General features: G+C 45.9%; 5 protein-coding genes and 1 long non-coding RNA gene across 12 annotated transcripts; 2 read left to right on the top strand and 4 right to left on the bottom strand.

The window, feature by feature from the left end:
- Nucleotides 1-1198: 1198 nt before the first annotated feature.
- LOC122944892 lies at nt 1199-4340 on the top strand. Of its 4 annotated transcripts, none has more exons than XR_006391066.1 (4): nt 1199-1234; nt 2120-2248; nt 2589-2662; nt 2884-4340. It is a non-coding gene; the product is annotated as an uncharacterized LOC122944892 (long non-coding RNA). The 4 variants fall into 4 exon arrangements; XR_006391064.1 differs by lacking the exon at nt 1199-1234 and adding an exon at nt 1252-1330; XR_006391065.1 differs by lacking the exon at nt 1199-1234 and adding an exon at nt 1422-1712.
- Nucleotides 4341-26096: 21756 nt separating this feature from the next.
- LOC122944889 lies at nt 26097-31320 on the top strand. The gene is made up of 5 exons (XM_044303608.1): nt 26097-26231; nt 26548-26883; nt 27380-27427; nt 28025-28360; nt 30840-31320. Exons 1-5 carry the CDS (start codon nt 26183-26185, stop codon nt 31019-31021), a joined length of 951 nt encoding a protein of 316 aa, XP_044159543.1. The 5' UTR covers nt 26097-26182; the 3' UTR covers nt 31022-31320.
- Nucleotides 31318-66206, bottom strand: LOC122944891. 2 transcript variants are annotated; one of them, XM_044303612.1, is made up of 13 exons: nt 65801-66205; nt 64218-64272; nt 64112-64143; nt 63975-64031; nt 63640-63678; nt 62182-62215; nt 61898-61938; nt 47107-47142; nt 40690-40734; nt 39787-39817; nt 39074-39135; nt 38184-38285; nt 31318-31999 (listed from the first exon to the last, which is right to left on the bottom strand). In XM_044303612.1, the coding sequence occupies exons 1-13, from the start codon at nt 65889-65891 to the stop codon at nt 31953-31955; spliced, it is 672 nt and encodes a 223-aa protein (XP_044159547.1). In that variant the 5' UTR covers nt 65892-66205; the 3' UTR covers nt 31318-31952. The 2 variants fall into 2 exon arrangements, with proteins under 2 accessions (XP_044159547.1, XP_044159548.1); XM_044303613.1 differs by lacking the exon at nt 47107-47142 and having other exon boundaries at nt 65801-66206.
- A 1235-nt stretch (nt 66207-67441) lies between these two features.
- On the bottom strand, nt 67442-86645 carry LOC122944812. 3 transcript variants are annotated; one of them, XM_044303469.1, is made up of 14 exons: nt 86429-86645; nt 76580-76682; nt 76442-76475; nt 74987-75036; nt 74499-74562; nt 74092-74144; nt 73285-73323; nt 72594-72696; nt 70368-70456; nt 70182-70232; nt 69848-69988; nt 68981-69043; nt 68820-68873; nt 67442-68663 (listed from the first exon to the last, which is right to left on the bottom strand). In XM_044303469.1, exons 2-14 carry the CDS (start codon nt 76671-76673, stop codon nt 68647-68649), a joined length of 852 nt encoding a protein of 283 aa, XP_044159404.1. In that variant the 5' UTR covers nt 76674-76682; nt 86429-86645; the 3' UTR covers nt 67442-68646. The 3 variants fall into 3 exon arrangements, with proteins under 3 accessions (XP_044159404.1, XP_044159406.1, XP_044159405.1); XM_044303471.1 differs by having other exon boundaries at nt 69935-69988; nt 86429-86630; XM_044303470.1 differs by lacking the exon at nt 86429-86645 and adding an exon at nt 82013-82154.
- Nucleotides 86646-95867: 9222 nt separating this feature from the next.
- LOC122944538 (E3 ubiquitin/ISG15 ligase TRIM25-like) lies at nt 95868-98800 on the bottom strand. Its single transcript, XM_044302937.1, has one exon. It carries the CDS (start codon nt 98330-98332, stop codon nt 96788-96790), a length of 1545 nt encoding a protein of 514 aa, XP_044158872.1. The 5' UTR covers nt 98333-98800; the 3' UTR covers nt 95868-96787.
- Nucleotides 98801-121992: 23192 nt separating this feature from the next.
- Nucleotides 121993-124531, bottom strand: LOC122944537 (E3 ubiquitin/ISG15 ligase TRIM25-like). Its single transcript, XM_044302936.1, has one exon. It carries the CDS (start codon nt 124182-124184, stop codon nt 122574-122576), a length of 1611 nt encoding a protein of 536 aa, XP_044158871.1. The 5' UTR covers nt 124185-124531; the 3' UTR covers nt 121993-122573.
- Nucleotides 124532-144179: the final 19648 nt, after the last annotated feature.

The raw sequence follows: 144179 nt of genomic DNA, 5'->3' as shown, positions 1-144179 counted from the left end.
AGATGAGGAGGAGATGTAGGGGTGCAGCACTGTGGAGAGCAGGGGTAGGGGGTAGACAGAGATGAGGAGGAGATGTAGGGGTGCAGCACTGTGGAGAGCACGGGTAGGGGGTAGACAGAGATGAGGAGGAGATGTAGGGGTGCAGCACTGTGGAGAGCAGGGGTAGGGGGTAGACAGAGATGAGGAGGAGATGTAGGGGTGCAGCACTGTGGAGAGCAGGGGTAGGGGGTAGACAGAGATGAGGAGGAGATGTAGGGGGTGCAGCACTGTGGAGAGCAGGGGTAGGGGGTAGACAGAGATGAGGAGGAGATGTAGGGGTGCAGCACTGTGGAGAGCAGGGGTAGGGGGTAGACAGAGATGAGGAGGAGATGTAGGGGTGCAGCACTGTGCAGAGCAGGGGTAGGGGGTAGACAGAGATGAGGAGGAGATGTAGGGGTGCAGCACTGTGGAGAGCAGGGGTAGACAGAGATGAGGAGGAGATGTAGGGGTGCAGCACTGTGGAGAGCACGGGTAGGGGGTAGACAGAGATGAGGAGGAGATGTAGGGGTGCAGCACTGTGGAGAGCGGGGGTAGACAGAGATGAGGAGGAGATGTAGGGGGTGCAGCACTGTGGAGAGCAGGGGTAGGGGGTAGACAGAGATGAGGAGGAGATGTAGGGGTGCAGCACTGTGGAGAGCAGGGGTAGGGGGTAGACAGAGATGAGGAGGAGATGTAGGGGTGCAGCACTGTGGAGAGCTTTGAGGTTGAGAATGAGTTTAAATTGGATTCTATACCGTATGGGCAACCATTGCAATGACTGGCACAGGATGGAGGCATCGGAGTGGTGACTGGCACAGAGCCATCTACTACATTATCTGTACTCAGAGAGTTATCACTGTGTTATCTGTGGTGTTACATAGGACTGCAGGTGACATCCACTACATCATCTGTACTGATAATACTGTTCATTTTCAGCTCTTCTGATCTGTCCTGAGTATTCAGAGGCCGCCCTCCATTCTATTCCTGGAATATGTCTTTAATGGCAGTATAGACAGAACAGGCACTATATGGCGGTGACGTGTGAGGCGCGGTATTGTTATTCACAAAGGAGATGTTACAGGTGGGGGGGGGGGGCTCCTGTGTTAAAGTGCAATGAACAGAGGATAAATGATCCGTGAAATGGGTGACAGGTTATCCTGCGGTCAGTGATGACGGTAGCACCCGGGGTGTATGATTGTCTGCTGTCACCTCTCAGGTATGGAGGATGGGAGTGCCCTGTACTGTACTGCTGTCACCTCTCGGGTATGGAGGATGGGAGTGTGCTCTGTACTGTACTGCTGTCACCTCTCAGGTATGGAGGATGGGAGTGTGCTCTGTACTGTACTGCTGTCCCCTCTCGGGTATGGAGGATGGGAGTGTGCTCTGTACTGTACTGCTGTCACCTCTCGGGTATGGAGGATGGGAGTGCTCTGTACTGTACTGCTGTCACCTCTCGGGTATGGAGGATGGGAGTGCTCTGTACTGTACAGCTGTCACCTCTCGGGTATGGAGGATGGGAGTGCTCTGTACTGTACTGCTGTCACCTCTCGGGTATGGAGGATGGGAGTGCTCTGTACTGTACAGCTGTCACCTCTCGGGTATGGAGGATGGGAGTGCTCTGTACTGTACTGCTGTCACCTCTCGGGTATGGAGGATGGGAGTGTGCTCTGTACTGTACTGCTGTCACCTCTCAGGTATGGAGGATGGGAGTGCCCTGTACTGTACTGCTGTCACCTCTCGGGTATGGAGGATGGGAGTGCTCTGTACTGTACTGCTGTCACCTCTCGGGTATGGAGGATGGGAGTGTGCTCTGTACTGTACAGCGCAGACACATCAGGGGAGTCTGTCCCTTTAATTCCGTCTCTGCTCCGGATTCAGCTCTAAGTTTCATTTTACAAGAAGTTGCATTGTTTTTCTAAAATGTGAGGCTCCCGGCGGATGGGGGGGGGGTATCTGTGAAAAGCTGGGTGACGGCTCCTCCTGGGGCAGCAGTCGTGGACGTTCATGATACTTCTTGAGGGATTTACATTTACAGTCAGTAACTATATCCTGGGTTTGACATGTGGAGTTTCCCGTTTTCTGTTCGCCGGTGCGGCTCCAGGGTGTGATCTGCTGCCCTTTAAATCTGACGACATCTCTGCGGCTTCTGTAAACTTCCTCTGTGTCTCTTGGTGCTGCTCGTCTCTGGGACTTTTAATTTTCTCCATCTGTGACGACGGCAGGACGCCAGGTAAGTGTATCCCGCGATGTGTGTGATAATCTAGAGCTGCACCGATCATCGCACCGTCAGGCAGCCACATCTGGACCCAGCCGCCCCGCCGCCTGTTACTCTCTGTTATCAGCCGTTTCTGCACGACTGGTGAACGCAGTCTATTGCTCCCTGTTGTCAGCCGTTTCCTCCCCTGTAGGGCGACTTATAAGGGGCCTCACACCTGCTATACCCGGGGCGATGGCTTTGGTGTCCTGGACGGTAATCGCATCCTGTGCAGTTTCCTGTTTTAACAGGTACATGGCTGCTGTGCTGCAATACGACTGCGCTCGTGCTAATGTTGTTTTCGGTTTCGCCCCAGGTCGGTTATGGACGCTGTAGTCGCCATCGCTTTGTGGCCCTTTCTATACGCAGGAAAATGTGGCAGAGCTCTGGGTGAGTGCACGGACGACCTATATTTAAAGTGACACTCCGGCTGTGTGCAGTGCCCGGTGTAGACACTACATCTCCTTCGAACCAGCAGGGGACGCACAGTGAGTTATGAAGTCCCGGTAGTTGCATTTTGACTACTGCTCCGGGTGTGACTTGTGTATAAAGGAATCCTTTAGTAGGTGTGGAAGGCGGCGCTGATTTTTTTTTCTTCTTCTGTCTCTTAGTTAATATGTTGTGTCCGACAAGAGCTAAGGAGGAAGAAGGACAAAGCGATCCGAGAGACGACTGCTGCATCTGTCTTCTGAGCGCGTGCGGGGCCGGGTTTCCACTGGGCAGCCTCTACCGGCCCCCACCGCAGGACTTGGTGGTCTGAGCAGCCACCTCTCCCTTGTCTACCACTGACAGAGAAGAGCCTAAAGGAACTGCCCACTGGACCTTGGACAATTTTGCTCTTTTAGGGCCTTCCCGAACTTTAGACAAAACCCCCCTCGTACCCCCTGCACGGCCCCTCCCCCCATTATCTGCCCCCTTTCTATGTACTTGACCCCAGAACACGAAAACCTATTGTTATATTGGAGTAGTATTTCCTGCGTATATTTCCATTGAGATGGGGGGGGGGGGGGTTAATGCAGGATATTGGGGTACAGGGGTTCTGACCATTTTCCAGCTCTAGCCCCTTCGTTGCTGTGGGTAGGGACGATGTCGGGACGCGGTTACCACAGGACGGGTTTCTTCATGTAACGTTCCCGCTACGTTGACGACGTTCTATGTTCTTATTTCCTTCAGTATAAATTATTATGAAGGCCCTTAGACTCTCACAGAGGTTTGGGTATAGGGTCCGACCCTACCATGGCGATGAGACCCGCGAGGTGGTGGAGGGGCAACCAGGGGTTCAGCTTCTCCTCCCAGAAAACCTTTGGGCAAGGCCAGTCAGTATTGGCAAGAAGGGGGGCACAGGTATGATGTGGCTGCAGGAAATGAGGCACCCAAACGGGGTCACCAGTGAAGACAATGGGGTGCTTGCCGGACCAGTCACCGGGGAACGAGCTAGGGCCTCGTTTTGACTGATTTGCCTTAGTACCACGTATATCCTTTCTTGGTTTTATGGGGTTTTCTATACCTGTATCATAAGCTGAGGGTCAACTGCTGAGGGCACGGACTCGGCCCCTCAGGATCATTGAAAGTCCCGGCATCCGGACCCCTCTGGTTCTTTTTTGGATGGCGAAATAAGGGTGGCCGCAATATACTGTCCATCTATCATAGGTTAAAGTGGAATTACTAAAAAAAACTAATTTTTACAAACTTCATTTTGCACAATTTTAGTATGTAACAATAAAAAACCACTATAAGTAAATTTTCTTAGAAATGTCTTGCATCTCATTATGGCTGAGTTTATGACCAAAGCTGCTGAACATGCAGGGGGTGATGTATTATACTCCAGAGCTGAACTCACGATTCTGCTGTTTGTGATAGGAAACAGTTATCATGCTTGTTTTTAGGCACATTCCTAACAGCCCATAATGCAGTCCCTTCCACTTTTCCACTGTACAAGACGATGAACCAGCAGGGGCTGCTGTGTTATTATAGTCACGTGCTTTCCTATTCGTCCATTGCACTATTATTTCCGCATAATGATGTCATCACCAGATGTGTAACAAACTTGTAATAAAATAAAAATGTGTGAGCGCCGTCCTCATATCTGACCACCGAAGCTTCCTTTTCTGATTTTGTGGTTGCGACACTGAACAAGCAGGGAAATCAGGAGCTTAGAAAACCATAGCTTTATTCATACCGGGGGGCTTGGGACTCCCATTGTTGTGATAGTGGGGGATGGTGCAGCACCGGTGGTCCCAGTGATCGGACACATCACCAATTCTGTGGACAGGTAGGTCTTAAATCTAAGGTACTCTACACAATTAACAGTTATTGAATTATTCCAGGTGTACTCAGAGCTGCATTCATAATTCTGCTGGTCTCCCTAGGAAACAGACTGTGGTTTGGCTCCACCTGCTGCCCGTCACATCACCTAACAGCCAGCAGAGCTCTGAATGCAGCTTTGGCTGTGACTGGAGCAGAAGACGTGTGAGAACTTGGGATGAGTACTGTTTGGTAGCACCGATTTCACGTGGGGAGGGGCGTGTAAATATTTCCCATCTTCATACCCTGCCCTCATTTTATTACTTCTCTGATAAAACTGAAGGGTGAAGGACAATCGCGTTTGACGAGTACTTCCCATTTTAAAGGTAATTTAAAAGGTGATCATCATCATCAGCCTCAGATGAATGCAGCAGAATGTGTGAGGGCCAAGACCATGTCCCTGCCTGACCTCATGGTGCAGAAGAGGGTTAAACTGGAGAAGATGGGGCCCATGACAGTCTGTACTACTAAGATGTGAGAGGCCCAATATAACCTCGTTGTTAAAAGTCAGTTGTCATAGTCGCCCATAATAGGATCCTCTTCTATAGCCAGAGTGAAAGCCTGGACAGAGGGGCGGCTGTGGATGTAGTGAGGTAAGTAGAAGCCTGGACAGAGGGGCTGCTGTGTATGTAGTGAGGTAAGTAGAAGCCTGGACAGAGGGGCGGCTGTGGATGTAGTGAGGTGAGTAGAAGCCTGGACAGAGGGGCGGCTGTGGATGTAGTGAGGTGAGTAGTAGCCTGGACAGAGGGGCGGCTGTGGATGTAGTAAGGTAAGTAGAAGCCTGGACAGAGGGGCGGCTGTGGATGTAGTGAGGTAAGTAGTAGCCTGGACAGAGGGGCGGCTGTGGATGTAGTGAGGTGAGTAGAAGCCTGGACAGAGGGGCGGCTGTGGATATAGTGAGGGGAGTAGAAGCCTGGACAGAGGGGCGGCTGTGGATGTAGTGAGGTAAGTAGAAGCCTGGACAGAGGGGCGGCTGTGGATGTAGTGAGGTGAGTAGAAGCCTGGACAGAGGGGCGGCTGTGGATGTAGTGAGGTGAGTAGAAGCCTGGACAGAGGGGCGGCTGTGGATGTAGGGAGGTGAGTAGTAGTCTGGACAGAGGGGCGGCTGTGGATATAGTGAGGTCAGTAGTAGCCTGGACAGAGGGGCGGCTGTGGATGTAGTGAGGTCAGTAGTAGCATGGACAGAGGGGCGGCTGTGGATGTAGTGAGGGGAGTAGAAGCCTGGACAGAGGGGCGGCTGTCGATGTAGTGAGGTCAGTAGTAGTCTGGACAGAGGGGCGGCTGTGGATGTAGTGACGTCAGTAGTAGCATGGACAGAGGGGCGGCTGTGGATGTAGTGAGGTCAGTAGTAGCATGGACAGAGGGGCGGCTGTGGATGTAGTGAGGTCAGTAGTAGCATGGACAGAGGGGCGGCTGTGGATGTAGTGAGGGGAGTAGAAGCCTGGACAGAGGGGCGGCTGTGGATGTAGTGAGGTAAGTAGTAGCCTGGACAGAGGGGCGGCTGTGGATGTAGTGAGGTTAGTAGAAGCCTGGACAGAGGGGCGGCTGTGGATGTAGTGAGGTAAGTAGTAGCCTGGACAGAGGGGCGGCTGTGGATGTAGTGAGGTGAGTAGAAGCCTGGACAGAGGGGCGGCTGTGGATATAGTGAGGGGAGTAGAAGCCTGGACAGAGGGGCGGCTGTGGATGTAGTGAGGTAAGTAGAAACCTGGACAGAGGGGTGGCTGTGGATGTAGTGAGGTGAGTAGAAGCCTGGACATAGGGGCAGCTGTGGATGTAGTGAGGTGAGTAGAAGCCTGGACAGAGGGGCGGCTGTGGATGTAGTGAGGGGAGTAGAAGCCTGGACAGAGGGGCGGCTGTGGATGTAGTGAGGTGAGTAGAAGCCTGGACATAGGGGCAGCTGTGGATGTAGTGAGGTGAGTAGAAGCCTGGACAGAGGGGCGGCTGTGGATGTAGTGAGGGGAGTAGAAGCCTGGACAGAGGGGCGGCTGTGGATGTAGTGAGGTAAGTAGAAGCCTGGACAGAGGGGCAGCTGTGGATGTAGTGAGGTAAGTAGAAGCCTGGACAGAGGGGCAGCTGTGGATGTAGTGAGGGGAGTAGAAGCCTGGACAGAGGGGCGGCTGTGGATGTAGTGAGGGGAGTAGAAGCCTGGACAGAGGGGCGGCTGTGGGTGTAGTGAGGGGAGTAGAAGCCTGGACAGAGGGGCAGCTGTGGATGTAGTGAGGTGAGTAGAAGCCTGGACAGAGGGGCGGCTGTGGATGTAGTGAGGGGAGTAGAAGCCTGGACAGAGGGGCGGCTGTGGATGTAGTGAGGGGAGTAGAAGCCTGGACAGAGGGGCGGCTGTGGGTGTAGTGAGGGGAGTAGAAGCCTGGACAGAGGGGCAGCTGTGGATGTAGTGAGGTGAGTAGAAGCCTGGACAGAGGGGCGGCTGTGGATGTAGTGAGGGGAGTAGAAGCCTGGACAGAGGGGCGGCTGTGGGTGTAGTGAGGGGAGTAGAAGCCTGGACAGAGGGGCGGCTGTGGATGTAGTGAGGTAAGTAGAAGCCTGGACAGAGGGGCGGCTGTGGATGTAGTGAGGGGAGTAGAAGCCTGGACAGAGGGGCGGCTGTGGATGTAGTGAGGTGAGTAGAAGCCTGGACAGAGGAGCGGCTGTGGATGTAGTGAGGTAAGTAGAAGCCTGGACAGAGGGGCGGCTGTGGATGTAGTGAGGTAAGTAGTAGCCTGGACAGAGGGGCGGCTGTGGATGTAGTGAGGTTAGTAGAAGCCTGGACAGAGGGGCGGCTGTGGATGTAGTGAGGTAAGTAGTAGCCTGGACAGAGGGGCGGCTGTGGATGTAGTGAGGTGAGTAGAAGCCTGGACAGAGGGGCGGCTGTGGATATAGTGAGGGGAGTAGAAGCCTGGACAGTGGGCGGCTGTGGATGTAGTGAGGTAAGTAAAAGCCTGGACAGAGGGGTGGCTGTGGATGTAGTGAGGTGAGTAGAAGCCTGGACATAGGGGCAGCTGTGGATGTAGTAAGGTAAGTAGAAGCCTGGACAGAGGGGCAGCTGTGGATGTAGTGAGGGGAGTAGAAGCCTGGACAGAGGGGCGGCTGTGGATGTAGTGAGGTAAGTAGAAGCCTGGACAGAGGGGCGGCTGTGGATGTAGTGAGGTAAGTAGAAGCCTGGACAGAGGGGCGGCTGTGGATGTAGTGAGGGGAGTAGAAGCCTGGACAGAGGGGCGGCTGTGGATGTAGTGAGGCGAGTAGAAGCCTGGACAGAGGAGTTGCTGTGGATGTAGTGAGGCGAGTAGAAGCCTGGACAGAGGGGCGGCTGTGGATGTAGTCAGGGGAGTAGAAGCCTGGACAGAGGGGCGGCTGTGGATGTAGTGAGGTGAGTAGAAGCCTGGACAGAGGGGCGGCTGTGGATGTAGTGAGGGGAGTAGAAGCCTGGACAGAGGGGCGGCTGTGGGTGTAGTGAGGGGAGTAGAAGCCTGGACAGAGGAGCGGCTGTGGATGTAGTGAGGTAAGTAGAAGCCTGGACAGAGGGGCGGCTGTGGATGTAGTGAGGGGAGTAGAAGCCTGGACAGAGGGGCGGCTGTGGATGTAGTGAGGTGAGTAGAAGCCTGAACAGAGGAGCGGCTGTGGATGTAGTGAGGTGAGTAGAAGCCTGGACAGAGGGGCGGCTGTGGATGTAGGGAGGTGAGTAGAAGCCTGGACAGAGGAGCGGCTGTGGATGTAGTGAGGTAAGTAGAAGCCTGGACAGAGGGGCGGCTGTGGATGTAGTGAGGGGAGTAGAAGCCTGGACAGAGGGGCGGCTGTGGATGTAGTGAGGTGAGTAGAAGCCTGAACAGAGGAGCGGCTGTGAATGTAGTGAGGGGAGTAGAAGCCTGGACAGAGGGGCGGCTGTGGATGTAGTGAGGTGAGTAGAAGCCTGGACAGAGGAGCGGCTGTGGATGTAGTGAGGTAAGTAGAAGCCTGGACAGAGGGGAAGCTGTGGATGTAGTGAGGTGAGTAGAAGCCTGGACAGAGGAGCGGCTGTGGATGTAGTGAGGTAAGTAGAAGCCTGGACAGAGGGGCGGCTGTGGATGTAGTGAGGTGAGTAGAAGCCTGGACAGAGGAGCGGCTGTGGATGTAGTGAGGTAAGTAGAAGCCTGGACAGAGGGGCGGCTGTGGATGTAGTGTTTCTGGATTTTGATCCTGTCCCTCATGGACGTTTAATAGGTAAAGTAAGGTCTATAGGTTTGGAAAGTATAGTCTGTAATTGGATTGAGAACTGGCTGAAGGACCGTGTCCGGAGAGATATGGTCAATGATTCCTATACAGAATAGTCCCGGGTGATAAGTGGTGACCCCAAGGTTCAGTGCTGGGTGCTCTATTATTAATTAATTTATTAATGATATCGAGGACGGGATTAATAGCCCCATCTCTATTTCTGCAGATGACACTGAGCTGTGTAGTACTGTACAGTCTATGGAAGATGTCCATAAACTACAAGATCTGACGTGGACACTGTGAGTGATCTGGCATCAACTTGGCAAATGAGGTTCAATGTAAATAAATGTAAAGTTCTGCATCTTGGTAGTGATAATCTCCGTGCTTCATATGTCCTAGGGGATGTGACACTGGGAGAGTCACTTGTAGAGAAGGATTTTGGTGTCCTTGTAGATGGTAGATTAAATCACAGCACAATGTCAATCAGCTGCTTCTAAAACCACCAGGATATTGTCATGCATTAAACGAGGCAGGGATGTGATATCACCACTTTACAAAGCGCTGGTGCGGCCTCAGCTGGAATACGCAGTTCAGTTCTGGACACCAGTCCATACAAAGGACTCCCCGGAGCTGGAGAGAGTACAGAGGAGAGCGACTAAACTGATAAAGGGCGCGGAGGGTCTGAGGTATGGGGAAGAAAGATTAAAAGAATGACCTGTATTTAGTCTTGAGAAGAGACGTCTAAGGGGGGACATGATTAACCTGTACAAGTATATAAATGGGCCGTACAAAAAATACGGAGAAAAACAGTTCCATGTAAAATGCGCTCAGAAGACGAGGGGGCGCCGCCTCCGACTGGGGGGGGGGGGGGGGGGGAAGCTCAGTCTCCAGAAGCGTCAAAGCTTCTTCACTGTAAGAGCTGTGAATGTGTGGAATAGACGTCCTCAGGACGTGGTCACAGCAGGAACAGGGGGCGGCTTTATAAAAGGGTTTAGATGAATGCTTATGGAAACGTGTAGAAATCTGAGTCTCACTTCCTTCTCGGATTCGCGTCCTCACCGATCCCTTGGTTGAACTTCATGGACTTATGTATTTTTTTTTTCAATCGTATTAACTATGTAACTGTGTAAGGCTACTTTCACACTAGCATTAAAGTTTTCCGGTATTGAGTTCCGTCATAGGGGCTCAATACCGAAAAAGAACGCTTTAGTTTTGTCCCAACGCATTCTGAATGGAGAGCAATCCGTTCCGTATGCATCAGGATGTCTTCAGTTCAGTCCTTTTTACAGTATTTGGCCGGAGAAAATACCGCAGCATGCTGCTGTATTTTCTCCGTCCAAAATTCCGGAACACTTGCCGGATTTCCGGATATGGCATTAATTTCCATTGAAATGTATTAATGCCAGATCCGGTACCAAGTGTTCCGGAAAAACGGATCCGCTTTCCTGGTCTGCACATGCTCAGACCTTTAAATCTGTCAAAGAGATAAATACCGGATGACACCGGAAAGACGGATCCGGCAGGATGTATAAAACTTCACCTCTGTACCGCCGAGAAATGCCGAAAAGGAACAGAAACACTCAAATTCGGCTGGATCTGTAACCTCTACCTCTTGTCCATAGAATACAGAAGTTACATACATATATGTAAGCAGTATTATAGTAGTTATATTCTTGTACATAGGAGGCAGTATTATAGTAGTTATATTCCTGTACATAGGAGCAGTATTATAGTAGTTATATTATTGTACATAGGAGCAGTATTATAGTAGTTATATTCTTGTCCATAGGAGCAGTATTATAGCAGTTATATCCCTGTACATAGGAGCAGTATTATAGTAGATATATTCTTGTACATAGGAGCAGTATTATAGTAGTTATATCATTGTACATAGGAGCAGTATTATAGTAGTTATATTCTTGTACATAGGAGGCAGTATTATAGTAGTTATATTCTAGTACATAGGAGCAGTATTATAGTAGTTATATTCTTGTACATAGGAGGCAGTATTATAGTAGTTATATTCTAGTACATAGGAGCAGTATTATAGTAGTTATATTCTTGTACATAGGAGGCAGTATTATAGTAGTTATATTCTTGTACATAGGAGGCAGTATTATAGTAGTTATATTCTTGTACATAGGGGGCAGTATTATAGTAGTTATATTCTTGTACATAGGAGCAGTATTATAGTAGTTATATTCTTGTACATAGGAGGCAGTATTATAGTAGTTATATTCTTGTACATAGGAGCAGTATTATAGTAGTTATATTCTTGTACATAGGAGCAGTATTATAGTAGTTATATTCTTGTACATAGGAGCAGTATAATAGTAGTTATATTCTTGTACATAGGAGCAGTATTATAGTAGCTATATTCCTGTACATAGGAGCAGTATTATAGCAGTTATATCCCTGTACATAGGGGCAGTATTATAGTAGTTATATCCCTGTACATAGGAGGCAGTATTATAGTAGTTATATTCTTGTACATAGGAGGCAGTATTATAGTAGTTATATTCTTGTACATAGGAGCAGTATTATAGTAGTTATATTCTTGTACATAGGAGGCAGTATTATAGTAGTTATATTCTTGTACATAGGAGCAGTATTATAGTAGTTATATTCTTGTACATAGGAGGCAGTATTATAGTAGTTATATTCTTGTACACAGGAGCAGTATTATAGTAGTTATATTCTTGTACATAGGAGCAGTATTATAGTAGTTATATTCTTGTACATAGGAGGCAGTATTATAGTAGTTATATTCTTGTACATAGGAGGCAGTATTATAGTAGTTAAATTCTTGTACATAGACGCAGTATTATAGTAGTTATATTCTTGTACATAGGAGCAGTATTATAGTAGTTATATTCTTGTACATAGGAGGCAGTATTATAGTAGTTATATTCTTGTACATAGGAGGCAGTATTATAGTAGTTATATTCCTGTACATAGGAGCAGTATTATAGCAGTTATATTATTGTACATAGGAGCAGTATTATAGTAGTTATATTCTTGTACATACGGGGTAGTATTATAGCAGTTATATTCCTGTACATAGGAGAAGTATTATAGCAGTTATATTCTTGTACATAGGAGCAGTATTATAGTAGTTATATTCTTGTACATAGGAGCAGTATTATAGTAGTAATATTCTTGTACATAGGAGCAGTATTATAGTAGTTATATTCCTGTACATAGGAGCAGTATTATAGTAGTTATATTCTTGTACATAGGAGCAGTATTATAGTAGTTATATTCTTGTACACAGGATGCAGTATTATAGTAGTTATATTCTTGTACACAGGATGCAGTATTATAGTAGTTATATTCTTGTACATAGGAACAGTATTATAGTAGTTATATTCTTGTACATAGGAGGCAGTATTATAGTAGTTATATTCTTGTACATAGGAGGCAGTATTATAGTAGTTATATTCTTGTACATAGGAGCAGTATTATAGTAGTTATATTCCTGTACATAGGAGCAGTATTATAGTAGTTATATTCCTGTACATAGGAGCAGTATTATAGTAGTTATATTCTTGTACATAGGAGGCAGTATTATAGTAGTTATATTCTTGTACATAGGAGGCAGTATTATAGCAGTTATATTCTTGTACATAGGAGGCAGTATTATAGTAGTTATATTATTGTACATAGGAGCAGTATTATAGTAGTTATATTCTTGCACATAGGAGCAGTATTATAGTAGTTATATTCTTGTACATAGGAGGCAGTATTATAGTAGTTATATTCTTGTACATAGGAGGCAGTATTATAGTAGTTATATTCTTGTACATAGGAGGCAGTATTATAGTAGTTCTATTCTTGTACATAGGAGCAGTATTATAGTAGTTATATTCTTGTACATAGGAGCATTATTATAGTAGTTATATTCTTGTACATAGGAGGCAGTATTATAGTAGTTATATTCTTGTACATAGGAGCAGTATTATAGTAGTTATATCATTGTACATAGGAGCAGTATTATAGTAGTTATATTCTTGTACATAGGAGCAGTATTATAGTAGTTATATCATTGTACATAGGAGCAGTATTATAGCAGTTATATTCTTGTACATAGGAGGCAGTATTATAGTAGTTATATTCCTGTACATAGGAGCAGTATTATAGTAGTTATATCATTGTACATAGGAGCAGTATTATAGCAGTTATATTCTTGTACATAGGAGGCAGTATTATAGTAGTTATATTCTTGTACACAGGAGGCAGTATTATAGTAGTTATATTCTTGTACATTGGAGCAGTATTATAGTAGTTATATTCTTGTACATAGGAGGCAGTATTATAGTAGTTATATTCTTGTACATAGGAGCAGTATTATAGTAGTTATATTCTTGTATATAGGAGCAGTATTATAGTAGTTATATTCCTGTACATAGGAGCAATATTATAGCAGTTATATTCCTGTACATAGGAGGCAGTATTATAGTAGTTATATTCTTGTACATAGGAGGCAGTATTATAGCATTGTAATAGTAGTAGATTGTATGGATATGTTATTGTGAGTAGATTTAGTCACTGGCTGTTGCTGAGGTCATGTAGATATCAGGTCACTGTGGGAACGCGTTGTGCCTCCGCTCGGGGTTTATCTTGTGTCGCACACATGGGTGAGAAGAGACGTTGAGGCCGGTAACATCAGTTCGCCCAATATTGTTTACAAGGCTGACACTTGATATTCTCAGGAGGGGGCTGCACAGTTACACTGGCCGCCATCTTGTCTTGGCCTGGACAGATTTTCCATTTAGTACTTTAGGTAGGTTGTTGACATCCTGACATTATGAGCCATACATCATATAATGGTTTCTTGGGTTTCTTACCTTTGGGAAAATGTTACTTTTGCCGCCATATAATGATAGTGTACGTGTTAGTGGCGGATTCACTGTTACATCCCAAAAGATGTTGCGTGCATTATTACTTTAAAGGTGACACGTGACGGCGTCTCATCAGTCCCAACATCAGGGGACGGTGTAGGGATAATTGGGATGGGACACGGCCGCCCCCTCCCAGCTGCCGCCTGCTAACACCCTGACCGGACAGAAGTAATTGATTGCAGAAAGATCCGGGATTAACCCAGGATTTAGTCTCTGATCCGATCTGATCTCTGATTTAATGTTGCCCGGGTAGTGGGAAGGGGAGAAGGGAATTCGAGGAGTTAATAAGACAGTTTATAAAACTGGAGTAATAACAATATAATCGACTGTATATATATAAAGACTGTCACATATTCTAGATTATTGGATCGTCATAAAACTCTGCTTCCTGCATTGGGAACTGGTGATGATTGTGAAGCAGGTGTGGAACTACAACTCCCAGCATGCACTGACCACCTGCAGTTGTAGCTCTATGTTGGGAGATGTAGTTTTGCACCAGTTGTAGGGTACAGGGTAATGACGCTGACACTCGGGGTACAGGATAATGACACTGACACTTGGGGTACAGGATAATGACGCTGACACTCGGGGTACAGGATAGTGACACTGACACTTGGGGTACAGGATAATGACACTGACACTCGGGGTACAGGATAATGACACTGACACTCGGGGTACAGGATAATGACACTGACACTCGGGGTACAGGATAATGACACTGACACTTGGGGTACAGGATAATGACACTGACACTGGGGGTACAGGATAATGACACTGACACTCGGGGTACAGGATAATGACACTGACACTTGGGGTGCAGGATAATGACACTGACACTCGGGGTACAGGATAATGACACTGACACTCGGGGTACAGGATAATGACACTGACACTTGGGGTGCAGGATAATGACACTGACACTCGGGGTACAGGATAATGACACTGACACTCGGGGTACAGGATAATGACACTGACACTTGGGGTGCAGGATAATGACACTGACACTCGGGGTACAGGATAATGACTCTGACACTCGGGGTGCAGGATAATGACACTGACACTGGGGTACAGGATAATGACTCTGACACTTGGGGTGCAGGGTAATGACACTGACACTTGGGGTACAGGATAATGACACTGACACTTGGGGTGCAGGATAATGACACTGACACTTGGGGTACAGGATAGTGACACTGACACTTGGGGTACAGGATAGTGACACTGACACTCGGGGTACAGGATAATGACACTGACACTTGGGGTGCAGGGTGATGACACTGACACTTGGGGTACAGGACGATGACACTGACACTTGGGGTACAGGATAGTGACACTGACACTTGGGGTGCAGGATGATGACACTGACACTTGGGGTGCAGGATGATGACACTGACACTTGGGGTACAGGACGATGACACTGACACTTGGGGTACAGGATAGTGACACTGACACTCGGGGTACAGGACAATGACACTGACACTCGGGGTACAGGGTGATGACACTGACACTTGGGGTACAGGATGATGACACTGACACTTGGGGTGCAGGATGATGACACTGACACTTGGGGTACAGGATAGTGACACTGACACTCGGGGTACAGGACGATGACACTGACACTTGGGGTACAGGATGATGACACTGGCACTTGGGGTGCAGGATGATGACACTGACACTTGGGGTACAGGACGATGACACTGACACTTGGGGTACAGGATAGTGACACTGACACTCGGGGTACAGGACAATGACACTGACACTCGGGGTACAGGGTGATGACACTGACACTTGGGGTACAGGATAATGACACCGACACTTGGGGTACAGGATAATGACACTGACACTCGGGGTACAGGATAATGACACTGACACTCGGGGTACAGGATAATGACACTGACACTTGGGGTGCAGGGTGATGACACTGACACTTGGGGTACAGGACGATGACACTGACACTTGGGGTACAGGATAGTGACACTGACACTTGGGGTGCAGGATGATGACACTGACACTTGGGGTACAGGACGATGACACTGACACTTGGGGTACAGGATAGTGACACTGACACTCGGGGTACAGGACAATGACACTGACACTCGGGGTACAGGGTGATGACACTGACACTTGGGGTACAGGATGATGACACTGACACTTGGGGTGCAGGATGATGACACTGACACTTGGGGTGCAGGATGATGACACTGACACTCGGGGTACAGGACGATGACACTGACACTTGGGGTACAGGATGATGACACTGACACTTGGGGTGCAGGATGATGACACTGACACTTGGGGTACAGGACGATGACACTGACACTTGGGGTACAGGATAGTGACACTGACACTCGGGGTACAGGACAATGACACTGACACTCGGGGTACAGGGTGATGACACTTGGGGTACAGGATAATGACACTGACACTTGGGGTACAGGATGATGACACTGACACTTGGGGTACAGGATAATGACACCGACACTTGGGGTACAGGATAATGACACTGACACTCGGGGTACAGGATAATGACGCTGACACTTGGGGTACAGGATAGTGACACTGACACTCGGGGTACAGGACAATGACACTGACACTCGGGGTACAGGGTGATGACACTGACACTTGGGGTACAGGATGATGACACTGACACTTGGGGTGCAGGATGATGACACTGACACTTGGGGTGCAGGATGATGACACTGACACTTGGGGTGCAGGACGATGACACTGACACTTGGGGTGCAGGACGATGACACCGACACTTGGGGTGCAGGGTGATGACACGATGACATTTGGGGTGACATGTTGTACAGGGGCCGTTGCTCAGCAGCTCTTCTGTCCTCGCTCCCTATCTCCTGGGCGCAGACAGTCAAGGGCACAGTATGTGGGCGATAAGGTCGTGCGACGCTCACATGATACACCCCAAACACAGATGATATAAGGAAACCTGACCCTGCAGAAAACAACACAACACGTCGCACATCTGGATAGGGAACATGGCGGTAGCAGCCTTCATCCTCCTGTCTGTGCTCCTGGGGGCCGGGCTCTCACGTAAGTGTCCACCAGAATAGTGGGGTCACCGGACTCGGGGCTGGTACTCTGCAGGTTGTATCCGTCACAGATCATAGAATATAATGGGACGACCCCGGCTAGAGGTTTCATGGATATAAGTTGTGTTTTTTTTTTCATCAGATGCTTTACTTGAGGTTTCTGTGGATCCCAATGTGGTGGCCAACCCCGGGGACACGGTGCAGCTGAAATGTCACCTGCTGAACATTGGAGATCCTCTGGACCTGAAGAACTTAATGATTCAGTGGTACACGAAGGGGAAGCAGGTCGCTGAGTTCGATGAGAAGATTACAATTGAGAAATCTGGACTGTCCATGTCTATGGAGGCTCTGAAGAAAGGGGACGCCACACTGACCATCCAGTCTTTCACCGCAGAGCATGCTGGGAACTATCGCTGCTATGTGTATTACAAGACAGAGCACACCATGAAGCAGACAGTTCTGTCCTCTAATGGTAAGTCCCCAAAAATGCCACAGGAGCCGCCCCTTACACCCTGCTGCAAAACACCTTACTGCCTAGTACATTACACAAATGACCATACATACAGAACCTACTGAAGAAATACAGACCCCTGACTATACATACAGACCTCCTAAACAAATACAGACCCCTGGCCATACATACAGACCTCCTAAATAAATACAGACCCCTGACTATACATACATACATACCTCCAAAACAAATACAGACTGCTAACCATACCTACAGACCCAATCCAGACTCCCTGAAACAATTACAGACCACTTAGCATACATACAGACCCCTGACCATACATACAGAACCTACTGAAGAAATACAGACCCCTGACTATACATACAGACCTCCTAAATAAATACAGACCCCTGACCATACATACAGACCTGCTAAATAAATACAGACCCCTGACTATACATACAGACCCCCTAAACAAATACAGACCCCTGACTATACATACAGAACCTACTAAATAAATACAGACCCCTGACTATACATACAGACCTCCTAAATAAATACAGACCCCTGACTATACATACAGACCTCCTAAATAAATACAGACCCCTGACTATACATACAGAACCTACTAAATAAATACAGACCCCTGACTATACATACAGACCTCCTAAATAAATACAGACCCCTGACTATACATACAGACCTCCTAAATAAATACAGACCCCTGACTATACATACAGAACCTACTAAATAAATACAGACCCCTGACTATACATACAGACCTCCTAAATAAATACAGACCCCTGACTATACATACAGACCTCCTAAATAAATACAGACCCCTGACTATACATACAGAACCTACTAAATAAATACAGACCCCTGACTATACATACAGACCCCCTAAATAAATACAGACCCCTGACTATACATACAGACCTGCTAAATAAATACAGACCCCTGACTATACATACAGACCTCCTAAATAAATACAGACCCCTGACTATACATACAGACCCCCTAAATAAATACAGACCCCTGACTATACATACAGACCTGCTAAATAAATACAGACCCCTGACTATACATACAGACCCCCTAAATAAATACAGACCCCTGACTATACATACAGACCTCCTAAATAAATACAGACCCCTGACTATACATACAGACCCCCTAAACAAATACAGACCCCTGACCATACATACAGAACCTACTAAAGAAATACAGACCACTGACCATACATACAGACCTCCTAAATAAATACAGACCCCTGACTATACATACAGACCTGCTAAATAAATACAGACCCCTGACTATACATACAGACCCCCTAAATAAATACAGACCCCCTAAATAAATACAGACCCCTGACTATACATACAGACCTGCTAAATAAATACAGACCCCTGACTATACATACAGACCCCCTAAATAAATACAGACCCCTGACTATACATACAGACCTCCTAAATAAATACAGACCCCTGACTATACATACAGACCCCCTAAACAAATACAGACCCCTGACCATACATACAGAACCTACTAAAGAAATACAGACCACTGACCATACATACAGACCCCCTAAACAAATACAGACCCCTGACCATACATACAGAACCTACTAAAGAAATACAGACCACTGACCATACATACAGACCCCCTAAATAAATACAGACCCCGACTATACATACAGAACCTACTAAAGAAATACAGACCCCTGACCATACATACAGACCCCCTAAACAAATACAGACCCCTTGCCATACATACAGAACCTACTGAAGAAATACAGACCCCTGACCATACATACAGACCCCCTAAATAAATACAGACCCCTGACTATACATACAGACCCCCTAAACAAATACAGACCCCTGGCCATACATACAGAACCTACTAAAGAAATACAGACCACTGACCATACATACATACCTCCAAAACAAATACAGACCCCAGACCATACCTACAGACCCAATCCAGACTCCCTGAAACAATTACAGACCACTTAGCATACATACAGACCCCTGACCATACATACAGACCTTCAAAACAAATATAAACCCCTGACCATATATTCTGAACCTCCTAAACAAACACAGACCACTGACCATACATACAGACCCCCTAAACAAAGACAGACCCCAGGCCATACCTACAGACCCAATGCAGAACCCCTGAGACAAATACAGACCACTGAGCATACATAAAGACCTTCCAAACAAATACAGGCCCCTGACCATACATACAGACCTCCTAATCAAATGCAGATCACATACCAGACGCCCCTAAATAATACATTCAGACCCCCTAAAGACAGACCCCTCACAATATATACAGACCCCATAAACAAATGCAGACCCCTTACTATACAAACAGACCCCAGACCATACATACAGACCCCATAAACAAATATAAACCCCTGACCACCTCCTAAACAAATACAGAACCCTGACTATAAATGCAGACCTCCTAAACAAATGCAGATCAAATACCAGACCCCCCTAAATAATACATTCATACCCCCTAAAGACAGACCCCTCACCATACATACAGACCTCCTAAACAAATATCGACCCCTGACCATACATACAGACTGCCTAAACCAATGCAGGTCACATACCAGACCCCTTAAACATGTATAGACCAAAGACCGAATCTCCGTAACAAACACAGACCAAAGACTAGACCCATTAATTATTCACACCCCAGACTAAACCCCCTAAACAAATACAGACCCCCAACCTGACAAATACAATTACAGACCCGAGACCCGTCCCATGAAACAAATACAGATCTCTAACCAGACCCCGTACACAAATACAGACCACAAGTCTAGACCCCCTAAGCAAATTAAACACTTGACCAGATCCCTGAAACTAAAGCAGACCCCTAAACAAGTATATACCAAAGACTAGACTCCCCAATTAATGTACAGACCCCTTAATTAATGTAGACCAAAGACCAGACACCCTAAACAACACCCTGTAAACTGATACAGACCCCAGATCAGATGCACTGAACAAGACCAGACCCCTTTAATAAACATGCCCCCTAAGCTAATACAGACCCCATAAACTAATGTAGACCCCAGATCAGACCCCAAACAAATACAGACCCGAAACCAGACCACAGCATCACTGAGGTTGGACAGGTACTGGATTATCAGATACCGGAGTATTGGATGACTAGGGAATAGCTTTTTATGTATCGGAGCCACTATATTGCTCAGGTTTTGCCCCGTAATGTTCTTGCAGATACTTCGACCCAGAAGGAGAGTGACCTGGAGCTGAGCACCTGCGAGACCGTCCTGGACAAGAAGCTGGACAAGGTCATCGACTGGATCAGCAAAGTGGAAGGCAAACTGGCGGAGGTGACCAGGACCTGCTCCTCCCACCAGGAGAAGACGCGTAGAAACTGATCCCGCAATCTTAGCACTTTCTCTGCTTGACGCGTTTCACGTCCTCTTCACAAAGCAGCTTCATTGGTCAAGACCTGCCTGTAGCAACCAATCAGAGCTCAGCTTTCATTTCCCCACAGCAGTTTAAGACATGAAAGCTGTGCTCTGATTGGTTGCTATGGGAAACAAGGCCTGATCTCCCTGTTCACATTAAGCTTCTGGAGCCGTCGTTTTGGTGGATCCATTTTTAAACAGATCTCAGGTCCGTCTGGTTTCTGTTTCTACCACATCAAGAATAGCGCAGGAAGCGGGGCTTATGCAAAAATAATGCTTTCCGGCCATTTCACAGCGTTTTCTGCTTCCGGGAAAGCTGGGTGACCGCTTCTCCATATCATGTCATAATCTGCACTGTGCGGCAGCACTGCAGGGAGTGTAAACTTATGCAATAAAGTAAAGATAAAATGGCCGTCTCTGTGTGTAGTCATTGCAGTGAGAGAATCGCGCCGTATTAATTTTCTGCTATAATACGTGGCAGCCATGTTTTCTTACCTCTAGTGTTGAGCGAAGCAAAGCATTTGAAGTGGAATTTGGTCCGAAGTTTGGGAAAACTTCAATTCGCAAGATAATTACATCGTTAATACGGTTGAGAAAAAAGACATAAGTCCATGAAGTTCAACCAAGGGATCGGTGAGGACGCGAATCCGAGAAGGAAGTGAGACTCAGATTTCTACACGTTTCCATAAGCATTAATGTTGTTTACTTTTAAGAATTCGTCTAAACCCTTTGTAAAGCCGCCCCCTGTTCCTGCTGTGACCACGTCCTGAGGACGTCTATTCCACACATTCACAGCTCTTACAGTAAGGGTCCATTCAAACGACCGCAAAATGGATCCGGATCCGTTCCGCAACGTTGCGGAACGGATCCGGACCTATTCATTTTCAATGGGGCCGGAGTGTGCTGTCCACATCCGCCATAAATAGAACATGTCCTATTCTTGTCCGCAGACACTGAGAAGAAAAGGCATTTCTATTAAAGTGCCGGCCATGTGCGGTCCGCAAAATGCCGTTGTCCGTGATTTGTGGATCCGCAATTTGCGGATCGCAAAACACTTGCGGAATGCGTGAATGGAACCTTAAGAAGTTTTGCCGCTTCTGGAGACTGAGCTTTCCCCCCCAGTCGGAGGCAGCGCCCCCTTGTCTTCTGAGGGCATTTTACATGGAACTGTTTTTCTCCGTATTTTTTGTACGGCCAATTTATATACTTGTACAGGTTAATCATGTCCCCCCTTAGACGTCTCTTCTCAAGACTAAATACATGTCATTCTTTTAATCTTTCCCCATAACTCAGACCCTCCGCGCCCTTTATCAGTTTGGTCGCTCTCCTCTGTACTCTCTCCTTTCTATGGACTGGTGCCCCGAACTGAACTGCGTATTCCAGATGAGGCCGCACCAGCGCTTTGTAAAGTGGTGATATTACATCCCCGCCTCGCGATGTATATAGAATATAGTGCTATATAGTGTTTTTCGAATATTCGTCATTTTTTTCCTTCTCAAGTCATGATTCCTTCCTGCTTAAGTTGCTATTAATCCCATACTCGATATCATTAATAAATAAATTAAATGTTAGAGGACCCAGCACTGAACCTTGGGGTCACCACTTATAACCTAGCATTGGCGTAGCGTGGGGGGGGGGGGGGCTAGGGGGGCCATTGCCCCAGGGGCAACATTTTAGGGGGCGCCAGCAGGGCCGCACCGCCAATTAGGCAAAGCGAGGCGATCGCCCCAGGCGGCACGGCCCTGCTCACAAGTGGGGGGGAGGCGGCAGGGCACAGGGAGATGAGCGCTCATCCCCATAGTCATCTGTATCGCCGTCCTCAGGACAGCGACACAGATGGCTGTGTTGCGGCGGGGCAGGGGAGGCAGAGGCGTTCCACTGATAGGCTGCAGGCACCAGCGACTGGGGCAGACACAGGAGGCGCGATGACGTCATCGCGCCGCCTGAGCCGTACAGCACGGGACACAGGCCGTAAGAGGCTGCATCACATCGCTGCCAAGGAGGTAAGTGTAAGGCCTCATGCACACGACCGTTGTGTGCATCCGTGGCCGTTGTGCCGTTTTCCGTTTTTTTTCGCGGACCCATTGACTTTCAATGGGTCCGTGGAAAAATCGGAAAATGCACCGTTTTGCAGCCGAGGCCGTGATCCGTGTATCCTGTCCGTCAAAAAAATATGACCTGTCCTATTTTTTTGACGGACAACGGTTCACGGACCCATTCAAGTCAATGGGTCTGTGAAAGAACACGGATGCACACAAGATTGGCATCCGTGTCCGTGATCCGTGGCCGTAGGTTGCTTTCATACAGACGGATCCGAAGATCCGTCTGCATAAAAGCTTTTTCTGATCTAAGTTTTCACTTCGTGAAAACTCATTTCCGACAGTATATTCTAACACAGAGGCGTTCCCATGGTGATGGGGACGCTTCTAGTTAGAATACACTGCAAACTTTGTACAAGACTGCCCCCTGCTGCCTGGCAGCACCCGATCTCTTACAGGGGGATATGATAGCACAATTAACTCCTCAGGTGCGGCACCTAAAGGGGTTAATTGTACTATCATATTCCCCTGTAAGAGATCAGGGCTGCCAGGCAGCAGGGGGCAGACCACCCCCCCTCCCCAGTTTGAATATCGTTGGTGGCACAGTGTGCCCCCACCATCGCCCCCCCTCCCTCCCTCTATTGTATTAAATCGTTGGTGGCACAGTGTGCCAACCACCATCGGCCCCCCTCCCTCCCTCTATTGTATTAAATCGTTGGTGGCACAGTGTGCCAACCACCATCGGCCCCCCTCCCTCCCTCTCTCTATTGTATTAAATCGTTGGTGGCACAGTGTGCCAACCACCATCGCCCCCCCCCCTCCCTCTATAGCAGTAACATTGGTGGCAGTGTGCGGTCTCAACAGTAGAAGATTCATACTTACCTGCTTGCTGCTGCGATGTCTGTGAACAGCCGGGAGCTCCTCCTACTGGTAAGTGACAGTTCTTTAGCAATGCGCCGCACAGACCTTTCACTTACCAGTAGGAGGAGCTCCCGGCCGGACACAGACATCGCAGCAGCAAGCAGGTAAAGTATGAATCTTCTACTGTTGAGACCGCACACTGCCACCAATGTTACTGCTATAGAGGGAGGGGGGGCGATGGTGGTTGGCACACTGTGCCACCAACGATTTAATACAATAGAGAGAGGGAGGGAGGGGGGCCGATGGTGGTTGGCACACTGTGCCACCAACGATTTAATACAATAGAGGGAGGGAGGGGGGGCGATGGTGGGGGCACACTGTGCCACCAACGATATTCAAACTGGGGAGGGGGGGTGGTCTGCCCCCTGCTGCCTGGCAGCCCTGATCTCTTACAGGGGAATATGATAGTACAATTAACCCCTTTAGGTGCCGCACCTGAAGGGGTTAATTGTGCTATCATATCCCCCTGTAAGAGATCGGGTGCTGCCAGGCAGCAGGGGGCAGTCTTGTACAAAGTTTGCAGTGTATTCTAACTAGAAGCGTCCCCATCACCATGGGAACGCCTCTGTGTTAGAATATACTGTCGGAAATGAGTTTTCACGAAGTGAAAACTTAGATCAGAAAAAGCTTTTATGCAGACGGATCTTCGGATCCGTCTGTATGAAAGCAACCTACGGCCACGGATCACGGACACGGATGCCAATCTTGTGTGCATCCGTGTTCTTTCACGGACCCATTGACTTGAATGGGTCCGTGAACCGTTGTCCGTCAAAAAAATAGGACAGGTCATATTTTTTTGACGGACAGGATACACGGATCACGGCCTCGGCTGCAAAACGGTGCATTTTCCGATTTTTCCACGGACCCATTGAAAGTCAATGGGTCCGCGAAAAAAGACGGAAAACGGCACAACGGCCACGGATGCACACAACGGTCGTGTGCATGAGGCCTAATTATTGCTAATTTCTTTTTATTTTCTGTATTTCTCTTTCTACAATTTTTTTTTACATTTTTATATATTTATTTACTTTTTACTTCCTTATTTCTTTAAGCGAATTAACCCCTCCCTGCCACAGTCAAGGCAGGAAGAGGTTAATTCCAACTCTGCAGGCTGACAGTTAATTTTATAGCCAGCAGTTGGCGCTCTTACATAAGAAATAGCGCTCCCTGACGACTTTTAGATTTTACAATGTGATAGACGCTTGTAGCAGAAATCTACAGGCGTCTGTTACTGCCTGATTGCTCCCACAGTTCAGCGCAGGGCCGCCGGCAGATCGCGATGAAACCTGACGCTTTTTTACGTCAGGTTACAGATAGGAGCCTAGTAATTAAAGGTGGCACGCGGCCATTAACAATGAAGAAGGGCTATACAGGGCGGTCTTCATTAACAAATGAGAAGCACTGCAGCATAGCCGCAACCTGCCCGCAGGCCGCACACTAAGGCAGAGTGGCCTGGGTATACCGGATTTATAGCAATTCGTAACAAATTAATTCGGAACGAATTCGATTTCTTGGCTCTACTTATCACCAGAAATAAAAAACTCAGCTCTGAATGAACATAAAATTACCAAAATCCACGAAGCTGAGATCTGTGGAGCTGTTTGGTGAAGTCTGGAGAGGAAGAGTTTAGGGTTACCACAACTAATGTTAATGTCGTGCATGCTCTGGGGTTGCCATGGAAATGGCAACATGGACTTCCTGTCATGTGATCTCAATTTTAGAGTCCTATAATATGAAGTCTATAAACAGAGGGGTTGGTTTGTTCCTGTACCCATGGAAATCTATCATTTCTGTACAGTCAATTTAAGCCACCCCTTTCTGGGAAGGAGGCAAATCACAGGCATCACCGGTGGTTCCGCAGTCAATGGGGCCTGATAAGACCAATTATCACAACTGCGAAGGGTGGTGGTGACAGCAGGTATAGGTGAGCTGGGCCATGTAAGCAGAGCCTTCTGGTGAGAGAGTGAGCCTCTGTGACAGCTATGTACCTGTGTGTAGTTAGCTGGCTGGTGGAGGTGAGTAGCACTTGCCATAATGGTGCGCCACCTCTAGGTAGGGCAAGGAAGCAGCTGAGTACCACAGAAGAGAGGATAGCCTGAAGCATAGGGGTAGCTTACAGACACTCACCCCGCACCCTGAAGCAGGAAGAGGCCTGTGGTAATGAGGTGTCTGAACTGTTTGCAATAATGTGTGTCATGAGAAGAAAGCGACCACGAGCTGTAAGAGCCTGTGCAGATTGTGGATTACTGTGCCACAAGGAGGACGTGCCATGGTATGAACCTCAGCTGTAGCCATCTTTACTGAAGCCAACCAGACGAGACTCCGGCCGCCTAGAGAAGTTCAACGCAAGACAAGGTGGACTAAGCTGCTGGTGGCTGTGCTCCGAATGTGACCTCCTTATCACAACGCACAAATAGAACATGACCGTTTCAGCTCTGCTACATTTGTCTTTTAGGAGAAAGTGGCATTTTTTTCCTGTGGAAGTCTGTGGTGTCAGCACCAGATAAGAGATGCTATATCACAGGAAGCAGGAGGGGCGGCTTTCACAGCAGGATCTGTGCATGAATGGAGCAGAGGCAGAGTGGACACTACGCGGCCGGCGATGACCATGAGCTGCGCGGTCCCAGTCCTGAGTCTTCTGATAGGTGCCGGTAAGTGAGACACGCGACACGTGAGAATGCAGAGCAGCTTCTGACCCTGTGTTTTCCGAGCCTGTACGCGTGTTCCCCCGGTTACCTCCGCAGCTCAGATAGAAGGGTGACTACATGGGGGGATTTGTAGTCTGTAACCATGGAGACACCTAGCCCTGCATAGGAGCTGCATACACATAACGGCAGGAGATTCTAAATTAGGACTATTTACAAACTTGATGCAATTTTTAATGCTTTGGCTGCACCGCAACTGGTTGCAAAATTATTCACACCCTTTGAAGCAACTGCCCTGAATGCTGTGTGTCTCATTTTTCAGCCCTCCTCCTTCGCGCCTCCACAGACTCCTCTAGGATCTCCTCACGCCTTCCCCACCATATTCTCATGAATACCTCGCTGCAGGTGATCCACCCCCCCGTCAGAATGGACATCCTGTCAGTGCGCTGGGACCACAATGGGCGCCCCCTGGTGGAGTATAAAGACGGCAATCTGACATTTCACAGCTCGCAGGCCGTGATGCCTCTGGAGCAGATCGCGCAGGGGAACATCTCTCTGGTTTTGACGAATCTTACCCTGAGCGACGCTGGCAACTACACGTGCGCGGTCCAGTATGGCGGTGCGGCGCAAATCGCCATCTATGGTCTCATTTTAGAACGTAAGGACGTCCGCCTTCTCTCTCTTATGCGTGGGGGACGGCAATGGCAGCCATATTGGTTCTTACCTGTAGCCTGGAAACTAATGTTGTGCTTGCTCTGGGGTTGTCATGGAGATACTAACATGGACTTCTAGTCACATGACAGGAAGTCCATTCACAGGTTGACACAATTGGAGGGGCAATTTACAAGTGGAGATTGTCCATGTTGGGGACACTTTCTCTTTTTAGGGTCTCAGGTGGGCGGGGCTATTTAACAGTCAGGTGGGCGTGTATCTTGTGACCACTGTTTTTGAGACGTCCGGTGGGGGGGGGCTTACATATTCCAACCCCCTTTTTAGCCAATGTTGCCCCCTGACTTCCCTGTTATGGTTGTCATGGTAACGCGATGGCGTCTAGGCTTTGCACCACTGTGATTATGGCGCTCCTCAGCAGCAAACAGCCTGAATCTACGTCTCAGTTCAAACCAATAACCGCCATCTTCTCCGTTTTCCCCCAGCCACCAGGATCCGCCTCTTGAACTTGACTCCTCCCCCGCGGAAGGCTGGTAAGACCTGGATTCCTGGATGACAGGAGGGGCTGCTTATTTGGGAATATTTTCAGGTAATGGGGGGGTTCTTCGCAGATAAGTACAACCCTCTGTCCCGGAGGACCGCCACCGCTGCCTTATAGCTTTGTGGAAATCAAAAAAAATTATGGTCAATTTTTGATCTACCTGTCGCTTTCCAGCTGTGGTGAACTTACAACCCCCAGCATAGCCCGGAGAGCCGTTAGCTGGGAGTTGTAGTTTGCCGTTATATGTACACGTATGTAAATTCAGTTTATAAAGCTGGATATCTAAGTGAGGAGCTGGGTATCTGCGGTGGCGCAGGCTGGTGTCGCTCCCGCCCTGGTGACTGGGTCTTGGAGATAAGGAGGTCCTCGCCTGGTATAAGAGCTTGGCTCAGCAACCTCCCTCCAGCCTTCTCAGATCATTGGGGCAGCCGCGCGCCATGGCCGTGTCCGGGTCTTCATTCTTTTTTGGCTTGATATTCCTCTGCGGTGGTAAGTGGAGAATTTTTGGGCATCGGTAGTAGGGCTGCGGCTCAACCTGTTTTTGGTTCCTGACTCTACCTGATTCACCGATTCCCGTTCTCTCTTCTAGGTGTCGCCTCGGTGAGATCCACAAAAAAATCCTTGTCCCGACATGTCGAGGCTCGGCGGGGGGAGAACGTTACTCTGCCGTGTGACTTTAAGACGGATGGCGCCATTGAATTGTCAATGCTGATCGTCCATTGGTCAAAGGACGGGGTGACCAAGTATTTCTCTAACAAGACGTGCTGTGACTACCCGGGTCACCATATTTCAGAAGGAGACCTCCAGAACGGCAAAGCCCCCCTACAACTGATCAATGTCCAGGACAAGGACACGGGGGTCTACACCTGCACCATCAAGTACGAGGACATAGAGGAAACCTGGAAAACCATTGTCCATGTCAGAGGTGAGACGAGGCCACCACTAGGGGGAGCTCACAAACCCCTAAAATGTCCCCCCCCCCCCCCATACGTCCTGGCCCCTGAAATAGGTTGTACTTACCTCGCACCCATGTAGACGAAAGACGTCGCGCAGACGAAAACGGGGGGTTTAGGGGGGAGCCAATAGCAGGCCGCGATGGGATTGAGCCTCCTCAGCATCGCGGGTGACACTAGGAAGGCTCATCCCCGTCACCGCCTGCTATTGGCTGCCCCCCCCCCGACACTGGATGTTTCATCCGCCCAACAGGTAAGTACAACCTCTGTCAGGGGCCAGGACGTATGGGGGGCATTTCAGGGGGTGGACAGGATTAGATACACGGCTCAGCAGACAGTATCACACAGGATAGGATTAGATACACAGCTCAGCAGACTGTATCACACAGGATAGGATTAGATACACAGCTCAGCAGACAGTATCACACAGGAGAGGATTAGATACACAGCTCAGCAGACAGTATCACACAGGATAGGATTAGATACACAGCTCAGCAGACAGTATCACACAGGATAGGATTAGATACACAGCTCAGCAGGCAGTATCACACAGGAGAGGATTAGATACACAGCTCAGCAGACAGTATCACACAGGGTAGGATTAGATACACAGCTCAGCAGACTGTATCACACAGGATTGGATTAGATACACAGCTCAGCAGACTGTATCACACAGGATAGGATTAGATACACAGCTCAGCAGACAGTATCACACAGGATAGGATTAGATACACAGCTCAGCAGACAGTATCACACTGGATAGGATTAGATACACAGCTCAGCAGACAGTATCACACAGGATAGGATTAGATACACAGCTCAGCAGACAGTATCACACAGGATAGGATTAGATACACAGCTCAGCAGACAGTATCACACAGGAGAGGATTAGATACACAGCTCAGCAGACAGTATCACACAGGATAGGATTAGATACACAGCTCAGCAGACAGTATCACACAGGACAGGATTAGATACACAGCTCAGCAGACAGTATCACACAGGATAGGATTAGATACACAGCTCAGCAGACAGTATCACACAGGATAGGATTAGATACACAGCTCAGCAGACAGTATCACACAGGATGGGATTAGATACACAGCTCAGCAGACAGTACCACACAGGAGAGGATTAGATACACAGCTCAGCAGACAGTATCACACAGGATAGGATTAGATACACAGCTCAGCAGACAGTATCACACAGGATGGGATTAGATACACAGCTCAGCAGACAGTACCACACAGGAGAGGATTAGATACACAGCTCAGCAGTCAGTATCACACAGGAGAGGATTAGATACACAGCTCTGCAGACAGTATCACACAGGAGAGGATTAGATACACAGCTCAGCAGACTGTATCACACAGGAGAGGATTAGATACACAGCTCAGCAGACAGTATCACACAGGACAGGATTAGATACACAGCGCAGCAGACAGTATCACACAGGATAGGATTAGATACACAGCTCAGCAGACAGTATCACACAGGATAGGATTAGATACACAGCTCAGCAGACAGTATCACACAGGATAGGATTAGATACACAGATCAGCAGACAGTATCACACAGGACAGGATTAGATACACAGCTCAGCAGACAGTATCACACAGGAGAGGATTAGATACACAGCTCAGCAGACAGTATCATACAGGAGAGGATTAGATACACAGCTCAGCAGACAGTATCACACAGGATAGGATTAGATACACAGCTCAGCAGACAGTATCACACAGGACAGGATTAGATACACAGCTCAGCAGACTGTATCACACAGGAGAGGATTAGATACACAGCTCAGCAGACAGTATCACACAGGACAGGATTAGATACACAGCTCAGCAGACAGTATCACACAGGAGAGGATTAGATACACCGCTCAGCAGACTGTATCACACAGGATAGGATTAGATACACAGCGCAGCAGACAGTATCACACAGGATAGGATTAGATACACAGCTCAGCAGACAGTGTCACACAGGATAGGATTAGATACAGCTCAGCAGAAAGTATCACACAGGATAGGATTAGATACACAGCTCAGCAGACAGTGTCACACAGGATAGGATTAGATACAGCTCAGCAGACAGTATCACACAGGATAGGATTAGATACACAGCTCAGCAGACAGTATCACACAGGATAGGATTAGATACACAGCTCAGCAGACAGTATCACACAGGATAGGATTAGATACACAGCGCAGCAGACAGTAGCACACAGGAGAGGATTAGATACACGGCTCAGCAGACTGTATCACACAGGATAGGATTAGATACACGGCTCAGCAGACAGTATCACACACGTCAGGATTAGATACCGCAGTGCAGATGAGATACGGTAGATGTGTTATTCTCATATTATTATGGTGTCTCATCATACGAGAGCCCTGTGGCCGCTGCCCGTTTGCCCCGTCATTCACTGGTGACTTTCTCTTTCTACAGACGCTTTGACTCCACAAGGCACTGAGATAACGACGGCGGCGGCAGCGTCCTCCAGGGATGATGATTCAGTAGTCCCAGAGCCCATGCAGCAGCACAGAACTCTGAAATTCGGCCTGGTCTCGGGGGTGGTCGCCGTCACCGGGCTCCTCGCTGCATTACTCTATTTTTGCTTTGAAGGTTGAAATATTTTCAAAAAGACTCGTCATGATGGTTCTGGGCAAGAAAATGGACCGGTCAGTGGTCACGTCACCTCCGGGGAGGTTTACAGAATTAGAAAAACATGGGGCGGTTTTCTTCCAGAGGTGGCGTCGCCCTGTGTCCAGTGTCTGGTATTGCAGCTCTACTCCATTGAAGTGAATAGGGCAGAGCTGCATTACAGCTGTTTTGGGGAGTTAGAGGGGGCGTCCATCTTGCTGACTTGCGCCCTAGACCCCTGGTTGTGCTCCTGCATTATATATATAAATACTTCTACACCATCTTAGTCTTGCAGTTTATAATGAATTATTTGCCGTCTTAAAGGGCCAGCGTCCAGTGTGGTGAAAATAAAGCAATGGATAAAGTTCGGCCGCTTACTAACAGACTTTGTCTTCAGTTCTTCCCCATTTTCAAGAGTCCTCTGCACGCCGCCAGTGAATGAGCGCATCGATACGTGAAAAACCTAAAGCTTTGCACAGCTGAGGGTTTGTTTCAGTGCGTCAGTCTATACTGAGCTAAACACCAATCTCTATCCTGCCACTTTGTTACAATGTATCAGTCCAGGCTGTCAGAAATGACTGTTCCAGTTCTCAGCCACCATACGTAAACAAGAATGTTCCCATTCACTGACAGCAAGCAGAGGTCTTCAGTTTAAACACAAAGTCTGTTACAAAGTTTCCAAACGTTTCGCTGTACAATGATAATTATATGCCGACCTAGATCAGAAAACCCCTCTAAGTGCCCCCCATGGGGGAAAAGCATGTCTCTGGTTATAGCCCCTCCCACTATGTGAGAGGGGGCGGGGCTGTGACAACCTTTCATTCAGGGTTGTCAGGATTTCACAATGTTGTATGTTAATGTCCAGTCACAATGTCATGGTGACTCGGGAGCAGAAGTCTCATCCTCCAGAGCAGGCGATCACACGGGGGAAGTCGTCACATTCACATAATCAAGACTGGACCCAGCTGCAAGACAAGGAAAGAGTTAATGTATGCAGATATATAGGCTTAGATACACAGCTCAGCAGACTGTATCACACAGGACAGGATTAGATACACAGCTCAGCAGACAGTATCACACAGGATAGGATTAGATACACAGCTCAGCAGACAGTATCACACAGGAGAGGATTAGATACACAGCTCAGCAGACAGTATCACACAGGACAGGATTAGATACACAGCTCAGCAGACTGTATCACACAGGACAGGATTAGATACACAGCTCAGCAGACTGTATCACACAGGACAGGATTAGATACACAGCTCAGCAGACAGTATCACACAGGATAGGATTAGATACACAGCTCAGCAGACAGTATCACACAGGATAGGATTAGATACACAGCTCAGCAGACTGTATCACACAGGATAGGATTAGATACACAGCTCAGCAGACAGTATCACACAGGATAGGATTAGATACACAGCTCAGCAGACAGTATCACACAGGATAGGATTAGATACACAGCTCAGCAGACAGTATCACACAGGATAGGATTAGATACACAGCTCAGCAGACAGTATCACACAGGATAGGATTAGATACACAGCTCAGCAGACAGTATCACACAGGATAGGATTAGATACACAGCTCAGCAGACAGTATCACACAGGAGAGGATTAGATACACAGCTCAGCAGACAGTATCACACAGGATAGGATTAGATACACAGCTCAGCAGACAGTATCACACAGGATAGGATTAGATACACAGCTCAGCAGACAGTATCACACAGGAGAGGATTAGATACACAGCTCAGCAGACAGTATCACACAGGATAGGATTAGATACACAGCTCAGCAGACAGTATCACACAGGATAGGATTAGATACACAGCTCAGCAGACAGTATCACACAGGATAGGATTAGATACACAGCTCAGCAGACAGTATCACACAGGATAGGATTAGATACACAGCTCAGCAGACAGTATCACACAGGATAGGATTAGATACACAGCTCAGCAGACAGTATCACACAGGATAGGATTAGATACACAGCTCAGCAGACAGTATCACACAGGATAGGATTAGATACACAGCTCAGCAGACAGTATCACACAGGATAGGATTAGATACACAGCTCAGCAGACAGTATCACACAGGATAGGATTAGATACACAGCTCAGCAGACAGTATCACACAGGATAGGATTAGATACACAGCTCAGCAGACAGTATCACACAGGATAGGATTAGATACACAGCTCAGCAGACAGTATCACACAGGATAGGATTAGATACACAGCTCAGCAGACAGTATCACACAGGATAGGATTAGATACACAGCTCAGCAGACAGTATCACACAGGATAGGATTAGATACACAGCTCAGCAGACAGTATCACACAGGATAGGATTAGATACACAGCTCAGCAGACAGTATCACACAGGATAGGATTAGATACACAGCTCAGCAGACAGTATCACACAGGATAGGATTAGATACACAGCTCAGCAGACAGTATCACACAGGATAGGATTAGATACACAGCTCAGCAGACAGTATCACACAGGATAGGATTAGATACACAGCTCAGCAGACAGTATCACACAGGATAGGATTAGATACACAGCTCAGCAGACAGTATCACACAGGATAGGATTAGATACACAGCTCAGCAGACAGTATCACACAGGATAGGATTAGATACACAGCTCAGCAGACAGTATCACACAGGATAGGATTAGATACACAGCTCAGCAGACAGTATCACACAGGATAGGATTAGATACACAGCTCAGCAGACAGTATCACACAGGATAGGATTAGATACACAGCTCAGCAGACAGTATCACACAGGATAGGATTAGATACACAGCTCAGCAGACAGTATCACACAGGATAGGATTAGATACACAGCTCAGCAGACAGTATCACACAGGATAGGATTAGATACACAGCTCAGCAGACAGTATCACACAGGATAGGATTAGATACACAGCTCAGCAGACAGTATCACACAGGATAGGATTAGATACACAGCTCAGCAGACAGTATCACACAGGATAGGATTAGATACACAGCTCAGCAGACAGTATCACACAGGATAGGATTAGATACACAGCTCAGCAGACAGTATCACACAGGATAGGATTAGATACACAGCTCAGCAGACAGTATCACACAGGATAGGATTAGATACACAGCTCAGCAGACAGTATCACACAGGATAGGATTAGATACACAGCTCAGCAGACAGTATCACACAGGATAGGATTAGATACACAGCTCAGCAGACAGTATCACACAGGATAGGATTAGATACACAGCTCAGCAGACAGTATCACACAGGATAGGATTAGATACACAGCTCAGCAGACAGTATCACACAGGATAGGATTAGATACACAGCTCAGCAGACAGTATCACACAGGATAGGATTAGATACACAGCTCAGCAGACAGTATCACACAGGATAGGATTAGATACACAGCTCAGCAGACAGTATCACACAGGATAGGATTAGATACACAGCTCAGCAGACAGTATCACACAGGATAGGATTAGATACACAGCTCAGCAGACAGTATCACACAGGATAGGATTAGATACACAGCTCAGCAGACAGTATCACACAGGATAGGATTAGATACACAGCTCAGCAGACAGTATCACACAGGATAGGATTAGATACACAGCTCAGCAGACAGTATCACACAGGATAGGATTAGATACACAGCTCAGCAGACAGTATCACACAGGATAGGATTAGATACACAGCTCAGCAGACAGTATCACACAGGATAGGATTAGATACACAGCTCAGCAGACAGTATCACACAGGATAGGATTAGATACACAGCTCAGCAGACAGTATCACACAGGATAGGATTAGATACACAGCTCAGCAGACAGTATCACACAGGATAGGATTAGATACACAGCTCAGCAGACAGTATCACACAGGATAGGATTAGATACACAGCTCAGCAGACAGTATCACACAGGATAGGATTAGATACACAGCTCAGCAGACAGTATCACACAGGATAGGATTAGATACACAGCTCAGCAGACAGTATCACACAGGATAGGATTAGATACACAGCTCAGCAGACAGTATCACACAGGATAGGATTAGATACACAGCTCAGCAGACAGTATCACACAGGATAGGATTAGATACACAGCTCAGCAGACAGTATCACACAGGATAGGATTAGATACACAGCTCAGCAGACAGTATCACACAGGATAGGATTAGATACACAGCTCAGCAGACAGTATCACACAGGATAGGATTAGATACACAGCTCAGCAGACAGTATCACACAGGATAGGATTAGATACACAGCTCAGCAGACAGTATCACACAGGATAGGATTAGATACACAGCTCAGCAGACAGTATCACACAGGATAGGATTAGATACACAGCTCAGCAGACAGTATCACACAGGATAGGATTAGATACACAGCTCAGCAGACAGTATCACACAGGATAGGATTAGATACACAGCTCAGCAGACAGTATCACACAGGATAGGATTAGATACACAGCTCAGCAGACAGTATCACACAGGATAGGATTAGATACACAGCTCAGCAGACAGTATCACACAGGATAGGATTAGATACACAGCTCAGCAGACAGTATCACACAGGATAGGATTAGATACACAGCTCAGCAGACAGTATCACACAGGATAGGATTAGATACACAGCTCAGCAGACAGTATCACACAGGATAGGATTAGATACACAGCTCAGCAGACAGTATCACACAGGATAGGATTAGATACACAGCTCAGCAGACAGTATCACACAGGATAGGATTAGATACACAGCTCAGCAGACAGTATCACACAGGATAGGATTAGATACACAGCTCAGCAGACAGTATCACACAGGATAGGATTAGATACACAGCTCAGCAGACAGTATCACACAGGATAGGATTAGATACACAGCTCAGCAGACAGTATCACACAGGATAGGATTAGATACACAGCTCAGCAGACAGTATCACACAGGATAGGATTAGATACACAGCTCAGCAGACAGTATCACACAGGATAGGATTAGATACACAGCTCAGCAGACAGTATCACACAGGATAGGATTAGATACACAGCTCAGCAGACAGTATCACACAGGATAGGATTAGATACACAGCTCAGCAGACAGTATCACACAGGATAGGATTAGATACACAGCTCAGCAGACAGTATCACACAGGATAGGATTAGATACACAGCTCAGCAGACAGTATCACACAGGATAGGATTAGATACACAGCTCAGCAGACAGTATCACACAGGATAGGATTAGATACACAGCTCAGCAGACAGTATCACACAGGATAGGATTAGATACACAGCTCAGCAGACAGTATCACACAGGATAGGATTAGATACACAGCTCAGCAGACAGTATCACACAGGATAGGATTAGATACAAGGATACACAGCTCAGCAGACAGTATCACACAGGATAGGATTAGATACACAGCTCAGCAGACAGTATCACACAGGATAGGATTAGATACACAGCTCAGCAGACAGTATCACACAGGATAGGATTAGATACACAGCTCAGCAGACAGTATCACACAGGATAGGATTAGATACACAGCTCAGCAGACAGTATCACACAGGATAGGATTAGATACACAGCTCAGCAGACAGTATCACACAGGATAGGATTAGATACACAGCTCAGCAGACAGTATCACACAGGATAGGATTAGATACACAGCTCAGCAGACAGTATCACACAGGATAGGATTAGATACACAGCTCAGCAGACAGTATCACACAGGATAGGATTAGATACACAGCTCAGCAGACAGTATCACACAGGATAGGATTAGATACACAGCTCAGCAGACAGTATCACACAGGATAGGATTAGATACACAGCTCAGCAGACAGTATCACACAGGATAGGATTAGATACACAGCTCAGCAGACAGTATCACACAGGATAGGATTAGATACACAGCTCAGCAGACAGTATCACACAGGATAGGATTAGATACACAGCTCAGCAGACAGTATCACACAGGATAGGATTAGATACACAGCTCAGCAGACAGTATCACACAGGATAGGATTAGATACACAGCTCAGCAGACAGTATCACACAGGATAGGATTAGATACACAGCTCAGCAGACAGTATCACACAGGATAGGATTAGATACACAGCTCAGCAGACAGTATCACACAGGATAGGATTAGATACACAGCTCAGCAGACAGTATCACACAGGATAGGATTAGATACACAGCTCAGCAGACAGTATCACACAGGATAGGATTAGATACACAGCTCAGCAGACAGTATCACACAGGATAGGATTAGATACACAGCTCAGCAGACAGTATCACACAGGATAGGATTAGATACACAGCTCAGCAGACAGTATCACACAGGATAGGATTAGATACACAGCTCAGCAGACAGTATCACACAGGATAGGATTAGATACACAGCTCAGCAGACAGTATCACACAGGATAGGATTAGATACACAGCTCAGCAGACAGTATCACACAGGATAGGATTAGATACACAGCTCAGCAGACAGTATCACACAGGATAGGATTAGATACACAGCTCAGCAGACAGTATCACACAGGATAGGATTAGATACACAGCTCAGCAGACAGTATCACACAGGATAGGATTAGATACACAGCTCAGCAGACAGTATCACACAGGATAGGATTAGATACACAGCTCAGCAGACAGTATCACACAGGATAGGATTAGATACACAGCTCAGCAGACAGTATCACACAGGATAGGATTAGATACACAGCTCAGCAGACAGTATCACACAGGATAGGATTAGATACACAGCTCAGCAGACAGTATCACACAGGATAGGATTAGATACACAGCTCAGCAGACAGTATCACACAGGAGAGGATTAGATACATAGCTCAGCAGACAGTATCACACAGGATAGGATTAGATACACAGCTCAGCAGACAGTATCACACAGGATAGGATTAGATACACAGCTCAGCAGACAGTATCACACAGGACAGGATTAGATACACAGCTCAGCAGACAGTATCACACAGGATAGGATTAGATACATAGCTCAGCAGACAGTATCACACAGGATAGGATTAGATACACAGCTCAGCAGACAGTATCACATGATAATTGGCTTAGATACAGCAGACATTACTCACTAGGGGACCCCTCCACGGCCACGTTCTCGTAGGAGTGGCACAGACTGTCGGACTGTGAGGAGTATTTGCCGATGCTGTTGATGGCGGATCGGGGGGTCTTGTCTGTAAGGAGAGAAGTCGCCGGTGATGTGGTAACGTGGCCGATGGTCGTGGATAGCGTTGAGCGAAGTTCTGAAAAATTAGTTTCGGCTGCTTTGCGGAATTTCACAAAAAAATACGATTCGTGATGAAGCGCATTTCTTTGTATGTAGCGGCCGCAATAACGGGGAATGACAATCGCGCCACACCCGTCATTGAACCCTTCAGATGGGGGTTTAACCCCTCTTTGCTGATCGCGGCATCTGAGGTTACCATTTATAGGCCTTTTAGGGGTTAATCAGGGTAAAAATAAAAAATATATATAAATACTCACCTCATCCATTTGCGCAAGAAGAGGCCGTCGCGGCCATCTTGATTGAAGACACCGCGCGAAATCTAGCATATTGAGGTGATGGTGTCATCATGCGGCCGGCGCGAGATTTTGTTTGGTTTCTGCAATCAAGATGACTGCAATGGCCTCTTCTTGCACAAACGGATGAGGTGAGTATATTTGGTTTTTTTTACCGCCATTTCAAGGAAAATTGATTCGTTACCTTACAGCACAAGGAAATTCGGCTTCGCTGCGAATCAAATTTTTCATGAAATTCGTACTGAAGTGAAATCAATGTCTGCACTACATATCCCTACCACTAGGTGGCGCCCTACTGTATCAGGTTACACAGGTCTCAGTGTAATTGCTTTGTGGTCTTCACTGCATATGGACAGCTCCTCAGTACAGCACTCCCTGTGGTCACATGCGGTATTACAAGTAAAATTAATAACTATCAGATCTAGGCGAAGGCCGGACTTACTTTCCTCTTTCTCCTGGACTACAGTTGTCATATCAGTTTCCGGAATATTTTCAAGAATTTTCCTGCAAAAAAATGGCTCATTAATATGAACAGACTCGAATATCAATACATCCACATTAGAGAAGTGATCCGCCATTAGTAACAATAGGGAGAGTCACAGGAGGTTTATGGGAGGGGCTTGGGCAATGTCACCAAATCGGCCAAGGGCATGAATCATGTATTCATTTGTAAAGTGTTATATTTAGTGGAGTGACCCTTTAATTAAGGAGTTCTCCTCTTTGGAAATAATCTGATCACAGGTTGTCCTGCTGTCGTGACCTCCAGCGATCCCGTATAATCTGTGCGTTAACCTGGCAGTGACTGTACAATTTCCCTGCAGCTCCCCCACAGGAGAGATGAAGAATTACATTGTGCCTATTGAAAATCAATGTAAAGTCTGTGTAACGCGTGGACATGTTGGGTCCTCCAGAGGGAGATGTTCATTGTAGAAAGGAAACGTCTCTCTATCCTCTATTTGACAATTGATTTTTCAAACCAGACATTCCCTTTAAATGGCAGGGATTGGAGATCCCAGCAATCATCGCTCACGGAGTGCGACAGTCGCAGCGCAGCAGCATTGCCTGCAGGAGCACTGGGGATAGCGGTGGATATTATACTGATGGCGCTCTCACAATCAATTGATTTGGGATTTTAAAATAGAATTTGCTGCTTACAGGTAAACGTGGTCTTCTCTCAGCGCCGGACCTGCAGGAAGAGAGGAAAAGGGTTAATTCATATGGAAACCGTACAGGTATCAGGGGCAAAGCTCCCCGTGACCTGAGGGGGGCAGCATTACCACCACTCGGTGGTCTCCGACCTACTACCCCCAGCAGGACCACCGCTGCAGATCACTTATACTGGACTGAGCAATCCAATCAGTGACATAAGAGGAGACGGGGACGAATGGCCTGAAAATCCGGCAATAAATCAGTAATAAGCAGGAGCCGGAACCACGGATTCCCTATGAGCCTCGGAGATCTCACTTCCGTTCCGTTTTGCCGTTTGGTTTCCGTTTGTGATCAGTTTTTTGTGGTACGGAAACAGAAGCATACAATAATGTTTAAACAGAAAAGACATAAAAAAATTGGGCTGGGCATAACATTTTAAATAGATGGTTCCGCAAAAACGGAACGGATACGGAAGACATACGGATGCGGACCCATTAACTCGAATGGAGCCACGGATCGTTATTTGTGGGCAATAATAGGACATGTCCTATGTTTGAACAGAAATATGGAAACGGAAGGCATACGGAGTACCTTCCTTTTTTTTCGGATCCATTGAAATGAATTGTTCCTTTTACGGTCCGTATACGGAACGCAAAAAACGGAACATAAACGGAAAAAAAAAAAAGTTTGTGTGCAGGAAGCCTAATGCACAGAAAATCCTATAGAAATGATGTAACCGACACGGCTCGCCCCAAATTAGTGCTGCTCTATAGAGGCAATCCTTCTCATTAATTAAGGGGGGGGGGGGGGATATAAATATGGAACCTGAGACACCGATGGCGCAAAATATAGAAATAAACCTAAAATCTCGATACAAATCATTGCAATACGAATGTCGTCTCCACTCACCGCTCAGAGCCGCGCTCGGAACATTCTCGTAATCCTGCTCCTCATCTGCGATAGTGATAGATAGTAACATAGTGACACATAGTAACATAGTAACATAGTGATACATAGTAACATAGTGATACATAGTAACATAGTGACACATAGTAACATAGTGACACATAGTAACATAGTGACATAGTAACATAGTGACACATAGTAACATAGTGACATAGTAACATAGTGATACATAGTAACATAGTGACACATAGTAACATAGCGACACGATAGTGATACATAGTAACATAGTGACACGATAGTGATACATAGTAACATAGCGACACGATAGTGATACATAGTAACATAGTGACACGATAGTGATACATAGTAACATAGTGATACATAGTAACATAGTGACACGATAGTGACACATAGTAACATAGTGATACATAGTAACATAGTGATACATAGTAACATAGCGACACGATAGTGATACATAGTAACATAGTGACACGATAGTGATACATAGTAACATAGTGATACATAGTAACATAGTGACACGATAGTGATACATAGTAACATAGTGATACATAGTAACATAGTGACACGATAGTGATAGATAGTAACATAGTGACACGATAGTGATACATAGTAACATAGTGACATAGTAACATAGTGATACATAGTAACATAGTGATACATAGTAACATAGTGACACGATAGTGATAGATAGTAACATAGCGACACGATAGTGATACATAGTAACATAGTGACACGATAGTGATACATAGTAACATAGTGATACATAGTAACATAGTGACACGATAGTGATAGATAGTAACATAGTGACACGATAGTGATACATAGTAACATAGTGACATAGTAACACGATAGTGATACATAGTAACATAGTGATACATAGTAACATAGTGATACATAGTAACATAGCGACACGATAGTGATACATAGTAACATAGTGACACGATAGTGATACATAGTAACATAGCGACACGATAGTGATACATAGTAACATAGTGATACATAGTAACATAGCGACACGATAGTGATACATAGTAACATAGTGATACATAGTAACATAGTGATACATAGTAACATAGTAACATAGTAACATAGTGATACATAGTAACATAGTGACACGATAGCGATACATAGTGACACGATAGTGATACATAGTAACATAGTGATACATAGTAACATAGTGACACGATAGTGATAGATAGTAACATAGTGACACGATAGTGATACATAGTAACATAGTGACATAGTAACACGATAGTGATACATAGTAACATAGTGATACATAGTAACATAGTGACACGATAGTGATAGATAGTAACATAGCGACACGATAGTGATACATAGTAACATAGCGATACATAGTAACATAGTGACACGATAGTGATACATAGTAACATAGTGACACGATAGTGATACATAGTAACATAGCGACACGATAGTGATACATAGTAACATAGTGACATAGTAACATAGTGACACGATAGTGATACATAGTAACATAGTGACATAGTAACACGATAGTGATACATAGTAACATAGTGATACATAGTAACATAGTGACACGATAGTGATACATAGTAACATAGCGATACATAGTAACATAGTGACACGATAGTGATACATAGTAACATAGTGACACGATAGTGATACATAGTAACATAGCGACACGATAGTGATACATAGTAACATAGTGACATAGTAACATAGTGACACGATAGTGATACATAGTAACATAGTGATACAATAGTGATACATAGTAACATAGTGACATAGTAACATAGCGACACGATAGTGATACATAGTAACATAGTGACACGATAGTGATACATAGTAACATAGTGATACATAGTAACATAGCGACACGATAGTGATACATAGTAACATAGTGACACGATAGTGATACATAGTAACATAGCGACACGATAGTGATACATAGTAACATAGTGACACGATAGTGATACATAGTAACATAGTGACACGATAGTGATACATAGTAACATAGTGACACGATAGTGATACATAGTAACATAGTGACACGATAGTGATACATAGTAACATAGTGACACGATAGTGATACATAGTAACATAGTGATACATAGTAACATAGCGACACGATAGTGATACATAGTAACATAGTGATACATAGTAACATAGTGATACGATAGTGATACATAGTAACATAGTGATACATAGTAACATAGTGATACATAGTAACATAGTGATACGATAGTGATACATAGTAACATAGTGACACAATAGTGATACATAGTAACATAGCGATACATAGTAACATAGTGACATAGTAACATAGTGACACGATAGTGATACATAGTAACATAGTGACACGATAGCGATACATAGTAACATAGTGATACATAGTAACATAGTGACACGATAGTGATACCTAGTAACATAGTGATACATAGTAACATAGTGACACGATAGTGATACATAGTAACATAGTGACACGATAGTGATACATAGTAACATAGTGACACGATAGCGATACATAGTAACATAGTGACATAGTAACATAGTGACACGATAGCGATACATAGTAACATAGTGACACGATAGTGATACATAGTAACATAGTGACACGATAGTGATACATAGTAACATAGTGACACGATAGCGATACATAGTAACATAGTGACACGATAGTGATACATAGTAACATAGTGACACGATAGTGATACATAGTAACATAGTGACACGATAGCGATACATAGTAACATAGTGACATAGTAACATAGTGACACGATAGTGATACATAGTAACATAGTGACACGATAGCGATACATAGTAACATAGTGACACGATAGTGATACATAGTAACATAGTGACACAATAGTGATACATAGTAACATAGTGACACGATAGTGATACATAGTAACATAGTGACACGATAGTGATACATAGTAACATAGTGACACGATAGTGATACATAGTAACATAGTGACACGATAGTGATACATAGTAACATAGTGACACACAGTAGTGTTTTCATTGTCCCCCATCAGACTTTTTATGACCTCTTGGGGGACATATTATATGGCAAATATATATTTGAAAAAAGATAGATAAAAAAAATTAATTCATAAATGAAAAAACACCCACACCGACCAAAACCGTCACCGTTACTGTTACCGCCCATTCACGTGAACTATACATATTATATAACAAAATGGCCTACACAAAATAGGGAAATAATTTTGCATATTTAAAGAATAAGGAGCTATAGTTTGAAAACAAAATACTTTTAAAAATGTTTTGTACAGTTTCACCCAAATAAAACTACTAAAAAATAAATTATAAAGCCCCATGTATCACGTAAAAAATTGTTGCAAATTTTTTTTGGGTAGTTCTACAAATAAGATAGTTACGGCCGTTTGAACCATTAAATCACAAAAAAAAGTCTGGTTATTAAAGGGTTAACCAATGAGCTCCTTCCCCACTAGTAAGTTAAAGTGCTTACTGGTTATTACATGGCGCTTGTAACTGGGGGGGCAGGAGGCGGTAATAACCAGGGAGCGCCGTCCTCTGCAGTGAAGGAAAGCGCTGATTTATGAATAGGAGGCAGGAAGGAAATGTCACCACTTTTCAGGTAATTTCCTTTTTTTAACAAGTTCCTGCAGCGTGGCCCCTGAGCCAGAAGATGCATACTTACCCGCTTCATGCCGCCCTGCCCCCGCTGCCTCCATCTTCCGGTTCCTGCACTTTTACACCGGGCAGTGCATGGCCATGGTCACATACACAGCTCCAGCCAATGACTGGCTTCAGCAGTGACACGCTGCTTGTGACCACATCACTGCTGAAGCCAGTGATTGGCTGGAGATATGTGACCATGGCCGTGCACTGCCAGGTGAGAACAGCGCTGGGAGCAGGTAAGGCTACTTTCACACTTGGATCTGCAAAAACGCTTCAGTTACAATAATACAACAGCATGCATCTGTAACACCCCAGAGTTGTGTTACTACACGCCTCTACCCCGCTACTGTCATCTGATGTAATTTATATTATGTCTTCACAAATGTGCATCTAAAACCATGTTAAATACAATTGTTCCTGTAGTTTTCCAGGTTCACCAGCAGGTGGCAGCAACTCATTGGTCAGTACAAGTCTCAGTTTAGTGAATCTGAGCTGGAATGGATTATTCCAGCTTAGCTCCCCCTTTGTGGAGGTGTGGACTGTTCCCACATCCTGCAGCATGGGTGGAGAAGGAAGTTAGATTCAGTGTAGCCTCCCCACTGCTAGGGGAAAGCTGTGTGATAGCGTTCAGGAGAACCCCTGCATAGGGAAGACAGCAGGGATCTTGTCTCGGCTGAGACTTAGTCATATTCCCAGTCTGAGCACCTTCAGCCTCAGCTGGATGAAGAAGCAGAAACTACAGACAACCTCCAGAGTTCCAGGAAGAAAGCATCCCCTGAGAAATCATCTGAGAGATAAGTCCAGAGACCTAGGAGAAGCCATTCCTCCTCAGCTAGTCTGTCCCCACCAAGCAGAAGCTATAGAAAAGTGCAGAAGCTAATCCTGCCACAGTTACAGAGCTACCAAGCAGACGTCTTATCCTGCAAGCTCCACATTTAAAGCATTTATTCCTGCCAATCATTGCTAAAACCTGCTGGGACCAGAGACCAAAGCTGTATACCGCTTGGATACAAGTTATCTTCAGTAAAGAAATATCTGAACTTCATCTAAAGGTCTGGACATCATTTCTGCTGCAAAATTCCTCTATTACTCCTACTATCACTACACTCAAATTTATTACAAGTGAGCCAGGAGTCCGGCCATACCCAGGTAGGAGACACCGTGACACAATTATCACCACCCTATAGAGACATTATCGGCCATTACCCCACTCTGGCATTCCTAATCTGGGACATGCGTTATAACACCTTGGAAGGGCCCCGGGGTAGTACCCTGCGCACGCTGCAATTGGCGTCACGACAAATACAGAATATTAACAACACGTATCCTGGCCATTGCACATCTGTCATGAACGGATCCGGTTGTATTATGTCTTCTATAGCCATGACGAATTGTGCCAGGTTGTGTCAGAGAAAACGGATCCGTCCCCATTGACTTGCATTGTGTGCCAGGACGGATCCGTTTGGCTCTGCTTCATCAGACGGACAGCAAAACGCTGCAGGCGCCTCCAGAGCGGAACGGAGACGGAACGGAGGCAAACGGATGCATTCTGAGCGGATCCTTTTCCATTCAGAATGCCTTAGGGTAAAACTGATCCGTTTTGGACCGCGTGTGAGATCCCTGAACGCAAAGCCAAAACGCTAGTGTGAAAGTATAACTCTTCGGTTTGAGGGGCCATGCTGCAGCAGATATTTGGGACAATTACTGGGAAAAAGTGTTCCTAGGAGCGCTCATATCTTATATCTGGCCGGTATAATCGCGCATAAACAAGGAGTCGCTCGTTTGTCGGCTGATTTGCATATTTTATCAGGATGAAAGGTTTACAGTTATCAGCAGCACATCTCACCGCGTGACCAGGGATGGGCGACCAATAATCAATGTAACTAAACTGCGGTGGCGATCATTCCTCCCCAGTCACTTTGCATTGCCCTGTGTAATAGGCTGATGCAAATGAGCGCCGATCGACATTTTTTTTAATTGCGGCCTCTTGAAATAGAGCGATGTGAGAGTGCGGCCCTCAGACCAAAAAAGGTTGTGCACCCCCGATATATACACCATCTGCATTCATAAAGCGTTATCGCCTGGACATCAATGCTGAGCGCTCAGCCTTCGGCACCGGTGTTTTAAGTGCAGTATTGAGTTACTTCCATCCCTTCGATATCTATAAAAATCCCGTCATGTGCTGCGAGCAGGAGGAAAGGGGGGTGAAAACTGGTTACCAGGAATTCGGCTTTCCTTGAGTCCGAAGGCAGCACATGCAGCACACACCCTCCCTAAATGCGTTTTTTTGCTGATATCCTGTATTGTCTGGGTCTATTTATGGTTGGAGGGGAAGTGGTTTTATACTTATTAATTAATTATTCTAATTGTATATTTATCTAGGTGGGCGGTCCTAGTGGGGGAATAAAGAGGGATATTAACCCTGCATGTGCTGCCTTTGGACGCAAGGAAAGCAAAATTCCAGGTAACCAATTATCACTATATGTGTATAAAATATGTATACTATCTGTATATAATGTGTATATGTGTATAATATATGTATACTATCTGTATATAATGTGTATATGTGTATCACATATGTATACAGGTATATATGTTTACTGTGGGAGCAGGGCCTAGACCCACATCCTGTACAGGGGCCCCTTGCTATCAGTGTCTGCCCCTGTTTACCATATTGGGACTGTTCTTCTCTAAATTATATGATGAGTTACTATGGTACAGAGTAATATAATATAATAAGACTGGACTGACCCAGATTTACATAGTTGTCCTGGCAGGCGGTGCTCTCTGCGGGGAGGATAACATGAAAGTCAGGATCTTATTCAGCTCTTTTGTCAGAAACATGTGATAAAATTCCCACTGCCTGCAGCCACCACCAGGAGGAGCTCCCTGCATACAGATTATACAGCCACCACTAGAGGGAGCTCACTACATACAGATTATACAGCCACCACCAGGAGGAGCTCCCTGCATACAGATTATACAGCCACCACTAGAGGGAGCTCACTACATACAGATTATACAGCCTCCACTAGAGGGAGCTCACTACATACAGATTATACAGCCACCACTAGGGGGAGCTCACTACATACAGATTATACAGTCACCACTAGAGGGAGCTCACTACATACAGCCACCACTAGAGGGAGCTCACTACATACAGATTATACAGTCACCACCAGGAGGAGCTCCCTGCATACAGATTTTATTACAAGACCCGGAGGCTCATATTGCTATTCTCCTTCTTTACTCTGACCAATAGCAGCAAAGAACAAATAAAAAATATTGACACATGTCATCAGCCCCTCCCCATAGTCTCTCTATAACAGGCCACACCGCCTGCAAATCCCCCTCTTCTTTGCTGCTGACCGCAGAGATAAGTATTGAGATTTTACTGTTCATGTCATTATGACTCGCATGTATATATAGAGATACTGTTTGGTTTTGTTTAGCTTGATTTGCTTCCCCCCCCCCCTTTTTGGGGCGATTTGGGGGCCATTTATTGATATATTTATTGATATATATCTATATTTCATTGGTTTTCGTTTGTGTACTTGGTTTTCCCTTATTACTCCTCGCCTGCTTGGCTTGTAGGAGGTTATTTTGCGCCCCTTCATCTGTGTTCCGTTCATCCATCTTGCGCTGCTGCGCCTATCTGTGACCCTCCTTTCAGCTTCCCCTCCCTTTCTGGCGGGTCTTTTTCCCGCCGCTTACCTCAGTGCAGCTGCGGCGGCTCCCTCTGTTTCTTCCTGGCAAGCGCCCGAGATCTCGCGAGATCTTGGGCACTTCCGCTTCCGCCTGTGACGTCATCGCATATCGGAGCTCCGGCCGCATCGCTGCCGTCCTCTGTCATTTTTCTTACAGGTTTTCTTCAGCGGTTTCTATCCTTTACTGGTCTTGGGGCAAATCCCCTTTGCCAGCCTCCCCATCTAGTGTTCTCACAGTCACATTCAAAGTACAGTCGGCCATAATATTTAAGTGCCAGCATGCCTAAGAATGTGCATGCTGCCCAGGGCCCTGCAGAGGAGGATCTTCCTCTAATGGAATTAACCCCTTCAGGGGAAGATGGTCATGCCCCGATCCCTGGCGGTCATGATACGGATTTTCAGGCGTCCATATCTAGCGCCATTGCTGCAGCCATGGGATCTATGACTTCTGTCATCTCCCAGACTATTGCCCAGGCCCTTGCGGCCCATCCAGCTACCTCTCAAACCCCACAGCCCGTCATGGTGTCCCCACCCACCGGGCCAGTGATTTCGCCTCCAGAAAAAGGAATAGTAAGGGTGATGATGTTTCCACCAATGTTGGCGCGCTTGGTCCGCGCAAGAGAGCCCGTACGCGTCGGGCAGAACGCACGCGCAACTGGAAAAGTGCTAGAGCACTGCAGGATGGATTCCGATTCTGAGATCGGATCTGAGGAGGAGGCTTTAGATGACGCCTTTGAGGAGGCAGAGGAGGACCCATCAGGGGTCATGGAAGATAACCCCTTACCCGGGTGTAGCTCCATGGTTTCGGCAGCAGATGTGTCCTTGACAGACCCATCAGGGGAACCGCTCTTTGACCCGGATTCCCTACACCACCCTCGGTCTGCGGAGTGGTTGCCGTTGGAGCACGTCTCCAAATATTTGGAGGCCCGCGTGCGTTGCCCCCTCTCCAAAGAGGCGCGCAACAAGCTTAGGGCAGAATGCCCCAGACCCATAATTCCCGAACAGGGTTTGCGAGACTCCAGCGGTAGACCCCAAAATGACCCAATTCCTCGCCAAATCTGGGTGGAATCCGAGGAAAGGGTCTGGAGTCAGCCCTGCGTGCCGTGTCAGGACAAGCTCCTGGACATATTTGGCCCCCTGGCAAAGATTTTCGACTTGGCCGAGGTTGCCAAGGCCGAGGGTAAGCAGGTAGACCCTCTAGAGCTGCGCGAGTGGGTGCAGCGCGCGATTTGCGTAGCAGGAAACGTTAACACGTCCCTGGCTATTGAACGGCGCAAGGCCATACTTTTCAAGATTGAGCCTAAACTCTCCAACTTGGCGCTTACCGAAGCCGGTAAGGAGGCCCAGGGCCTGCTGTTTGGCGAGTCCTTTATTAAGGACTTAGGACGGTTCGTTGGTGCTTTTACAGCACTCGATAAGGCCCAAAGTTCAATGAAGCGGGTGTTTCACGGTAGGGTCTCTACCAGGGCCGGCAGTTTCAGGGGCCGTCTGTCCGGCCGTGCCCATTTTCAGTCCCGTGCTACGGGCAGAGGCTCCTTCTCCCAGAGACCTGCGTTCCAGGAGCAGAGGCGAGAGTCATCATCCTTTTTCCCTTCCCGGGGAGGATCCTGGAGGCCTAGAGGATACAGAGGAAACCCTGGTTCCAGACGGCCTTATGGTAAGACCGATGCCTCATTTCAATTCTTTGACTGTTTGTGTAGGGGGCAGACTCCGGCTCTTTTCTCGAGCTTGGTCGCACATCACCTCGGACCAATGGATTCTCTCCACGGTCAGGGGTTTCCACATAGAGCTGACATCTTCTCATCTATCCATTCCGCCCCCACACCCGGCAGTGCTGTCGGTAGAGAGCCGCATACTTGTGGACTCAGAGCTATCAGATCTCTTCCGCAAAGGGGCCATAGAGCCGGCTCCGGCATCCACTGGTGCGGTAATCAGCAACATTTTCTTGGTGGCGAAAAAAGGGGGCCAGCTACGGCCCGTCATCAATTTACGCGCTCTCAACGCGTTCGTCAGGTACCGCCATTTCAAGATGGAGGGCATCCATCTCCTTCGGGACCTACTTCAGGTGGGCGATTGGATGGTCAAGTTGGACCTGAAGGACGCTTATCTTACCGTCCCTGTCGAGGACGCGTCCAGGAACCTTCTATGTTTCCTTTGGAAGGACAGGGTTTGGCGGTTTACATGCCTCCCTTTCGGCCTTCTTCAGCTCCGTGGTGCTTCACCAAGCTGATGCGCCCTGCTATGGCCTGGCTACGCAGTCGGGGAGTTCGCCTCATCGTCTATCTGGACGACATCCTGATCATGGCACAGGATCATGCGGTGTTACTGACTCACCTTCGCTGGACTATGGATCTCCTGTTGGAGCTGGGTTTCCTTCTCAATCAGGAGAAGTCCTGTCTCACCCCGGCTCGCGAGATGGAGTTCCTGGGGTTTCTGGTGGATTCCACGGCAGGGACTCTCAGCCTACCACCGTCCAAGGTTCGGTCCATTCGGAAGGAATTGTGCAGAGCCAAGTCGTCCTCCCAGATCCCGTTGCGTCAACTAGCCAGGATCATAGGGCTTCTAGCGTCATCTATCCAGGCGGTCTTCCCAGCCCCACTACATTACCGGGCCCTCCAGCGTCTGAAGATTTTCCACCTCCGGAAAGGGGCTTCCTATGCGGATTGGATTTCCCTGGACGAGGAAACCAAGGAGGAGTTGTCCTGGTGGATCCACAATTTACAAGCTTGGAACGGCAAAGCCATTTTCGGTCATCGTCCGGACTTCGTAGGTGGATTCGGATGCCAGCCTGTCGGGCTGGGGAGCTCACTGCGAGGGGATCTCAACCGGAGGCGGCTGGTCAGCGGACGAAGCGGGATTCCATATCAATGCGCTGGAACTGTTGGCAGGTTCGTTCGCAATCAGGAGTTTCACGAGAGACACGGCCAAGGCCTGCATTCAACTTCGCATGGACAACGTGTCGGCAGTGCGTTACATCAATGGCATGGGCGGTACACGTTCCACCATCCTATCTCGGTTGGCGAAGGATTTCTGGGACTACTGTCTGGACAAGGAGTTGATTGTCTTGGCGGAATATCTTCCGGGCGTCCAGAACATTCGGGCAGATTGGAGCTCTCGATATCTCTCCGACTCCAGCGACTGGCAGTTAGATCCAGCGGTGTTCCGTCCTTAACGTCTCTTTGGGGGCATTGCTGTATCGACCTGTTTGCCTCCCGTCTGAACACGCAGCTGCCACGTTTCTACAGTTGGCGCCCGGACCCAGAGGCCGAAGCTGTGGACGCGTTCCTACAGGATTGGTCGCGGGGTCTGCTCTACGCATTCCCCCCCTTCCAACTGATTCCCAGGACCCTGATTCAAGTACGCCGTCATTCAGCGGATCTGGTTCTGCTGGTCCCGTTTTGGACTTCCCAGTCGTGGTTTCCTCACCTTCTGGAGATGATGATAGAGACCCCGTACCTGCTCCCGACATCTCAGACTCTCCTCCGAGGTCCGAATCACCAGCTACATCCTCTTCTCCTGGACGGATCTCTGCGCCTGTTGGCGTGTCGACTTTCAGGGGACCCTGGGAGGTCCCGGGAGTTTCGGGAACAGCTAGAGTCCTTTTGGAGAACGCCTGGGCCCCAGGGACCAGAAGATCTTACAGATCTGCCTGGGGATCTTGGGATCGCTGGTGCGTGGCTAGGAACTTGGATCCCGTTTCGGCTCCTGTGACGGAGATCTTGCACTTCCTGTCTTCTCTTTTCGACCAGGGCAAGGCCTATCGCACGATCAGCCTTTTCAGGTCGGCCATTTCTGCGTCCCACCAGGGGTTTGATGGTACTCCTGCGGGGCAACATCCTTTGGTATGCCGTCTATTGCGCGGCTCTCGGATGTCTCGGCCTCCTAGACCTAGATTTTCGGCTACTTGGGACGTGTCTTGTGTCCTTTCCTTTCTATCTTCTTGGCCTCAGAATTCAGACCTGTCCTTAAGGCAACTGTCGGCGAAGCTCGTCACTCTTTTCTGTCTAATTTCCTGCAAGCGGGTGTCCGACGTCCGGGCTTTAGATTATGATGCCCGCTCGTATACTCCGGAGGGGGTCTCCTTTGACATCTCTAGGAGGACCAAGTCTCACATACGCTCAGGTCGCTTATCCCGGCTTTCCCGGCCTCGCCTTCTCTCTGTCCGGTGGAATGCCTCAAGGAGTATGAAGCTCGAACTTCCCTTCATCGTTCACGGGAGTTTCCTCATCTTTTCCTCTCTACCATTCGTCCTTTCGCCCCGGTGTCCACTCCCACGCTGGCTAGGTGGATGAAGTGGATCATGGAATTGGCGGGCGTGGACACTTCCATTTTTTCGGCACATTCCGCTAGGGGGGCATCCGCTACCTCTTTGGCGGTGTCTGGCGCCAGGTTGGAGGACATTTTGAAATTGGCAGACTGGTCCAGAGTGTCCACATTCAGAGAATTTTACTTCCGTCCAGGTCCTCACGTTTTCTCGTCAATCATTGAAAATTTGTCTTAACTTTGAACTCGCAATATGAGCCTCCGGGTCTTGTAATAAAATCAGGTGATTTTCCTATTTCATGACGTAAAGTCATGATTTTATTAAAGACGCGGAGGCGAGTATTGCCCACCCTATGTTTTCCCTCCCTATGTGAGTTTAATATTGGAATGATTTTGATTGTATGTCATTTGCATATTGATTTAACTCTATGAGTTTTTTCCTGAGTAGGTTTGTCGCAACCATTTGTTTGTGCGTACCATGCACCAATTTGCTTCTATCATGGTTCTGTTTTCGCCTTTTTTCAGGTTGAGATCGGTCAGTTCCGTGGTGTCCTTTGTTCTACGTCCTGGTTCGGAGGGTCGGCAGTTTGGTTCCGGCCGGTCATGTGACGTGGACAGCTTCAGGAGGTTCTTCAAGGTTGTTCCTGGTGTTCCTGTTCGCTTCCGGATGGATGGCGCTTTTGTTTCCCAGGCTGTTCCGGTTCCTGGTTGGCGGTTCGGTTGGACTGTTTGGTTTTTCAAAGAAAGAGGAGGATTTGCAGGCGGTGTGGCCTGTTATAGAGAGACTATGGGGAGGGGCTGATGACATGTGTCAATATTTTATTTGTTCTTTGCTGCTATTGGTCAGAGTAAAGAAGGAGAATAGCAATACTCGCCTCCGTGTCTTTAATAAAATCATGACTTTACGTCATGAAATAGGAAAATCACCTGATTATACAGCCTCCACTAGGAGGAGCTCACTACATACAGGTTATACATCCACCACTAGAGGGAGCTCACTACATACAGATTATACAGCCACCACTAGAGGGAGCTCACTACATACAGATTATACAGCCACCACTAGAGGGAGCTCACTACATACAGATTATACAGCCACCACTAGGAGGAGCTCACTACATACAGGTTATACATCCACCACTAGAGGGAGCTCACTACATACAGATTATACAGCCACCACTAGAGGGAGCTCACTACATACAGATTTTATTACAAGACCCGGAGGCTCGTATTGCTATTCTCCTTCTTTACTCTGACCAATAGCAGCAAAGAAAACATAAAAATATTGAAACATGTGATCAGCCCCTCCCCATAGTCCCCCTATAACAGGCCACACCGCCTGCAAAACCTCCTCTTTCTTTGCTGCTGACCGCAGAGATAAGTACCTGTGATATATGTCTGATTGATTGTTCTATTTGATAGTGTTTTTCCCGATTTTGGCAGTTTTCCGTTGCCTTTTCACAGAGGTTATTGGGTTAATCACCACCCCCTTTTCCTTATGCCTTTATTTCCTTAGGCACAGCTCTGGGGACCCCCCCCTTTTTTCTGGGGCTCCTCTATTGTAGGTGTGCTATTGCTATAGTTGATGGTATAGTGGTCTACCCTATGTAGACTTCCCTGGTTCAAGTCCCAGGAGAGACTTATTTCTCGTTTTGTGTCCTTTCCTGTTTTTATTTTAGGGGTATTTTGCGGTTTGCTGGCTGTGCTTCAGTCCGCTCACCCCCCTCTCTTTTCCCCCTCCCTGGGCTTCGTTCCCGCCGCGGCTTACCTTTCATCTTGCCGCCGGCTGTCTCTCCTGCTGCCGCTTCGCGCCGCCCGAGATCTCGCGAGATCTCGGGCACTTCCGCTTCCCCCTCACTGCGGCGCTCCGGAGCGGCGGCCTCTGCTCTGATAGGATCGCTTCCTTTGCAGGTTTTCTCTCAGTGCCCATCGGTTCTTACTCCCTGGCTGGGGAAATCACCTCTTACCAGTGGAGTCGATAGTGGATTAATAAGTGTTAGTTTTATTAACCCTTACCTTCCCACACTATTATTAGGGGCAGGCTGCAGCTAACCATCATTATGCCCAATACCGATTACAGTGGGCAGGGCCCAGTGGAGGATGACATTCCCCATGTGGAGTTAACCCCTTCTGGGGATGATTGCCAATCAGTGTTGGCTCCTACAGGTAGTTCCCTGGCTCTTCAATCAACCCTGTCTGATGCCATTGCAGCGGCTATGGGATCAATGACTTCGGTCATTTCCCAGACTATCGCTCAGGCCCTCGCTGCCCATCCGGCTACCTCTCAGACCCCGCAGCCCGCTATGGTTCCTAAACCAGCCGGGCCAGGGCCAGCCTCCAGAAAAAGATATAAGAAGGGTGATGATGTTTCCACCAATGTTGGCGCGCCTGGTCCGCGCAAGAGAGCCTGTACGCGTCAGGCAGAACGTACGCGCAACTGGAAAAGTGCTAGAGCACTACAGGATTTGGAATCCGACTCTGAGATCGGATCCGAGGAGGAGGCTTTAGATGACGCCTTTGAGGAGGCAGAGGAGGACCCATCAGGGGTCATGGATGATAACCCCCTACCCGGGTGTAGCTCCCTAACGTCTGTTGCAGAAGGTATGCCTGCATCTTTGACAGATCCTTCTGGGGAACCCTTGTTCGACCCAGATTCGCTCCACCACCCCCGCTCGGCTGAGTGCTTACCGTTGGAGCACGTTTCCAAATATTTGGAGGCTAGAGTGCGATGTCCTCTTTCCAAAGAGGCTCGCAATAAGCTTAGGGCGGAATGCCCCAGACCTGTCATCCCTAACAGGGTATGCGAGACTCCGGCGGTCGATCCCAAAATGACCCAGTTCCTCTCCAAATCCGGTTGGAACCCGCGTAGGGGTCTGGAGTCGGCGCTACGGTCCTGCCAGGATTAACTCCTGGACATATTTGGCCCGCTAGCTAAGCTATTTGACCTGGCGGAGGTCGCTAAAGCCGAGAACAAACAGGTTGATCCGCTAGAGTTGCGCGAATGGGTACAAAGGGCCATTTGCGTAGCAGGGAACGTGAATACGTCCTTAGCCATAGAGAGGCGAAAGGCCATCCTCTTCAAAATTGAGCCAAAATTGGCTAACTTAGCTCTTACAGAGGCTGGAAAGGAGGCCCAGGGCCTTTTATTTGGAGAACCTTTCATTAAGGACCTCGGGAGGTTTGTGGGGGCTTTCACGGCCCTAGACAAGGCCCAAACCTCTATGAAGAGGGTTTTTCACGGTAGGGTCTCTACCAGGGCCAGCAGCTTCAGGGGCCGCCTGTCCGGCCGTGCCCAGTTTCAGTCCCGTGGTTCGGGCCGAGGCTCCTTCTCCCAGAGGTCTTCCTTCCAGGAGCACAGACGAGAACAGTCTTCGTTCTTCCCTTCACGAGGAAGCTCCTGGCGTCCAAGAGGATATCGAGGAAATCCGTCTTCTAGACGTCCCTACGGTGAGTCTACCAACTCATTTCAATTCTTTAAAGGCTTGTGTAGGGGGCAGACTACGTCTTTTTTCTCCAGCTTGGTCCCGCATCACCTCAGACCGATGGGTCCTGTCCACGGTCAGGGGTTTCCATATCGAGCTGACGTCCTCTCCACTATCCATCCCACCTCCGCACCCGGCAATACTCTCAGCGGAAAACCGCGTACTGGTCGACTCAGAACTGTCGGACCTTGTCCGCAAAGGAGCCATAGAACCGGCTCCGATGTCCCCTGGCCTGATAATCAGCAATATTTTTCTAGTGGCGAAAAAGGGGGGCCACCTTCGGCCTGTTATCATTTACGCGCCCTCAACGCGTTTGTCAGATACCGCCATTTCAAAATGGAGGGCATCCATCTCCTTCGGGACCTCCTACAGGTGGGCGATTGGATGGTCAAGCTGGACTTGAAGGACGCTTATCTTACTGTCCCAGTAGAGGACGCGTCCAGGAACCTTCTATGTTTCTCTTGGCAGGACAGGATTTGGCGGTTCACGTGCCTCCCATTCGGCCTATCTTCGGCTCCCTGGTGTTTCACCAAGCTGATGCGTCCGGCTATGGCGTGGCTTCGCAGTCGTGGAGTTCGTCTCATCATATATCTGGACGATATTCTGGTCATGGCCCAGAATCGGTCAGTGTTGCTGGATCATCTTCACTGGACCATGGATCTTCTGTCGGATCTAGGTTTCCTCCTCAATCAGGAGAAATCTTGCCTCACCCCATCTCACCAGATGGAGTTCTTGGGGTTTCTGGTGGATGCCACGGCAGGGACGCTCAGCCTGCCTCCGGCCAAGGTTCGGTCCATACGGAAGGAGTTGTGCAAAGCCAGGTCGTCTTCCCAGATTTCTTTACGCCAACTAGCCAGGATCATAGGTCTGCTGGCCTCATCTATCCAGGCGGTTTTCCCAGCCCCGCTCCACTACCGGGCTCTGCAGCGCCTGAAGATTTCCCACCTACGGGCGGGAGCTTCCTATGCGGATTGGATCTCGCTGGACGAGGAGACCAAGGAGGAGGATCCACAATCTGCAAGCTTGGAACGGCAAGGCGATTTTCGGCCATCGTCCGGATTTCGTGGTGGATTCAGATGCCAGCCTGTCGGGCTGGGGAGCTCACTGCGAGGGGATCACGACTGGAGGCGGTTGGTCAGAGGCCGAGGCAGGATTCCATATCAATGCGCTGGAACTGTTGGCTGGATCTTTTGCGATCAAGAGCTTCACGAGAGACACAGCCAGATCCTGCATACAACTACGCATGGACAATGTGTCAGTGGTGAGGTACATCAACGGCATGGGCGGCACCCGCTCCACCATCTTGTCTCGTTTAGCGAAGGATTTCTGGGACTACTGTCTAGACAAGGAGTTGATTGTGTTGGCGGAATATCTTCCAGGCGTCCAGAACATTCATGCAGATTGGAGTTCTCGGTATCTTTCCGATTCCAGCGACTGGCAGTTAGATCCAACGGTGTTCCGTTCCTTAATGTCAGTTTGGGGTCCTTGCTGCATCGACCTGTTTGCTTCCCGTCTCAACTCGCCAGAGATCTGCTTTACGCGTTTCCTCCATTCCAGCTGATCCCCAGGACCCTGATTCATGTGAGGCGGTATTCGGCGGATCTGGTACTGCTGGTCCCATTTTGGAACTCCCAGTCTTGGTTTCCCCACCTTCTGGAGATGTTGATAGAGATCCCGTACCTGCTCCCGACATCCCAGACTCTCCTCCGAGGACCGAATCACCAACTACATCCTCTTCTCCTAGACGGATCCCTGCGCCTGCTGGCATGTCGGATTTCAGGGGACCCTGGGAGGTCCCAGGAGTTTCGGGAACAGCTAGAGTCCTTTTGGAAAATGCATGGGCCCCTGGCACCAGAAGATCTTACAGATCAGCCTGGGGATCTTGGGCTCGCTGGTGCGTGGCTAGGGACTTGGATCCCGTATCGGCACCTGTGACGGAGATCTTACATTTCCTATCTTCTTTGTTTGACCAGGGCAAGGCTTATCGCACAATCAGCCTGTTCAGATCGGCTATTTCTGCCTCTCACCAAGGGTTTGATGGTACCCCTGCGGGACAACATCCTTTAGTATGTCGTCTCCTGCGCGGTTCTCAGATGTCTCGTCCTCCTAGGCCTAGATTTTCTGCCACTTGGGATGTGTCTTGTGTCCTTTCCTTTTTATCTTCTTGGCCTCAGAATACGGACCTTTCCCTTCGGCAACTGTCGGCGAAGCTCGTCACTCTCTTTTGTCTGATTTCCTGCAAGCGGGTTTCAGACGTCCGGGCTTTGGATTTTGATGCACGCTCGTACAACCCGGAGGGGGTCTCTTTTGACATCTCGAGGAGGACTAAGACCCACATACGCTCGGTCGCTTATCCTGCTTTCCCGGCTTCACCTTCACTTTGCCCAGTGGCCTGCCTCAGGGAGTATGAGGCTCGCACTTCTCTTCATCGGTCACGTGAGTTCCCGCATCTTTTCCTCTCTACCATTCGTCCCTTTGCACCAGTGACCACTCCCACGCTGGCTAGGTGGATGAAGTGGATCATGGAACTTGCGGGCGTAGACACTTCTATATTTTCGGCGCATTCTGCTAGGGGGGCGTCTGCTACCTCTTTGGCGGTTTCTGGTGCCAGACTGGAGGACATTTTGAAACTGGCGGACTGGTCCAGAGTCTCCACGTTCAGGGAATTTTACTTTCGTCCAGGTCCTCACGTTTTCTCGTCAATTATTGAGAATTTATCTTAACTTTGAACTTGCAATACGAGCCTCCGGGTCTTGTAATAAAATCAGGTGATTTTCCTATTTCATGACGTAAAGTCATGATTTTATTAAAGACACGGAGGCGAGTATTGCCCACCCTGAGTTCCCTCCCTATGTGGGTTTTAAAATTGGAATGATTTTGATTGTGTGTCATTGCATATTGCTTTAACTCTATGAGTTTTTTCCTGAGTAGGTTTGTCGCAACCATTTGTTTGTGAATACAATGCACCAATTTGCTTCTATCATGGCTCTGTTTTTCGCCTTCTTTCAGGTTGAGATCGGCCTATTCAGTGGTATCCTTTGGTCTATGTCCTGGTTCGGAGGGTCGGCAGTTTGGTTCCAGCCGATCGTGAGATGTGGACGGCTTCAGGAGATTCTTCAGCGTTGTTCCTGTTGTTCCAGTTCGCTTCCGGATGGATGGCGCTTTGTTCCCAGGCTGTTCCGGTTCCTGGTTGGCGGTTCAGTTGGACTTTTCGTGTTTGGACTTACAAAGAAAGAGGAGGTTTTGCAGGCGGTGTGGCCTGTTATAGGGGGACTATGGGGAGGGGCTGATCACATGTTTCAATATTTTTATGTTTTCTTTGCTGCTATTGGTCAGAGTAAAGAAGGAGAATAGCAATACTCGCCTCCGTGTCTTTAATAAAATCATGACTTTACGTCATGAAATAGGAAAATCACCTGATTATACAGCCACCACTAGAGGGAGTTCACTACATACAGATTATACAGCCACCACTAGAGGGAGCTCACTACATACAGAATATACAGCCACCACTAGAGGGAGCTCACTACATACAGATTATGCAGCCACCACTAGAGGGAGCTCACTACATACAGATTATACAGCCACCACTAGAGGGAAATCACTACATACAGATTATACAGCCACCACTAGAGGGAGTTCACTACATACAGGTTATACATCCACCACTAGAGGGAGCTCACTACATACAGGTTATACATCCACCACTAGAGGGAGCTCACTACATACAGATTATACAGCCACCACTAAAGGGCGCTCACTACGTGCAGAGTATACAGCCACCACTAGAGGGAGCTCACTAGATACAGATTATACAGCCACCACTAGAAGGAGCACACTACATACAGATTATACAGCCACCACTAGAGGGAGCTAACTACATACAGATTATACAGCCACCACTAAAGGGCACTCACTACGTACAGAGTATACAGCCACCACTAGAGGGAGCTCACTAGATACAGATTATACAGCCACCACTAGAAGGAGCACACTACATACAGAGTATACAGCCACCACTAGAGGGAGCTCACTACATACAGATTATACAGCCACCACTAGAGGGAGCTCACTACATACAGATTATACAGCCACCACTAGGGGGAGTGCACTACATACAGATTATACAGCCACCACTAGAGGGAGTTCACTACATACAGATTATACAGCCACCACTAGGGGGAGCGCACTACATACAGATTATACAGCCACGACTAGAGGGAGCTCACTACATACAGATTATACAGCCAACACTAGAGGGAGCTCACTACATACAGTTTATACAGTCACCACTAGAGGGAGCTCACTACATACAGATAATACAGACACCACTAGAGGGAGCTCACTACATACAGATTATACAGCCACCAATAGAGGGAGCTCACTACATACAGATTATACAGCCACCACTAGAGGGAGCTCACTACATACAGATTATACAGCTACCACTAGAGGGAGCTCACTACATACAGATTATACAGCCACCACTAGAGGAAACTCACTACATACAGATTATGCAGCCACCACTAGAGGGAGCTCACTACATACAGATTATACAGCCACCACTAGAGGGAGCTCTCTACATACAGATTATACAGCCACTACTAGAGGGAGCTCACTACATACAGATTATACAGCCACCACCACTATAGGGAGCTCACTACATACAGATTATACAGCCACCAATAGAGGGAGCTCACTACATACAGATTATAGACACCACTAGAGGGAGCTCACTACATACAGATATTATACAGCCACCACTAGAGGGAGCTCACTACATACAGATTATACAGCCACCAATAGAGGGAGCTCACTACATACAGATTATACAGCCACCACTAGAGGGAGCTCACTACATACAGATTATACAGCTACCACTAGAGGGAGCTCACTACATACAGATTATACAGCCACCACTAGAGGAAACTCACTACATACAGATTATACAGCCACCACTAGAGGGAGCTCACTACATACAGATTATACAGCCACCACTAGAGGGAGCTCTCTACATACAGATTATACAGCCACTACTAGAGGGAGCTCACTACATACAGATTATACAGCCACCACCACTATAGGGAGCTCACTACATACAGATTATACAGCCACCAATAGAGGGAGCTCACTACATACAGATTATAGACACCACTAGAGGGAGCTCACTACATACAGATATTATACAGCCACCACTAGAGGGAGCTCACTACATACAGATTATACAGCCACCACTAGAGGGAGCTCACTACATACAGATTATACAGCCACCACTAGGGGGAGCTCACTACATACAGATTATGCAGCCACCACTAGAGGGAGCTCACTGCATGCAGAATATACAGCCACCACTAGGGGGAGCTCACTACATACAGATTATGCAGCCACCACTAGAGGGAGCTCACTACATACAGATTATGCAGCCACCACTAGAGGGAGCTCACTACATACAGGTTATACAGCCACCACTAGGGGAAGCTCACTACATACAGATTATACAGCCACCACTAGAGGGAGCTCACTACATACAGATTATACAGCCACCACCACTATAGGGAGCTCACTACATACAGATTATACAGCCACCAATAGAGGGAGCTCACTACATACAGATTATAGACACCACTAGAGGGAGCTCACTACATACAGATATTATACAGCCACCACTAGAGGGAGCTCACTACATACAGATTATACAGCCACCACTAGAGGGAGCTCACTACATACAGATTATACAGCCACCACTAGGGGGAGCTCACTACATACAGATTATGCAGCCACCACTAGAGGGAGCTCACTGCATGCAGAATATACAGCCACCACTAGGGGGAGCTCACTACATACAGATTATGCAGCCACCACTAGAGGGAGCTCACTACATACAGATTATGCAGCCACCACTAGAGGGAGCTCACTACATACAGATTATACAGCCACCACTAGGGGAAGCTCACTACATACAGATTATACAGCCACCACTAGAGGGAGCTCACTACATACAGATTATCTAGTCTGGTGCTGCAGCCACTGCAAGACTATTTGCAAAGTTTTTGAATTTAGGTGCATAGAATTTATTTTATTTTTTCTTACCTCCGGTGTCTTTCTCAGATGTGACGGAATTATGTTCTATTCTAGAGGAAAAAAATTGTTGGATAAATCATTAGCATAACAAGACGTTAAATCTGTATGACATCTATTTCCCACGGTCAGATTCCACCCTCCCTACTCGGCATCGGTTGTCAGATCCAACCGATGCCCCCTGCCCTGATACATCATGGGATACATAGAGAATATCATTAGTATTGTGTGATCTTTGGGGGTCAGGAGATCTGGGGGTCACCTCATATCTGACCCTTGGACTATAAGAAACCTACCCGTCTGACTCCTGCGCTGCCTTCAGATCCTGAACTGTAGAGAGAAGAATGTTAATGGGAATCCTAATATAACATATTACAGATCACCCCCCCCCCCTCCGCCCACCATATCAATGTGCTTCATATTATATCATGCATCCTTATTACAGTTTGTATATTCTTCCCATATTCCCATGCTCTGCTGCTCTACTCTAGGTTCCTGGTGCATGAATAGAATGCCAGCACTTCAGTGAAGACTGACACATGCGCAGATCAATAAGAAGGAGCATACTATATGTGTCAGTCAGGGTGTGTAGAAAGCTGCAGGTGTTATTGGTTCAATTCCTCCACCTTTTTAAGATCTCTGCTTGCTGACAGTGTGACAGTCCTATTTAAATTCAGAGGCTGAAACCCCATCCTGCCCTAATACTTCTTACTGCTGATGTGTATGTTACAATGTATCGGCCCTACAACTGTCTTATATTCATTGTGTTTCAATGCACATATTAAAAGCTCTGCTTGATTTCAGTGAATGATAATCTTCTTTACATCTTCAAACCCATCTGAGTGTTTACCTGTCAGAGCAGGACGAGGTTAATACGTTGTTGTTGCCTCAGGATATGAATATAAATATTCCTATTGACTGACAGCAAACAGAAGTATTGAAATTGGCTAGGAATTCAAACACAAAGTATATTGTACATAAAATTGTACCGACCCTTTAATTTTGGAGAAAACCACATCTGCGCTGCTTGTGTCGCATCTTCTAAGCAGGAAAGTGAGTGAGAACGCGAGCAGCGCCGGGCGGGGGGCGGTTTCCGGTTGCTCATATAGGTTGTGTAATGTTAGATTTCCTACACTGATACATTGTAACGCACTCATCAGCTGGGAGATGTATAAGGCCTGTATGTGTTTTTAGGCCATTAGTGTTTTGTTCAGTGACTGAAAGCAGAGATCTGGAATCGCTAGATTATTTACAATTGATATATTTAAAAGTTAACAAAACTTCCTCTACTTCTCATGATGTCATGTGAGCTGTTATCTGCTGTGCGGCTGCTGTGCGTGAGACGCTTATCTCCAGGGGCAGGCGCCGCCCTTCAGATCTGTTCCTGGAAGTCTCCCCATTAACTGTGCATTGAATGACTCCTCACTGCCCTGTGGTCTCTAAATTCTCAGACACCGAGAAACTCCCCTCCACACAAAGTGGGACATTCTCAAAAGAGGTATGGGGCCCATGAGGCATGCCACTAATCAACAATACGCAATAAACGTCCCCATAAATACCGGCAATAAACGTCCCCATAAATACCGGCCATAGACGTCCCCATAAATACCGACCACAGATGTCCCCATAAATATCGGCCATAGACGTCCCCATAAATACCGGCCACAGATGTCTCCATAAATACCGGCCATAGACGTCCCCATAAATACCGGCCACAGATGTCCCCAAAAATGTCATCCAAACTAAGAACTTACTTTCTTCAAAATCCTCTTCAGAATCTGCGTTGTTTTCTCCTGTAACGGTGAGAAATTATGCTTCTTTAGTAAATGTAGAGAAAATTGTCACATACCTATTCAGAAAGTATTCAAGGAAACGTGATCAGAACCAATCCTTCAGATTATGGATTCAGGACAAGAACCATGGACATAATTAACCCATTAATCAGCGAACTTCCCGACTACTTAGAAATTTGTTCTCAGCCCTGACTGGCACTTGAGAGGCCTTTTAGTAGATGCATTTGGCGGCACCAAGTGTGGTGGAGAGGATCTATGGGGGTAGACTGGGAGGGCAAATAATAAGATCCCCGTACTTGGTTTCTTAGGGTGCTGCGCTGCCACGTCTGGAGGAGGGTTTGGGGGGTAGAGATCTGTAAATCAGACAAAAACAAAGTCAGAAATCTGTAAGACGTCACGTGTAGGAAGTTGTTTCCCGTAAGTTACCGCTCACCATGTTGGTAACGACAATCTTGATCCGGGCTCCTGTCAAAAAGATGGTGACAGCGAGAAACAGAAGAAAATCATCACATATAGAGGAATAATCTACGGGTTCTTACGGGGGAGGCGGGGGCTGGCGGCGCCTGCCGGGATCTGCCGATTTATCTGTAAAGACTGTGGAAATGAAAAGTCAGTCAGAGATTTAGTTTTTTATTTTTCCATTAATTTCGTTTGGTCTATCTACATACAGAATTTTTTTGTCAAACATTTTAGGTATTAAGAGTGACTACACAACGCGTCCTTCAGTCATTTCTTATCTGTCTCCTCTGTGTACGCTCCAGACTTCTGCCTGGGACACCTACCTCTAGGTCACCTACCACTGTGTCACTCAGTCACCTAGAGGCTGCTTTCTCTGAAAGTCAAACACATCCCTCTCATCATGAAGAAAGATGCCTGAGATAATCTCTCTGCCTGACATAGATTGGTGACATTGATGAGTAAGGAAGTAGTCAGCTTCTCCTTCTAATTGTCCTCAGTAGAAACCACTGGAACTCCATCCTGGGGCCTACATGGCAAGGAAGAAACGTGGGAAAATAGGGCTTCATGTGACAACTTCGGCAGCTCCACTCACTGGCTCAGTGACTGACACAGAATAATATTTAATAGTCTAAGAAAATTTTGGGGAAAATGGAGGAAAAATGAGAATATACAACATTGCCACCCCCATACTCAGCACAGTTTGACTACACTGTGACAGGTGACGTTTTATGCTTACATGAACTAGAGTTGTGAAACTGGTCCCAACACAAGTCCCAAATCCAACCTCAACAAAGTTCCTGATCTGAATCTCAACAGAAGCCCTGGGCCCGATCGTAACAGTCCTAAACCCGACCACAAACATTTCCTGAACCCAACCCCAATGCATGTTCTGAAAGCGACTTTAACACAAGCCCGGAGGCCAACTCTTGAAATTGACCATAACACGTTCTGAACTTGACTCCAATACAAGTCCAGAATCAGAACCTAACGTGTGTCCTAAACCCAGCCCCAGGGACAGCATCCAGCCCAAATTATAATCATGACCTCAACACGAGTCCTAAACCCAACTTTAACATGTCCTAAACCTGACCCCAACAAAGCCCTGAATCTAACCCCAAGGCAAATCTTAAGCTTGACCCTAACACAAATCGAGTCAGTGGCGCCCAGCACCAGAGCACCTCAGCCGGATAAGAGTTGTGTGTTGTTCCGCTGTCCTCTCCAGAGGTCTTTGGGCAGCGCTGGAAGGCAGAGTCCTCCTCCCAAGAGAGCCAGTGACCACCCAGCGCCTGATCGCCTCTGCTGGCAGTAAGGTGCGCAGTGTCCTGCTCTCCTCCTCCACCGATGGTGTCCTGCTCTCCTCATGCACCGATGGCCGCCGGGCACCCAACCCAAATACAAGCCCTAAGCCCAAACCTGACCCCCTAAGTCCTGAACCTAATATATGCTGTGAACCTGATCCAGACAGAAGTCCTGACCCCCAACCCTAACACATCCCAATCATGACCCCCGCACAGAATCTAAATCCAACACAAGATCTGAACATGATTCTAACACAAGTCTCAAAATCAACCCCAAGTCAAGTCCTGAAATACGTCTGAAATTGTAGTAGGAGACTCTGTGATGATGAGTAGGACTGAAGGCCAGATGGAGGAGATGTACTTACATTGCCAGCAACTGGTGCAACCAATGAAAAAGGCCATCACCACTACTCCAAATACCCCAATTATCCAGTCCTCGAACATTGTTTGGGACATGTAGCACTCCACGTTTGGCCACAAAACGTCTTGACTTATGTCCTGCCGCAGTTATTCATCTTTGATCTCCAAAATGTGGCCTTTCTCCGTCTTCACAGTGACTTTAGTTTGTCTCTTCTGCCTCCACAAGTTTCTGTCCAGTCCCTCAGCTTCTATGGCCGTGTTTCTCTTCTAATCTTTGCTCTCTCTGGAGGTCTACTCTACCGTTTCCTGTCTTGCTCGTTAGGTTATATGACCCACCAAAGGAGTATGTTAGGTCAGTACGGTATGTGTACACCCCCTCATGTGAGTCACAAAAGGCTGAGAACTAAACGGAATGGAAACCACCAAAGCCACATAGGACAGGATGCTTGTCTGTGTACAGGCCCCTTCAGAGCATCAAGGTGTCCTATTTTCAGAAAAGGCGTATTGGACGACCATAAAAAAAATCTACTTAATTTCATTAGTCAAGCTCTTGCCTGACGTCCAATTGTTAATACAACGAAATGTAGGAAGTTTCCTTCATCCTAACCCCAACCCTAATAGTCTGTAAACCGCACCAGTAAGATTGAACACATAGTATGCCATATAATTCTCTGAGCAGAAGAGGATGGAGCCACATGAAGGCCAATATTCGTGAGAACTTCACTCAAATCAAATCACTCTAAACCCAGCTATATCCATAGTCTAATCCTAAACCCCTCCAAAAACTCCAAACACAACTTAATGCATAATCTAATCCTAAATCCCTCTATAAACTCCTACCTAAATCTGCCCACAGTCTAATCCTAAACACCTTTACAAACTCCAGCCCCAACTCTATCCATAGATTAATCCTTACTCTATAAACCCAAAATCTAGCCATAATTTAGCCTTCTATTAATTCCATCCCCATCTCTATCCACAGTTTAAACCTAAACCCCTCGCCATAATCCAGTTCTAACTCTATGTTCCAAACCTAAGGCCAGTGCTATATACTTTGGTCCTCTCGGAACATCGTGTGTAATGGTTGTCAATGTGCATTGAGGCTCACTCACAAAAAAATCCATGGTGAAATCAGCATCAGAATTCATGTCACACATTGGGGATTTTTCAGCAAATTCATTGCAGATTTGTGATGAATTCAACTATAAGATTTGCTTCAGGAAAAATCTGCCATGTGTGAACCTGCTCCTACCCTATCTGTACTCTAACTCTAAAATATTCTCTATTCTCCAACCCTTTCTCCATCCATGACTCTAACCTCTCTTTATCCTGGAGCACCAACTCTATCCAGAGCCTTTGGTTGGCCATACACATGAGGGGCCCTTGTGGGGAGAGTCAGGAGCTCCCCATATACATTAGATTGTTGGCTGGTCTAGCTGAAAAGTGTGGGTTCAGATGACACTAATGGTTATGGGTGTTTAAGATTAACTCTGTTCATAGTGTAACCCTAAACCTTACCCCATATTCCAACCCTAAACCTCTCTATACTCCAACTCTAAATCTCACCCCTTCCCCTTACCATAAATCAAACTTTTGACATTGGACCAGATGAAGCTATATATGTAGGAGGCCAATGCACCCAAGGATTGATTTTGAAGACTTTTAATAGCATAGTAATACAATTATATAAAAAAAGAGTAAAGAATAAGAAAAATAAATAAAACACATGTACTACTGCAAATAATCAGGTCCTGTCTATTTATATCATTTATAACTTGGAACGATGAATATTTTGACATTTCTCAAAAAATAAAAATAAAAAAATGAATTTAGACATAAGGATAGGGTTTAATGATAGTGAGGAAATGCAGAATACAGGCCTATCACTGTAGATACAAGGTAGGTGGTCCTTGGGTATTGTAAGGTGATAGACCCCCCTTACTTATAAATATGCATCTACAATGGCTCTGACCATAATGTCTGTGGTCATAAAAGCTGCGAACATCTCAGGGTTTGGTCTACAAAATATTGAAAACATAAAAATATCTACACAGTATAAATAATAAATCCATGCACTACTATATATACTTCTCAGGATTGATTAGTGGCGCTCTTATAAAACTACAACTCTCAGCGTGTCATGGCAGGCCATGTTGGAAGTTTTAGGTCTGCAACAGCTGAAGAACCAAAGCTTGGAAACCACTGCTTTATATGGAGCCTTCATATAGTGGATGGTTCTGGAAAGATCCAAACCATCAAGTACTTAAGAAAAGTCTCACTTTTGCTTAATTTGTCTAATATTTTAGACACATTTTGTTATTGGTCCTGGCTTGGTGCTGTCTGTCCCTCAATAGGGAAAAAATTTGTAATTAGTAAAAATTATTGAAAAATATTCATAACGAGAGTTTTCGGGAAGATCTACCTCGTAGTAGTTGAGTTCTTTTGTTATTTAGAAGAAGCCAACTACTGTCTCCATTTCTTATCTTGGATAATAACATAAATGGAGGTCAAACTTGACCTGTAGCAGATCATGATAAGCAGGGAGAGGAGTGTTGTAGGTCTATCTCCATATGTCATCTTCAACCTCTTTATCTCAGACTCGTCAGCTCAACTAAAATTCATGTTCTTGGTTGAAAATGATCATGGAAACCCATTCCACATACTAAACAAAGACTGGCATAGCATCTCAATGTAAAATGTCCCAGTAAGGACAAATGAAGGTCAACTCAACAAGGAAATCCAAGCAAAACAGGTCAATTTAAAGCATTACAGTCCATCAAAAAGATTTTCTTTTGGGCACAGCCTAGAAAAATCAGGGTTGGTCATCTGAAGTAAAACAATGGCTCGTCCTTCAGCAGGTGTGGAGTCCTGGAACACATATAGAAGGAGGAGGTAAGACACATCTACATATGTTAAATTTCACAAAATCAGATTCTTGGCCCTTAGATTTGGTCATTATAGACTAGTCGGACCAGCACAAGCAGATCCCCAGTGGTTCCCAGTAGTGGCTTAGCTCTACCATACCTTTATGCCCTTTCTCAATGTTTTCATACTCTGGCATATCATCATCTTCACTCTCTGTAAGACATAATACAAAATGTTTTTGTCTTTAGTCATTTCTAAATATTTCCAGAATTTCCTCATACCCAGGTTTTTCAAAGACTAGTAACACCATAGAAACCTACCCTGGTTAATGGAGCTGGGATGTGTTTCATCTTCTTCTACATTCACATACTCCAGACTTTCACCTAAGAGGAGAGAGAAAGTAATGTTTATCACATTCCATGTAAACGAGCCTCAGGTTCTTCTAGTATTTTCTGCTATACACCTTATCTGAATGTCATTCGTCATCTGGTAAACCCCTATGTGATCTTTTAGTAATCTATGTAATGTCTTCCTTCCTGACTGACCCTTCACCTTAGGTCACCTTAGGTCGCATCAACCAGGGGTCCTGTATATGGGGGCTTCAGAGAAGTAAGAAGGAGCAGGCATATGGGATTTCATCATGCATTGTCCATTGTTCCCTTTTTAACTGACCCAAGTCTGTAAGTTTATAGAGAAGCTGTAGAAGATCACCTGGACATAATCTAATGGTAATCTTTTAGTATCTCCGTCCATGATCCTTCAATATATTTAGGTATCTCCTCCACAGTTGACACTCCATCAGTCTATCTCACCTAATTCTCAATTAACCTCTTTCACCAAATTTTTTGCCATACGCTTAGGCTCCTCCTCCATGTCTGACCTTGACCTTTCTATCTAACTTCCTCCTCCACCTGGCTTGACCAGTATGTCTAACCTCTTCCACCATAGCCGATTCTTAATGGGTCCATTTAACCTCCTTAATACCTCACCTCGACCTTTCTATCTAACCTCTTCCAACAAACTTGACCTGTAGTGTATTGTATTGTACTGGTCTATCCAACCTTCTCCTCCATACCTGACCTTGACTGGTCTATCCAACTTCCCCTTCAATGCCTTATCCTTGACTAGTCTATCTAACCCCTCTCCATACCAGCCCTTAACTAGCCATCAAACCTCCTCATGCATACGTGATACTGTGGAACTTTTGTCATCGATATGATCACTTCTCCTGACCTCCTCTTCCACAGTTGCTCTTGCTGCTATAATTGAATTACCCTTTATATCACTGGCATCTCCAACGTTAACGTAGTTGCCATTGGTTGAAGATGCTGAAAACAGATTAACAGGAATTATTGCCAAATAAATCCATTTAAGCAGAAACAAGATCAGCAGCAGATCATTCATGGTGGACTTGTGAACCTTAAACTTCCATCAGGCTAAGGAGAACTAAACTCTTGATTTCTATTACACAAATGAATTCCAGACTACATCAAGAAATGCCCTTAACAAAATTTTTCTTACTTTTTGCGTCGTCAGAATCGCCAATATTTACATAATTTTCATCGGTGCCAACTGCAAAACAAAGAGATGTTGGTATCTTCTGACTTCTGAGGCCTCAGTAATGGACATTTTTGACCTGTAGCTAACAAAACCGTCTCTGTCTGGCAATGGGTATGAATGTTTGTATGGTGCACCACCCTCTCATACCTGAGGAGAAGCTTGTTCTGTTATCCACTTCACTTGTAACTACCAGGACTGGTCCAAGCTGTGTGATCCCCTCATCTGGCAGTACCTCGCTACATGGACATAAAGTGTGGCATTAGATTAAAGAAGATTGTATGAAGACATATGAACTGTAACAAATATAACGATAATGTACATTCAGTACCCAGGCAATTTGTTGCTGCATGCAAGTGTTGTGAGGAACTGTGTCTGATGTATGAAGGTTTGCCTGGTGCACTGTGCAGATGTGTAACTGTATGTGCACTGTACATATGTATGAATGTAGAGATGGCGCACAGTGTATATATACAAACCGGATTCCAAAAAAGTTGGGACACTATACAAATCGTGAATAAACACTGAATGCAATGATGTGGAGATGCCAACTTCTAATATTTTATTCAGAATAGAACATAAATCACGGAACAAAAGTTTAAACTGAGAAAATGTACAATTTTAAGGGAAAAATATGTTGAATCAGAATTTCATGGTGTCAACAAATCCCCAAAAAGTTGGGACAAGGCCATTTTCACCGCTGTGTGGCATCTCCCCTTCTTCTTACAACACTCAACAGACGTCTGGGGACCGAGGAGACCAGTTTCTCCAGTTTAGAAATAGTAATGCTCTCCCATTCTTGTCTAATACAGGCCTCTAACTGTTCAATCGTCTTGGGCCTTCTTTGTTGCACCTTCCTCTTTATGATGCGCCAAATGTTCTCTATAGGTGACAGATCTGGACTGCAGACCGGCCATTTCAGTACCCGGATCCTTCTCCTACGCAGCCATGATGTTGTGATTGATGCAGAATGTGGTCTGGCATTATCTTGTTGAAAAATGCAGGGTCTTCCCTGAAAGAGATGACGTCTGGATGGGAGCAGATGTTGTTCTAGAACCTGAATATATTTTTCTGCATTGATGGTGCCTTTCCAGACATGCAAGCTGCCCATGCCACACGCACTCATGCCACCCCATACCATCAGAGATGCAGGCTTCTGAACTGAGCGTTGATAACAACTTGGGTTGTCCTTGTCCTCTTTGGTCCGGATGACATGGCGTCCCAGATTTCCAAAAAGAACTTCGAATCGTGACTCGTCTGACCACAGAACAGTCTTCCATTTTGCCGCACTCCATTGTAAATGATCCCTGGCCCAGTGAAAACGCCTGAGCTTGTGGATCTTGCTTAGAAATGGCTTCTTCTTTGCACTGTAGAGTTTCAGCTGGCAGCGGCGGATGGCACGGTGGATTGTGGTCACTGACAATGGTTTCTGGAAGTATTCCTGAGCCCATTCTGGGATCTCCTTTACAGTAGCATTCCTGTTTGTGGTGCAGTGTCGTTTAAGGGCCCGGAGATCACGGGCATCCAGTATGGTTTTACGGCCTTGACCCTGACGCACAGAGATTGTTCCAGATTCTCGGACTCTTCGGATGATGTTATGCACAGTTGATGATGATAGATGCAAAGTCTTTGCAATGTTTCGCTGGGTAACACCTTTCTGATATTGCTCCACTATCTTTCTGCGCAACATTGTGGGAATTGGTGATCCTCTACCCATCTTGGCTTCTGAGAGACACTGCCACTCTGAGAAGCTCTTTTTATACCCAATCATGTTGCCAATTGACCTAATTAGTGTTAATTGGTCTTCCAGCTCTTCGTTATGCTCAAATCTACTTTTTCCAGCCTCTTATTGCTACTTGTCCCAACTTTTTGGGGATTTGTTGACACCGTGAAAATTTGAATCAACGTATTTTTCCTTTAAAATGATACATTTACCCGGATTAAACGTTTGATCTGTCATCTACGTTCTATTACAAATAACATATTGACATTTGCCATCTCCACATCACTGCATTCAGTTTTTATTCACAATTTGTTTAGAGTCCCAACTTTTTGGGAATCCGGTTTGTATATATAAATATATATATATATACATACACAAAGGTTTGGATGATGCACTGTGTGTGTGTATGTATATATGTATACATGGTGTACTGTGTATACCCATGAAAGTTTGGATTGTGTACAGTGTGTATGTATGAATGTAGAGATGGAGCACAGTGTATACCTATGAAGGTGTGCACTGTGTATACAGATAAAGATTTGGATGGTTACCATCCTCTCCCCATTGTGTTCCATTCAGCATGTCGTTGCAATGTTTCAGTATCCACATGCAGTCACCTATATCTCAATACACTTGATTTAAAGCCTCCTTACATGTATCCACAGCAAGGGTTGTCGTTGGTGTAGTTCGGATCTGATCCTTCATCATCATAATCATCATCATCTTCTATACTCTTGCTTTTTAAGAGGGGAGCACCTATAGATGGGGAAGAGGGGACACGAGTGTCACTGCATCTAAAGTCAATTGACTTAAAGGGTAATTCCACTTTAAACACAATTCTGAAATGTATTATTGTCTTCTACATGACCTTTTACAGCTGTTTTATGAATTGTGCTGGGCCGCCTTTGGAAACAGACAGCAATTCAGCTCCACCTGCCGTCAGACACGTGACATAACCTGCCCACATTATAGGTTTAATAAAGTTTCAGTGCCATCGACAGGCAGGAAGTCCAAAAAGCTGATGGTGTGTCATGAATATACCAAGTACAAGTCTCAGGAGCCCTTAGTTGTGGAGAACCTACCTCCTTACCATCTAGAGGACAACCCAAGGTAGCCTGATGATCTCCCCATATCAGCCCTATGCCAACAAGATGCAATTCAAATAAAGATGACTTTATTTTCATTCAGTCCCACTCTTTTCACAACCAAGTATGGAGGACAATACACTTGAGGTCTAGAAGTCCATACCTTCATCAGAAGTGATTTTGGGCACAGCTAAACCTATATTTCCTGATATGGGTTCCCTATAAATGCTTGGTTGATGTGCATATGGATGTCACTTACTTGCTGAGTGTGTTATGGAGTCACAACTATTTGGGTAAACTGAAATAAAAACAGAATAAAATGGAATTAACAGTGGAGGGAACATGGAATGACTTGAACATTTGGACAACTCTGGTGCAGACATTGGGCCATCCAGACAGAACAGGAAATAGAAGTATCTAAAGGTCTCCACAAACATGGACATTTCTTGGCTGGTTGACCCAGATATGAATGAACTCAATACAAATGACTATTTAAGAGGTTAGATGTACCATCCAAGAACTGATCCAGGACATACTGGGTTCTCCCATCCAAAACTCCAAATAACCTCCAAAGCTTCCTACAGACATCATATGGAAGTTACCTGATTTTGACCAACAGGTGGCAGTCTCCATGGTTATTGATGCCAAAGACACCCACCACCAGGGATGGATGAATGTTGGTGGAAGACCCTTGACTAAAAAAAACTTGTGGAAGCTGTTGGAAGCCCAACATCATTTTTGTGTATTCTAAAGGGAACAGTGTACAAATAGGTCATTGATCTCCATAGGGTTGCTATCAAACTTCAAAATTTATTCAGTGAGATCTTAAAATAAAGGATCATATGACCATGAAGTCATGGCAAAACTGAAACATATCACACTATACAGGTCTAGATCCAAAAGTCCCCAAGTCCTCTTGGGTGGTTGAGGCCCTAGGGCACATACTCAAGCTGCCCTCATAATTCAGACCTATCGACCAGTTGGCCTTGGAGCGACGGAACTATAGAAGGTCTGGGACATAGTGCAGGTGGACCTGAAATCTTCTGGGTTAAGCTGTAGTACCCACCTTTGATTTCTCTTCCCACTGAACTTCTCCGGCTCTCGGGGACTGGGGACCTCCTGTGGAGACAGATGTTCGGAGGGACTTAGCACATGAGTCCTTCATCTCTATGTGGTTTTCTCTATAAAGGGCACGTCCACTGTAGAACTCTGCATCACGTGTACTTCATGGTAACACTTCCTTTTTTCTATGAGCCCACAAGAAGCTATAAAACCATGGTCCGGCCAATAGATGAGGAAGTGTGGACTATATCAACCTCTAAATTACTTTCAAAAGCTTCAGATTTCACTGAGGTTGCGTCAAGTCAACATAGTGAACATTATAATTTCCCTGTTCACACTGAAGTGATACCAATCTATAGACACAGTGATAAACACCTGTAGAGAAGATTGATTCAGAGGAGAGATACGTACGGAATAGAGAGCAGGACATCATGGTGGCACATGGTGCCCTGAGAGGAGACTGATCGCGGGAGAACTGTGAAGACAGTGGAAAATGGTGGTCAGTTCCAAGGTCTTTGTAGACTGTACCTGAACTAAATGTCTGAGGCCATTTACTGCTCCCAGTTACAGCAACCCAAACAAGTCTATGGAGCACAGAGAATGTCCTGTCACCAGTAAAGGACACATAGCTACATGTAATGAAATGGTAGTCACTCGGACAGAAGTCATGTGGTTGCTAGGTAACGTGAGGTACAATAGCCTGCACAGTGCTCTAGAAAGAGTTGCCAGGAGATAAATATAGATACATATGACAAAAATAAAAGAAAGCAATGGCGTTCGGTAAAAAAAAAATAATGTAAAAATGTTTTGCAGAACGTGGCTACTATTGTGGATGGAAGCTGTAACCACACCTGAGTGTGAGAGTCCTGATAAATGTACCCCATTAAATAATATATTACCTTGGGGTCGCCTGATGATCGTAAAATCTGAAGGTGGAGTGTATGGAGGCCTACAAGACAGAAGAAAGAGAATGAACAAGAGCATGCTGGGTAGTGAAGAAGGGGACAGTGGTGCCGCGACAAAAATGTCAGTGAGGCGACCATACACAGGACCTTCAATAATATGTGTATGAGGGCCAGGAAAAGGTGAGAGTTTCTGTCCAATATGGCTTCCTGAATATGTGTCCTCTAGGTGACAATTTTTGGATACTTTCTGATGCACGCTATACATCTTTATGTCCTGCAGGTGGCACCGATGATATAATTGCTGATGCACGCTATACATCTTTATGTCCTGTAGGTGGCACCGATGATATAATTGCTGATGCACGCTATACATCTTTATGTCCTGTAGGTGGCACCGATGATATAATTGCTGATGCACGCTATACATCTTTATGTCCTGTAGGTGGCACCGATGATATAATTGCTGATGCACGCTATACATCTTTATGTCCTGTAGGTGGCACCGATGATATAGTTGCTGATGCACGCTATACATCTTTATGTCCCATTGGTGTCACTGTTTATATAATTCATGACGCGGACTATATACCTTAATATCCTGTAGGTGTTGGTGTTTCTATAATTCCTAATGCAGGTTATGCATCTTTATGTCCTGTAGGTGGCGCTGTTTCTATATTTTTTTATCACTGTTTATACATTAATGTCCTGTAGGTGGCACTGTTTCTATAATTTTTCATGACTATATCTTTATCTCCTGTAGGTGGCGCCGTTTCTATATATTTTTATCACTGTTTATACCTTCATGTCCTGTAGGTGGCGCTGTTTCTATAATTCCTAATGCAGATTATGTATCTTTATGTCCTGTAGGTGGCGCTGTTTCTATAATTCCTAATGCAGATTATGTATCTTTATGTCCTGTAGGTGGCGCTGTTTCTATAATTCCTAATGCAGATTATGTATCTTTATGTCCTGTAGGTGGCGCTGTTTCTATAATTCCTAATGCAGATTATGTATCTTTATGTCCTGTAGGTGGCGCTGTTTCTATATTTTTTTATCACTGTTTATACATTCATGTCCTGTAGGTGGCGCTGTTTCTATATTTTTTTATCACTGTTTATACCTTCATGTCCTGTAGGTGGCGCTGTTTCTATAATTCCTAATGCAGATTATGTATCTTTATGTCCTGTAGGTGGCGCTGTTTCTATATTTTTTTATCACTGTTTATACATTCATGTCCTGTAGGTGGCGCTGTTTCTATATTTTTTTATCACTGTTTATACCTTCATGTCCTGTAGGTGGCGCTGTTTCTATAATTCCTAATGCAGATTATGTATCTTTATGTCCTGTAGGTGGCGCTGTTTCTATAATTTTTTCACGACTATATCTTATGTATTTTTATGTCCTTGGGTGGCTCTCTTTATATAAATTTACAGGACAGGGATAACTTACTTGTCATCGTAATACCCCGTCTCTGTTATGTGAACTGAAAGAGAAAGAACAAAATATTTTTTTACAATAAACATGAAGGGCTGTGGCAGCTTCTATATTCGCTCTGACATGTAGAATACCCAGGATGACATCACTTACTTGGTATCTTCTTTCGGCAGCCGATACACAGGCCAGTGATAACAATTATGGGGAGGACAACAGCAACGGAGTACATCACACCGATTGTGTCCATCACGCCGCTCTGTAATCATGGACGTTCACCATTAATCAGCATGCCACCTCCAAAGAATGTTTCACTTGTTGTGATGCTATATCTGACCACACGGAGTGCTGTTATGCTGTCCTGACGGTGACACCATAGGGAGCAGAGCCACAAACAGTCCACTAATGTCAGGTGTAAGTGGTCCCCCCTCCCCCACACACATTACCTGATTGTCTGTGCACATTGCAGGTTGTCAGGTTCATGTCATCTCTCTGGTTATGAGCTGATTTTGTAGTTATTTCACCTTCAGTAAAACCTTACATGCACTGTGACGTCCCCTCCGCCCTCTCCAACCCCTCCGTATTCCTATCCCCTGAGCTGAGAGCTGTCGTCATAATTATTAAGAACAGAATCTGTCAAATCTGCAACGCAAGAATTTACAGGTCACTGATATATAACGATCAGCTCGCTATGTAATACCGCACCTTCCAATCATCATGCAAACCACCGATAGTAACCAGGGCTTATACCATACAGTGTATAAATGTGCTGTCCTTATCACACAAGAGAGGGTACAAACATAAAATCATCCTAAAAAAAAAAATAAATTTAAATATCAGGGTTAAAAACCAAGCTGTGTTTTGAAAGAAGCTTTCTATTGTAGTCTGTCTGAGCTGCTGTTCCCTATGTACAACATTACAACTACTATAATACTGCCTCCTATGTACAGGAATATAACTACTATAATACTGCTCCTATGTACAAGAATATAAATACTATAATACTGCCTCCTATGTACATGAATATAACTACTATAATACTGCTCCTATGTACAAGAATATAACTACTATAATACTGTCCCTATGTACAAGAATATAACTACTATAATACTGCTCCTATGTACAAGAATATAACTACTATAATACTGCTCCTATGTACAAGAATATTACTACTATAATACTGCCTCCTATGTACAAGAATATAACTACTATAATACTGCTCCTATGTACAAGAATATAACTACTATAATACTGCCTACTATGTACAGGAATATAACTACTATAATACTGCTCCTATGTACAATAATATAACTACTATAATACTGCTCCTATGTGCAATAATATATCTACTATAATACTGCTCCTATGTACAAGAATATAACTACTATAATACTGTCCCTATGTACAAGAATATAACTACTATAATACTGCTCCTATGTACAAGAATATAACTACTATAATACTGCCTCCTATGTACAAGAATATAACTACTATAATACTGCTCCTATGTACAAGAATATAACTACTATAATACTGCTCCTATGTACAAGAATTTAACTACTATAATACTGCCTCCTATGTACAAGTAATATAACTACTATAATACTGCCTCCTATGTACAAGAATATAACTACTATAATACTGCCTCCTATGTACAAGAATATAACTACTATAATACTGCCTCCTATGTACAAGAATATAACTACTATAATACTGCCTCCTATGTACAAGAATATAACTACTATAATACTGCTCCTATGTACAAGAATATAACTACTATAATACTGCTCCTATGTACAAGAATATAACTACTATAATACTGCTCCTATGTACAAGAATATAACTACTATAATACTGCTCCTATGTACAAGAATATAACTACTATAATACTGCTCCTATGTACAAGAATATTAACTACTATAATACTGCCTCCTATGTACAAGAATATAACTACTATAATACTGCTCCTATGTACAAGAATATAACTACTATAATACTGCTCCTATGTACAAGAATATAACTACTATAATACTGCTCCTATGTACAAGAATATAACTACTATAATACTGCTCCTATGTACAAGAATATATACTACTATAATACTGCTCCTATGTACAAGAATATAACTACTATAATACTGCTCCTATGTACAAGAATATAACTACTATAATACTGCTCCTATGTACAAGAATATAACTACTATAATACTGCTCCTATGTACAAGAATATAACTACTATAATACTGCTCCTATGTACAAGAATATAACTACTATAATACTGCTCCTATGTACAAGAATATAACTACTATAATACTGCTCCTATGTACAAGAATATAACTACTATAATACTGCTCCTATGTACAAGAATATAACTACTATAATACTGCTCCTATGTACAAGAATATAACTACTATAATACTGCTCCTATGTACAAGAATATAACTACTATAATACTGCTCCTATGTACAAGAATATAACTACTATAATACTGCTCCTATGTACAAGAATATAACTACTATAATACTGCCTCCTATGTACAAGAATATAACTACTATAATACTGCCTCCTATGTACAAGAATATAACTACTATAATACTGCCTCCTATGTACAAGAATATAACTACTATAATACTGCTCCTATGTACAAGAATAACTACTATAATACTGCTCCTATGTACAAGGAATATAACTACTATAATACTGCCTCCTATGTACAAGAATATAACTACTATAATACTGCTCCTATGTACAAGAATATAACTACTATAATACTGCTCCTATGTACAAGAATATAACTACTATAATACTGCTCCTATGTACAAGAATATAACTACTATAATACTGCCTCCTATGTACAAGAATATAACTACTATAATACTGCTCCTATGTACAAGAATATAACTACTATAATACTGCCTCCTATGTACAAGAATATAACTACTATAATACTGCTCCTATGTACAAGAATATAACTACTATAATACTGCTCCTATGTACAAGAATATAACTACTATAATACTGCTCCTATGTACAAGAATATAACTACTATAATACTGCTCCTATGTACAAGAATATAACTACTATAATACTGCTCCTATGTACAAGAATATAACTACTATAATACTGCTCCTATGTACAAGAATATAACTACTATAATACTGCTCCTATGTACAAGAATATAACTACTATAATACTGCTCCTATGTACAAGAATATAACTACTATAATACTGCCTCCTATGTACAAGAATATAACTACTATAATACTGCTCCTATGTACAAGAATATAACTACTATAATACTGCTCCTATGTACAAGAATATAACTACTATAATACTGCTCCTATGTACAAGAATATAACTACTATAATACTGCTCCTATGTACAAGAATATAACTACTATAATACTGCCTCCTATGTACAAGAATATAACTACTATAATACTGCTCCTATGTACAAGAATATAACTACTATAATACTGCTCCTATGTACAAGAATATAACTACTATAATACTGCCTCCTATGTACAAGAATATAACTACTATAATACTGCTCCTATGTACAAGAATATAACTACTATAATACTGCTCCTATGTACAAGAATATAACTACTATAATACTGCTCCTATGTACAAGAATATAACTACTATAATACTGCTCCTATGTACAAGAATATAACTACTATAATACTGCTCCTATGTACAAGAATATAACTACTATAATACTGCTCCTATGTACAAGAATATAACTACTATAATACTGCTCCTATGTACAAGAATATAACTACTATAATACTGCTCCTATGTACAAGATATAACTACTATAATACTGCTCCTATGTACAAGAATATAACTACTATAATACTGCTCCTATGTACAAGAATATAACTACTATAATACTGCTCCTATGTACAAGAATATAACTACTATAATACTGCTCCTATGTACAAGAATATAACTACTATAATACTGCTCCTATGTACAAGAATATAACTACTATAATACTGCTCCTATGTACAAGAATATAACTACTATAATACTGCTCCTATGTACAAGAATATAACTACTATAATACTGCTCCTATGTACAAGAATATAACTACTATAATACTGCTCCTATGTACAAGAATATAACTACTATAATACTGCTCCTATGTACAAGAATATAACTACTATAATACTGCTCCTATGTACAAGAATATAACTACTATAATACTGCTCCTATGTACAAGAATATAACTACTATAATACTGCTCCTATGTACAAGAATATAACTACTATAATACTGCCTCCTATGTACAAGAATATAACTACTATAATACTGCCTCCTATGTACAAGAATATAACTACTATAATACTGCTCCTATGTACAAGAATATAACTACTATAATACTGCTCCTATGTACAAGAATATAACTACTATAATACTGCTCCTATGTACAAGAATATAACTACTATAATACTGCCTCCTATGTACAAGAATATAACTACTATAATACTGCTCCTATGTACAAGAATATAACTACTATAATACTGCTCCTATGTACAAGAATATAACTACTATAATACTGCTCCTATGTACAAGAATATAACTACTATAATACTGCTCCTATGTACAAGAATATAACTACTATAATACTGCCTCCTATGTACAATAATATAACTACTATAATACTGCTCCTATGTACAAGAATATAACTACTATAATACTGCTCCTATGTACAAGAATATAACTACTATAATACTGCTCCTATGTACAAGAATATAACTACTATAATACTGCTCCTATGTACAAGAATATAACTACTATAATACTGCTCCTATGTACAAGAATATAACTACTATAATACTGCTCCTATGTACAAGAATATAACTACTATAATACTGCCTCCTATGTACAAGAATATAACTACTATAATACTGCTCCTATGTACAGGAATATAACTACTATAATACTGCTCCTATGTACAGGAATATAACTACTATAATACTGCTCCTATGTACAAGAATATAACTACTATAATACGGCCCCCTATGTACAAGAATATAACTACTATAATACTGCCTCCTATGTACAAGAATATAACTACTATAATACTGCTCCTATGTACAAGAATATAACTACTATAATACTGCTCCTATGTACAAGAATATAACTACTATAATACTGCCTCCTATGTACAAGAATATAACTACTATAATACTGCTCCTATGTACAAGAATATAACTACTATAATACTGCTCCTATGTACAAGAATATAACTACTATAATACTGCTCCTATGTACAGGAATATAACTACTATAATACTACTCCTATGTACAAGAATATAACTACTATAATACTGCTCCTATGTACAGGAATATAACTACTATAATACTGCTCCTATGTACAAGAATATAACTACTATAATACTGCCCCTATGTACAAGAATATAACTACTATAATACTGCTCCTATGTACAAGAATATAACTACTATAATACTGCTCCTATGTACAAGAATATACCTACTATAATACTGCCCCCATGTACAAGAATATAACCACTATGTTGAAGAGGAATAATGGTGCTCCTCTTTGGGACCATTTTTCAGACCTTTGCTTGTAGGACTTTGCGCCAGTTGCATGGCTTTTTCTAGTGAGAGGAAGACTTCTCGGCTCAGGCTGCACACCGGCGAGTCTGTTACCTGGAATCGGGTCTTGTGGTTTGCACTCGTTGGTTGGTGCAGTGAGCTGCTCAGAGCTTTTAGGTTAAAACATTACTGTTTACAAAATGGTATATACCACGGGGGGTGTGAACAAAAAGTGCAAAATTAACGTGAACAGTCACTAGAGGCGGGAGTTGATAATAGATGCATAACAATGATCTGGGGAAGGGGATGAGGCAACGAGAGAAACCTGAATTCCTGTTCTGCCCTATGAAGTTATGGGTTTAAACAGTGTGAACTTGCACCTAAAATAGCTGCATAGATATTGGGGGAGGGGTACAAAAACAAGTCACCCTTTTTCCTTAGGAGCTAGAAGACTCTCTGCCCTATAAGAAGACACTAGTATTATAGAGGGATGGGGGATTTTGAATTTGGGCCCATGCACATGCATTTTTTTGCGGTTGGATGCGGACCAATTCACTTTAATGGGGTAAAAAAACTTAAAAAAAAACAGAACATGTCCTATTCCGCAAAATGCGGAAAGGCGCACGGCAATTATCCGTGTTGTATGGATCCGCAATTTGCGGACTGCAAAAACAGATAGGGTTGTGTGCAGGAGCCCTTGGGGTCATAGATCTCTGACTAGAAGATTCATCATGAGAAGATCTCTGTGTATGGGCTCTATAGAAAAGACAGCTCTCTCTCCCCTATCCCAGTAGGAAACCTCAGCACAATCTCAAAAACTAGGGCACAAAAGTCAGTGCTTTCAGTTGTGTCTATCTCGGAAGCCAGATGTTGAAGCGTAAGTCCTGTCTTCAATTGCTCCTCAGAAAAGTCTAGAGATGACAAAGTGAAGATATATCTTCAAATCGGGGGGGATTGCGTCAAATGCAAACCACCTACCTGTGGCCCCTCAACTTCCCCTTCTCGCTTTGTGAAACAGTATTTTTGTTTCCCTTGGCCATGACACATGCCACCAATCTTTCACAGATAAAGCAAGCTAAATCAAGGAAGCTCCAGGGGTCCTGCCTTTTGGATGGGGCTACCCTTAATTCTTTACAGAACGGGATGTGGGGTCACACATGAAAGAGAAATCATTTTGCAGAAGCATGTCGCACAACAAAGAGCAGAGACCAAGGAAATGAGCAGAGAAGAAAGTGTCAGTCTGATCGAGGTCACCACATCAGACCTGGCTCTGCTCTCCCGTACAATGATGTCATACGCAGCCTCCCCGGGATTTCTTGCAGCCCCAGGGGTCAGGTGCTAAAAGGTCTGAAGAATCCTGGCTGTCCCCTGGCACTATAATGTAACCTACAAATATGGCTGAGCCATAACGTGGAATTATAGACTTAAATGGGTTGTCCCACTAGTAGACATCCTAGAACGGAGCCCAGAATGGAGAGTTGCTGGCAAAGAGCCTCTCTGGTGGTTGGCTTTGGCCTCTGCTGCTTCAACGCTGATGGCAACTGATTATTGGAGGAGGTGGAAACACTGGTCTTTGCAATCTTGCTCTGCTCCTGGTGCATGGACTGATGTAGGCTACATCAGACCATGCGCCAGAACTTTGGTAGGAGGATAGGGGTCCAGTATCAGGGGTCCTCTTCCTTTTCTACTGCTAGTCTGTCCACTTGAATCCATATCAGGATCGTGGACATACTTCTTTGCTGTTTAGGGGACACGGCTGACACCATTGCCAGTGTACACGGCTCAGCTAAATAGCCCAAGCTCCCTTGTTTCCCCTGATGAGATTTACACTCATCTTTGTAGCAAAACATCCGTGTAGAGACTAGGCAGGAGAGGGCTTTATAGGGCGCACTAATTCCAGGGTTAGGTTCCTGACTGTGCCTGGTCACGTGGATCTGTGATCAGGTCACCTAGGCCAGTGTAGGTCCCCTAGGGCATCACTAGGGCTAGATAGTCTAGCATCCCTAACCCTGTGTTTGGCAACTGCCTCTAGCAACGGTGTACGTTCATCATCTAACACCGGTGAGGCATTCCCTGTACCAAGGAGCATCTCATCAGAGCGGTAGGACCACCTGGTTACTTTTTGGGTGCCGTCGAGCACCTCTTGTTATCTAAGTGTGTTCTGGTCACCGAGTGCCACAACTATTTGTGGGGTGACCTTCCGCATTGCTTCTTTTTTGTTGTATCTTCTATGTTGTTATCTATTTATCTTGGGGACAATTTTCTATGAATAGATTATTAAAAGTTAAGTTTTAAATTGATCACTTATCTCAATTCTCTCCATGTATCTCTACCCACAGTGACTCCACATGTTCATGTCCCTCACTTATATCTTCGTGGACTGTGGGCTTTAGACAGGACTTTACATAAAGGCAGACCCCCCCCCCTCTCCGGTTTTGGCGATCCTTTCTAAACCGACTGTAACATTGCATTAACCGCCCAGTCATAACTATCATCCAGCTGTGTCTCAGTTATTCCCACTGTCATAGCTATCATCCAGCCGTGTCTCAGTTATTCCCACTGTCATAGCTATCATCCAGCCGTGTCTCAGTTATTCCCCCTGTCATAGCCATCATCCAGCCGTGTCTCAGTTATTCCCACTGTCATAGCTATCATCCAGCCGTGTCTCAGTTATTCCCACTGTCATAGCTATCATCCAGCCGTGTCTCAGTTATTCCCACTGTCATAGCTATCATCCAGCCGTGTCTCAGTTATTGCCACTGTCATAGCTATCATCCAGCCATGTCTCAGTTATTCCCACTGTCATAGCTATCATCCAGCCGTGTCTCAGTTATTCCCACTGTCATAGCCATCATCCAGCCGTGTCTCAGTTATTCCCACTGTCATAGCTATCATCCAGCCGTGTCTCAGTTATTCCCACTGTCATAGCTATCATCCAGCCGTGTCTCAGTTATTCCCACTGTCATAGCTATCATCCAGCCGTGTCTCAGTTATTCCCACTGTCATAGATATCATCCAGCCATGTCTCAGTTATTCCCACTGTCATAGATATCATCCAGCCGTGTCTCAGTTATTCCCACTGTCATAGTCCTCCTCACACATCACTAATTCCAGTTCCCCGGTTTATTAGTCAGGCTTCTGCCATTAGTATACATACATTTGAGAGGTTTATGTAGATTTTTTACCCTACACTTTTCCTTCTGAGCTGTTCTAGTCCCTTCTTCCATTCCTCCCCCAGTCCCACTACCTTGCCCCCGGTCTCTATCTGCACTATCTTCCCCTCCTATAACGTAATTACCCCCCCCCAGTCCCTAGTTTAAACACTCCTCCAACCTTCTAGCCATCTTCTCCCCCAACACAGCTGCCCCTTCCCCATTGAGGTGCAGCCCGTCCCTACGATAGAGCCTGCAGCCGATAGTTCTCCAGGAACCCAAACCTCTCCATCTTACACCAGTTCTTGAGCCACTTGTTCCCCTCCCTAATCTCCCGCTGCCTTTCTTGTGTGGCCCGTGGTACCGGCAGTATTTCGGAAAACACTACCTTTGAGGTCCTTGCCCTAAGCTTGTGACCTAAATCCCTAAAATAATTTTTAAGGACGCTCCACCTTCCTCTAACTTTGTCATTGGTTCCGATATGGACCATGACCGCTGGATCTTCTCCAGCCCCTCCCAGTAATCTGTCAACCCGATCCGCGATGTGTTGAATCTTTGTGACAGATCGCCCTATATGTACCCCCAATAATGGAGTCTCCCACTACCAGCACCCGTCTGCCCTGCTCTCCTGCTTACTGGAGCTGACATTCCCCTGACTGGCAGAGGACGTGTCCGGCTGCAGCAGTGCCGTCCCTGAACCGACATCCCCCTCATCTGCCAACCTTGTGTCAGATCGGGGCTAGCCTCCCCGGCACTCTTCCCTCTACCCCGCTTTCTGTTATCCAGCTAGCTACCTCACTTTCCTGAGCCTCCTCGCTACCACCCTCCCCCACATCTACCCCATAGAGCGCCTGCTAAGTGAGCAGCAAACTCTTTTTCAAATTGTCAACGCTTCTCCGTGTTGAAATTCGCCCGGTTAGATACTCGATGTGCGATTCCAAACGGGCAATTTGCTCACATTTTGAACAAAGATATGAATACGGCTGTTCCAGGACTGCAGACATCAGACGAGATGTGCGCTGGACGGCGCTGTCACTGATGGACACAGACTAATGGGGATTATGTGAGAAAAATACAATATAATGCAGTGATAAGAAACTGATTTACTGCAGCCCCCACTGAAGTCCCCGAATCTGAAGTCACTTAATCTAAAGTCACGCACTTAATACAAACACACGCTTAAAAATCAAACACGCGAACGCTCACAACGCGCGCTATTTGCCTGCTTGTATAAATGGAGCTCTCAAAACAGCCGGCTTTTTTTCCTCTGGATTCACACATACTTACATTGGGGGTCCGTGGCTGCGGTGCTGGACGTTGGCCTGTGTTCGGGTGCCTGACCGCGCTGTCTTGTGTTCGGGTGCCAGGCCAGAGCACTACCTGTCACCCAATATTTGGGGCCCCGGGCCGGAGTGTTGCTGCGTTGTGCACCAGGAGCTGTGCGGAGAGGAGTGAGTGGCACCGTGTTGTGTGTCAATGTGCTGTGTTTCCGGAAGTCACTGCTTTGCGCCCTCTCACCTTATCAGCCCCTCATATCTCCCACACTGCAGCCTGCACCTGCACCCTGACAACCAGCTCCAGACTGCAGCCCTCGTACCGAGAAAGGATCAGCCATAACATTAAAACCAGCGAGTAGTGAAGTAATAGCTCCTGATCTCTACTCTCCTGCCGGTCGCTGGGTGGGAAGCGGATTAGGTAGACCCTGGGGCCCTGGCTGTTCCTAAGGTTTGTGCCGCACCTTTTCCTTGGCCGCTCTGTGTCTGTGCCAGCTTTCTACAAGATCATCGCTGACGGTATCACACTGTGTATGGTCACCTCCTCCTGACAAAAGGGATGGCAACACCCATTCGACCATTGGGTTGTCAAAGATTTACGATGGCAGACATGTCAGGAGAGGTGACAGCTCCTCGATAAGTCAAGTGACTTGTGGTGATATTTACCCTGATTTAAATGATCTATTTCCTTTTCTTCTCCATCCAGCCCAGACCACCATGACGTTTTCTCCTGACGATTGCAAAGCCTTCTACTGACGAATCTTTGGCCCATCACTTGTGTGTCAGGACACAGAGCTCACCACACTTGCTGAGTACTGGGCTGTGTAGCTGCGTAGGACATATTTTATCGGAAAGCCGCTAATCTACAGCAATTATAATGCTTCACACGTGTGGGGGAGGGGTGACAACCATAGGTACAATGCTTCTGTCAATGACAATGGCAGATACTAAGATTTTACAGTAATAAAAGTCAGTATGAAGGTGTAAATCCCTCCAGGAATGAAAGGGTTACAGGAGCTTGTGTGCTGTACATGATGTGGCATTCTCCCGGCAGTGTAGGTGTGCGCCACTTACCTCCACCACCTCCAACATACAGTAACTGTAGGAAGTGGTTGTGGTTATACACGATGTGAACAGACTGGGCGCCGCATTCCTGCAATATCTGTATACAGCTACATATAAATCTGTACACCCCAGGTTATACCAGCATGGCCCATATATACTTATATACAGGAGATTCCCAGGTTATACCCGCATGGTCCAGATCACTATATACAAGACGATGTATAACTTATACCAGCTGTACATATATAATTATATACAGGAGATGCCCAGGTTATACCAGCATGGTCCATATCACTATATACAAGAAGATGTGTAACTTATACCAGCTGTACATATATAATTATATACAGGAGATGCCCAGGTTATACCAGCATGGTCCATATCACTATATACAAGAAGATGTATAACTTATACCAGCTGTACATATATAATTATATACAAGAGATGCCCAGGTTATACCAGCTGTACATATATAATTATATACAGGAGATGCCCAGGTTATACCAGCATGCTCCATATCACTATATACAAGAAGATGTATAACTTATACCAGCTGTACATATATAATTATATACAGGAGATGCCCAGGTTATACCAGCATGGTCCATATCACTATATACAAGAAGATGTGTAACTTATACCAGCTGTACATATATAATTATATACAGGAGATGCCCAGGTTATACCAGCTGTACATATATAATCATATACAGGAGATACCAGCTGTACATATATAATTATATACAGGAGATGCCCAGGTTATACCAGCATGGTCCATATATAATTATATACAGGAGATGCCCAGGTTATACCAGCATGCTCCATATCACTATATACAAGAAGATGTATAACTTATACCAGCTGTACATATATAATTATATACAGGAGATGCCCAGGTTATACCAGCATGGTCCATATCACTATATACAAGAAGATGTATAACTTATACCAGCTGTACATATATAATTATATACAGGAGATGCCCAGGTTATACAAGCATGCTCCATATCACTATATACAAGAAGATGTATAACTTATACCAGCTGTACATATATAATTATATACAGGAGATACCCAGGTTATACCAGCTGTACATATATAATCATATACAGGAGATGCCCAGGTTATACCAGCCGTACATATATAATTATATACAGGAGATGCCCAGGTTATACCAGCATGGTCCATATCACTATATACAAGAAGATGTATAACTTATACCAGCTGTACATATATAATTATATACAGGAGATACCCAGGTTATACCAGCTGTACATATATAATTATATACAGGAGATGCCCAGGTTATACCAGCATGGTCCATATCACTATATACAAGAAGATGTATAACTTATACCAGCTGTACATATATAATTATATACAGGAGATGCCCAGGTTATACCAGCATGGTCTATATATAATTATATACAGGAGATGCCCAGGTTATACCAGCTGTACATATATAATTATATACAGGAGATGCCCAGGTTATACCAGCATGGTTCACATCACTATATACAAGAAGATGTATAACTTATACCAGCTGTACATATATCATTATATACAGGAGATGCCCAGGTTATACCAGCATGGTCCATATCACTATATACAAGAAGATGTATAACTTATACCAGTTGTACATATATAATTATATACAGGAGATGCCCAGGTTATACCAGCTGTACATATATAATTATATACAGGAGATGCCCAGGTTATACCAGCATGGTCCATATCACTATTTACAAGAAGATGTATAACTTATACCAGCTGTACATATATACTTATATACAGGAGATGCCCAGGTTATACCAGCATGGTCCATATCACTGTATACAGAAGATGCATAACTTATACCAGCTGTACATATATAATTATATACAGGAGATACCCAGGTTATACCAGCTGTACATATATAATTATATACAGGAGATGCCCAGGTTATACCAGCATGCTCCATATCACTATATACAAGAAGATGTATAACTTATACCAGCTGTACGTAGAAATTTTCATTTCCTGGAGTCCGTAGGCAGCACACACATAGGGGGTTAATGACTCATTGACTGCCGGATAGAAGAGACACAGTTTAATTAGCAGTTTAAACTGTTTACTAATTAACTCCTGTATAAATTACCGTAAGTGGAAACACTCCTTGTATTGTATGTAGCAAAAATAAATTCATTAGGGTGGGATTATTGTGCTGCCTACGGACTCCAGGAAATGAAAATCTCAGGTAACAAATGTTCCACTTCTTGATCGTCCTACGGCAGCAGACACATAGGGGATTCCGTAGCAGTATTAAGGGTGGGTATTTGAAACAGCTGTTTGAAGTACTCGTCTGCCAAATGCTAAACCCTCAGAGGCTAGGACGTCCAAACCGTAGTGCTTCACAAAGGTAGATGGCGATGCACATGTAGCTGCACAGCAGATTTGATCCAATGGTACATGTCCTTCTTCTGCCCATGATGCGGCCGTAAATCTGGTAGTATGTGCTCTAATATTTAGGGGAGACTCTAACCCTTCTGCCGCGTACCATTGTTGTATTATAGATATGATCCAACGGGATAAAGTAGATCTACTTGCCTTTTGACTCATGCTCGCCAGATATTGCTGGACGTACAATGTCTTGGTTCATATTAATAGTAGATGAAACCTTTGGTAGAAGCCCTGGCATAGTTCTTAATACTGTGGCTTCTGAAAGAACACGTACATAAGGTTCTTTACAGGATAATGCTTGTAACTCACAAATTCTTCTTGCTGAAGTAATAGCTACTAGGAACAGAGTTTTATAGGACACATGTTTTATTTGAGAATTCTCCAAGGGTTCAAAGGAAGGTAAACATAGATGTTTCAGAACTATGGAGAGATCCCAGGACGACACTGGAGCATGAAATACCGGTTTTATTTTAGACAGAGCTCTGAAAAATCTAGAAATTAACGGCTCTCGAGTAAAACGTCCATCTAGGTTGGCATTGATAGCCGCGAAATAAATAAGAATTGAGGCTAACTGATATGGAGATCTTATTTCTTTCAAACACCATGAAGAGAAAATGGACCAAACACAAGTATAGATCTTTGTAGTAGACGGTTTTCTGGAAGCCAAAAGTGTAGTTAAACCTTTTTCTTTTAAATTCTCCCGCTCAACCTCCAAGCAGTGAGGTGCAGTTTCTCTTAGTTTGGATGAAGAAATCCCTCTTGAGTTAGCAGGTCCTGGCGAAGTGGTAGCTTCCATAGCCTGCCTCTCGAAAGAGTTAATGCGAGAGGAAACCAGGCCCTGCGGGGCCAGTATGGTAATCTCGCAATGACTTCAGCTTTGTCGTCTCTGATGTTTCTCAGGACTCGAGGAATGAGAGGCAGAGGTGGAAAGACGTAAATGAATATCCCTGTCCGGGAAAAGGAAAGACCGTCTAGAGTCAGAGGATGATCCATCCTGTTGAGAGAACAGAAACTTTCGATTTTGGCGTTTTGTCTTGCTGCCATGACATCTAGGGTCGGTGTTCCCATTCTGTGAACAATCTGCAAGAATATCTCTTGATTGAGAGACCATTCTCCTGGATGCAACAATCTCCTGCTCAAATGATCTGCTCTCACATTGGGCTATCCTTTTATATGAACTGCGGAGATTGAATTTAGGTAAATCTCTGCCCATCTCGTTATCTGACTGCACTCCTTTGCTAGGAGACAATTCTTCGTTCCTCCCTGCTTGTTCAGGTAATAGACGGCAGAGCTGTTGTCTGACTGGACTTGAACATCTTGAAGATGAAGCTCTGGAAGAAAATCAGACAAGGCCAGCTCAAAGGCTCTGAGTTCCTTCATGTTCGAGGATAGGTGTAGATCGTTTTTGGACCATATCCCCGTGCCCATTTTCTTGAGAAAAAAAGTGTTTAGATATGTAAGGTTTATTACTAACCTCCAAGTGGTCCCTGCCTTTGGAATGGCAAAAATAGGGGAATACACTCCTTGACCTCGTTCTTTCAAGGGCACTTCTTCTAAAGCATGTTTTGCCATGAATTCTTTTAAAAGTTGGAAAATAATTGGAGATGTGTTTATGTTTATCACAAACTCTGGATAATAGTGGAACTGTCACAACCAGACAGCTGAGAAGCTCTGACAGAAGCCTTTCAGAACCTCCTCCTTGAGTTTTCTTTGTTGTGGTGTTCAGTTCCTCATCTCGTTAGCCTCTCTCAGCTGTCATGTAGTTGGACTGATTGTATCCCTTTAAATTCCTCCCCATAATGCATTACTGGGCGGCTTATACTACTTCCTGGAGTGTGTGTGCATGCTGATCCTATTTTCCAGTCTGCTACAAAGTTAAGTGCTGTACATTTATTTGTTATTTTCTGTTTGCTGGATCCCAGGTGACCCTGACTCCCTCCGTGTCTGGTGTAGGGAGCCGGTGGTCGTGTCCCCTCACTATTGTAGGGTGTTCAGGTGTTATATAGTCGAGGTACGTGGATATAAGATCATCCACCTTTGGGATTTTTGCATAGGCTGAGCAGAGAGGGAGAGAGTCAGGTCTTATGCAGGGGTCTCCCTTTTGTTCCTTAGCTTTGGATCCAGTGAGTCATATATTCATGTTGCATTGTCTTGTTTCCTGTACACCTTCCGTGACAGGAACGCACCCAAGCGTCTGAGGATGTCTGAAGCCAGGTTGTCACATAGTATTTTACCCTTCCTCCTACAGGATATATCTCTTGCCTGGCGTCATAAGATAGACCCTTTATCAAAAGGTTTCTTTTTGGGGATAAATTTAGCATTCTTATCCTCTTTTCTACTTCTTTGGGATGTGAAGGCATGAAAACGTCTCTGTGTTCTGGATGCTACAGTAGTTTGAGATCTCTGAGGTCTAGAATATATCTTCCGAGCAGAACGAGAAAAAGAGACACCTTTGTTTTCATTCAAAGATTTTAAAATTGGTTCTAATTGTGGACCGAATAATGATGAGGTCTGAAAAGGAAGGGAACAAAAATGATATTTGGATGGGACATCCCCATTCCATTCTTTAATCCATAGGGCTCTTCTAGCAGCGTTGGATAAAGCCAGGAATCTGGAAGAGAACCTTGCAGTATCCAGCGGGGTATTACATAAAAAATCAGTCGCTGATTTCATTAGTGGTATATTTTCAAGGATTCGCTTTCTAGAAACTCCCTCTTCAATATCTTGGATTAGTTGAGAAAGCCATAATCTCAAAGCCCTTGCTACTGGAATAGAAGAAAGGGACGACTTGACTGCCATGGAAGACATAGCATAAGCTTTCTGATTTCCCGTCCATGGGATCTTTTAGGAGAGAAGATTCTTCGGCAGGAAAGATGGATTTTTTGGGGAAAGCCTAGCCACTGCTAAATCCACTTTTGGTGGTAACTCCCATTCACTAGTTGCTTCTGGATTTAATTTATAGGTAGATTTGAATCTAGCCCCTGGATCTATCCTCTTTTCAGGCTTATCCTAATCCTTTCTAAGCCAGCTAATAATTACTGGATGAGTAGGAAGCACTTTTTCTTTAACAGAAGGAACATAAAATTGCTGCTCTTTCTTTGATTTATCCTTATCCGATTCAACAGCCTGTTTGACAGCTTTAATCAATGTAGAAATGTTACCTTTGTCTAATAAATACACATCTTCCATGGATACATCATTATCAGGAGGAAGAGAAAGCACTTCCCCATCTGAATATTCCGAGCTGTTTGAAGACTTCTCAGGGACAGGGGAAATAAGATTCCTTTTCTTTTTAGATTTAGCAGCAGAAAAAGCAACTTTCATTTCAGCAAAGGTTTCAGAAACCTGGAGAGAAAACTGCAACCTGAGAGTTTCAGCAGGCATACAGGCAGAGCACAGAGATAGCTCACAATCCTCAGGCATAGGTTGTGGCCAATTATCACAAATATTGTGGTTAGATTTTCGTTTTTTTTCCCCCCGAACGTATAAATCTTGCGGGATCTGCGTGGTCCCGGGAATGCGCAGAGCGAACGAACTCCGCATCCAATTCGTGCATGCGCAGAATGTCGTTTGACACCGCCGCCGCTACCATCATGGATCCCCTAAGTATGCGAACGGTACATCCACCTACCCGCAGTTCAGGAGAGAGCCTCAGGTGATATTCAGGTTGATGTGTCTAGATGATAGCAAGTGCTCCCTGCTTCAATCCAAACCACTTCTCACTTGTTCACCCCGCAGGGGTTAATGGCCGAGGGACAGACAAAGCCGGTATACAGCCCAGGGTGAGAGGTTGCAAGCCGAGGCACCCCCCCCCAGAAAAAAGGGTATACAATAACGGCACATCACCCAATATGGAACCTTAGGGACAGAGATACTCTCTCTCATTAACCCCTTATGTGTGTGCTACCGTGAGACGATCAGGAAATATATAATTATATACAGGAGATGCCCAGGTTATACCAGCATGCTCCATATCACTATATACAGGAAGATGTATAACTTATACCAGCTGTACATATATAATTATATACAGGAGATGCCCAGGTTATACCAGCATGCTCCATATCACTATATACAGGAAGATGTATAACTTATACCAGCTGTACATATATAATTATATACAGGAGATACCCAGGTTATACCAGCATGCTCCATATCACTGTATACAAGAAGATGTATAACTTATACCGGCTGTACATATATAATTATATACAGGAGATACCCAGGTTATACCAGCTGTACATATATAATTATATACAGGAGATGCCCAGGTTATACCAGCATGCTCCATATCACTATATACACAAGATGCTTACATGATAGCAGCTGTTCAGACCATGTATGGTGGTATTGGCGGACTACACTGCAGAAGCAAACTAAAGCCGCCCGGTAATATTCAGTGGTGTGGGGAAGTAAATTAAATTGCAATATTATGTGAGAACTATAACCGTACAGAACAGTGCTATCTCGGCACTACATGGTGGTATTCTTTGGGCTTTATATGGCAGTATTATATTAAATATAAAAGGGAGTATTATTTTGCCATTATAATGGTATTATGTGGGCTTTTGTGGTGGTATTATCTTGCCACTTTATGGCGTTAAAATATGATTTTTTTATGGCAGCATTATTTTAGAACTATGTGACAGTAGTTTCCTGGACTATATTGTGTATGTGAGCTTTATATGGCAGTATTAACATGGCAGTATATGGAGGTATTATATGGGCTTTATACACCTGCATTATTTTAGAACTTTGTGATGGTATTATGTAGGCTTTATATGGCATTAGTATATTGGCGCTAAGCAATATTATGTTGGGTAAATATGGCAGTATTATCTTGACACTATATGGTGGTAGTATGTTGAATTTACAGCAGTATTATCTTGACACTCTATGGTGGTATTTTTGTACCGGCTCCTTGGTGGTCATTGCTTTCCTGAGCCTCAGAACATTTTAAGTCCTTCTGGGTCCAGTATTTGTGGTCCTGATCCCGCATTAGTCGCGGCTCGTGTTGACTGGAAAGTTAAAGGTGTCTTCAATTTCAGATATTTTTCTAATTTCTGTGCAGAGAGCGGAAACGTCGCCCTGGGAGCTGAGCGCAGAGATCGAGCGCAGGAAGTGAGTCACCTGCTGCAGCCCTGCGGTGACACCACCGCGTGGTCCGTGGTGACTGTAGGGAGAGCAGAGCAATGTGCTGCAGATTCTCAGAGAATGTTATATTCTGCAGAGAGTTACTGCCATGCAGAGCCCGGGGTCGGCTGCAGCTGTGTATAATTCACAGGGAATATAGCGCCATCTAGTGCACACCATCAATGTGTATACAAGAAAATAAACTGCCCTGTCTGGTGAAGGCTTGATGAGCTGCTACAGAGTTGTATCAGTTTCTGGCAAAGCTGGGTGCCTAAACATCCAACATTACAGTACAGACCGACAATTCGATTCTAATTTACAGGACGTTCTAATCCCTTATACGCCCCAAGCAATAACGCTTTTAAAGCAAATTTGCATAAGCCCCACCCCTTTTGTGAACTATGAGGCAGGCCAGGCAGCTGCTGCGGGGCTCTAGGAGAAGTGGGGCTCAGCCCTGATGGCTCTGTCCCCTTTGACGCCGAGTGAGAACCTGTTTAGGATTCCCGTCTACAGAAACGTCAGCAAGGAGTACGGGGTGGAGAAATGGCCAAAGGGTCATGGAACTGGAGCGGAGGGGCAACAGACACCAGGCGGTAAAATGTAGTGACATAATGGCGCCCTCTGCTGTGTATTGTATTGAGGGTGCCATATAAATACCAGGAAATAATTCTGACTCCATGATTATGGATTAGCAGGTTTGGAATCTGGTCCTGAGAGGACGACGGATAAAGGTCCAGTGCATGAGATGGCGGAATATCACAAACATGTAAAACCAGAGGTCATAATTCACCAGGAGGAAATCTTTATTAGAAAGATCCCATTCCACATACAGAGGGTAAAATCAGCAAACATCCAATAATAATCCATAATAATTAACCCTTCAGCAGACAACTAAGCTACATACATGATGCTACAGATGTAACACGCATAGAAGTGCCGGAATAAATAAATGCCTGCACTACGCCTTTTCACCACTAGGGGCTTTACAGTATCCACTGCAGCTGCCTGAATGTAACTTTGCGCTGCAGCACGCTATGTGGTCAAAAGGAGTACTGCAAGTAAAATGAAAATAAAAAAATAATGGGGGGAGAGAGATTTATCAAGACTTGATATCCCCTGGGCTTCCGAAGGATGCACCTAATCTATGACAAGGCGCATGTCCAGTCATAAATTAGGCGTATCCTCCTGCAGTCCGTGCGCCTAATTAAAAATCTACAACAGCAATCTCCACGCCCCTTCTCCGGCCTTGCCACACCCCCTTTAAAAAAAGTGGATGTGACAGCAAAAAAAGTGGATGTGACAATTTTTGCAACTTTTTGACACCACTTTTCTAGTGCAAAGATGATAAATCAGGTAAAGTCACCGACCCAGGCTTCTAGAGCAGAAAGTACCAGGACCTCCCGGGAGGACGAGAAGCCCCCGCATGGGAGCGGCAGAGGGTGTGCCCAACAGATCAGATCACCCGTTAGAATCGGCTGCAGAAAATCCACCACAAAATCTGCATCCAAATTTACACAATTTAATGCAGATTTTGTGGCAGATTTATTTGCAGCAGATTCTGGATCGGACTGGCTATGGAAATCCAACCTGTGTGGAACTACCACTCCAGACACTGAGGGGGTGAAGCATCTCTATATTTTGAGTTCTTTAAATCTGTGTCGTGCTCACCCCCTCACAGTGTATCGGTTATGAGTCCCTTAAATTAGCGTTCACCCTTGCGATTTCATTAGTAATCCTAACTCCGGATTCTCACCCAGCCGTCCCGCCATACCAGGAACACGGCATGAAGGGGCTCCGTGAAGGTGGCAGTGAAGGTGTAGAGATGTCTAATGGGCTCACCCAGGTGGTAGAAGGACAGCCGCCCAGCATCGTAGTCCAAATATACCCCCAGCCTCTGCAGTGATGACTCCGTCTCTAGTGTGATCTCTTTTGCGCTGTGAGCTACTAGGTAGTCCTTCTGACACAAGCGCAAACACCAGGATTTGCTGTTCTGTCCAATCCCGGACAGATCCCCCTTCCGCTCCATGCTGGGATAAGCCGCCCCCACTCTCCAGTTCCCCAGTTCACTGGTCTCCACTTCCCAGTAATTCTGTCCGGAGCTAAAACTCTGAAAACTCAGAACCTGACAATAGTTTTTAAATCTCTGTGGAGTTTTCGCCCAGATCGGGGACTTGGACCACGTGGCGCTCTTCAGGTCTCCAGACACGGCCACATCAACCGCGGCCGTCTTAATGTCTAGCAGTAAGTTCTGGACGCTGAAGCTTTGTTTTACGTCAGACGCGATACTGGATAAAGCCGACTGTAGGTTCAACGAAATCAGAACTTCATCCAGATCACCAACAGCCTGAAGCTTCTTACCAAGCCCTTCATCAGTCTCAGCTCTGCTGATGTCCTGTCCTTGGAGGACAATGAGCGGATCTGTCACTTGGCACACCTCCTCGATGTGCATCATCTTCCTGGAAAGCTCCTCCCTCCTTATCTCCATTTGTTGGATCAGATCAGTGACTGAGAGTGACACTTTATCCCTCTGTCTGGAGATGTCACGCAATATCCGTTCTTCTAGAGATTGGAGCTTGACCCTGATGTCCTTAAACAGATCAGTCACCCTTGTCGTCACGTTAGCCGCCTTCTCCTGGACTCCTATCCTATGTTCTTGTAAACTTTGGATGCTCTTTTCTGTCTCTTCACGTTTCGTGGTCAGTTTCTCCAGAACTTTTCTCAGTTTTTCCTTCTTCTTCTCAGACGCCTCCTTAAGAAGTTCCACTTGGTGTCCTCTATGTTCTCCGAAGACACAACAGGACACACAGATGCAAGTGGCGTCCTTACAGCAGTAATACTTCAGCATCTCCCGATGGGTGGCACATTTTCTGTTGTCTATGGAACTGGTGGGCTCCGTCAAGACATGATCCGTGGATTTGCTGTGGACGCTCAGGTGGACGTCACATAGAGAAGCTTCGCACATCAGGCAGGTCTTAACAGCTGGGACGGAGGAGTGGACGCAGTACGTGCAGAAGACCCCGGCTGCCTTGGCCTCTGGTTGCGTTGACAGGAAATGCTCCACGATGTTACAAAGTTTCATGTTCCTTCGCAACGCCGGGCGCTTTTGGTACTGTGCGCGGCACTCGGGGCAGGTGTAAGCTCCGTCCCTGTCCTGCCGATCCAGCACTGAGCGGATACACATCTGACAGAAGCTGTGCCCACACCTCAGGGTTACCGGCTCTGTGTAGATATTAAGACAGATGGAGCAGTTCAGCTCGTCCTTTAAATCTGCAGTCGCCATTGTGTCCGGGAGAAGTAGAGCTAAGAAACAGCAGTGCCGAGTGTGCGCTTCAGACTTCAGCTGTTGTAGGCATGTATTCCCCCAAGCCCTGAATGTCTCAGCTGTTCCGTCTTGTAATTACACTATGGCCAACCTTCAGGCACTCAGGGGAAACCTGATCTGCACCCGACACCGTGGTCCCCACAACAAACTGACAACCCAAAGTGACATATCCCAAGAACACAGAGCTAACATCAGCTCCTGAGAAAGCTGGGTGACAACCAATATGGCTGTTCAAAATGGAAAGTCTACTTAAGGATTCGCTAATAAGGATACTTTGGGTTGATTTATTGTTCAGGAGCTGGGAAAAATGACTGACAACCCTTGTGAGAGCTATAATGGCAGCCATATCGGTTGTCACCCAGCTTTCCTAGAAATGTTTATTAACCTGTCAGATGAAGACGACTGCAGGGCTGAGATTTACCAGGAGGTTCTATATTTTTGGGAAAGGCTTAATAATAAATCCTGTTGTCAGGGGCTGGAATTCAGACTAAAACGTGTTGTCAGCAGCCGGGGAGGACACTGAGCGAGCAGCATCGGATTACCGGCTATTCCTGGCGATCATAAAAGGTGACGGCCAAAATAGACGGCGGTGGGTACAGTTCTCCTAAAATTATCCCGTCCTCCCTGAGGAGTCAGGTTTAAGGTGGAGAGACCCTGACTTCAGCGGTATTACTGTTATACATGAGATACTAACATAACTAAATAACTGAATCCAGGGATCTGTAAATCTCATAGAGCCACATTTCATTCACAGGAGATCATAGATCACACATCAGATGATGAGAGACATTTTACATTTCATGGAAAGAACTTGATGGCAGCAACGCATCTCAAAAAGGGTCTTCCAGGGCCCTGTCTACCATTGTGCAGCTCCACCTCTACTTTTACGTCTGGGAAGTGACGAGACAATTGCTGGAGTTTTGGGAGAGGAATGTGGCCCCGTTCTTGTCTGATGTAGGGTTCTTGACGTTCAACAGTCCTGGGTAGAGATGAGCGAATCGACTTCGGATAGTACATCTAATGTCAATTCGCTAAAAACTTCGTACTAATACTGTACGGAGATCCCACTCCGTACAGTATTAGAATGTATTGGCTCCGATGAGCAGAAGTTATTACTTTGCAAAGTCTCGCAAGACTTCATGTAATAACTTTGTGAATTAATTATTACTGCATAAAACCTTGAGGTACCACACAGAACCGAACCCAAGTTTGGCACCAAGGTTTTTTACTGTAATAATTCCCAAAGTTATTACACAAAGTCTCACAAGCCTTTGCGAAGTAATAACTTCGGCTCATCAGAGCCAATACATTCTAATACTGTACGGAGGAGAAGTTTCGTACAGTTTTAGAACCAAGTTTTTAGCTAATCGACTTCGGATGGTACATCCAATGTCAATTCAATCATCTCTAGTCCTGGGTCTTCTTTGCTGGATTTACTGTTTCATGGAAGCACCAAATGTTTTTTATTGGTGAAAGGTCTGGACTGCAGGTGGCCGGTTCAGCACCTGGACTCTTCTTCCTGCTGTTGTGATGGATGCAGGATGTGGTTTAGTGTTGTCTTATGGAAATATGCAAAGTATTCCCTGAAAGAGACGTCTGGATGGGAGCAGATCTTCTTCAGAGGTATAATGTGGTGCAATGTGGTGTTCAGCACTGCTGAGGAGGTGTACTGTGCTGCACTGTGGTATGTGTGGCTGCAGAGGTAGAATGTGGTGCAATGTGGTGTTCAGCACTGCTGGGGAGGTTTACTGTGCTGCACTGTGCTATGTCCGGCTGCAGAGGTATAATGTGGTGCAATGTGGTGTTCAGCACTGCTGAGGAGGTGTACTGTGCTGCACTGTGCTATGTGTGGCTGTAGAGGTATAATGTGGTTCAATGTGGTGTTCAGCACTGCTGAGGAGGTGTACTGTGCTGCACTGTGGTATGTGTGGCTGCAGAGGTATAATGTGGTGTAATGTGGTGTTCAGCACTGCTGGGGAGGTGTACTGTGCTGCACTGTGGTATGTGTGGCTGCAGAGGTATAATGTGGTTCAATGTGGTGTTCAGCACTGCTGAGGGGGTGTACTGTGCTGCACTGTGGTATGTGTGGCTGCAGAGGTATAATGTGGTACAATGTGGTGTTCAGCACTGCTGAGGAGGTGTACTGTGCTGCATTGTGGTATGTGTGGCTGCAGAGGTATAATGTGGTGCAATGTGGTGTTCAGCACTGCTGAGGAGGTGTACTGTGCTGCACTGTGGTATGTGTGGCTGCAGAGGTATAATGTGGTGCAATGTGGTGTTCAGCACTGCTGAGGAGGTGTACTGTGCTGCACTGTGGTATGTGTGGCTGCAGAGGTAGAATGTGGTGCAATGTGGTGTTCAGCACTGCTGAGGAGGTGTACTGTGCTGCACTGTGGTATGTGTGGCTGCAGAGGTATAATGTGGTGCAGTGTGGTATTCAGCACTGCTGGGGAGGTGTACTGTGCTGCACTGTGGTATGTGTGGCTGCAGAGGTATAATGTGGTGCAATGTGGTATTCAGCACTGCTGAGGAGGTGTACTGTGGTGCACTGTGGTATGTGCGGCTGCAGAGGTATAATGTGGTGCAGTGTGGTATTCAGCACTGCTGAGGAGGTGTACTGTGCTGCACTGTGGTATGTGTGGCTGCAGAGGTATAATGTGGTGCAATGTGGTTTTCAGCACTGCTGGGGAGGTGTATTGTGCTGCACTGTGGTATGTGTGGCTGCAGAGGTATAATGTGGTGCAGTGTGGTATTCAGCACTGCTGAGGAGGTGTACTGTGCTGCACTGTGCTATGTGTGGCTGCAGAGGTATAATGTGGTGCAATGTGGTGTTCAGCACTGCTGAGGAGGTGTACTGTGCTGCACTGTGGTATGTGTGGCTGCAGAGGTATAATGTGGTGCAATGTGGTGTTCAGCACTGCTGGGGAGGTGTACTGTGCTGCACTGTGGTATGTGTGGCTGCAGAGGTATAATGTGGTGTTCAGCACTGCTGAGGAGGTGTACTGTGCTGCACTGTGGTATGTGTGGCTGCAGAGGTATAATGTGGTGCAATGTGGTGTTCAGCACTGCTGAGGAGGTGTACTGTGCTGCATTGTGGTATGTGTGGCTGCAGAGGTATAATGTGGTGCAATGTGGTGTTCAGCACTGCTGAGGAGGTGTACTGTGCTGCACTGTGGTATGTGTGGCTGCAGAGGTATAATGTGGTGCAATGTGGTGTTCAGCACTGCTGAGGAGGTGTACTGTGCTGCACTGTGGTATGTGTGGCTGCAGAGGTATAATGTGGTGCAATGTGGTGTTCAGCACTGCTGAGGAGGTGTACTGTGCTGCACTGTGGTATGTGTGGCTGCAGAGGTATAATGTGGTGCAATGTGGTGTTCAGCACTGCTGAGGAGGTGTACTGTGCTGCACTGTGGTATGTGTGGCTGCAGAGGTATAATGTGGTGCAATGTGGTGTTCAGCACTGCTGAGGAGGTGTACTGTGCTGCACTGTGGTATGTGTGGCTGCAGAGGTATAATGTGGTGCAATGTGGTATTCAGCACTGCTGAGGAGGTGTACTGTGCTGCACTGTGGTATGTGTGGCTGCAGAGGTATAATGTGGTGCAGTGTGGTATTCAGCACTGCTGAGGAGGAGTACTGTGCTGCACTGTGGTATGTGTGGCTGCAGAGGTATAATGTGGTGCAGTGTGGTGTTCAGCACTGCTGAGGAGGTGTACTGTGCTGCACTGTGCTATGTCTGGCTGCAGAGGTATAATGTGGTGTTCAGCACTGCTGAGGAGGTGTACTGTGCTGCATTGTGCTATGTCTGGCTGCAGAGGTATAATGTGGTGCAATGTGGTGTTCAGCACTGCTGGGGAGGTGTACTGTGCTGCACTGTGGTATGTGTGGCTGCAGAGGTATAATGTGGTGTTCAGCACTGCTGAGGAGGTGTACTGTGCTGCACTGTGGTATGTGTGGCTGCAGAGGTATAATGTGGTGCAATGTGGTGTTCAGCACTGCTGAGGAGGTGTACTGTGCTGCATTGTGGTATGTGTGGCTGCAGAGGTATAATGTGGTGCAATGTGGTGTTCAGCACTGCTGAGGAGGTGTACTGTGCTGCACTGTGGTATGTGTGGCTGCAGAGGTATAATGTGGTGCAATGTGGTGTTCAGCACTGCTGAGGAGGTGTACTGTGCTGCACTGTGGTATGTGTGGCTGCAGAGGTATAATGTGGTGCAATGTGGTGTTCAGCACTGCTGAGGAGGTGTACTGTGCTGCACTGTGGTATGTGTGGCTGCAGAGGTATAATGTGGTGCAATGTGGTGTTCAGCACTGCTGAGGAGGTGTACTGTGCTGCACTGTGGTATGTGTGGCTGCAGAGGTATAATGTGGTGCAATGTGGTGTTCAGCACTGCTGAGGAGGTGTACTGTGCTGCACTGTGGTATGTGTGGCTGCAGAGGTATAATGTGGTGCAATGTGGTATTCAGCACTGCTGAGGAGGTGTACTGTGCTGCACTGTGGTATGTGTGGCTGCAGAGGTATAATGTGGTGCAGTGTGGTATTCAGCACTGCTGAGGAGGAGTACTGTGCTGCACTGTGGTATGTGTGGCTGCAGAGGTATAATGTGGTGCAGTGTGGTGTTCAGCACTGCTGAGGAGGTGTACTGTGCTGCACTGTGCTATGTCTGGCTGCAGAGGTATAATGTGGTGTTCAGCACTGCTGAGGAGGTGTACTGTGCTGCACTGTGCTATGTCTGGCTGCAGAGGTATAATGTGGTGTTCAGCACTGCTGAGGAGGAGTACTGTGCTGCACTGTGCTCTGTGTGGCTGCAGAGGTATAATGTAGTGCAATGTGGTGTTCAGCGCTGCTGGGGAGGTGTACTGTGCTGCACTGTGGTATGTGTGCCTGCAGAGGTATAATGTAGTGCAATGTGGTGTTCAGCACTGCTGGGGAGGTGTACTGTGCTGCACTGTGGTATGTGTGCCTGCAGAGGTATAATGTGGTGCAATGTGGTGTTCAGCGCTGCTGGGGAGGTGTACTGTGCTGCACTGTGGTATGTGTGGCTGCAGAGGTATAATGTGGTGCAATGTGGTGTTCAGCACTGCTGAGGAGGTGTACTGTGCTGCACTGTGGTATGTGTGGCTGCAGAGGTATAATGTGGTGCAATGTGGTGTTCAGCACTGCTGAGGGGGTGTACTGTGCTGCACTGTGGTATGTGTGGCTGCAGAGGTATAATGTGGTACAATGTGGTGTTCAGCACTGCTGAGGAGGAGTACTGTGCTGCACTGTGGTATGTGTGGCTGCAGAGGTATAATGTGGTACAATGTGGTGTTCAGCACTGCTGAGGGGGTGTACTGTGCTGCACTGTGGTATATGTGGCTGCAGAGGTATAATGTGGTGCAATGTGGTGTTCAGCACTGCTGAGGAGGTGTACTGTGCTGCACTGTGGTGTGTGTGGCTGCAGAGGTATAATGTGGTGCAATGTGGTATTCAGCACTGCTGAGGGGGTGTACTGTGCTGCACTGTGGTATGTGTGGCTGCAGAGGTATAATGTGGTGTTCAGCACTGCTGAGGAGGTGTACTGTGCTGCACTGTGGTATGTCCGGCTGCAGAGGTATAATGTGGTGTTCAGCACTGCTGAGGAGGTGTACTGTGCTGCACTGTGGTATGTGTGGCTGCAGAGGTATAATGTGGTGCAATGTGGTGTTCAGCACTGCTGAGGAGGTGTACTGTGCTGCACTGTGGTATGTGTGGCTGCAGAGGTATAATGTGGTGCAATGTGGTGTTCAGCACTGCTGAGGGGGTGTACTGTGCTGCACTGTGGTATGTGTGGCTGCAGAGGTATAATGTGGTACAATGTGGTGTTCAGCACTGCTGAGGAGGAGTACTGTGCTGCACTGTGGTATGTGTGGCTGCAGAGGTATAATGTGGTACAATGTGGTGTTCAGCACTGCTGAGGGGGTGTACTGTGCTGCACTGTGGTATATGTGGCTGCAGAGGTATAATGTGGTGCAATGTGGTGTTCAGCACTGCTGAGGAGGTGTACTGTGCTGCACTGTGGTATGTCCGGCTGCAGAGGTATAATGTGGTGTTCAGCACTGCTGAGGAGGTGTACTGTGCTGCACTGTGGTATGTGTGGCTGCAGAGGTATAATGTGGTGCAATGTGGTGTTCAGCACTGCTGAGGAGGTGTACTGTGCTGCACTGTGGTATGTGTGGCTGCAGAGGTATAATGTGGTGTTCAGCACTGCTGAGGAGGTGTACTGTGCTGCACTGTGGTATGTGTGGCTGCAGAGGTATAATGTGGTGCAATGTGGTATTCAGCACTGCTGAGGAGGTGTACTGTGGTGCACTGTGGTATGTGCGGCTGCAGAGGTATAATGTGGTGCAGTGTGGTATTCAGCACTGCTGAGGAGGTGTACTGTGCTGCACTGTGGTATGTGTGGCTGCAGAGGTATAATGTGGTGCAATGTGGTGTTCAGCACTGCTGGGGAGGTGTATTGTGCTGCACTGTGGTATGTGTGGCTGCAGAGGTATAATGTGGTGCAGTGTGGTATTCAGCACTGCTGAGGAGGTGTACTGTGCTGCACTGTGCTATGTGTGGCTGCAGAGGTATAATGTGGTGCAATGTGGTGTTCAGCACTGCTGAGGAGGTGTACTGTGCTGCACTGTGGTATGTGTGGCTGCAGAGGTATAATGTGGTGCAATGTGGTGTTCAGCACTGCTGAGGGAGGTGTACTGTGCTGCACTGTGGTATGTGTGGCTGCAGAGGTATAATGTGGTGCATGTGTGTTCAGCACTGCTGAGGAGGTGTACTGTGCTGCACTGTGGTATGTGTGGCTGCAGAGGTATAATGTGGTGCAATGTGGTGTTCAGCACTGCTGAGGAGGTGTACTGTGCTGCATTGTGGTATGTGTGGCTGCAGAGGTATAATGTGGTGCAATGTGGTGTTCAGCACTGCTGAGGAGGTGTACTGTGCTGCACTGTGGTATGTGTGGCTGCAGAGGTATAATGTGGTGCAATGTGGTGTTCAGCACTGCTGAGGAGGTGTACTGTGCTGCACTGTGGTATGTGTGGCTGCAGAGGTATAATGTGGTGCAATGTGGTGTTCAGCACTGCTGAGGAGGTGTACTGTGCTGCACTGTGGTATGTGTGGCTGCAGAGGTATAATGTGGTGCAATGTGGTGTTCAGCACTGCTGAGGAGGTGTACTGTGCTGCACTGTGGTATGTGTGGCTGCAGAGGTATAATGTGGTGCAATGTGGTGTTCAGCACTGCTGAGGAGGTGTACTGTGCTGCACTGTGGTATGTGTGGCTGCAGAGGTATAATGTGGTGCAATGTGGTATTCAGCACTGCTGAGGAGGTGTACTGTGCTGCACTGTGGTATGTGTGGCTGCAGAGGTATAATGTGGTGCAGTGTGGTATTCAGCACTGCTGAGGAGGAGTACTGTGCTGCACTGTGGTATGTGTGGCTGCAGAGGTATAATGTGGTGCAGTGTGGTGTTCAGCACTGCTGAGGAGGTGTACTGTGCTGCACTGTGCTATGTCTGGCTGCAGAGGTATAATGTGGTGTTCAGCACTGCTGAGGAGGTGTACTGTGCTGCATTGTGCTATGTCTGGCTGCAGAGGTATAATGTGGTGCAATGTGGTGTTCAGCACTGCTGGGGAGGTGTACTGTGCTGCACTGTGGTATGTGTGGCTGCAGAGGTATAATGTGGTGTTCAGCACTGCTGAGGAGGTGTACTGTGCTGCACTGTGGTATGTGTGGCTGCAGAGGTATAATGTGGTGCAATGTGGTGTTCAGCACTGCTGAGGAGGTGTACTGTGCTGCATTGTGGTATGTGTGGCTGCAGAGGTATAATGTGGTGCAATGTGGTGTTCAGCACTGCTGAGGAGGTGTACTGTGCTGCACTGTGGTATGTGTGGCTGCAGAGGTATAATGTGGTGCAATGTGGTGTTCAGCACTGCTGAGGAGGTGTACTGTGCTGCACTGTGGTATGTGTGGCTGCAGAGGTATAATGTGGTGCAATGTGGTGTTCAGCACTGCTGAGGAGGTGTACTGTGCTGCACTGTGGTATGTGTGGCTGCAGAGGTATAATGTGGTGCAATGTGGTGTTCAGCACTGCTGAGGAGGTGTACTGTGCTGCACTGTGGTATGTGTGGCTGCAGAGGTATAATGTGGTGCAATGTGGTGTTCAGCACTGCTGAGGAGGTGTACTGTGCTGCACTGTGGTATGTGTGGCTGCAGAGGTATAATGTGGTGCAATGTGGTATTCAGCACTGCTGAGGAGGTGTACTGTGCTGCACTGTGGTATGTGTGGCTGCAGAGGTATAATGTGGTGCAGTGTGGTATTCAGCACTGCTGAGGAGGAGTACTGTGCTGCACTGTGGTATGTGTGGCTGCAGAGGTATAATGTGGTGCAGTGTGGTGTTCAGCACTGCTGAGGAGGTGTACTGTGCTGCACTGTGCTATGTCTGGCTGCAGAGGTATAATGTGGTGTTCAGCACTGCTGAGGAGGTGTACTGTGCTGCACTGTGCTATGTCTGGCTGCAGAGGTATAATGTGGTGTTCAGCACTGCTGAGGAGGAGTACTGTGCTGCACTGTGCTCTGTGTGGCTGCAGAGGTATAATGTAGTGCAATGTGGTGTTCAGCGCTGCTGGGGAGGTGTACTGTGCTGCACTGTGGTATGTGTGCCTGCAGAGGTATAATGTAGTGCAATGTGGTGTTCAGCACTGCTGGGGAGGTGTACTGTGCTGCACTGTGGTATGTGTGCCTGCAGAGGTATAATGTGGTGCAATGTGGTGTTCAGCGCTGCTGGGGAGGTGTACTGTGCTGCACTGTGGTATGTGTGGCTGCAGAGGTATAATGTGGTGCAATGTGGTGTTCAGCACTGCTGAGGAGGTGTACTGTGCTGCACTGTGGTATGTGTGGCTGCAGAGGTATAATGTGGTGCAATGTGGTGTTCAGCACTGCTGAGGGGGTGTACTGTGCTGCACTGTGGTATGTGTGGCTGCAGAGGTATAATGTGGTACAATGTGGTGTTCAGCACTGCTGAGGAGGAGTACTGTGCTGCACTGTGGTATGTGTGGCTGCAGAGGTATAATGTGGTACAATGTGGTGTTCAGCACTGCTGAGGGGGTGTACTGTGCTGCACTGTGGTATATGTGGCTGCAGAGGTATAATGTGGTGCAATGTGGTGTTCAGCACTGCTGAGGAGGTGTACTGTGCTGCACTGTGGTGTGTGTGGCTGCAGAGGTATAATGTGGTGCAATGTGGTATTCAGCACTGCTGAGGGGGTGTACTGTGCTGCACTGTGGTATGTGTGGCTGCAGAGGTATAATGTGGTGTTCAGCACTGCTGAGGAGGTGTACTGTGCTGCACTGTGGTATGTCCGGCTGCAGAGGTATAATGTGGTGTTCAGCACTGCTGAGGAGGTGTACTGTGCTGCACTGTGGTATGTGTGGCTGCAGAGGTATAATGTGGTGCAATGTGGTGTTCAGCACTGCTGAGGAGGTGTACTGTGCTGCACTGTGGTATGTGTGGCTGCAGAGGTATAATGTGGTGCAATGTGGTGTTCAGCACTGCTGAGGGGGTGTACTGTGCTGCACTGTGGTATGTGTGGCTGCAGAGGTATAATGTGGTACAATGTGGTGTTCAGCACTGCTGAGGAGGAGTACTGTGCTGCACTGTGGTATGTGTGGCTGCAGAGGTATAATGTGGTACAATGTGGTGTTCAGCACTGCTGAGGGGGTGTACTGTGCTGCACTGTGGTATATGTGGCTGCAGAGGTATAATGTGGTGCAATGTGGTGTTCAGCACTGCTGAGGAGGTGTACTGTGCTGCACTGTGGTATGTCCGGCTGCAGAGGTATAATGTGGTGTTCAGCACTGCTGAGGAGGTGTACTGTGCTGCACTGTGGTATGTGTGGCTGCAGAGGTATAATGTGGTGCAATGTGGTGTTCAGCACTGCTGAGGAGGTGTACTGTGCTGCACTGTGGTATGTGTGGCTGCAGAGGTATAATGTGGTGTTCAGCACTGCTGAGGAGGTGTACTGTGCTGCACTGTGGTATGTGTGGCTGCAGAGGTAGAATGTGGTGCAATGTGGTGTTCAGCACTGCTGAGGAGGTGTACTGTGCTGCACTGTGGTATGTGTGGCTGCATAGGTATAATGTGGTGCAATGTGGTGTTCAGCACTGCTGAGGGGGTGTACTGTGCTGCACTGTGGTATGTGTGGCTGCAGAGGTATAATGTGGTACAATGTGGTGTTCAGCACTGCTGAGGAGGAGTACTGTGCTGCACTGTGGTATGTGTGGCTGCAGAGGTATAATGTGGTACAATGTGGTGTTCAGCACTGCTGAGGGGGTGTACTGTGCTGCACTGTGGTATATGTGGCTGCAGAGGTATAATGTGGTGCAGTGTGGTATTCAGCACTGCTGAGGAGGTGTACTGTGCTGCACTGTGGTATGTGTGGCTGCAGAGGTATAATGTGGTGCAGTGTGGTATTCAGCACTGCTGAGGAGGTGTACTGTGCTGCACTGTGGTATGTGTGGCTGCAGAGGTATAATGTGGTGCAATGTGGTGTTCAGCACTGCTGAGGAGGAGTACTGTGCTGCACTGTGGTATGTGTGGCTGCAGAGGTATAATGTGGTGCAATGTGGTGTTCAGCACTGCTGAGGAGGTGTACTGTGCTGCACTGTGGTATGTGTGGCTGCAGAGGTATAATGTGGTGCAATGTGGTGTTCAGCACTGCTGGGGAGGTGTACTGTGCTGCACTGTGGTATGTGTGGCTGCAGAGGTATAATGTGGTACAATGTGGTGTTCAGCACTGCTGAGGAGGTGTACTGTGCTGCACTGTGGTATGTGTGGCTGCAGAGGTATAATGTGGTGCAATGTGGTGTTCAGCACTGCTGAGGAGGTGTACTGTGCTGCACTGTGGTATGTGTGGCTGCAGAGGTATAATGTGGTGCAATGTGGTGTTCAGCACTGCTGGGGAGGTGTACTGTGCTGCACTGTGGTATGTGTGGCTGCAGAGGTATAATGTGGTGCAATGTGGTGTTCAGCACTGCTGAGGAGGTGTACTGTGCTGCACTGTGGTATGTGTGGCTGCAGAGGTATAATGTGGTGCAATGTGGTGTTCAGCACTGCTGAGGAGGTGTACTGTGCTGCACTGTGCTATGTGTGGCTGCAGAGGTATAATGTGGTGCAATGTGGTGTTCAGCACTGCTGAGGAGGTGTACTGTGCTGCACTGTGGTATGTGTGGCTGCAGAGGTATAATGTGGTGCAATGTGGTGTTCAGCGCTGCTGAGGAGGTGTACTGTGCTGCACTGTGGTATGTGTGGCTGCAGAGGTATAATGTGGTGCAATGTGGTGTTCAGCACTGCTGGGGAGGTGCACTGTGCTGCACTGTGGTATGTGTGGCTGCAGAGGTATAATGTGGTGCAATGTGGTGTTCAGCACTGCTGAGGAGGTGTACTGTGCTGCACTGTGGTATGTGTGGCTGCAGAGGTATAATGTGGTGCAGTGTGGTGTTCAGCACTGCTGAGGAGGTGTACTGTGCTGCACTGTGGTATGTGTGGCTGCAGAGGTATAATGTGGTGCAATGTGGTGTTCAGCACTGCTGAGGAGGTGTACTGTGCTGCACTGTGGTATGTGTGGCTGCAGAGGTATAATGTGGTGCAATGTGGTGTTCAGCACTGCTGAGGAGGTGCACTGTGCTGCACTGTGGTATGTGTGGCTGCAGAGGTATAATGTGGTGTTCAGCGCTGCTGGGGAGGTGTACTGTGCTGCACTCTCATTATCATCATGAAGAAGGATAACTGGAAGCTTCTCGGCCAAATGAGAAACCTGAAGCCAAGAACAGACATGCAATGTGTGTATAGTAATACTGGTGCCTTGTTATGTGACTGATGGGACTTTAGTCCACCAAAGGCACTAGTGACGAGATGCGACCTCTACCTCTGCACCCGTAGAGCCATGGTGTGCCCCTGAGGCATGTTGCCCCTCTCCTTCATGCTACATTACATTCATATTTCTCATATTATTATATATTAGTAATAGGTATATAATAATGTGACTATTGAAGCTTGCAGTTCTAGATATTACCACTAGGTGCTCTCTACCAGCTATGACACGCTGTAGCATAATAGGCTATTATTCAGCACTCCATCTGTTGTGAAACTACATTTCCCAGCATGCTACATTTTATTTCTATGTGAGTACAACTCACAGCAGGCATACTTGCTCTGCTCTTCTATGAAATCACATAGAAATGAATAGAGCATGCTGGGAAATGTAGTTCCACAACAGTTGGAGTGCCGGAGGTTGCCTCCCCCTGTGCTACAGTGTGTCATAGCTGGCAGAAAGCAAAGTGACACCTAGTGGTGATATCTAGAACTGCAAGCTTCAATAAAGCTGTGAATTTAAAGGGAGCCGTCATCAGAACTGCCAACTGAACGATTTACAGGTTCCCACTGTGCAAGCGGTCGGCTTTCAGAAACTGCGCCAGGATGCAGGCGATTCATATTCTACAGCCACATGGTCTGATCCTTCAAAGAGGTTCTGTCATCTGAGAGCGGCCGACTCATCTCGCTGGGATATGCAACCAGTGTCAGATAGGAGCTGGTCCTAAAGGTGGGACCCACAGCTATCTCCAGAGCGGCCCCCCATCTCAGATAGTAATGACATATCACTAGGACAGGGGTACTCGGGTAGTTGTTGTAAAGGTTCACCCGGGTCTGCCGGAGGGTGAGGGTCTGAGCTGCAAAAAAAAAAAAGGATAACAAAAAAACCACACAGTTCCGCCGCCTAGATGGCTCCCCCACATTTATGCCTCCCTCATAGTGATGCCTCATTTAGGAGTCACTCACACAACCATATGTTCAGACCTCATTTTGCAGATTTGATGCGGACACAATAATTTCAATAGGACCCCAAAGGAAGCGGACAGCGCACCGCGTCCTGTCCACATCGTTGTATCTGTTCCACAAAAAAAATAGAAGGAACATGTCCTATTCTTGTCCGTTTTTCACACCGCTCTGCTCTGTTGTCTGAGCGCAGCAGGGGCGATGGTGTCACCTGAAGGTAGAGAAGGATCCAGCGTATTGTAACTGAAAATCAATCCTTTATTGTAATAAATCGCATAAAAAAATTATAAAGCATGTCCGTGCTCTCAGCTGACGCGTTTTGACCAACAAGCGATTGATGAAACCGCCCTAAATTAGGGCATTTAAGATACACTCTGGTGTTCCAAATCAATGTACCCCCCCCCCCCCCCCCAGGGGTTAATATCCACGCGTGGCTGAGAGACTGGACACTGACACAGAAGTTGGTCAAAGCAATCTCTCTTTTATTACATGGGGTAAGCGTATATACATCTTCAGAAGAGGGCAGTCCTCACTGAGGCTAAAACATTGTTTCATTGGTCAAAAAGGAAGAAGAGATAAGAGAGAGGAGATGGCACCCTGGCTCCTGCGCACTACTTTGGAATGTGAACTAATGTAAACATCTGGTTATCGTCACCATTTTGTAATGGAGTTTATTCTAACAAGAATACTGCATACGTCATATGTGACACTTCAAAGAGGTGCTTCTCTATAGGCAGTGAATAATAGGTATATATCATCAACCCCTATGATTGGCTTACGCATTCCACCACACTCTATGGGACACCTGTAGAAAGATGAGAAATCAGACACTTCTCACAGCACAGCTCTTTGCCCCCCTCTCTCTCCTCTCCAGTCTTGAAACAAAGAGGGGGGTGGGAGGCACTTGGAAGTAGAAAAAGTTAACTCATTACAATCCTAGATATACAAAATATAGAATAAAATTCACACATCTTTAACACGATCTTACTCCTAGAATAGACATCCGCCTCCCCGGATTATATATGGGGTAAGCCGGCTCCCCATAGTGTGCCCACCATCAGCACAGGGCTCATTACTGGGAGGGATGGGCGACCCCACACACAGCATCGCCACTCAGTAAGTGACAATACATATAATAAAAGTGACCGTAAGCAGGAAAATAGTAAAAAGCCTAAACCGCAGTGTACCGCGTTCTAACCATGAACGGACTACAGAATATCCGCTAGTAACAGGTCATCGTGTCTCTGCCGGAGTAAAACCTGCAGGGAAATAAGTGTTTATGGTTAACACCCAAAACCGTCACGCTGTAATTAGGGTTGTTGCGGGTATCGAAATTTCCATACCCAATCGATACTTTTGTCCCGGTATCGATACGATGCTGGGATTTCCATGCTTGTGCGCAGTCTAGTATCTCTGAACACGAGCGCGCTGCTATATGTAAGTGTCTCTTCCTAAAATATTTTATTCTGCTAACATTTTTAATGAACCTTGGTGCTCCTGAGGAAGGGGTCTGTTATCTCTCGAAACGCGTTGAGCTACACCTGACTTATCTTATTAAAGGATTATACCAGAAGTACAGCGCGTTGGACTGCCGTATATTCTACTAACCCTACGAGCGAGCCAGGCCAGGGAGGAGGTTGTTGTGGGTGTCTTGAGCTTTATCCCACAGTGCATGATAGGCCCGGGGCTGTCTACCCAACTTGCCCCCCCCCCCCCCCCTCCATTTTAGTTTAGGTTTTTTTTTTGTATGAAGAGGCTGCGGTGCTTCATGGGCGCCACAGTCTCTTCTTAGGCCATATGACATCTTCAGACTAAAAAAAAGATACCCCAAATTGGGTCCTAAACTGAAAAATTTGGTCGCCAAATTTAAAATACATATAATCTGATTGGCTGCTATGGGCAACTAAGCCAGTTCTACGTTACACCAGTTTGATAAATTACCCCAAATGTCCCTATAGTGTCTACAGCAGCTATAATGTCCCCTAGAGTGCCCCGAGTAATGATACTACCCTCTATTGTGCTCCAGGTAATAATCCCTCTATAGTGTCCCCAGAAATAATAGAATTGCCCCTACAGTGCCTCCCTAATAGCAACACCCCCACAGAGCAATTTCCCCACACTGTTCCCACACAATAGTTTCCCCCACACTGTCCCATATAGAAATTTGCCCCCACATAGTATTCTCTCTCATAATAATTTGCCCCCACATAGTATTCTCTCTCATAATAATTTGCACCCACATAGTATTCCCTCTAATAATTTGCCCTCACACAATAGTTTTCCCCACACTGCCCCCACATAGCAATTACCCCACACTGTCCCCACATAGAAATTACCCCACACTGTCCCCACATAGCAATTACCCCACACTGTCCCCACATAGAAATTACCCCACACTGTCCCCACATAGAAATTACCCCACACTGTCCCCACATAGCAATTACCCCACACTGTCCCCACATAGAAATTACCCCACACTGCCCCCACATAGCAATTACCCCACACTGTCCCCACATAGAAATTACCCCACACTGCCCCCACATAGCAATTACCCCACACTGTCCCCACATATAAATTACCCCACACTGTCCCCACATATAAATTACCCCACACTGTCCCCACATAGCAATTACCCCACACTGCCCCCACATAGCAATTACCCCACACTGTCCCCACATATAAATTACCCCACACTGTCCCCACATAGAAATTACCCCACACTGTCCCCACATAGAAATTACCCCATACTGTCCCCACATAGAAATTACCCCACACTGTCCCCACATAGCAATTACCCCACACTGTCCCCACATAGAAATTACCCCACACTGTCCCCACATAGAAATTACCCCACACTGTCCCCACATAGAAATTACCCCACTGTCCCCACATAGAAATTACCCCACACTGTCCCCACATGGCAATTTCCCCACACTGTCCCCACATGGCAATTTCCCCCACACTGCCCCATATAGAAATTTGCCCCCACATAGTAGTCCCTCTCATAGTAATTTGCCCCATCTAGTAATTTGCCCCCACATAGTATTCCCTCTCATAATAATTTGCCCCCACATAATATTCCCTCTAATAATTTGCCCTCACACAATAGTTTTCCCCACACTGCCCCCACATAGCAATTACCCCACACTGTCCCCACATATAAATTACCCCACACTGTCCCCACATAGCAATTACCCCACACTGTCCCCACATAGAAATTACCCCACACTGTCCCCACATAGCAATTACCCCACACTGTCCCCACATAGAAATTACCCCACACTGCCCCCACATAGCAATTACCCCACACTGTCCCCACATAGCAATTACCCCACACTGTCCCCACATAGAAATTACCCCACACTGTCCCCACATAGCAATTACCCCACACTGTCCCCACATAGCAATTACCCCACACTGTCCCCACATACAGACGTGGACAAAATTGTTGGTACCCTTTGGTCAATGAAAGAAAAAGTCACAATGGTCACAGAAATAACTTTAATCTGACAAAAGTAATAATAAATTAAAATTCTATAAATGTTAACCAATGAAAGTCAGACATTGTTTTTCAACCATGCTTCAACAGAATTATGTAAAAAAATAAACTCATGAAACAGGCATGGACAAAAATGATGGTACCCCTAGAAAACACAGAACATAATGTGACCAAAGGGACATGTTAATTCAAGGTGTGTCCACTAATTAGCATCACAGGTGTCTACAACCTTGTAATCAGCCATTGGGCCTATATATATGGCTCCAGGTAATCACTGTGTTGTTTGGTGATATGGTGTGTACCACACTCGACATGGACCAGAGGAAGCAAAGGAAAGAGCTGTCTCAAGAGATCAGAAAGAAAATTATAGACAAGCATGTTAAAGGTAAAGGCTATAAGACCATCTCCAAGCAACTAGATGTTCCTGTGAGTACAGTTGCACATATTATTCATAAGTTTAAGATCCATGGGACTGTAGCCAACCTCCCTGGACGTGGCCGCAGGAGGAAAATTGATGACAAATCTAAGAGACGGATAATCCGAATGGTAACAAAAGAGCCTAGAAAGACTTCTAAAGAGATTCAAGGTGAACTTCATGCTCAAGGAACATCAGTGTCAGATCGCACCATCCGTCGTTGTTTGAGCCAAAGTGGACTACATGGGAGACGACCAAGGAGGACACCATTGTTGAAAACGAATCATAAAAAAGCAAGACTGGAATATGCCAAACTACATGTTGACAAGCCACAAAGCTTCTGGGAGAATGTCCTGTGGACAGATGAGACAAAAATCGAAGTTTTTGCCAAGGCACATCAGCTGTATGTTCACAGACGAAAAAATGAAGCATATCAAGAAAAGAACACTGTCCCTACTGTGAAACATGGAGGAGGCTCTGTTATGTTCTGGGGCTGCTTTGCTGCGTCTGGCACAGGGTGTCTTGAATCTGTGCAGGGTACAATGAAATCTCAAGACTATCAAGGAATTCTAGAGAGAAATGTACTAGCCAGTGTCAGAAAGCTTGGTCTCAGTCGCAGGTCATGGGTCTTGCAACAGGACAATGACCCAAAACACACCGCTAAAAACACCCAAGAATGGCTAAGAGGAAAAAATTGGACTATTCTAAAGTGGCCTTCTATGAGCCCTGACCTCAATCCTATTGAGCATCTTTGGAAGGAGCTGAAACATGCAGTCTGGAAAAGGCACCCTTCAAACCGGACACAACTGGAGCAGTTTGCTCATGAGGAGTGGGCCAAAATACCTGCTGAGAGGTGCAGATGTCTCATTGACAGTTACAGGAAGCGTTTGATTGCAGTGATTGCCTCAAAAGGTTGCGCAACAAAATATTAAGTTAGGGGTACCATCATTTTTGTCCATGCCTGTTTCATGAGTTTATTTTTTTACATAATTCTGTTGAAGCATGGTTGAAAAACAATGTCTGACTTTCATTGGTTAACATTTATAGAATTTTAATTTATTATTACTTTTGTCAGATTAAAGTTATTTCTGTGACCATTGTGACTTTTTCTTTCATTGACCAAAGGGTACCAACAATTTTGTCCACGTCTGTAGAAATTACCCCACACTGTCCCCACATAGAAATTACCCCACTGTCCCCACATAGAAATTACCCCACACTGTCCCCACATAGCAATTACCCCACACTGTCCCCACATAGCAATTACCCCACACTGTCCCCACATAGAAATTACCCCACACTGTCCCCACATAGAAATTACCCCACTGTCCCCACATAGAAATTTCCCCACACTGTCCCCACATGGCAATTTCCCCCACACTGCCCCATATAGAAATTTGCCCCCACATAGTAGTCCCTCTCATAGTAATTTGCCCCATCTAGTAATTTGCCCCCACATAGTATTCCCTCTCATAATAATTTGCCCCCACACTGCCCCATCTAGTAATTTGCTTCCACATAGTATTCCCTCTCATAATAATTTGGCCCCATACAGCCCCCACATTCCCCCCCATGTACTCAATTTATCTTCCCTAATATGTCCTCCTGTGTCCCCCCCCCCAAGTAGGCACATAAAATAAAAAATAAAAAAATGAAGAAAAAATGAAAAGATAAATACTCACCTATGTCCAGGGCTAGGCGCTTGCTCGCAGAGGAAGGCGGGATGAGTCAGGCGCGTCACAGTGCTGCATCCTGGCACAGGCGCGCGATGACGTCATCACGCACGCCTGCGCCGGGATTTCACTACCCGGCGCAAACTTTTATATTTTTATTTTTTAACTTTTAACTTTTTTCCCTTTTTCCTTTTGTCCCACTGTGAGTCTGCTCCCCTCTACAATGCAATACAGTACGTGTATTACCAGGGGAATATCGGGGCCTGGGTCTCACAGGCTTCCATAGAAGCCAAGCGCTGATACCTGTGGAAGGAACCCTAACCCGTCACTGCAGAGCAGGGTCCTGATGGGGAGGGAGCCCCCTCCCTCCACAAACTCCGTACATGCTGCGGTCAGTGCTGACAGCGGCATACAGAGGGTTAAAGTGCTAGCATTTGTGTAAACAGCAGGGGCTCAGCTGTCAGAAAAACATCTCCTGCACCTGCCTGATCAGCGCACCGTATATGTATGGCAGATGTCGGTAAGGGGTTAAAAAATAAAACCAAAGCATAAAACAAAACAAAGAAAAAACTATAGAACTAACTTTGCCCCGAAGCCCAAAAAACATCAATGTGTCATTGGCTGGCCATGTTACTGGAGTTCTCCTAGGGGGGCCTGTCCTGACAAGTTTTGTGTCTCTTCACATTTCTATAGACAGTATCAGAAAGCAGAGCTCCATACACGGCCAACTACACACATACGGCTCTGCTACATACACGGCTTATCTACAGACATACAGCTCTGCTACATACACTGCTCAACTACACAGACATACAGCTCTGCCGCATATACTGCTCATCTACACAGACATACAGCCCTGCTGCATACACTGCTCAACTACACAGACATACAGCCCTGCTGCATACACTGCTCATCTACACAGACATACAGCTCTGCTGCATACACTGCTCAACTACACAGACATACAGCCCTGCTGCATACACTGCTCATCTACACAGACATACAGCTCTGCTGCATACACTGCTCATCTACACAGACATACAGCTCTGCTACATACACTGCTCAGCTACACACATACAGCTCTGCTACATACACTGCTTATCTACAGACATACAGCTCTGCTACATACACTGCTCAACTACACAGACATACAGCTCTGCCGCATATACTGCTCATCTACACAGACATACAGCTCTGCTGCATACACTGCTCAACTACACACACATACAGCTCTGCTACATACACTGCTCAACTACACAGACATACAGCTCTGCTACATACACTGCTCAGCTACACAGACATACAGCTCTGCTACATACACTGCTCAGCTACACAGACATACAGCTCTGCTACATACACTGCTTATCTACAGACATACAGCTCTGCTACATATACTGCTCATCTACACAGACATACAGCCCTGCTGCATACACTGCTCAACTACACAGACATACAGCACTGCTCCATACACTGCTTAACTACACAGACATACAGCTCTGCTACATACACTGCTCAACTACAGACATACAGCTCTGCCGCATATACTGCTCATCTACACAGACATACTGCTCTGCTGCATACACTGCTTAACTACACAGACATACAGCCCTGCTGCATACACTGCTCAACTACACAGACATACAGCTCTGCTGCATACACTGCTCATCTACACAGACATACAGCTCTGCTACATACACTGCTCAGCTACACACATACAGCTCTGCTACATACACTGCTTATCTACAGACATACAGCTCTGCTACATACACTGCTCAACTACACAGACATACAGCTCTGCCGCATATACTGCTCATCTACACAGACATACAGCACTGCTGCATACACTGCTCAACTACACACACATACAGCTCTGCTACATACACTGCTCAACTACACAGACATACAGCTCTGCTACATACACTGCTCAGCTACACAGACATACAGCTCTGCTACATACACTGCTCAGCTACACAGACATACAGCTCTGCTACATACACTGCTTATCTACAGACATACAGCTCTGCTACATACACTGCTCAACTACACAGACATACAGCTCTGCCGCATATACTGCTCATCTACACAGACATACAGCCCTGCTGCATACACTGCTCAACTACACAGACATACAGCACTGCTCCATACACTGCTCAACTACACAGACATACAGCTCTGCTGCATACACTGCTTAACTACACAGACATACTGCTCTGCTGCATACACTGCTCAACTACACAGACATACAGCCCTGCTGCATACACTGCTTAACTACACAGACATACTGCTCTGCTGCATACACTGCTCAACTACACAGACATACAGCCCTGCTGCAAACACTGCTCATCTACACAGACATACAGCTCTGCTGCATACACTGCTCAACTACACAGACATACAGCTCTGCTGCATACACTGCTCAACTACACAGACATACAGCTCTGCTGCATACACTGCTAACTTACACAGACATACAGCTCTGCTGCATACACTGCTCAGCTACACAGACATACAGCTCTGCTACATACACTGCTCATCTACACAGACATACAGCCCTGCTGCAAACACTGCTCATCTACACAGACATACAGCTCTGCTGCATACACTGCTCAACTACACAGACATACAGCTCTGCTACATACACTGCTCAGCTACACAGACATACAGCTCTGCTACATACACTGCTCAGCTACACAGACATACAGCTCTGCTACATACACTGCTTATCTACAGACATACAGCTCTGCTACATACACTGCTCAACTACACAGACATACAGCTCTGCCGCATATACTGCTCATCTACACAGACATACAGCCCTGCTGCATACACTGCTCAACTACACAGACATACAGCACTGCTCCATACACTGCTCAACTACACAGACATACAGCTCTGCTGCATACACTGCTTAACTACACAGACATACTGCTCTGCTGCATACACTGCTCAACTACACAGACATACAGCCCTGCTGCATACACTGCTTAACTACACAGACATACTGCTCTGCTGCATACACTGCTCAACTACACAGACATACAGCCCTGCTGCAAACACTGCTCATCTACACAGACATACAGCTCTGCTGCATACACTGCTCAACTACACAGACATACAGCTCTGCTGCATACACTGCTCAACTACACAGACATACAGCTCTGCTGCATACACTGCTCAGCTACACAGACATACAGCTCTGCTACATACACTGCTCATCTACACAGACATACAGCCCTGCTGCAAACACTGCTCATCTCCACAGACATACAGCTCTGCTGCATACACTGCTCAACTACACAGACATACAGCTCTGCTGCATACACTGCTCAACTACACAGACATACAGCTCTGCTGCATACACTGCTCAGCTACACAGACATACAGCTCTGCTGCAAACACTGCTCATCTACACAGACATACAGCTCTGCTACATACACTGCTCATCTACACAGACATACAGCTCTGCTGCAAACACTGCTCATCTACACAGACATACAGCTCTGCTACATACACTGCTCAACGATGCAGACATACAGCTCTGCTGCATACACTGCTCAACTACACAAACATACAGCTCTGCTACATATAGTAAGTAACGGCAGGTATAGCGTATTCTTAACACTTGGTGAACTTTTCCGCAGGACGACAAACAGAAAAACAGTGAAAAAATGAGAAGCACAAAATAAAACCCTCCAGGGAAGAAAAGTGTCAGTTAGGCCCCTTTCACACAGGCGAGTATTCCACACGGATGCAATGTGAGAGGTGAACGCATTGCACCCGCACTGAATTCGGACCCATTCATTTCTATGTGGCTGTGCAGATGAGCAGTGATTTTCATGCATCACTTGTGCGTTGCGTGAAAATCGCAGCATGCTCTATTTTGTGTGTTTTTTACGCAACGCAGGCCCCATAGAAGTGAATGGGGCTGTGTGAAAATCGCAAGCATCCGCAAGCAAGTGCGGATGCGGTCCGATTTTCACGCATGGTTGCTAGGTGACGATCGGGATGGGGACCCGATCATTATTATTTTCCCTTATAACATGGTTTTCAGGGAAAATAATAGCATTCTGAATACAGACTACATAGTACAATGTGGATTGAGGGATTCAAAAATAAATAAAAATGACCTCACCTCCTCCTCTTGATCACGTAGTTGCCGATCTCTTCTTACTTCTTTAATCATGAGCTGCCGGCTAAAGGACCTGTGGCGACGTCACATCACATGGTCCAATCACATGGTACATCAGATGAGCTCAGTGACGTCACCACAGGTCCTGAAGAAAGAGCAGAGACCGGCAGCTATGGAGGAGGTGAGTAAATTTTATTTATTTTTTTAACCCTCAATTGACTAAGCATTCTGTATTAAAGAATGCTATTATTTTCCCTTATAAGCATGTTATAAGGGAGAATAATAAAATCTTCACTACAACTAACCCAAACCTGAACTTCTGTGAAGAAGTTCGGGTCTGGGTACCACATTCAGTTTTTTCTCACGCGCGGAAAAAACTGAAACAAGCAATGCAATCGCAGTCAGAACTGACTGAAATTGTGTGCTCACTTGCACGATTTCCCCGCCACGCACCCGCATCCTATCCGGCCCCAACCTGTAACGGCCGTGTGACAGAGGCCTTACACTGAGAGGCACCAGGAAGCTCGTGCCTCCAGGACGTGAGGCGGTCGCTGCGCGGCTGCTCTACAATAGTTCAGCGACACAGAGAGGGAAGTATTAGAAAGCCGCACCCCGAGCCACATACACCGCCATATAATGCTGCTAACAGCAGAACAGAATGTGCATGAAAACCGTACAGTATTAATCACTAGACATGGCGAAGTGCGGCCGACAGTAACGCAGCGCGGGCGCCGTCCGACATGCTGCGCCGCAGGGAAGGCGACCATTACAGGGGATAGTTAGTGCTGAGTCCAGGCGGAGAGCACAACAATGGGAGCTCTATAGGCGGCACAATACGGAGCGCGCGGTATGTTCTCACACTAATAATGTATAGAGTTGGGACCAAGACCTCGTCGTGTAGACGTCGCCTTAAACTGAGCGCGTGCGACCAGCTCAGCGCGACCGGCCAAAAATAAGGAAAAGAACAGCAGGTGGCGCTGTACAGATCCAGTGTATTGCAGAACTCATTACCTGCGGTTATAACAGACATGATGGCGGAGGAGACCACTGACACCCAGATGATAGGACCGACAACTCTGATGGGACAGAAGTAGTCAGACATTTATTCCATAAAAAGGGAAAAAACACAACAAATGCCGCGTATAGTGCGGAAAGAAGCGTCACATTGTCACATCTCTACAGAAATAGGAAAAGCTGATTAATAATTATATGTTCCCCAAATGTGTCCCAGAAACATAAAGAAGCCCCTACAGCGACCTCAGTGGAGGACGGGGAAGGGTTAATGATGCCCCCCATGAGATACTGTCAGTTATGTTTGTGGTTTACGCTGCGGATTTCACCCTTTTCAGTGGAAAACCGCATCTTATCCGCACCAAAAACCGTAATCACACATTGCAGGTATTGGTGCGGATACGCTGCGGGTCTGATGTGCGTTCACCCGAACTCGTGTGCAGACGACATAACTTTTCATTTGTCTCAAGCATCGATTCTGGATCTGATCTCCAAGGAATATAAAATAATCGTACAGTAAACCCCCCCATAGAGCCGCCATATACATTGTGGGATCGGAGGCTCCGCCCATACAGCGCTATATAGTGACTTATAGGCGGAGATTATAACGGGACGTGGACGCATCGGCCTCAGCTTATTATTCTAACAGAGGCTTCAGGACACAACCAGAAGACAACATGTAGGGGTTGAGAGAAGGAGGCGGTGAAGGTGTGTAAGTGTCTGATGGGGTCACACAGCTGATAGAAGGACAGACGCCCGGCCTCATAGTCTAAGAAGACCCCAAGTCTAGGACATGTTCTATCTACACTGAGGGGGGATCTGACTGAGCGGTGACGCACTGCACATCCTGCACCAGACATAGCCAGACACCAAGATTTATCATTACATCCAATACTAGACTGAAGTCCTTCCCTTTCTATACTGGGATAGGACAGTCCGATGCCACATCTTCCTATCTGGTCCCACTCTACCTCCCAGTAATGTCGTCCTGAGGAGAGGCCACATCTGCTTAACACCTGGGCATAATTCAGGAACCTTCCCGGTGATTCTGGTCTGTCCTGTTCTTCTTCTGTACTTGTTGCTGTTTTCAGATCTTCTGATATCTTCACACATCTATGAGAAGTGTCCTCCTCCAGCAATATGTCTGGAACATGGAGCCCGAGCTCTGATGTGACATTGGTGACAATATCCCTCATAGATCGGTGTAAGGTCAGTGAGATCAGAACCTCATCCAGACCATCCTCAGACCTGCCCTCTCCACCATCTCCCCCTTTGTCCTCATCATCTCCACGACCACATACTGTAATGTCACCTTCTTGTAGGAGTCTTATTGGGTCGGTGACATGACACATCTCCTCCATGTGACGCATCTTCCTGGACAGCTCGTCCTCCTCTATTTCCAGCTTCTTGATCAGATCAGATATCTGGGACACAATCTTCTCCTCCTGCCTGGAGATCTCGCTCAGCGCTTTCTTTTCTGCCATTTCTAGTTGCTCTTTAATGTCCATAAATAACTTCCTGACGATCTTCCTCTTATCAGAGGCCTTCTCCTGGATATTCCTCTGACGATCCTGCAGATTCTGGAGTCTTCTATCAATTTTTGCTTTTTGTGGGTTTAGTTCCTCCAGATATTTCCTCAGTTTCTTCTTCTTCTTCTCAGAGGCCACATCTAGAAGTTCCAACTGGTGTTCCTTGTGCTCTCCGACCAGACAGCAGGACACACACAGACAAACTGCGTCCTGTGTGCAGTAATACTCCAGAACCTTTTTGTGGAGGGAACATTTTTTGCTGCCAAAGGATCTGGTGGGTTCTGTTAATATATGATCCATTGTCTTGTTGTGGGCCATCAGGTGGTCGTCACATAGAGAGATCTCACACTGCAGACATGTCCTCACAGCTGGTACAGGAGACTTAATACAGTAAGTACAGAAGATCCCGGTCTCCTCCATATCAGGCTGAGCAGATAAGAAAGGCTCCACTATGTTCCCCAGCTTCCTGTTCTTCTCCAGGGCCGGACGCTCCGGATATTCTGCTCTGCAGTCAGGACAGGAATACACTCCAGCTGCCTCCTGTGCCTCCAGCGCACTCACAATACAGAAGCGGCAGAAGTAGTGTCCACATCTCAGGGATACGGGATCTGTATATAGGCTCAGGCAGATGGAGCAGCAGTCCAGCTCGGCCTTCAGATCAGCAGACGCCATTGTGGTACGGAGGAGCAGGATCCGAAAGTCTCTTTTCATAAGAAGGCGGAGAGCTTCTGTAGAAGAATTAACCCCTGCAACTCAGAGATTGTGTTTACTGCTGATTCAAACTGAGAAAGACAATGATGAGTGATCACTGACGGGATCTGGTGAGGATCCTGGTGGAGTAGTTGTAGTGACTCCTCCTGTCCATAGAGAGAATCCTCCTCCAGAACCAGTAAGGAGAAGAGGAGAAATCACCTACAAAACTGCAGTACAATAAAGTTCTGTCCGTACAAAGATTGGGGGATGAAATGTCGCCTATGTCCTTGCAGGTTACTAGACGCTCCCTGAGTCCAGGGGGGCAGCACATGGATGAGGAGCGTTTTACTTTATAATATCATCTAGCGCTGGCCAAAAATATTTTTTATACTTTTTATATAGTTAATAGATCGGCATAAGATCCAAATCCAGATCATCAACTTTACATAGACACAGGTCCATCAAGTCCTAGCAGAGGTAACTTGTGATTTTTCAGGAAAGACATTGAGGTCCCTCTAGAACCTGTAGAATGAATGGACCATCACCACCTCCTCTGGTGGAGAGCTCCATAGTCTCACTGCTCTTACAGTAAGGATAGCAGACTAGTAGAATAAAACCAGGCTGATCGCAACACTGCTGAGGTCACAGCTCCAGGAACGGTACAGGAGAGCTTTATAGGTGCGACAAACCACGTTTCAGGACCGTACCGATCCCTTAGTCAGGTACAATACACTATAAACACAGAGAGCTTCAGTTTAAAAAGACAATTTGGCGGGAAAAGACAGAGCGGAGGAGACTAGGGACGCCCCTCCGAACTGATAGACAAGGAGCCAAATATAATGTCCTTGGAGGTGCAGAAAACTGTCACATAAATTACAATAGGGCCGTCAGTAAGATAAATTGGGTCGAGGTGAAGCAAACATTAATGAAGCTGACATTAGGGCGACATGCACACGGATAAACGGATAAACTGTCCATTCTTAACTGACTTTTTTTCATTGATGCCTTTCTTAGAAATGGACGTTAAAAACTCATTCAATGGGGGCGGAGCCTGACAGCGCTGGATGGAGGAAGCTTGTGAGTAGCGCCACCAAGCCTCTATTCAGCCCTATATCAGCACACTAACCTGTGGGGATGGTTAAAATACAACCTAAAAGCAACCTAGTAAACGCTGCCGCACCATCAGACGATACCATACCTCAGAAAGACATGGAGAAGTTCATCAACAGGCAACCGCAGCAGCAAGCCTTGCGCACTCCCAAGATGGCGCCCCAGCTAAAAGATTCGGAGCACTCTCTCCCAGAGAATCGTGTGGAGAGCCCCGACACTGCAGAGAAGATCTCCTCTTTCGGCCATGTGGTGAGCGACCAGCTATGCTTACCAGGAGTTATCTTGATGAGGCTCTCCAAAAAGCTTTAGCCCCTATTGCTGCGGACCTTGCAGTTATTAAATCAGAGGTACGCCATATTGGTGAGAGAGTTGAAACCCTGGAGCACAACCAGGACGTTTTACTCACAGTTAACTCAGCTGTCAGATCAACCTTAGACACGCTCCGCACAGCGATCAATAACTCCTTACTGCTTCTAGAAGATCAGAACAGGAGCCGCAGGAGGAATATAAGAATCAGAAATCTCCCTGAAGCAGCAGAAAAAGAGGACTTATTTGCACTTATGGTGGAGCTTTTCTCGATTTTACTGGGCCCAAGTTGAGCAAAGCTCGTTGTAATTGAAAGAGTACACAGGGCATTACGCCCTAAACCTCTCCCTTCTGACAACCCTAGAGATATAATATGCGGCTTATTATCCTCTTGGGGACATAGGGCGTACCTGTACGCCCTGATATCCTGGTACTTAAGTTTCCAAAATGGGGTCATTTTTGGGTGGTTTCTCTTATGTAAGCCTCACAAAGTGACTTCAGACCTGAACTGGTCCTTAAAAAGTGGGTTTTGGAAAATTTCAGAAAAATTTTAAGATTTGCTTCTAAACTTCTAAGCCTTGTAACGTCCCCCAAAAATAAAATGCCATTCCCAAAATGATCCAAACATGAAGTAGACATATGGGGAATGTAAAGTAATAACTATTTTTGGAGGTATTACTATTATAGAAGTAGAGAAATTGAAACTTGGAAATTTGCAAATTGTTCCAAATTTTAGGGTAAATTTGGTATTTTTTTTATAAATAAAAAGGAATTTTATTTTTTACTCCATTTTACCAGTTTCATGAAGTACAACATGTGACGAAAAAAACAATCTCAGAATGGCCTGGATAAGTAAAAGCGTTTTAAAGTTATTCACACATAAAGTGACACTGGTCAGATTTGAAAATAATGGCCTGGTCCTGAAGGTGAAAATGAGCCCAGTCCTTAAGAGGTTAAGCTTTCGTGACTGAAGCTATACTGCAAAAATCTAGAGCTATGGGTGAAGTTCAGTTTTTGGGATCCAAAATCCAGATCTACCAAGACCTCGCCTCCTCAACCCTCCAGAAAAGGAGGATTTTGAAGCCCCTCACAGACCTCCTGCGCTCTTCTAAGATCATATATCGATGGCTTTTCCCTTTGGCCTTCCTATTACTTCTGGAAACAGAAGCGTTACCATCCGCTCCCCAGAGGACTTACGACATATATGGGAACCTCTAAATTTGAAAGGATACAAATAGTAATGCTACAGGAGACACGTTTTTAAAAAAGTCATTTACCGAATCTTTCGCACTCTTTATTTCAAACATGGTATCACTCTTGTTATGACCGCTCCTCTTCCAGGGGAGTTAGTATTGGAATGCATAAGAGTGTGCTCTTTTCTGCCTTGGCGGAGGCTGCGAACCCCGAGGGGAGGTATTTACTTTTAAAAGGCTTAGTAGGAGGGGTAGAGATCACACTATGCAATCTGTACGCTCCTAACAACAACACGACTAAATGGTTAAACAAAACACTTCATAAAATCTCTATTTTTGCTTCTGGCTTATTGATTATAGGAGGTGACTTTAACCTGGTCCTCAACCCTCTTCTGGATTCATCCCCTCGTAGATCCGCGATCTCCTACAGGGCACTTAGAGGAGTGCAGAGTAAAATTAATGGTACGGGACTGAGTGATGTCTGGCGGGCCTTACATGCGGATAGAAGGGACTATTCCTTTTATTCTCATCTTATCTTATCAGCGACTTGATTACTTCCTTATATCTGATAGACTTCTAACACAGGTGAATAAGGCGGAGGTCCATTGTATAACAGTGTCGGACCATGTCCCCGTGCCCCTCTTCTTAACCATTCCTGATGTTTCCGGTAAAGAATGGTCTCGGACACTTAACCCCACGCTCTTAGATACCCAGTCACATATTGACGCTTTATCAAGTAAATTACTAAATTATTTCATTCTTAATGCCGTACCAGACGTATCCCCAGCTTCTATATGGGAAGCACATAAATCTGTCATGCTGCGCCGATTCTTTTGCCTGGCCATTACTAAAAGCCTTGTAGGAGTGGAAAAACGTGGCGCGCGCAGCCACTCCCAACAAACACTGTACCGCTGACATTCTATAGCTGAGGCCTGTCTGTACACATCATACGGAGAGAGGAGGTCTGTCCTGGCTGCACTGCCTGCTTCACATTATACAGTAAACAGCCGGCTGCAGCCAGGAAGCTCCTCCGCTCTCCTCCCTCCCCAGATCCTGCTCAAGGCCTGTGGTTCCCCCCACCATCTGCCACCCGCCCGTGGCCTGCTGCCCCCCTTTGGCCGTCCTCATCCAGCTCTGAATCCTCCTTCTGCAAATGGTAGGAGGAGAAGCCGAAGCCTCTCCTCTCCTACATAGCGCCCCCTACCTCTTACATCCAGTGATGTCACCTTTGTTGTAGACGTTCTCTTTCCTCATCTTCTCCATTCAGACCAGACCGCCATGATGATTCTTCAGCCATCTTCCATCTCTGCAGAGATTAACAAACAGACATTAGTTTCCCGCATTTCCATCATCTTCACATCTTCTGAACACCCTTTCCTGTCACCCCCAATACTGTGCCCGCTGTGCCCCCAATACTATACTGCAGAAACAGTCCCCCTGGAAATACTACTACCACACAGATAGTGCCCCCAATACTGTGCCCCCAATACTATACTGCAGAAACAGTCCCGCTGGAAATACTACTACCACACAGATAGTGCCCCAATACTGTGCCCGCTGTGCCCCCAATACTATACTGCAGAAACAGTCCCCCTGGAAATACTACTACCACACAGGTAGTGCCCCAATACTGTGCCCGCTGTGCCCCCAATACTATACTGCAGAAACAGTTCCCCTGGAAATACTACTACCACACAGATAGTGCCCCCAATACTGTGCCCGCTGTGCCCCCAATACTATACTGCAGAAACAGTCCCGCTGGAAATACTGCTACCACACAGATAGTGCCCCCAATACTGTGCCCGCTGTGCCCCAATACTATACTGCAGAAACAGTCCCCCTGGAAATACTACTACCACACAGATAGTGCCCCAATACTGTGCTCGCTGTGCCCCCAATACTATACTGCAGAAACCGTCCCCCTGGAAATACTACTACCACACAGATAGTGCCCCCCAATACTGTGCCCGCTGTGCTCCCCAATACTATACTGCATAAACAGTCCCGCTGGAAATACTGCTACCACACAGATAGTGCCCCAATACTGTGCCCGCTGTACCCCCAATACTATACTGCAGAAACCGTCCCCCTGGAAATACTACTACCACACAGATAGTGCCCGCAATACTGTGCCCACTGTGCCCCAATACTATACTGCATAAACAGTCCCCCTGGAAATACTACTACCACACAGATAGTGCCCCCAATACTGTGCCCGCTGTGCCCTAATACTATACTGCAGAAAAAGTCCCCCTGGAAATACTACTACCACACAGATAGTGCCCCCAATACTATACTGCAGAAACAGTCCCCCTGGAAATACTACTACCACACAGATAGTGCCCCCAATACTATACTGCAGAAACAGTCCCCCTGGAAATACTACTACCACACAGATAGTGCCCCAATACTGTGCCCCCAATACTATACTGCAGAAACCGTCCCCCTGGAAATACTACTACCACACAGCTAGTGCCCGCAATACTGTGCCCCAATACTATACTGCAGAAACAGTCCCCCTGGAAATACTACTACCACACAGATAGTGCCCCCAATACTATACTGCAGAAACCGTCCCCCTGGAAATACTACTACCACACAGATAGTGCCCGCAATGCTGTGCCCTAATACTATACTGCAGAAACAGTCCCCCTGGAAATACTACTACCACACAGATAGTGCCCCCAATACTATACTGCAGAAACAGTCCCCCTGGAAATACTACCACACAGATAGTGCCCCCAATACTATACTGCAGAAACCGTCCCCCTGGAAATACTACTACCACACAGATAGTGCCCCCAATACTGTGCCCGCTGTGCCCCCCAATACTATACTGCAGAAACAGTCCCCCTGGAAATACTACTACCACACAGATAGTGCCCCCTTCAACAATTATTGGCACACAGTGCTCTAAAAAAATAACTGCACCCAGACACTAATAGTATAAAGATAATGTCCCCCAAAAATAATTGTGCTAAGCTGATACTGTGCAAGGGTGCCCCCCAAAGTAACAGTGCTCCCCAAAATACCATCAATAGAAATAATTCTCTGTCAGAGCATACTTAGTAGCAAAAATCCCCTTCTTAGTGCCCCCAGCAGATGCCACTATAGTGATCCTCTCCCCCTTAATGTGCCAATAAAAAATACCCCTTCTTAGTGCCACCAGATGCCAGAGTGCCCCCTATAATGTGCCAATAAGAAAAATGTCCCCTTTAGAGCCCCCACTTCCCCATAGTGCCCCCAAATAATGCTCCTATAGTGCCAAGAGATGCCCCATAGTGCCGCTCTCCCCTATAGTGCCCCCCATAATGTGCCAATTAAAAAAAGTCCCTTTAGAGCTCCCACTTCCCCATAGTGCCCCCAAATAATGCCCTTATAGTGCCACCAGATGCCCCATAGTGCTCCTCTCCCCCATGGTGCCCCCCATAATGTGCCAGTAAGAAATGCCATCATAGTGCCCCCTAAAATGGGCAAGAAATAAATGCCCCAGAGTGCCATCCCCCCAAAAATGGGGCTGTAAGAAATGCCAGATGCCCCATAGTGCCAACTCCCCCCCCCCCCCAAAAAAAAAAATCAAAACACTAATACTTACCTTCATCAGCAGTGAAGCGATGCAGGCCTCTTCCGGCCTGTGTCCCCGCTGTGTAATGACGTCATGCCGCCGCCTGAGCCGGCCTCTGATAGGCCGCGGACATTAGTGCCTGTGGCCTATCAGAACAGGGAAGTGAGACGCCTCTCCCTCCCCTGCCGCAGCACAGCCATCTGTATCGCTGTCCTGAGGACAGAGATACAGATAATTATGGAGATGAGCGCTTCCACAATGTAAGCACTTATCTCCTACTGCCCCCCCACTGCCGCCGGCAACTAGAACCAGGGCCGCGCGCCTGAGGTGATCGGCAGTGCGGCCCTGAGGGATAAAAAGAAAAAAAATATTCACTGGTGCACCACTGCCAGGCCAGCATAACATTCGGGTCACTGGACAAAACATCTGGGGCTCAAGCCCCGAATGTTTTGACCTAACGACACCCCTGATGCATGGTCTATACTTTCTGCAGGGGGCAACCATATTGCATGGTCTGTACTTGCTGCAGGCATAACCATATTGTATGGTCTATACCTGCTGCAAGGTGCAATCCACAAGGTTTGGTGCGCATTTGCTGCAGGGGGCAACCATATTGCATGGTCTATACTTGCTGCAAAGGCAACAATATTGCAATGTCTACATTTGCTATAAGGGCAACCATATTGCATGGTCTGTACTTGCTGCAGGGGCAAACATATTGCATGGACTGTACCTCCTGCAGAGGCAACCATATCGCATAGTCTATATTTGCTATAGTGGCAACTATATTGCATAGTCTGTACTTGCTGCAGGAAGTAGAGCACATGGCAAGGTCTGTGCCTTGAAAAAGTATTCATACCCCTTGAATTTTCAACATTTTTCACATTATACCGACAAACTTGAGTGTATTTTATTGAGATTTTATATGATAAACCAACACAAGGTAGAAAATATGTGTAAAGTGAAAAGAAAATTATACATGGTTTTACAAAATGTTTAATTAAGTAAAGAACTGAAAACTGTGACGTGCATTTATATTCCGCCCCCTGTACTCTGATACCCCAATATAAAATCCAGTGTGACCAATTGCCTTCAAAAGTCACCTAAGTAGTAAATAGAGTCCACCTGCATGTAATATATTCTCAGTATAATTATAGCTGTTCTGTGAAGGCCTAAGAGGCTCGCTAGTTAACATTAGTGATCAAACAGCACCATGAACACCAAGGAACACACCAGACAGGTCAGGGATAAAGTTGTGGAAAGCTGTAAAGAAGGGTTAGGTTATAAAAAAATATATATCTTAAGCTCTGAACATCTCACTGTTCAATCATCATCCAAAATGAAATGTGTATGGTACGACTGCAAACCTACCAAGACATAGCCGCCCACCTAAACTGACAGCCCAAGCAAGGAGAGCACTAATTAGAGGAGCACCCAAGAGACCCATGGTCACTCTGGAGCTGCTGCAGAGATCCACTGCTCAGGTGGGAGAATCTGTCCACAGGACAACTATTAGTTGTGTGCTCCACAAATCTGGCCTTTATGGAAGGGTAGCAAGAAGAAAGATATCTTTGAAGTAGGGATCGACCGATATTGATTTTTTAGGGCCGATACCGATACCGATAATTTGTGAACTTTCAGGCCGATAGCCGATAATTTATACCGATATTCTGGGAATTTTCATTTTTGAAAAAAAATAAAAAATTCCCACAAATCTGCTGAAAATTAATGTTTATTGTTAATGTGTATTTTTTATTTTTTTTGTAAATCTTTCTTTTTCATTTATATTTAATATTTTGGTGTTTTTATTATTTTTTTTGTAACTAACTTTTAGCCCCCTTAGGGACTAGAACCCTTGTCCTATTCACCCTGATAGAGATCTATCGGGGTGAATAGGAGCTCACACTGTCCCTGCTGCTGTGTTCTTTGTGCACACAGCAGAATGGAGCTTATCATGGCAGCCAGGGCTTCAATAGCGTCTTGGCTGCCATGGTAACCGATCGGAGCCCCAGCATTACACTGCTGGGGCTCCGATCGGAGGAGCAAGGGAGAGGGGATCCTGTGGAGGGGCGCACTGCAACTGGGGTGGGGGGGCCCTATGCGCCACCACTGGGGGGGGGCTTGGGGGGGGGGCGCACTGCGCCACCAATGTCTGATACTGGGGGGCTTGGGGGGGTGCACTGCGCCACCAATGAAGCTTAATCTCACATTTATTCATATACAGGAGGCGGGAGCTGGCTGCAGGATCACATAGCCGGCTCCACCTCTATGAGCAGTAGCTGCGATCCGCGGCACCTGAGGAGTTAACTACCGCAGATCGCAGCTACAGCTCATAGAGGTTGGGAGCCGGCTATGTGATCCTGCAGCTCCCGCCTCCTGTATATGAATAAATGATAGATTAATCTTCATTGGTGGAGCAGTGGCCATAGCTCCTCCCCTCCTCCTGTCCCCTGTCCTCTCATTGGCGGCAGCGGCAGGAGCAGCACAGGGGGAGGAGACACTGCTCCTTCTCCCCTGTGCTGCTAAGGGGAACACGGAGAGCGCTGTCAGCAGCGCGATCTGTGTTCCCATACACTATCGGAATATGGGCAAAATAGATGCCGATACCGATAGTGTTCAAAATCCTGAATATCGGCCGATAATATCGGTAAATCCGATAATCGGTCGATCCCTACTTTGAAGCAAGCTATAAGAAGTCCCATTTGTAGTTTGCCACAAGTCATGTAGGTGACACAGCAAACATGTGCTCTGGTCAGATGAAACCAAATTTGAACTTATTGGAAAACTTACACTGCACATCACTCACCCTGAACACTATCCCCACTATTGAAACATGGTGGTGGCAGCATCATGCTGTGGGGATGCTTCTCTTCAGCAGGGACAGGAAAGCTGGTCAGAGTTGATTGGAAGATGGACGGAGCTAAATACAGGGCAATCCTGGAGGAAACCTGGTAGAGGCTGCAAAAGACTTGAGACTGGGGCGGAGGTACAGCTTCCAGCAAGACAACAACCCTAAACATCCAGCCAGAGCTACAATGGAATGTTTTAGATGAAAGCATGTTCATGTGTTAGAATGACCCAGTCAAAGTCCAGATCTAGATCCTATTGAGAATCTGTGGCAAGACTTGAAAATTGCTGTTCACAGACGCTCTCCATCCAATCTGACTGAGGTTGTTCTGTTTTGCAAAGAAGAATGGGCAAAAATGTCATCCTCTAGATGTGCAAACCTGGTAGAGACGTACACCAAAAGAGGGGTACATCTAATTGCAGGGAAAGGTGATCCTTTGAAGTATCTATTAAAAATGTTGAAAAACCATGTATCATTTTCTTTATACATCACACATACAGTTGCAAGAAAAAGTATGTGAGCCCTTTGGAATGATATGGATTTTTGCACAAATTGGTCATAAAATGCGATCTGATCTTCCTCTAAGTCACAACAATAGACAATCACAGTCGGCTTAAACTAATAACACACAAAAAATTAAATGTTACCATGTTTTTATTGAACACACCATGTAAACATTCACAGTGCAGGTGGAAAAAGTATGTGAACCCCTAGACTAATGACATCTCCAAGAGCTAATTGGAGTGAGGTATCAGCCAACTGGAGTCCAATCATGAGATTGGAGGTGTTGGTTACAGCTGCCCTGCCCTATATAAAACACACACCAGTTCTGGGTTTGCTTTTCACAAGAAGCATTGCCTGATGTGAATGATGCCTCACACAAAAGAGCTCTCAGAAGACCTACGATTAAGAATTGTTGACTTGCATAAAGCTGGAAAGGGTTATAAAAGTATTTCCAAAAGCCTTGCTGTTCATCAGTTCACGATAAGACAAATTGTCTGTAAATGGAGAAAGTTCAGCACTGCTGCTACTCTCCCTAGGAGCGGCCGTCCTGTAAAGATGACTGCAAGAGCACAGCGCAAACTGCTCAATGAGGTGAAGAAGAATCCTAGTGTAACGGTCACGTACACACACACACAGGGGGGAGGATAGTGACCACTGTGCTCCACCCTCACCCCTGGCCCTGCCTACTTGCATCACGAGTCCTAATTACAGGGGACAACTGGATGGCAGTCCCTAACTTAGGATACGTGCGGGAAGGACAGACAAGACAAATAACAGATAGTGAACGGACCGGGTCAAAACCAAGAGGAGAACGCAGTACAGAGGGATAAGCAAAGAAAGGTCAGGAGAAGCCGGGGTCATAAATACCAAGAGAGTCGAGAAGTACCAAAAGGAGTCTGCAAAGAATAGCCAGGTGGAAGCCGAGGTCAATATACCAGGAAGGATGCGCAGTCCAGGAGGAGCAGGCAAAGGATCGTCAGGGAACAGGATTTATAGTGGGGAGTGAGGGTCATGTGACGTGGCCAGCGTCACATGACCGACAGACCGACCAGTCGAGCACCGAGTGATCAGCTCGGCGCCCAAGGCAGTCCTAGGAGCAGGGAGCCTCCCAGCTAGCAAAGCTGCCTGGGAACGAGATTAAACACAGATCCTCGCTCTCGAAGCTAAGCAGCAGGTCTGCGGCTGATGGGAGACCGAGTGCGCCTTTGGCACCCTGTTACAGTACCCCCCCTTTTACGAGGGGCCACCGGACCCAAGACTTCAGGCGATGGCCTTTCAGGATGTTCTAAATGAAATTTTCGAACAAGTCTAGGAGCATGAACCTCCCTGGCAGGTACCCAAGATCTCTCTTCAGGTCCATACCCCTTCCAGTGAATCAGGTACTGCAAGGAATTACGCACCTTCCTGACATCCACTATTTTAGACACCACATACTCGACAGCATCCTTAACAAGAAACGGCAGGCTTTCGATGGTACTACGAGTTCAAAATATTTTTTAAGTAGAGATTTATGGAACACATTATGAATGTGGAATGACTCGAGCAGCTCCAACCTAAATGATACTGGGTTAATCACCTCCGTGATCCTTTATGGTCCAATAAAACGAGGAGCAAACTTTTTAGAATCTACCTTAAGAGACAGATTCTTGGAGGACAACCATACCTTATCCCCAACCTGAAAATTTACCCCCCTTGAACGTCTCCTATCGGCCTTGAGTTTCTGAGAACTTTGAGCCTTTTCTAAGTTTGATTGAACCCGGGCCCAAACTGTACACAGTTCAGAGGAGAGCCTATCCGCATCAGGGTTAGAGGAGGAGATGGATGACCCAGAATGAAAACGGGGATGGAAACCATGGTTACAAATGAAAGATGAAACCCCAGCAGAAGAATTGACATGGTTATTCAAAGCAAATTCAGCCAATGGAAGAAATTTCACTCATAATTGCTGGTCATCAGCAACATACAACCTCAAGAATTGTTCCACAGACTGATTAAGGCGTTCAGTCTGCCCATTACTCTCAGGGTGGTAGGCAGAGGAAAAAGACAATCAAATTTGACATTTTTGACAGAAGGCCCTCCAGAATTTGGACACAAACTGCACACCCCTGTCAGAAACAATATTTTCCGGGATACCATGCAATCAAACAATTTCTTTCACAAAAATAGACGCCAGGGTTTTGGCATTCGGGAGTTTAGACAGGGGAATGAAATGGACCATCTTGCTAAACCTATCGACCACTACCCATACTACAGTCTTACCCTCCGCCGGCGGTAGGTCAGTTATAAAGTCCATCAAGATATGGGACCAGGGTCTACTGGGAATCGGTAGGGGTCGTAGGCTACCAGCAGGGCGAGTCCTAGGTGTCTTGGACCTGGCACAAACCTCACAGGCTGACACGTAGGACTTGACATCCCTAGTTAGAGTGGGCCACCAATAAGATCTAGAAACCAGATCCTTAGTGCCCTCAACACCCGGATGTCCACAAAAGGCAGAATCGTGACACTCACCCAACAGCTGGAGGTGAAATTGTACGGGAACAAACAACTTATCTGTTGGGGTGGATACCGGTGCCAGATGTTTTTCAGACCTAATGCGAGCTGAGATATCCTGGGCTAGAGCTGCTATGAAGATTTTTGCTGGTAGGATGGATTCAGGTGGTACCTCAGTAGGTTGAAAAGCATCGAAGCTCCGAGATAATGCGTCCGCCTTTACATTTTTACTTCCCGGCCTGAACGTAATGGAAAAATCAAAACGAGTATAAAACAGAGCCTGTCTGGCTTGACGGGGATTCAACCTCTTAGCAGACTCGAGAAACATAAGGTTTTTATGGTCAGTGACAACAGTTACACAATGCCTTGCCCCCTCCAGAAAATGTCTCCACTCCTTAAATGCCCATTTAATAGCCAGCAGCTCCCTATTCCCTAGTTTCTCTCCGTGGAAGAGAATTTCCTGGAGAAGAAGGCACATGATCTCAGGTTAGTAAGGCTAGCAGGACCTTGTGAAAGGACTGCTCCTGCGCCGTCCTCGGACGCATCCACCTCCACAATAAAAGGTCTCTCCTGATCAGGCTGGATCAGAATGGGAGCGCTACTGAATGCCTTTTTAAATTTTTCAAATGAAGAAATGGCCTCAGTAGACCAATTCTCCAAATCCGCCCATTTCTTAGTAAGGTCAGTCAACGGTTTAGCAATTACTGAAAAATGTATAATAAATTTACGATAGTAATTGGCGAAACCTAAGAACCGTTGTAAGGCCTTTAAGGATGAAGGTCTTACCCATTCCTTAATTGCTAGAACCTTACCAGGATCCATCTTGAAGGCGTGAGAAGTCAGAACATGCCCTAGAAACAGAATCTCCTGTACACCAAAGACACATTTCTCTTGCTTAGCGGATAGCTGATTCTCCCTCAACACCTCTAATACTTGTTTAACATGAGACACATGGGATTCGAAGTCAGGAGAGAATATCAATATGTCGTCAAGATAGACAATAACAAATTTACCTAAGAACTCTCTACGAATGTCATTCATGAAGTTTTGGAACACAGCTGAGGCATTGCTGAGTCCAAAAGGCATCACCTGATATTCAAAGTGTCCTGCTGGAGTATTGAACACCGTCTTGCATTTGTCTCTCTCCTTGATTCGGATTAGATTGTATGCCCCTTTCAGGTCAATCTTGGAAAACCAGGTTGCCCCCAGAACCTGGTTAAATAAATCCGCAATCAATCGAGGGAGTATCTATTCTGGACAGTGATTTTATTTAATCTCCGGTAATCTATACATGGCCTAAGACCATCATCTTTTTTCTTAACGAAGAAAAACCCTGCCCCCATAGGAGAGACAGAAGGTCTAATTTGCCCTTTACCAAGGCTCTCCTTAATATAATCTTCCATGGCCTTGCGTTTGGGCTTAGAAAGATTATAAATTCGCCACTTAGGAAACTTGGCCCCCTCTACTAGCTCTATAGTACAATCATAAGGTCTATGGGGTGGGTAGAACCCCTGGGGTTGGTGATTAGAATATATCAGAATATTCCCTAACAACAGTGGGTAAAGTATCAGACTTTACTGAGACCCCAGCCTGTACCACGGACAAGCACGAGTCACACTTAGGCCCACATCTCACCAACTCCCCCTTGGACCAATCTATAGTGGGGTTATGTAGTCGGAGCCAAGGCAACCCTAGTACCACCTCAGCCGGTAGGTTCTCCAGGACTAAAAGGGAACATCTCTCTGAGTGGCACACACCCACGGTTAAAGAAATCTCTGAAGTACATGAGCTCACCGTACCACCAATAAGAGGAGTAGCATCAATAGCCATGACATGGATAGGAGTTGGTAAAGCAAACATTGGAATACCCAATCTTACCGCGTACTCAGAGTCAATAAAGCTGGCCGCTGAGCCAGAATCAATAAAGGCCTTACCCGGCCATAATGGGTACCAAATGCTTACATTTAGAAAAATCAGAGTGTACCTGGTCTTTAGGTTGCCTTGCCTTAGGAGACTTGACAGAGAGGACCTTCTTAGGACACTAGTTGATCCAATAGTCAGGATCTCCACAGTAAAAGCATTCTCCACATCGGCGACGAAGATTCCCTCGGGTCATGCCAACCTGCATGGGTTCCTCGGTGGAGACCTCAGCATTGTCTCTGGGATAGGCCTCTGGCTGGACCACCATCTGGGAAGAGAACTATTGTTTCTGTCGTATCTCTCTAACCTGTCGGTCAACAAGGGTCATCATCTCCTCTAAGGTCTCTGGAAGTTGATAACTGACCAGAAGATCCTTTAAATTATCAGACAGACCTGACCTGACTCTTCAGGGCTGGTTCGTTCGATCCTGAGGGGACACAGCACCTTCTGAATTGGGTGCAATAATCCTCCGCAGGTAGATTGCCCTGAACCAGTGCCTTTAGAGCCGTCTCGGCTACTAGAGCCCTGTCTGGTTCTTCATAGAGGGTACCCAGAGCCTGAAAGAACCCCTCCACAGAAGTTAAACAACTGGCGCCAGCAGGTTAAGAGAACGCCCAATCCTGGGGATCACCCTGTAGTCGGGAAATGATAATGCCCACGCGTTGACTCTCTGGGCCAGAGGACACGGGCGCAAACGGAAGTAAAGTCTGCAACTCTCCTTAATAGAGAGAAACTTCTTCCGGTCTCCAGAAAAGGGTTCTGGGAGCTTAATCTGGGGCTTAAAATGCGGACTGGAGGCCTGAGGAGTGGAAGAACGTTGATCTGTAACGGTCACGTACACACACACACATGGGGGAGGATAGTGACCACTGCGCTCCACCCTCACCCCTGGTCCTGCCTACTTGCCTCACGAGTCCTAAATACAGGGGACAACTGGACGGCAGTCCCTAACTTAGGATATGTGCGGGAAGGACAGACAAGACAAATAACAGATAGTGAACGGACCGGTTTAAAACCAAGAGAACAACGCAGTACAGAGGGATAAGCAAAGAAAGGTCACGAGAAGCCGGGGTCATAAATACCAGGAGAGTCGAGAAGTACTAAAGGAGTCCGCAAAGAATAGTCAGGTGGAAGCTAAGGTCAATATACCAGGAAAGATGCGCAGTACAGGAGGAGCAGGCAAAGGATCGTCATGGAACAGAATCAGGTAAGTACACAGGTATCCAACAACTGCCAGGAACCTAAATTAACAGGCAACCTGTATAGTGGGGAGTGAGGGTCATGTGACGTGGCCAGAGTCACATGACCGACAGACCGACCAGTCGAGCACTGAGTGATCAGCTCGGCGCTCAAGGCAGACCTAGGAGCAGGGAGCCTCCCAGCTAGCAAAGCCGCCCTGGGAACGAGGTCAAACACAGATCCTCGCTCCCGAAGCTAAGCAGCAGGTCTGCGGCTGATGGGAGACCGAGTGCGTCTTCGGCACCCTGTTACACCTAGAGTGTCAGCTAAAGACTTACAAAAGTCTATGGCATATGCTAACATCCCTGTTAGCGAATCTACGATTCGTAAAACACTAAACAAGAATGAATTTCATGGGAGGATACCACTGCTCTCCAAAAAAAAAACATTGCTGCACGTTTACAGTTTGCACAAGAGCACCTGGATGTTCCACAGCAGTACTGGCAAAATATTCTGTGGACAAAGTTTAGTTGTTTGGAAGAAACACACAACACTATGTGTGGAGAAAAAGAGGCACCAACATCAAAACCTCATTCCAACTGTGATGTATGGTGGTGGGGGCATCATCGTTTGGGCTGCTTTGCTGCGTCAGGGCCTGGACGGATTGCTATCACCGAAAGAAAAATGAATTCCCAAGTTTATCAAGACATTTTGCAGGAGAAGTTAAGGCCATCTGTCCACCAGCTGAAGCTCAACAGAAGATGGATGTTGCAACAGGACAAAGACCCAAAGCATAGAAGTAAATCAACAACAAAGTGGCCTAAACAGAAGAAAATCCGCCTTCTGGAGTTGCCCAGTCAGAGTCCTGACCTCAACCTGATTGAGATGCTGTGGCATGACCTCAAGAAAGCGATTCCCACCAGACATTCCAAGAATATTGCTGAACTGAAACCGTTCTGTAAAGAGGAATGGTCAAGAATTACTCCTGACCGTTGTGCACGTCTGATCTGCAACTACAGGAAACGTTTGGTCGAAGTTATTGCTGCCAAAGGAGGTTCAACCAGTTATTAAATCCAAGGGTTCACATACTTTTTCCACCTGCACTGTGAATGTTTACATGGTGTGTTCCATAAAAACATGGTAACATTTAACTCTTTGTGTGTTATTAGGTTAAGCAGACTGTGATTGTCTATTGTTGTGACTTAGATGAAGATCAGATCACATTTTATGACCAATTTGTGCAGAAATCCATATTATTTCAAAGGGTTCACATACTTTTTCTTGCAACTGTACGTGCTACTTTTTGTTGGTCTATCCATTTACGGCCGTTGTGTGCATTAGGGACCGCAATTTGCGGTCTCCAATGCATGGGCCCCATCCGTACAGCAGCTGCGATGGATCCAGACCCATTCAAGTTCAATGGGTCCGTGATCCGTCTGAACTGTAAAAAAAATAGATCTATAAGTTCTATTTTTTGGCGGGGTGGAGGCACGGACAGAAACACCACAGAAGCACTCCGTAGTGCTTCCGTGCCTGCCATTCCGCACAACAGCTCCGGAATATGGACCCATTCACTCAATATGGGCCATGGCCTATGTTTGTGAGTGGATCGTGAAAAAATTTGGAAAAGTTCAAGGGGTATGAATACTTTTTCAAGGCACTGTTGCTGCAGGAAAAAGAAAAACATTATTTCATAGTTTGTATTTAGCGCAAGGAATAATGAACATGGCATGGTTTGTAACATAAAAGAAAAGGAACAAGGTGGGCTGTGCAGGTGAGGCTTCATTCATATCCCCAGCATGCCTGATTCAGCGGGCTTTGCATGCAACAGTATTTTTCTGGCCGAAACCCAGCATTTATGCCGACTCACCACACTAGACCAGATCTATCTGTTAGGTTGCAGGAGCTTTAATTTGGCACCATGCTGCTGATATACAGTGTATGTACGCGGAACTGCACTGGGCATGTATATGGCCTTTGGAAGTCAAAAAAGGGTAAATAATCTATTTGAAAGCTGCATGTGGCTGATAAATGAAGTCACCATTGTCATATTATGTAAAAATTACAGCAAAAAATATTTTCCAGCCTTTTTTTTTTTCCCAAACATGCAGCAAAAATCTGCAGTGGAGACCCAACATATGATCATTAACTATATAGATTCCAGTCGAACACATAGACTGCTATGGATCCACAAGTAGATTATGGGTGACACGCACGCTTTTTCATTGGTTCATAGTATTATTTTTTATCTTTCAGGAACCATGAATGAAATCAAACATCTTGGAATTTGAATGGTATAGTGTGCATGTGACTGAATCTAGCCAAAAAGTTCCATCTTACTTGGTTTGTACACCGAAATTCTCAGAAAATATTTCCTGAAGCCTGAAGAGGTTGCAATGGCTGTTCTAGCACAATATGGCATCATGCCATTGCCCGCTTCCTCTTTAGGTTGTCTTTTTCATCCTCATTCTATTGAACCCTTGGCTACTCTGATTTGCGATTGTCCCATCCATGACTGTGCTTCCTACAGACTACAGGAAATGAAAATTTCAGCCAAATCCATTTTCGTTTTCTTTACATTGGTTATAAAAGTTGACAAGAACCTTAGGCAAGAGAATATTTTGCCAAATTAAAGTGGTAATCCTAGAAATGTCCTGTTACAAGTCAGTGGCAGCAAAACTTCCAGGCCTAACCCCCGAGCAATCTAAAGAAATACTAGCCTTCACCAATGAGCACACTCGGGATTAATCAAGGCTCATACATGTTTGACGCATCAGTTATTTATTTTATGCACTTATATAGCGCTACTATTTTCCGCAGCGCTTTACAGACATTGGCATCACACTGTCCCCAATGGGGCTCACGATCTAAGGTCCCTATCAGTATGTCTTTGGAGTGTGGGAGGAAACACACACAAACACAGGGAGAACATATAAACTCCAGGCAGATGTCCTTGGTCAGACTTGAACCTAGGACCCCAGCACGGCAAGGCACCAGTGCTAACCACTGATCCACCGCTAACCACTGATCCACCGTGCTGCCCATTATATGCATTTTGCCCTAACAGTAGCTAGTAGAAAAGACCCTTAATTTTAGTGACGACATCATGATTTCACCGCGATGAAAATGTTGTTGCAGATATTATAAAGCCACTGTTGCGACCACAGTCATCCAGTAGATGGCGATCATAATGCTAAAATGTATAGCAAATGAATTCTAGGCGATCCTTCAAGGATAACACTTAGGCCTCATGCACACAACCGCAAAATACGATCATCACATCCGAGAGCTGTCCGTTTTTTTTTTTGTGGACCCATATAAATGAATGGGTTGATGTGCAATCCACTGGAATGCAGATTGGACACGGATAAAAAAAAAATGGTAGTTCACACTTCAGTGTTTGGTCAGTGATTTCCATCAGTGATTGTGAGCCAAAACCAGAAGTGAAGCCTCCACAGACATAATGCAAAAGATTTGCACCTGTTCTGTGTGGTAGACCCGTACCTTGTTGTGGCTCACACATAGTTGCCAACTGTTCCGAATTTGCTGGGACAGTCCCCAATTTTCCTGGCAAATTTGTTCTGTCCTGGGCCGGAAATAGGTGGAGCTAATAGAAACCCTGCCCATAAGTGGGTGTTTCCAGGCAGATTTGCCAAGTTCCTGGGGCGGAGCTTATATGCTCCGATTTTACCAACTGAAATGTTGGTAAGTATGCACACAATCACTTAAATGTGAACTAGGGCTTAGTGCTGGCTAGCCGAGCCGCCTACATACAATAAATAGTCTCCTCTGCACTTATTCATAAAATCCTCCACTTTTATTTTATGCTTAAAAATCACAAAGCTCTGAACATGATCATAACGCCAACGTGTTTCAGACCTCTTTTTGTGTGTAAAAAAGTCCCAAACCTTGTGTTTTCTTTGAAATTGAGAGACCACACTTTACTGATTGGGATCCTGCATTTCAGGCACAGAGATATCGTCTTGAGAAATGTGAGAGACCATAGAGACTTGGATTTAATGGCAGCAAAGTATCTATATTTAAAGACTTTTGAGGACGTTGAGGTCACAAGGAGAAAGGCTAAGTTCCAAGATGTCAAGCATTGGCTGAGAGCTTCTTTACCCCATGATTTATCCCCAAATCATCAGCGAGGCTGGCACACTGATATATGGGCTAGCTGCTGGGTTCTGTGTTGCTTACATTCGGAAGCAGAGGAAACACCACTTACTTTTCTCAGAAGTGCAGTTTGGGTAGCAGTCAAGGTGTTCCTCTGTGCAGCGGTGGACCGGTGGAACCGGGCTCTGACACCATAGTGGGCTCCAAACGTCCAGAGAAAAAGACATTTAGAGCTGCGTTTGGAGACAATAAATCACCACTAGGGCCTTTTTTTTTAATTCAAAACCTAAAAGACTTTATTGATGATTAAAGGGGTTATCCAAGACTATTAAATGCCCCCAATATGCCAGGCCCCTCAAAATGAATATACTTACCCCGCTCCCAGCATTGCTCCTGGTCCTGCTTCTCCCCATGCGCAGATTAAAACATCCAGTGTCGGGGGGAGCAGGCAAGGCCGGCGTCAGCACCCGGCATACCCAGGCAAGTGCCAGGGCCCACAGCACAGCTGCCAGAAGCAATGAGCGCTGCCATCAATACAGATAGAAGCGCTCATTGCTGGAGCGCAGGGAGCAATGCGCCGCACAGACAGAAGAAGGAGCGCACGTCAGTATAATGCTGCTCACTAACATACCATGGCAGCCAGGACTTCAGTAGCTTCCTGGCTGCCATAGTAACCGATCGGAGCCCCAACATTACACTACTGGGACTCCGATCGGAACTGCCCACTGCCACCAATGATTAATAGTGGGGGAGGCACACTGCCCACTGCCACCAATGATGGG

Source organism: Bufo gargarizans, chromosome 8, assembly GCF_014858855.1.
Source record: "Bufo gargarizans isolate SCDJY-AF-19 chromosome 8, ASM1485885v1, whole genome shotgun sequence".
NCBI classification, from domain to species: Eukaryota; Metazoa; Chordata; class Amphibia; order Anura; family Bufonidae; genus Bufo; species Bufo gargarizans.
The sequence above is the reverse complement of the archived record's forward strand: the minus strand, read 5'-3'. Positions and strand labels throughout refer to the sequence as shown.

Excerpts from the sequence above, each read along its gene's own strand:
- LOC122944538 (XM_044302937.1), bottom strand. The coding sequence starts at position 98,332 with ATGGCGACTGCAGATTTAAAGGACGAGCTGAACTGCTCCATCTGTCTT.
- LOC122944889 (XM_044303608.1), top strand. The coding sequence starts at position 26,183 with ATGACCATGAGCTGCGCGGTCCCAGTCCTGAGTCTTCTGATAGGTGCC. Across the intron at positions 26,232-26,547 it reads GAGTCTTCTGATAGGTGCCG|CCCTCCTCCTTCGCGCCTCC; the intron begins GTAAGTGAGACA and ends CTCATTTTTCAG. Across the intron at positions 26,884-27,379 it reads CTATGGTCTCATTTTAGAAC|CCACCAGGATCCGCCTCTTG; the intron begins GTAAGGACGTCC and ends GTTTTCCCCCAG.
- LOC122944537 (XM_044302936.1), bottom strand. The coding sequence starts at position 124,184 with ATGAAAAGAGACTTTCGGATCCTGCTCCTCCGTACCACAATGGCGTCT.
- LOC122944812 (XM_044303469.1), bottom strand. The coding sequence starts at position 76,673 with ATGGACACAATCGGTGTGATGTACTCCGTTGCTGTTGTCCTCCCCATA. Across the intron at positions 74,563-74,986 it reads GATCATCAGGCGACCCCAAG|TTCTCCCGCGATCAGTCTCC; the intron begins GTAATATATTAT and ends CTGTCTTCACAG. Across the intron at positions 73,324-74,091 it reads AGTGGGAAGAGAAATCAAAG|TTTACCCAAATAGTTGTGAC; the intron begins GTGGGTACTACA and ends TTTTTATTTCAG.
- LOC122944891 (XM_044303612.1), bottom strand. The coding sequence starts at position 65,891 with ATGTCCCAAACAATGTTCGAGGACTGGATAATTGGGGTATTTGGAGTA. Across the intron at positions 62,216-63,639 it reads TGAAGAGGATTTTGAAGAAA|TTCAGGATCTGAAGGCAGCG; the intron begins GTAAGTTCTTAG and ends TTCTCTCTACAG. Across the intron at positions 38,286-39,073 it reads AGTCCAGGAGAAAGAGGAAA|ACAAGACCCCCCGATCCGCC; the intron begins GTAAGTCCGGCC and ends CTCTCCTTACAG.